The sequence below is a fragment of the Centroberyx gerrardi genome, chromosome 23 (assembly GCF_048128805.1).
Source record: "Centroberyx gerrardi isolate f3 chromosome 23, fCenGer3.hap1.cur.20231027, whole genome shotgun sequence".
In the NCBI taxonomy this organism is placed as follows: domain Eukaryota; kingdom Metazoa; phylum Chordata; class Actinopteri; order Beryciformes; family Berycidae; genus Centroberyx; species Centroberyx gerrardi.
Window position 1 is genome coordinate 6,423,750 of NC_136019.1, and position 123,709 is coordinate 6,547,458.

Consider the following 123,709-nt stretch of genomic DNA (forward strand, 5'->3'; position numbering starts at 1 on the left):
AATCCTGGTTTCCAGTTATGGTTCTAGTGCAGGTTGCAGGGGTAATAATGATTGTGTTGGGATACTTATACATAAATAAATAAAACTGTAAACATCAAGACTATGCAAATTTGACTACATTATACCATTTAAACTTGCAACATTTTATCTGACTGTGATGGAGCAGCCTTGCTTAATAAATGCGGAGGAAACGCAAAAAACTGCACTCATAGCGCAGTTGGCTCTTAATTAAAGTGCCTACTAAATGAATATATCAGCTGCTAAAATAGTGTTTCTTAAAAAAACATCTGAAAAAATCTGTTGTATTTGCCAGACAAACCTCACTGGCTATCTAGTGTCAATCTAAACACAAGTAGCAGCAGACGAAACATGAACAAGTTGAAATTTATATCTCAGTCTGAACTTAATTTGCATCCTTTCTTTAGTTTTTCTTACATTTACAAATACATTTATTGTAACTACAATGTAAAAAGGTGGGGTTTTCTTTACAGTATGGAGCTGGACATGAAAAATGTTGACTACAAAAAAGGTTGAGAACCACTGCACTAAAACAAGAAATAACATGAATGGGGGATATGTTAGAAAAAGAGTTACAACAAGTGCAAGAAAATTGATCAAACCACAGCAACAGCGTCACAGAACACCCCGGCACCTTGGGCCAGTTGTCACCCAAAACTGAGCAGTTTACGCATCTAGGCGGAAGGATACTGACTTCGGTGGTGGTGAACTGGTCTCGCAGGAAATCCAGGTCCTCCTCGAGTGACTCTAGATTACGAGTCGCTGTGGATAGGTTCTTCTCTAGGAGCGCCTGGGCTTCGTCGATGTCGTACTCTAACATGACGTTCGCCTTTGGGAAGGGGTGAAAGAGGGCAAAAGAAGTGAGGAAGGAAGACATTATTTATTATTTATATTAGTCGTCCAGTGTGAAGCCAAGGCCATTACCTCCAAAAGAGCAGTTCATTTTAAAGAAGTCGGTTTGTGTAAAGAATAGAAAATGAGCTGGTATGTTTTAAGGTAAGGTCAAGAATAGCCACTTATTTTCTGACCTCTCCTGCACATTTCTGTTACCTTATTCTTACTGCATTTGCTTTTTTGAGTTAAATTAAATCAGAAAGTACCGACCTAACCCTATGCTACCGTCTCTCAGTTGCCTCACACCACATAGATAGATAAATAGGTCAATATTTCAATAGATAAACAGGTACAAAAGACAAAGAGGGACTTTATTTATTCCAGAAGGGCATTTGTTTTTAAGAATTGACACTTCTGATTGGGTAAAGAGAAAGCCTTTCTCTTTGTGAGTGTTCACATCAAAAACCCCACTCAAGGGTGCGATTTCAAAAAGTATCTTAGAGCAAAGATCATGTTTATAATATCAGAATTACAACAGACCAAAAAAGAGTCTGTAAAACAGGTCCAGGTCTCCAAATTTAACCCAACCTATATAGCCAAGATGTGACAAAGTGATGCTGGGGAGCAGCAGATGATATGAACATTTACCAAACACACAGGATCTGATGGAACTGCATGTTTCTTTGAACTAGATTGTTTCTTTGAATTGGGCCAGAAGGTCAACAGTAAGTTTTGGTGTCCAATAACTATTATTTCCTCTTTTCTCATCTTATATGTTACTATTCTCGTTTTGATGCCTTCTTGTGAAGCACTTTGTAAACTGTGATTTTAGATAACTGATATATGAATAAAGTATATCATTATGATCTATTGTATAGGAAAATGGCAATGTGGTCATGTTTCAATGTACTATTTGGGGAGGACTGTAAGCTGCTACTTACCCCTAGCCATAGGCAGACTTTGTCAGTGGGAGGCACTGAGGCCTTGCAGTAAACATTGTCAGCCAATAGGAAGTGTGTTTCCATGGGGTCTGTGGTTTCCTGGGGAAAAATAAAGAAGGGCATTGGAAACAGATGGAAAGTCAAAAGGTGTTCCTCAATCAATCACATTCAAGCCTCAACTTGAGATATGTGTTGTAAAATCATGGTGGGGTTTTTTTGGCAAATACTGTGCTCAGAGATGAAAAAGGGAATGTTTTTATTCTCCATTTTTGAGAGAGTGAAGAAGAGGTAATGGTGGATGAAGGTACAGGAAGGTGATGAAGAGGACAAAGCAGAGTCACTGCAGTTCTGCAAGGTTCCAATTCATCATTTCTGGACTTTTTCGTGAAAGTCCAATGGCATACAACGCAAATAACATGACCAAAAATTGTCAGCATTTGTGTTCAAATGACATGTTACATTTTTTGTTGAATAGCTAATTTGAATGCAGCTTCAGCATCTTCTTTTAGCTACAACAACCATCAGACAATTTGCTATTTGGTAATTATTCCTTCAAAAGATACATGTTTTTACCAGAAGCCAAGATTAACTTCTGGATCGTTTCCGAAACAAATTAAAAGACAGATTTTCATGACATTTCAAAAACCTTGTGGATACGTATCACTTTCCAGGCCTTTACATTTACAAAAACCCTCCTGGAAAATCCCCTTTTCCAGGTTTTCCAACCCTGTTCCTGGTTTACCTTTTTCTTCTGCATGTGTCGTAGGATTTCTAGCGTCTGTTTGATTTGTGGGATCTGGTTTTTCAACCTACAAACCAAGAGAAAAGAGAGATTTTAGTCAAGAAAAGAAAGCATTCAGTAAGTCACTATATTGTTATACAACCTAACACATGTGGATGCTGTTAGAGGAATGTGTATGTGTGTGTCAGTGTATACACACCAAGGATGGGCTAAATTCAAACAAGGAATTTCTCTGAAATTCAAATTGGCAAAGGACTAAGTTAGTTAATTGCGGTTAAGTTTCTTCTGAGCCTGGTTCATTTCCATGTCTGCTGCTTCTGCACACAAAGCTAAATAATGCTGAATACATATCTATAGAGTGGTATATAAAGGCTACTGTCCACAGTAGTACATCTCACACCGTCCCTTCGCACTGTAAGCCAGATCTTATTGTCCTTGTACCATGTGTAAGTATATAGTGTGAAAATAAGTCAGTATGTCCTTGGTGCTTGGTGAATACAGTGCTTCTGATTAGTCTTTGAGTCAGTGTTACCTGAGTTTCTTCTGAGACAGGTTGAGCTCCATGTATTTGTATTTCTGGTACTGCTCATCCAGCTTCCTCAGGACTGCATCTGCTGTCTCATTGCCTGGCTGCTTCATAAACGACTCCACATCCTCCTGTAAACCAGCAGAGCAATGAGCCAGCACATTATCAGAGGCAGGATATCCAAATTAAGACGGCAGTGCCACATTTGGCACCTATATTATGTTGATTGCATGACAATGGGTTCATTTTGTGTTCCTGACAGTTTGCCTGCTGACAAGCCAACTGTTAGTCTGCTACCGATTTTAGCTACATGCATTCATTCCTTTGGGGACTAAATTCAACTGGGATTTATTAAAGTACTTATTTACGAATGAGTTGGGCTAGGTCTTGCACTGAAATACTGGCTAATGAATGGGCTAGCTAGTTAGGAGATTAGCTACGCTGTTAGAAACAATTATTTATGGTAACGTTATCCCGGTTGACAGCAAGTTAGATTCCACGCAAGACTAACAAAATAACTTGCAACTAAGTTGACTGGCTAACGTCTAGCTAGCTTAAATAGGAAGAGGAAGCGAGGGCCAGCCTCTGCTAGGCAATTTACGTGAAAGCAAGAACAAGCTAGCACACCGGCAAGCTGCTTTCAAGCAGTTATTTCCCTACATGGACGTGAGTAGCCGCCCAGCAGCGTTAACTGTTTTAGCTAACCTGCTAGGTTAGCTAGCTGGTAGCAAGCAAGACACGCCCGCACAGAAGATAGAAACACGTGTATGTGTTTTCAACCGTCTGATCCTGATGCTGACAGCGGATACAGTGTGAAATGTCATGGTTTACGCACCACAAATGTTGCTTCGGGGATCCCGAGGTGCTTTTTCTTTGTCGCCTGTACGGCATTGCTGTTGTCTATGGTCGCCGCCATCTTGGAAAGAAACTACTCCCTCCTTCCTTACGTAAAAGTTTGGGCGTCGCCGTCGTCTGGTCCAGACCAGACTCCTTGGCTTGGCTGTCTCTAGTGGTGAGAGACATGTCTGCAACCTTTACTCTGCTTTACTACTTACTACTACTACTACTACTACTACTACTACCAGTACTAGTACTACCCCACTACCAGGCTACTACTACTACCACCACTACTACTACTACTACTACTACTACTACCAGTACTAGTACTACCACCACTACCAGGCTACTACTACTACTACCACTACTACTACTTACTACTACTACTACTACCAGTACTAGTACTACCACCACTACCAGGCTACTACTACTACCACCACTACTACTACTACTACTACTACTACTACCAGTACTAGTACTACCCCACTACCAGGCTACTACTACTACCACCACTACTACTACTTACTACTACTACTACTACCAGTACTAGTACTACCACCACTACCAGGCTACTACTACTACCACCACTACTACTACTACTACTACTACTACCACTACCAGTACTAGTACTACTACCACTACTAGGCTACTACTACTACCACCACCACTACTACTACTACTACTACTACTACTACTACTACTACTACTACTACTACTACTACCACTACCAGTACTAGTACTACCACCACTACCAGGCTACTACTACTACCACCACTACTACTACTACTACCACTACCAGTACTAGTACTACTACCACTACTAGGCTACTACTACTACCACCACCACTACTACTACTACTACTATTACCACTACTGCTGCTCTCACTGCTACCACTGACACTAGTACCAATACTACGTATTGAATTGAATTTACATCATTACCTTGCCTGTCTGATGGGCCCCCTCTTTCAGTATTATTAGAAAATCAATAAATAAATTATTATTATTATAAAGTGTTCCACTTTTTCCCCTCTAGTGGCACCGCCATGCCGTGCATCAGTGACCTGACTCATCTAAACTACCACTAACGCTACTGGTACTGCTACAACTACTACTCCTACTACTACTAGTACTACTAATACTACTATTTATAATAATAATTAAGTCATAGAAGAAACATTTTTCCCCCAAGATTTTGATTTTAGAAAACTTTATTTGTTTCACACAGGCCTCTAGGCTACATCAGAGCTACTGTACATGTTCTTTGAAAACACATTAAGATCTGCTGCTTAACATCACCATTTCTTTATCTCTGAGAAATATAACATATCTCAATATTGTAGTAATTTAGGATCGATGATATCTGAATTCTGATATCAGAATTTACATCTGCATTAACCGTGAGACGCGCTGGAGACAAATAAGAAAAGCATCTCATTTGTAGATGTCACACTGAAAGTTCGTTGATTGATTTCTGAGATGTTTCTCCAGACTGAGAATAAAGTGAGTGTGTATTAAGACATGTGAGAAACCATACCAGAGTGAGACAGTCCAAGGCTTGTTTCTAATGAGCAGAATTTGAGAAAACGGTCAAAATCTCACACTGATTTTAAACCAAACTCATCTACGTCTAGGAGAAGTAAATGAGAGGAAGAGGAGATCTGATTTAGGATACTGCTTTCCTCTGGGAACATATGAATAACTAACAGCATATAGGGCCCAACATGTGATTGATTTATTTCAGATCCATGTCCTAGTTCTGCTTGCTGAAGACTTTTCCAGTCGGCTGAATCCTCCAGGTGAGTTTTACATGCTGGGCGATCCCCTTCTCCCTCAGCCTCGCCTTCACCTGAACAACACAAGCAGTCAGTTGTCTTCTTCCTCCCTTTCTTTTTTATTTTAAGGATTTTATTTTCAGTTTGCAGCAGTGGAATAACAAACATGTCTTCCAGTTATTTTCCAATGAAAAATAAAAAGGGATAAAACGGGAAAACCAAATCATCTTAAAACAAAGAAAAGAAAAGAAGAGAAAAGAAAAGAAAGAAAAGAAAAAAAATCTAAAAAAGTAGACTTATGCGGAGGTAGATTTCTAAAAAATAAAACCAACAAGCAGTCATAAATAAAACTTAAAAGTAGGAGTAAATACTGGGAATAAAAATGGGAATAAAAGTACAGACTTTTATAAAAAGTGAGACTGTCACTAAATGTCAAGGTTTCTAATATTTCTTATCATCGAGGTATTGGCTAAAATGATTTCTTTCATCAACTTTTAACTATTAATGTTAAAGCAAAGATGAAATATGAGATGAAGATATTGCTTCAAAAATATCCACCAGCCACCCCAGCCCATCACCAAGGACACTGCTCTCCTTAATTAGGAAAAAAATAGGTTGGACCACCACCTGATTGGCTGAGCAGACAGAGGCACAAAGGCAAGTGTGGTGAAGAGGTCTGTTGTCATTCGGCAAAAAATTCAGGCTGCGGTAATGATGAGTATGAAGATGTTAAGGTGTAGCCTACTGGGGTGGAAGAGAGACAGACTCACCAGCTTCAAGATGGCCTCCATCACATCAGGATCATTCAGGTCAACAGAGGAGTCCTGTGGGCTCAGCTTCAGTCTCAGCACCTGCCTTCGAGAGTCTTTGACAGTACAAATATGCAAAACACACACACACACACACACACACACACACACACACACATTGGTTATGCAGACACTTTTGATTAGCTTGTGCTGTCATGCATATGCACAGACCATGATCACATGCACTGCCAGTCAAAAGTTTGGACACACACATTTTTCTTTATTTTTACTATTTTTCACATTTTAGAATAATAATAAAGACATCAAAACTATGAAATAACAAAAATGGAACTATGCAGTGACCAAAAAATGTATTAAACAAATCAAAACTATCTTATATTTTAGATTCTTTAGAGTAGCCGCCCTTTGCTTTGATGGAAAGGCAAAAGGCTTTGGAAAGAAATTCATTCGTCTAAGAAACACATTTCAAGCGTTTAAGCAGAAGCCTTTAGATCAGAATGGCTTTAAGATAATAAAAAACATAGTACATTCAATCAGGTGTGTCCAAACTTTTGACTGGTACTGTAGGCTATGTTTTTCTTATTTAACCATGACCGGAGCCTTTCCCTTACCTTAACCAAGTTGTTTTAGTGGCCTAACCTTAACCATAACCTTAACCCAAACCTTAACCAAAGTTATTTTACTTGCCTAAACTTTGCTGTTAGCCAACTTTTAGCTGAAAATGTGGCGTCCAATTCATGTTATCGTCACAGAATCCAATTCATGGTGGAGGAATGTAATCGTTTCATTTGAGCAGGAGGAAAACGCGTCCTACCTGATGACGGCCTAAATGAACACATACACACACACACACACACACACACAAAACACAAATACACTCACACAGAGATACACACAAATGTCCACTACACAGACACACACAAACACACAAACGTGCACGTAAGCACACACACCGTTACTATCATCACCACCTCACCTCTCATCGTAATTCACCAGCTCACCTTTGTAACAGATGAAAGGTCTCTTAATGTGACAGAGCCGATTCACCAGTCCTTCTTTCATTAAGTATCTGACGCAATTCTTTTGTTGGTTATTTACAGAAGCTTCTGAAGCCCAGTATCTGAATGAGGAGTCGCTCCCATCCGACCAAGTCCAGGAGTCTCTGAACAGACCGATCCAGACCTGCTGCGTCTCTGGTACCATCTTCTGGATCTCCTGGTTCTCAGCCTGGTTCCTCACACTGGCCAGGTCTGTGTGGTGCTGCCTGCAGTAGCGCTGAGCTTCGGTCCAGTTCTTTGGATCGTCTACTTTGGTATACACACCACGGCCGGCCCCTAAAGCCACAGAGCATCGCTTCAATTCAGTGTAATTCAATTCAGTAATTCAGTTCAGTGCAATTCAATGTAATTCTGTCCTACCCTATTCACTTCAACACAACTCAACAACTTTTTGATAACAACAAACTCAGTAATTTATTAAATACATGATTTCCTCTTGTAAATGCCAGAGGTGTGACCAAGTCAACTTTGCTCCAGTCCCAAGTCAGTCTCAAGTCTTGAGGCACAAGTCAAGTCCCAAGTCTAAATGTAGATTATCAAGTCAAGTCCAAGTCAAGTCCATGTCATTAATGTCAAGTCTCAAGTCTAAATGTAGAACAGCAAGTCAAGTCAGAACAAATCAAGAGTCCAGTATCAATTTAATATCTTAAAGAAAACTAAATATCTAGGACTTTTCAATGCAATATGGTTTTAATAGGATAAAAACTTGGTAAGAGCATCATGAGTTTGATTTCTATAATCAGTTTCAACTTCAATAAATTCAATCATTCCAAACAAATTCAGAAAACAGAATTTAAATTCAGTCGTCTGCTGGAACAAATCTCATCACTTTCAATCCGAGTCATTTACACAAACACAAGATCTCAAGTCAAGACTTTAGAAACCTTTTCAAGTCATCAAAGTACAAGTCAGAGTCAAGTCCCAAGTCACCAGAACCCAAGTCAAGTCAAGTCTCAAGTCTTCTCTTCATGGATCAAGTCAAGTCTCAAGTGATTAAAACTGTGACTCAAGTCCCCAGCTCTGGTAAACGCAAATGCATTAGCTGCAACACACACCTGACGAACAGACGAATGAGAACTCTTTCTTGGAGCAGTGTGTGTTGTGCCAGTATCCTCGATCAAACACAGCACAGTCCTCGTCCCCCTGTGTGTATTTAGGGCTTCCTGTAGACCACTTCCTGTAGTCCCTCTCACCCTCGCCATATTGGTCCTCATCTGCCAAAGACCACTGCCATTTCCCAGAGGCTCCTAGCAGAGGTAGATGGAATATTTGATTGTTTTACTCAAGCAAGTGCACTGTTAACTTCTGTTAAATTTCAGACTTGGAGTACATGTGTCTAGAAAAAGATTCAAGTAAAGGAATACCTTACAAAAATACTTACTTTCAAGCAAAAATCATTAAGGTTTGGTGCATGCTAGAAGTCTGCCAACCCGGCCTGCAGCAATTGTTAGATTAAGACCGAGCTTGGGCTGGTTTTCTATTAAACAGATGGGGTGTGGGCAGGGTTCGGGCGCTAAATTAAATTAATTTAATTAAATTGAACGACGAAGGTACGGGTCGGACTTGGCCTTAAATTTCAGGCCCATGCAGACCTCTAGTGCATGCTCCTTGTGTAATTTGATGACTTGTTGCCAGCCAAAGGATGGGAATAGTAGTTTTTATTTTTTAATACTTTCTAGCTCATGTCAGTAAACCTATTGTTATGTTTTAGTCCAGAATAACTGCTTTGACTTAAACATAAAACATATTTGAGTATAAATTGGATTAAATACTGGAGAAAAATAACCCAAGTTTAAAGTAATAATCCGCACCATTTTCATATGTATTTTCATTTGTATTTATGTGTGTGAGAAAAAAAAAGTCTCCATTTCGCCATCAGTGGAGTGACTTGAGTGACGGTTATAAAGCTCTTGACCACTCACCATGCTTTCTAATGTTCTCTATGGTTTTATGTCAAAATGGTGATCTAAAGCTACTGCATATGACTTCATATTTGTAGGTTTGCAGTTTGTCTACATAGATAATAGAAAATAATCTGTACATGGTTTGGAAGGACACAAACACAATGAATAAAGTAATAATGCAAAATACAAGGAAACTCCTTGTCCAGACTGATGCAAACAGTATGTAAATTAATATGCAGTTTTGCTTGGACTGAGTTTACAGGTAAACACCGACGTCTCTCAGGACCTGTAATCAGACCATGAAAAGTTTGCAAAACTAAGGATCTTGCAGATTACCACTTAAAGTAAAACTTCAGAATTTAAAAAATATACTCTGAAACGTAGCATTGCAATTTCTGTACCGTGAGTGCTTTCAACTAGTTACCTGTCGTCTCGCCTTCTCTTTTCAGACCTGTCCAGGCTTCCTCAACTGCGTTGTCATCAATGATTTGATGGATTTTTCTTAAGTCCTCCATGTTGTGCAATGTGGCCAAGTCAGTGTAGTTCTCTCTACAGTAGCTCAGGGCTTCTGGCCATGTCTTTTTCTCTCCTATGAAGTGATACTCATGAAGGAGGCAAGATGAGAGCATAGACAGCCCTGTATAAAATAACAGATAGAGAGAAGATAGATTTGGGAAAAGAAATGACACATGCTCAAAAATTAACACACAAAAATGAAAACAACTTATATTTTTGAGGGATAGTAGGTATCCTGAGATGTAAATAATACTTTTACTGATGGGATCCTCTATAATTTAGACACACTGAATGATGAACTTCATCCAATAATGAATTATTTTACAAAATGTATATATATATATATTTATATATATCATTCTGGAGATGAACCCTTAAAACAGAGACGTCATGAATCATAAGCTTGATCTAATAATATATAAAGTTTAAGACCGAAAGCAAGCAGTCTCTCTCGTGCACACACACACTTTTAAACACAGATGCACTTAAACACACGCACAAGTAAATGTACTGACCCAAGACAAAGAGTGCGACAGGTCGTCTCCCCTCCATCGTGCCTCCTGTCCTCTCTGCTCTGGGTCAGAAGCAGCTTTGGCAGGCAGGGTGGAGACTGAGGTGGAGACTGGGGCGGGGAGACAGCGAGGCACACCTACACCGAGATAACCTCTGTCTGTATCAGTGTCAGGGTCGTTACTGGGGAAAAAATAGCAAAGTACACATTACTCGTTACTTTTCTTAAGAGTAATGAATTACTTACTTACATTACTCCCTGAGAAAGGTAATCAGTTACTCTACTCGTTACATTACTTTTGCGTTACACCCTAAAACGATTGTGCTAGGCTTACTTGTGTTGATTGGGCCGATAAATATTGTAGACCTGAGCCCATTTTACCAGCAGAAGAATCTAAATAATCACAGACATAAAGTCCTTCTTTTAAGAATTCTCCATTTCACCATCAGTGGACTTGAATGACAGAAAAAGCTAAAAAAAAAAAAAAAAAAAAAAAAGCTCTTGACCACTAACCATGTTTTCTAATGTTCTCTATAGTTCAAAATGCTAATTTGAAGCTATTGCATATGGCATCATATTTGTAAATTTGCAGTTTGTCTACATACTGTAGATAATAGAAAATAATCTGTACATGGTTTGGAAGGATACAAACGCAATGGATAAAATAATGATGCAAAATACATGGAAACTGCTTCTGTCCAGACTGATGCAAACAGGATGTAAACTATGCAGTTTTGCTTGGACTGAGTTTACAGGAAAACATCAACATCTCACAGGACAGAGGTGGAGGATGGACACCGTCCTGTAAATCAGACCATGAAACTTTTGATTCCTGCAACAGCCATGTGTTTTTAGAGTGTCTTTTTGGAGTGTTTTGGGGTTTTGCTGGAGTGTCCTCCAGCAAAACCCAACGGCAAAACAATAACACTCCCTCCTTAGCTCACTCATTGTAAGTCTCTCTGGATAAAAGCATCAGCAAAACGCCTTAGGTGTAAAATGAGTGATGAAGAGAGAGACAATCTTTTAGTCTCACCAGGATGCTTGGTCAGTACAGGTGACCATGTTGAAGTATCTACAGTATCTACACAGATTCATCACTCTCCATTTATCTACCAGTTCAATATCAGACATTCAATTCTTAGCCGGTTCTTTCAACAAAATGTGTTGTATTTGCTATGAATGAAAACACTTGTACAGACTGGATCCTCTATATTTTAGAGGCATTAAATAATGAACTACAGATAACAATCCCCCAGTGGCTTGCTCTTTGATTTGTAACTTTATTTAAATTATTCTACAGCCATGGGTGATTTAGAAATCATCCTCTTAGGTCTGTGCCCCAGGATGCAAACCACATGGAAATTCACCATCTCAGAACTCGATGCAAAGTAGATGCTGCGTTTCAAGCTTGATTGCAGGTCACTGCTTGGACGAATAAAACCCATCTTGGACATTTTGTATAAATGGTTATTTATTTAATCACTGCAGAGAGTTATTACATCCGTTATATTTATAGTACTATTAGAAGAAATAAACAGATCACAATGATTTTGCATCTACACAAGATATGACGGTTAAAAAATGAACTCAAAATGGGTGAAGCCTCTACCAAAACTGCAAGAGCAACGAACTGAAATAATATGACAGTTAAATGTGTCTTCAAATGCTGGATCATCATTCAAGGTCTCTTCTCCACCATCATGCCAGGACTTACATAGAGCATGGTCAGTCAGCACCCACATGCTCACACATGTGGGTGCTGACTGACCATATTGATACAACCTATGTTGGAATTGACATATGATGAAAAGTAGCATAAACTACACTCATAGATGTGCTGAAAATGGCAAAGTTTTAAGTGTGCACAACAGATGAAACAATCAGCTGCAGATAAGAGTCACATCTGCAAGTTGAAAGTGAGACAAAGTGAGAGCATTTACAAGAACAAGGCACAAAAACACAACACACACTGTTAAAACCTCAAAAGGGATTCACTGGAAAGAGTAAAACAAAAATACAGGATCGATTTTGTTCACTCTGTTACACAAGACTGTTATGCAAGAATATACAGTGGGTAATGTAACAACCAAGCAATGTTATCAACTGTCCTAATAAGTGCCATACAGTACAAGTAGCTGTGCCTTGTTGGTTGCTATGCAAACTCTTGTGGTAACCAAGGACGTAGTTAGTGATCTTTCTTGTTTCCCCTGCTGTTTTTCTTATTTAAGTACACTACTTTGAAAAAACCTTTTATGGCAGCTTGGAGTTTTAGTTCTATAAACATTTCTCAGAGGCAGAGCTGCTCTAGAGGCAGAAATAATCTGATTGGCTGAGTTAAACCTCAGTGGGCGGAGCCAAAGAACCACAGTGCGCAAGTTAGCTAACTGGCAAATTTGAATGAAAAATAAGGAACTCTGGTGAAAATATTATTTAAAAACTAATAAACAGCAATGACCTCTTTTTTTCATTCATTTATGACCATGGCATTAATGATCTTGGAAGGGCAGAAGTCTTGCTTAATTTGGCTAGTTTGAACTTGGAAGGTTAGTAGCAGAGCGCTAGGCTTCATAATATCAGCTTCCTCCTCTCTTACTTCTTGACTTCTTCACTGGGCTTCAGTCCAACAGTGTTTAGCCAGAAAAACGTGGTTCTTTGGCTCCGCCCACTGAGGTTTAACTCAGGCAATGAGATTATTTTTGCCTCCAGAGCAGCTCTGCTTCAAAGAAATGTTTGTACATCTGAAACTCCAATCTGCGTTGATCATTGGTAACGTTTGTGTAGAAACAATAATACCCTTAGGGATGTTGTTTACTCATACTTATTACATCACCGTTGTACCCATAACAACAGTAAAGTTGGTCTTCGTAGGTATTATTGTTGTAATAAACCACTGTTAAGAAGAAATAGTAAGATTAATATGGATTAGCAATATGGATTACACAGATATTACAGATATTAAAATAATGGATTATACAACACACAGTAGGCTATATTAAAAATATTTGTAATTTAAAAAAAAAAATGCTCTATGTAGATATTAGAACAATCAATATGGATTATACAGATATTAGAATAAGAAGTATGGATTATGGAATAAACACCCTTTCATATGTTCAAGGTACCCCTGTTTTCTCTGCTTTTCCATCATTTTCCTTCTCAGGAGGCTTCCTCCAGCTCAGCTTTAAGTCTGCAGACACCCCCTTATCTCTCAGCTTCCTCTCCACCTGTCCAATAGAAAAGGGAAATAAAAAGTTGAATTCCAAAACAAGACATGTCCATCACTCAGCGGCCAGCAGCAGCAGCAGTGAAACTGTGTTTGCACTGGAGCCGTTCAAAGGTGTGACTGTGTGTAACGGCATGAATGTGAAGCAGGGCGGTGCTGAAAAAGGTGCTTAACTCCCTAAGCAATATTATGGAAGTTGTACTGTAAAATAATCTGTGAATAGGTTAGGGTTAGGTTAATTTTTTTTTTTCTGAAATGAATACAGTGTTTTGGAATGAAACCCTTGATTTTAAAGACTTCTTGATGTTTGATGTTATTGCATTATTATCATCGTAAGTAGTTTCTATTCAGATATTAGGTTGTAATTTTAATGACCTAATTTATGCAAGCTGTGCAGAAATGGGTGTTCTTCCTCAAAGGTAAAAAGTGACATTGTTTTCTGTTGAAAGTGAGACTCACCGATTTCAAGATGGCCTCCATCGCAGCAGGATCTTTCAGGTCCACGTCGCTAGAAGTCAGCTTCAGTTTCACCACCTGCCTCTTCACTGGAACTGATAAGAATATGAATAATCAATTTGTTAGTATCTCAGAAAGAGTTCATTTCATTTAATTGTGCATGATTAGAATGAGACCAGCTGCGTTGACTTCAAAATTTCCACCTGTTAACACCAAACTGCTGTGGAAGAGAATCGCTGAACATGTCATTAATGCGTTGACTTAGCCACTACAGTCAGAAAATTACTGAGCTACTGCACTCAGCTAACCTAGGGAAGACTTTTCCAAAATGACTTTTAATTTGTTTGCAGCACTACACTTTTGATTGTTGGTTAGAAGCTTAACTGCAGTCTTAGTCAAATGATCAATGTCTCTTCCATGTAGCCATATAATATACAAGATAATGTACAGCGATCATTATTGTCCTGACAGGGTGAATCGAGACGCCGACGTGAAGCGATTACCAAATAGGTTGATTGACTGTGACGGTTTATTTGCCCATCATAGAACAATATGCAAAATTGTCTTTCATATACTTTCCTATTTCTAAACTTTCTGACAGTGGTATTGTCAGAATTGTGTATTGGCTGAAACAAACCATAAAAAGTATCTGATAATACTATTTGACCCAGGTCTGTTGGTTTGTATATAATACTATTTGACCCAGGTCTGTTGGTTTGTATATAATACTATTTGACCCAGGTCTGCTGGTTTGTATATAATACTATTTGACCCAGGTCTGCTGGTTTGTATATAATACTATTTGACCCAGGTCTGCTGGTTTGTATATAATACTATTTGACCCAGGTCTGTTGGTTTGTATATAATACTATTTGACCCAGGTCTGTTGGTTTGTATATAATACTATTTGACCCAGGTCTGTTGGTTTGTATATAATACTATTTGACCCAGGTCTGTTGGTTTGTATATAATACTATTTGACCCAGGTCTGCTGGTTTGTATATAATACTTTTGACCCCGGTCTGTTGGTTTGTATATTTACATTTAATTTAGACATAATGTTGGCACTCATTTCCATGGCAAATAGCTACGGGTGTAATGGTAGAGTAAGCTTTATACCATTGTAGCAAAAAAAGGGTAGTTTGTTGTCGCAGGGCCAGTCTGACATTCCAAGAGGATGCCCGTTGAGAGTAAGTACAACACAATTCAAATGTCCTCCACACGAAGGCTTCTCTGGTTCCCAGCTCAGGAATGAGGATTCACTCCCATCGGACCACCTCCAGATCATTCTCGTCAGCCCAATCCAGACCGAGTTGTTTGGTACCATTCTCTGCATCTCCTGATTTTCGAGCTCGTTCCGCACTCTGGCCAGGTTTGTGTGGTGCCTCCTGCAGTAGTCCCTGGCTTCAAGCCAGGGCCTGGATGTCTCCACCAATATAAATCTTTTGGAAATCTCAGTTGCTGACCCTGCAAATAACATCAGCTGTCTGAATACATGTATTACATTGTAATGAGTTGATATCCAGTGGATTTGAGATATTGTCTGATTTAGTTAATATTTTCACTCTCCTTGTTATTTAGCCAGTAAGACTCTGCCAATGATAATGCATTTCTTTGGTGAAGATAATGTACTATTTTGACACATTTTCATTTTTTTTAAATTCATTTTGGCTGGAATATATGGAGAGAGACTGGACTCAATATTATTGACAAATGTGTGTATAATGATCCATAAATAAGAGACACATCACAAATGTGTTTTACAATCCACAAACAAATATCTCTCAACTTGTGTCTTGTAAATGGTCATTTAAATGGATACATATTTGTGAGTACATGTTTTCCCTTTTGCACAAATGTATAGGAAAAATGAAATATATATGTTTCCAATTTCCATATCTATTTTTTGCAATAAGCATTCTGAAATGTAAAATTGGCTTGTGAAGTGTTGAATCTGGATTTGTGGATCAAGTGCACATGCAGTGACGTAAGTTTGAGACTTTCCTCTTTTATTTTTTTTGATTTCTTTCCTTGTTCCTGCACATTCTGGATGTTGTGGATGTGGTCCGATGGGATCATTATACACGCATTTGTCACTAATGTTGAGTCCAATCTCTCTCCATAGGAAGACATCATATCACCAACACAATCTGGTAATGAGCATTATATTCTCACCGCTGTAGCAGAAGAAGGGTTCAGGACGGGTGCAATCTACTGCCTTCCATCCTCCTGTCGGTTTCATAACCCCACAACAACCTTTCTTGCTGGGCTCGACTGTCCAGTTCCGGTATTCAGCTTCCCCCTCTTGGTAGTCATCTGACTGAGACAGTGTCCAGCCCCAAACTCTGTACATACCTAACCAGACATTGCTGACCCCAACTTTTACCAGACTAGCTTGTTGCTTCATGTCGTCCATGCTGTCTACAGTGGCCAAGTCAGTGTGCTTCTCTCTACAGTAGTTCTGGGCTTGATGCCAAGTCATGGGCTGGTTGATGAACTGGTAGTGACGATGAAGATGAGGAGAAGAGAAATAGCAAAGACCTGTGGAAGAATCAGAGCTCTGTGAATAACGCAAAAGTAAGGATTTTGTTTAGTTGTTGTATTACACACAGTTTCTTCTGCATAATTCCTCTGAAATGTACACACACGTAAACTTTTCACCAGACGGCTCAGTAGGAGCTCAGTATCTTCAAGGAAATATTGTCTGTCTACATATTACAACATTTTATGCATTACTCTCACCTGAGACTAGCAGAATGAAAAACATCCCCCCCTTCATGTCGTCCTTTCGTGGTCACTTTAAGAAAAGGAAAGGATGCATAAAGAGTAATTAATTCAATTACAATTGATTTTTTTCAAGAGAGATTAAGGTAGTTGTGATTTAAAAAAGAAAAAAAAAAGTATTTTTCTTTTCTTGAGACAACAGATACAGAGTGGAGACAAATGGAGAAAATGTTGTGGTAAGGCCACAAATAATACACCAACTGTGGGCACTTTCACACTGACTTTACACAGATTGGCGTCTCAGTTTCAGTTATATATAAGCATTTTTCAGAGGCTGAACTGCTCTGGAGGCAGAAATAATCTCATTGGTTGAGTTGAACCTCAGTGGTCAGAGCCAAAGAACCACCGCTACTCCACCAGCCCAGTGAAAAAGACAAGAGGTAAGAGAGGAGGAAGCTAATATTATGAAGCCTAGCGCTCTGCTACTAACTGAAACAATGCAGTCTAGTCATATGGTATCCTGGTTCCACGTTAAAACACATAAACATTTCATCCCCTATGAATGATGCAGGCCCCACTTCGGACAATCAGTAACACGTAAACAAACATTTGGCCAATCAGTGCAATTTTAAAAATGCCAGAAAGTAGCAAATCTAGTGGCATCTGAGATATTGTGCGTGACGTACAGATAATTAAATAAATGTTGTAGCGCCCCCCTTAGCCAAATCAGCGTAATTATGAAAATGCCGGATCGTAGCATTGACATAATTTGCTACATCATTACACAATGTTGCGTTAAAATCTGATCAGTGGGGTCCGAGATATGTATGATGGACAGATGGACAAACCGGGACTAATCCATAGTCACGATGGGGGGCAAGTAGCCATATTAGCATATAGCTATCTAGGTAAGCTAGTTAGCTAGCCTGCTGACCTTCCATGATCCAGCCAAGGAAGCATCAGATGGAGACTTGGCCGACAAGAATTAATGGGAAGCCCCAACATTCAATCATTGAAGGAAGGATGCGTCCAAACAGTGCAACAGTCTGTAGTATTTGGCATTCTTGGATTTAATTGATTCCAGCCTGCTGTGTACAAAATATTACAACTTCCTGATAGTGAGTTCTTCCTTTTGTACAATCAATGTCTTGTGTTTTCTCATGGCTTAGTTGGTCTCCTCCACTTCATTAATGTGTTCAAAAGTGAAGTGAAGTGAATAGGTGAAATCAATAAAGGATCACAGCTCTCACCTGGATTCACCAGGTCAGTGTGTTTCAGCAAAACAGCAGGTTGTCTAAACATTTTGTAAACTCAGTATAACATTCTGTTGTTCATGTTCTTCAGCTGCGGTGAAAGTGCAGCTTTCTTGCTATTCTGTATAAAGCTCATTTCAACTGTTGAATTTCAGCATACAGTTGATGCGTAACTTAAAAAAAAGGCTCTTCACTCCATGTTCTTTGTTGTACAGTTTACATAGAGGATATGCAAATTAGGATTAGGGAAAAGGGCATGGTACTGGACAAGGTCAAAAACTAATTTGCGCTCTAGCTCAAGAGCTTCTCTCTAGTGAAGGAAAATGTAAATGCACAATCCACCTGATGCTTCTCTGCTGAGAGTAATTAGCCAATGAGAGACGAGCATAAACTACATGTTACACAAGTAAATGTTAAGCATTTGCAAAATTAATCAAAACAGTTAATAAACAATCAGTAAATCCATACAAGAGATACAAAATATAAATAAAATATATTTTAACAAGAAATGGTTCTTACATGTGGGTTATGTTCTCTCAGTGCGACCGTATTTCAACAGTAATTCAACAATAACTAAGGAAAAAGCTAATGGCCATAATGTTTTATACATTCAGTGTAGCTCTAACTCCAATGCCCCATTTATTTCCTCCAGTTATTTAACTTATGACCAAGGGCGAAAAGATCAATAAAATATCAGAACAATTGACTATAATATTAATTTCTTATTTTTCTTATTTCTATATTATTGTTGTTATATATTGTAGTATAATGCACATACTTTACATATTTTTATTTGCACATATTTTTATAATGCACATACTTTACATATTTTTATTTTATTGTAGTATAATGCACATATTCTACATTTTTTTATATTTATTTTCTTATTTCTATTTTTCTTAATTTCTCTATGCCTATATATATTTCTGTGAGCAACTGCAACGAAACCCAATTTCCCCTCGGGGATCAATAAAGTATTTCTGATTCTGATAATAGTCAGGTAATATTAATTTTCACTGAGAACATGTATGAGCATGAATATAGGTTATAGACAGGTGTACAGACATACAAATATAGTTGATGTTAGTGTTTTTATTGTTATTGCTTGTAGTAGTAAGTAAATCTATATTTATATACCACCTTTCGAAACCAAGAGTTACAAACTGCTTCACAAAAATGGAATTTAACAAAAACAATAAGATAATCACAATGTAAAAGAGCCAGTTAAAAGAACACAATATAAAATCAATGGAAAGCCAGGATAAAAAGATGGGTTTTAAGATGAGGTTTAGTAGGCTAGTAGTTGCGTCATCCTTATCATCATGATCATTATCATTACCGGCCTTGTGATAATAAAACTAACCTGTGATGAAGAAAGCAGATGTTCTCTGATGTGAGTGCCAGGTGCGATCTTCGTCTGTTTGTCTTCAGCGCTGCCTTTTAAACCACCTGATCTACCTGAGTCAAATATTCAAGAGGTGGACTGCAGTATATACTGTAGCTTCCTCGTTAGCAGCCGTTCCCGTTGGTTCCTGTCGGTTTACCTGATGATGTAAACCTCAGCTCTTTTGACTTCATTCAGAGAAAAGAACAAAAAGAGGAGTTTTGTTCCAAAGTAAAATATTTTGTATGTTTGATACAGCACAAGTGTTCACAAGTCAGAATCACGGAAGCAGGCTTGTGTGAAGGCTCTTGGCTGTAAACAGGACACATGAGACACAGTTTTATTGTCTTCGGCCAATAACAATAACAATTTGACCTTTATATGGTTTCTTACTGAGTGATTCCTTCTATGTCACACTTGGATGGTTTAGAAAATGTCCTCTAAGAATGCAAAACACATGGAAATTTGGTCCGTCTGGACTGATGCAAAGGTTTTGCAAAACAGACAAAGGGTTGAACAAGCGCACACAGCTTTTAGGCTGTAAACAAGATATTGAGTCCAACTGTCAACAGTAACAACTGGATCCTTCTTTATTGGAAAATCAATACACCATATAAACACTGATTGAAACATATTAGTCAATGCATCAGTCGCATAATGTGTTCGATACACAGACAGGTCATTGTCATTTAGGGTAATGTGGTAATTAAGTCAGCAGAATGTCTATGTATTGTCCAAATAAAATAAAAAATCCGCAAAATTGCAAAACACAATAGCAACCAATCATTTGATCACTGTAATCACTTCATCAAGGCAGGTAAACACTAAACATTGCTGGTAATGGTTAGACCCAGGATCTGTTTTGCCTTTCAGATCACAATGATTGAGAATCAGTTATGGGGATCCAGTCTATGGACCTAGATCAACCGAGAGGTTTGATAAATATTGATAAAATTTGGCAATTGGCATTATAGTCTAGATCAGTGGGGTCCAGGAGGTCCCTCAGAAAACAGGACTAGTTTCGCTATAATTGAATTCACTAGGAATTATCCCAGTTAGAGAATGTATAACAATGACTATTGTAATAGGCTTCAGTCTGACCACATACAGGTAGACAGTTTTATAATTTAATACTTAATAAACAGCAAAAATGTTAAATATCGGGGTCCCTGGGACAAAATATCATCAAATGGGGGTCCGAGGCTCTAATGTCTGTCTCTCTGGGGGTTTGTGATATGAAAAATGTTTGAAAGATGTGCAAAAACTTGCAGTTTCCTACACAATACAGTACTGTGTCAGTTCTTGCTAATAGGAATACTTCCCTCGCAGCTTTAGAAGGCAGACAAGGGCGCGTCCCTAAGCCTGCGTCTCGTGATTGACAGCCGTGATAACCAGCGGCGCCGCGTTCCTCCCTTCGTCGCTAACGCTGGGGCTGAGGAAGGGGAACAGCCTCTCGGTGAACGAGCCGCCGGTGAAGGAGTAGATATGAGACCTGGCCTCCACGTCGAAGAACGACACCGTCCCCTCCTCGTAATCCACAAACACTCCCACCGTCTGCGGCTTCTCCCTGAGGTGGAGAAGGACGGAGGGGGATTCCAGGGCGCGGTACTCGTCTCCGCCCCTCAGACGCACCGTCCAGTAGCCGTTGTCCGGGGTGGAGGTGATCATCCCCTTCCTGTTGACCGACTCTTTGACCACACCCAGGTCCCAGAAGGTCTTCGTCCCCACCGCAACCTAATCGAGGATGTAACAGAATACGCAGATTAGCATGTGTGTGGCATGGTACAACGAGATTGAGTCAAGAGAGATTATTAATAATTTGTTAAAAATTCATCAAAATTGCATGGTAATGTGCTTCGATTTGTGGTTCCAAGAGAAAACACTGATGACAAAAAGAATGCAGCAGCTCTTTAACAGTGGCCAAGGCAGAAAAGTTGCATATTTATTGAAACCATGTATAAAAAAGTGCTTGGTGCAGTGATAAGCCAAGCAAATACAAAATGTACACACTCCATTCTTACATGCTACATGATTTTTTTCACCAGTTTGTACTTCTGAGGACACAACCGCTGATAATTACTACAAAAGACTTAAATGGAGTGCAACTGCATCTGTTTTCAAGATACAAAACTGAACAAGGCAAGGCAACATGTGAAGAGTTCATTTCCAAAACACTATATATACATTTTGGGTAAACAGTTAAGTTCATCCAGTCTGCAAAAGGGGTATTGTTTTGTGAACCAACACTTAGGTTACCTACCTGAAACTCAGATGTACCCATATCCATACACATGAACCCAAACCCTTTGAATCATAGTATAGTGAATACATCATCCTTGCATGTATTATAGTAGTCAATCAGGTAAGTTCAAAGAAAGAGATGGAGAACGGTCATCTCTTCACTTCTCACATGTACTCCATTGAAAAGTTGCAAAGTTACGAGTTTCAAAACGTCCTGTGCTGTCATGACAACTCACTTATATTTGCATATAAATATCCAAAAACCCAAAAAGGAGGACAGGCATATCAAAAGAACATGACGCTATTCTCTCTTTCTCAAACTTGCAGCTGTTCCCATGGTCTCTATGGGTTGTGATGAAGTAACCGAATATCAGAGAATACACCGACCTGGAAGTAGAACCTCCCGGACAGGAAGCCCCTCCTGCCCAGGACGCAGAGCACGGGGTCAAAGCGGTGGGGGTTGTCGGGCAGGATGTGCAGCAGGTCGCCGCGGCCCGCCTGCTTCCCGTCGGCCGACAGGACAATGTTGGGGTGGGCGGTGTCCTGGTCTAAAACCACGTCGACTGGGGAGATAACATGGGAGATAAGTTCAATTAATACTCATACTAATACTACTGCTGCTTAATACTAATACAACTACTACTACTACTACTGCTGCTACAAGTTCTACCACTACTACTAATTATAATAATAACAATAACACAGTTACAAACACTTTATAAAGGAGTAAACAAAAGCAAACGATACAATCAACAGTAAAAAGTATTGAATGAATGAATGGAGTGAATGAATAGGTAAATGTGAGTGAATATGTGAATAATAATAATAATAATGATAATAATAATAATAGTAATAAAGGAGTAAATTAAAACATAAGTGAATCAACAGTAAGAAGTAAAGATTGAATAAACGAATGAATGAATAGCCTCCTAAATGCGTGGCTCATTCACTCCCTCAATCAGTAAATAAGTAAATGAATGAATGGATGAATGAATGAATGAATGAATGAATGAATGAACAGGAAGGTGAGTGTCAAATGACCAAAGAAGTGAATGAGAGTAAATGAATCAAGTCAACATACCAAAATCCATTTGACCCTATATGACATTGATATATGATACTATGACAGTAGTGGATATTCACATGTGTACAGTGAGGTCATACCTGCATATTTCTGCATCCTCTTCAACTCTGTCATAAAAAAAGAAAACGCAGTGCTTCAGTTTTATAAGTTTAAGTGAAAGGTTTTAGCTGAAGACTGCAACAAAGCTTTGGGGAAAATGCCTGTAAGAAATCTGATTACAAAGTGGGGAGCACCTCACTCTTACATCAAACAGTGCGTTATTGTGCTACATGTGGTGAAACATTTTATTCAAAGCTCCTTACAGTACTATGAGTGCATACATTATCAGTATGGGATGCCCCAGTCAGGATTGAACCCTTAAGCCCCGTTCACATGAGCATTTGTGATCAGTCAAAATAATGGACAATATCCCATGTATTGAGAATGAGATCTATGCATTGACGGATGACACGGATTGACAGAAAGCAGTGCATGAAAATATTGCAAACTAGTACGTCAAAAAAGTTTAAACTAGTTGAATTTTTGAGCTACAGGTAAACGTCATCCGCTAGCAGCCAATTCAATTTGTACAGACTGCTTCACCTCACCTTCCTCTCTCAGGCTGTCCAGCTCATTCTTCAAGGTGTCATCCAGTTTAGAGGCCGCTCTCCTCACAGTCCCCACACAGAGGTCGGGGTGGACACCGATCTCCGACCACGCTCTGCTGGGCGGAGGTGAGCTGAGGGAGGGGAACCTCTGCCGCAGAGCAAACACAAAGGGGAACACGCATGAAGTCAAGTCAAATTTATTCATCACAATTACTCAAAGGGCTTTTCCACCCTGACAAGAATTAAATTCAGAGGGAAACATCAAATATTGTTTTTGGCGTAAGAATGGTATAATTTAAAGACCCATGTTAGTCGAACCCTATTTCCTACATTTTACCACAGTATCCAAATATCGTCAGGTGTAAACATTGTCCTTGAACTGGAACTGATTCTAAAGAAAAATATGAAGCTTCTATCATGGTTTTCCCTTGACCTAGTTATGATGTCATCAACATGCGACATAGACGACCTGGCTGCATTCGGTTCCACGTAAAAAAATTCTTCTGGATGTCGTCTTCCCTTGAATCGAGGGGGGAATCCCCAAAATGCCAGGATGAAAAATGTCTGACAAACAAAGTGTAATTTGGTTCCAACTTCAGTTAAACAGAGCATTAATTCTCCCTTGTTCCCTCGTTCTTCCTCCTTTCCACAAAAGTAAGAATGAAGTGTATCCCACAATCCACCACTCTGATCTGGTCTCTGAATCCATGCTGAATGTAACAGAACGATGGCTGATAGAAATTGTGCATATCCTATAAATGTAAGCCGATTTGGCAAATTCCAGTTTCTGCGTTTAAATTTTTCATAATGCTGCACCATTCAAAAGTGGGCAGGCTGTCAAAAGATGCAGTGCTTCAAGTATTTCAATAACCCAGCATCCTCAAAAAGGCTTTATTTGATTTATGGAGACTAAACAATTTTAGTTTTATTTGGTTTCAAACATAAGAGTAAAACGTCTCGCTGGAAAAAAACTTTTTTATTTTGTGTCTGAGAGTAAATGTATAGGACTTCCTTCCTATATAAAGCAGCGAGGGCTGTTCAGTTCTGACTTGTGTTGCTCCCCGCCTTTCTTCCCTTGCTGAGAACCAGAAGGGTTTACTTGTTGTACGTCAGACATTTCGTAACTAGGGGGCGTACTGAAGGGAGGACATCAAGGGAAGACAACTTGGTGATGTGGATCCGAATGCAGCCGCTGTCTCCAAGGGACACGAGAGTGTTGCTTCTTCACTTTTCCCTCCCAGATTTCCTCAACTACTCCACTGATTCAAAATGCTGATCATAAGCCTATATCTGTTTGACTATTGCCCCGCATAAATGTGTATTTGTAAAGTTAAAGATCCTGTATTCATCGATATCTAAGGCTGATTCTAACCTGTACGAGGTGGAGGTGGTCCTCGGTGTGCTCCAGCTCCTCCAGCTCAGTGTTTCTCCTCTGCAGCTCAGTGATCTCCTGCTCCAGCTGGTTGACGAGCTCCTCCGCTCTCCTCTCTGCTGCTTTCTGCTTCTCCTCGATCTCCGCGTTCACTTCAGCCTGTCTCTCCTCCACCGAGCGAATCAGAGATGTAAAGAGGCGACCGCTCTCCTCCGTCTCCTTCTTTGAGCTCATCTGATTGAGGATAAAAAAATATACACATCTGTGTGTAAAATGAAAGAAATTAAGCCTTCAGATATAAATGTATATTTACATTTAGATACTCTTACACTTTTATCTATCATGAATCTGCGATGTTCAACGCATCCCAGGAGTTATTTTGTAATAAAGTGTTGTAATTTACTTTTTTGGTGTACCCACTTTCCCAAAACCATCCTCGTCTACTTCCTACATTTCCCAGAATGCCTTTTAACAACCTCCAGAGACAGGCGTGAACCTGTTGCATTCAGCTGTTGGTTATATGTGTAGGTGGAGAGAGACAGTAGAGTAAGAGAGTTTTTCTGTCCACCTCATGACTCTTTCCCCCTCTGCTCAATTCACCTGTTGAATCCAAACAGTATTGATGAACGTTTCTATCAGGACTCACTCTGCTGAGCTCCAGAGAGCGTTTGATCTCCTCCACTTTGTTCAGTCTCTCCTGGATCATCTGCTTAAATTCTGCCTCAGTCGTCCTCATCTGGACCTAAGGCAAACAGAGAAATGTATGCACTGTTAGTTGGTAGAGTACATTGTTTGTTTGTTGTTGTTTGTAGGTTGTTGGTGACTAGTTTGTCTCTCTGCGGTCGGTCTACATTTACATTTCACTTTTGCATTTTAGGCATTTAGCTGATGGTTTATCCAGAGCGACTTGCAATGTGTGTGACAGCAGAATAAATTATTCCACTGTCAACAATACTAGCAAATGATAGTAAGGAGTGCAAAGGCCAAAGCCACATTTCCCAGGTCTGTGTTATTACTATAAACATAAAGACAGACACATTCATTGTAGAGATGCAGTTAGTTTGCATACATACAAAGTAGGGTTAGACTGATATTTCGGTATGCCAATATTGGCATATTATTAAATATTGGACATTGGCCAGTCAGTGTTGTACATGGTCGATATGATGGAGGTTCCTCCGTGACCACAGCTACAGAAAAACAGTCTGTAAAACCTGCAATGATTTTTTCTTTGCACATAGTTATTTAATTGTTCAGTAATATTTTTTGTAAATGAATTCTTCATCTTAAGGTAGTAATCTATCCCAGAGGAGTCCTGCCTATGTGCGGAGGGTCAACTGGACTAAAAAGAGCTGCTAACCCTAGAGAGCTTTAGTGTCTTTTCCTCCTTTAGTGTCTTTTCCTTACTGACAAGAACACAATTCTAGGGAAAACACTGAAAAATTGGAATTTTTGGACATGAAAATGGAAACATTTAAACGTGTTGAAAACATACAAAATATCAAAATATTTTAGCCTTCAAAAACCCATATTAGTCGAACCCGAATACAAAGTACCCGTACCCTCCTGTCCCCGCTCTCCTCCTCTATGGTAACGGCCCGGTGACTCTTGTGCTCGGTCTCGGTGCAGAACTGGCACACGCACATCTGCTCGTCTCTGCAGAACATCTCCAGCAGCCTCTCGTGCTTCTTACACATCCGCTCCTGCAGGTTCTCCACCGGGTCGATCAGCTTGTGGAGCTTCAGGGTGGCGACTCTCTGGTGAGGCTCCAGGTGGGCATCGCAGTACGAGGTCAGACACACCAGGCAGGACTTCAGGGCCTTGAGCTGCACGGACGTCCCGGCACAGACGTCGCACACCACCTCGCCCGGCTCGGCCGCGGATACGGGCGGGGCGGACACGCTGACCGCCATCTTCCTGAACACGTCCGCGAGCTCTTTGAACGCTGTGTTGATGCTTATTTCAGGCCGGGGGGTGAAGGGTTTCTCACAGGTGGGACACCGGCACACCTCACTGCTGTCCCACACGCTCTGGATGCAGGCCTGGCAGAAGTTGTGTCCGCAGGGAGTGGTGACCGGGTCGGTGAACACCTGCAGACAGATGGAGCACTGGAACTGTTTCTCTGACAACAGGTTACCTGGGGACGCCATTTTCTGGAGGACAGAAACAGGAAGTTTGGTGTTTGTGACACAGGAGGATCTTTGATAGAGGAAGTGTGTGCAGAGGTCCATAGCCACAAAAAAACACTATTGTCAGAGGTTGAAAGAGTACTAAAATATCCTATTACAAAAACTGTTACTTTGCTGAAATAGAAGTGAAATTACAAGTGTATTTCACACTGGTAATCTGTTTTTTAAAAAAAAGTAAAAAGTAGCTTAAGTAAGTGAGTAAAGTTACTTTTTAACAAAAGGGCACCTTGTTAAATGTGGCAGCAGTATAAAGGCAACAGCATACATGAAGAACAATCCAAGAGAAAGAAAATGGAGGACAGGAATGGAGATTGACATACAGGATAAAATCTATGTAGAATACAACATGTTCACTAAATTGATGCATAAATAAAACTGATTTGGCCTTTTCATTCAGAAATATCCTTTTCAAATTTGATTGAACACGAGTGCCCTCTGAGTTAAAACTCTCACCTTCTCATATACATGTAACTATGTGTTTATTGACGTAATGCAACACTGTAACTATGCATTTATGTATATAGCCATGTATGTCCAGAAATTCAGGACTCATTCCTAGAGTTGTGTCAAACATAGTTGTTCTCTCACAGTCAACACCCTGCACTGTTTGGTCTGTTGGGTGTATTAGTCTTTTATTCCTCTGCTAAAAACACACACCAGACACACCCTCACTTCCCACTGAAACATACAACTAACTCATTACAGCAACATTATCCTATAATAATAACTATAATAATAACAGGGAAATTGCAGGGTGGTCTGCCTACTCACTATGCCCCCCTGCTGCCTTGACACTGATACTGTACACTGCATATTATCGTGCAGGATAGTTACTGTATGGTTCAAGTTTCACTTTAAAAACAATACCAGAGATCTATTCATCAAATCCGCTCCGATTGTAACAAGTAAATTGTATACTTTGTGTGTAACTGCAGCCCCTCTCGTCATACAGTCTCTCAATAACCAGGAAACAATGTAACACCAATTATAATCACTTCTATCGATCCAAAGTTGCCTTTTGGGCTGGTTTCTATCAACATGTAGATGTGGAACTTGTACACAGAATGAAAAGGAGACAAGTATTCTAGCAAAATAACAGAGAAAGTAAAGCTAATGAAAAAACATTTATATTATTAGCAACTTTAAGACCTTTCCCCGGCTATATTTTTGAACTTCTGACTGCTGTATTTCAAGTAACATTTCTAAACTGCATGTTTAACAATCTAGTGTGAAACCCTTCATATGGACTCATCAGTCTGTGTGAATCTATTTCGCTACACAGGATGTCAGCTATCTACCCTCCCACACAACCTACTGTACAGCGTATAACTGTGCATTGACTACAGTTAACATTTTGAACAACTTCCTGATAATGTGCTGTACCATATTTGTCTCAGTCATTTAAAAAAACCAAAAAAAAAAAACCTGTCATCCCCTTTATCTACAGTACATCTTCCCCTTCATGGCTGAAGTGGATTTAAAAGGCAAAATCAATAAGAGATCATTGCTTTCACTTTGATTCACCTGGTTAGTCAATTTTTTTTTACCTTTACTGTATGCTTACACTTACTTTCTCTTAGGTGAAGCTGCTTTTCCTCTGGCTAACAGAGTCGGTCGGTCACAGGTCTTTCCTCGCTGACAGCAGGACAGGTGACTCCTGCAGTATAAATGAGTGTGAATACGTTAGGCTAGCTGTGAAACAGGAAAATCTAACGTCAACACAGTTATTTTATCAGAGTGCAGCCCAGCCCTCCCTCTCCTGAGCCGACTGTTGGTCTCTCTGTCCACTTCTCTGTGTCTACATCATCTGAAAATGGCAACATTTACTACACAACCTACTATTAGTTTGCATAGCCAATATTATTATGCTCACATGCTGTAGCATGACCTTTACCCTGAGCAAACCTGTGTGTGTATGTATGTGTGTGTGTGTGTGTGTGTGTGTGTGTGTCATGTAAATACACAATAATAGTAGGTGTGTGTTTGCCTCATGGGTGTGCCGTTTGAGTCCAACGGGTAACATTTTCCATTTATGACACACCTGAACAGCTTAGAACCACCTGACCTGGGGAATGCTGCAGTTCTGCATTACCTTTTTGTCACACACACACACACACACAGAACATGCACACACACACACTCACATAGAGGGTCAATTTAATGTTCAGCACATTGCTGTTGACTGATAAAAGCGAATTGACTTCCTCATTTGAGAAATTTGGTCGTATGAGTTTGGGCATGAAAATGTACAAAACAGGTAAAGGTGATCCTGTATAACTCAATGGGTGGAACATGGCACTGTCATGCTTTTTGTTTATATAGCATTTTAAAAACACAGTTGCAAAGCCTTTTACAAAAAGGTGAATAAAAGCAAAACATTTTTTATCAGCAGTAAAATGAGAAGAGCAATGGAAGCATAAAAGCAAAGCAAGGAAATAAAAGAAATATATAAAAGGGGAGGTCAAGAACAAATAAAACACCCTTACATAAAAGCAAGTCCTATAAAGTGAGTTAAGTGATTTAAAAGATGATAGTGATTTCGCCAGCCTAAGCCATTAGAGCCCTGCCTGAAGACTTCAGGCTGCGATCTGCCTTGTATAGGGTTAAAAGATCTGAGATATCGTTTGGTGCCAGACCCTTCTGTGCTTAAAAGTGTAAAATCAATTTTAAAACTAATAGGTAACCAATGTAAAGATGGTCAGATAGGGATGATATGATATTGTCTTTTCCTCCCAGTAAGAAGCACAAGATGGAGACGAGAGCGGGGCTGCTGACTGAGGCAGGACCACAGAGAGTTGCAGTAGTCTAAATGAGAAGAGATGACTTTTTTCAGATCACAAAGGATAAAAACAGCTTCATTTTGGAAATAATCATCAACTGAAATATGCAAGGTTGCATAACTTGCATAACCTGTTTGTTTAAGCTCCAGTTAGCATCAAGAATCTAAATGAGATCTCCATCTACAGTAAATGTCTTGCTACTGGCTGTGCAAGGACTGAAAGAGTATCCAAATCATGGTGAATCAATTTAATGGAGTTAGGCGGGACAAAAAGGACTATTTGGGATTCAGTTTCATCAAGTTGTGGAAAGTTGTCCATTCCCTGTGTAGCTCAATGGGAAGAGTGCAGTATTAACACATTCCTACTGGGCCACCCATGGTAAAAATGTATTCCAATTTAGATAAAATTGCTGTTATGTTGTTTATCTGTGGAAGCAGTGGTAGTAAGAGTGCTGATCTGGGACCAGCCTGCCTGTTCAGCCATAGTGAGGTTCATATGGTTCTGGGACTTGACCAGTTGTCCTAGACTGCTACTTTATTTTCACAAGAGATCATGTGAGATGTGTGTGATGGGACCTATTTACAAGCTCATAAAAGACAGACGGGACCCAACAGTCTTCAGTTGCTTAAAGGCTGAATCACGACTGCAGTACGGCGCCCCCTGTTGAAACACAGTTGCTCCTCTGCTGAACTTTGTTTTTTTTCATAATTTAAATGTCAGTATTATCCAGAAAATGACAACATATTTGAATGTTATTTTCAAATGTATTGTCTGAGCCTTTGATACATCGACTGTTAGTATAAAAGAGCTAAATTTTAAATTTTAGTTATGTAAGGCTGTGAAAGCTTGGCTTCCATTTGTAAATGGCGTAAAAATACGCTTGAATTTGGCTAATTCTATGCCAAAAAACTAAAACCACTTTTAAGAAAAAAACATTACCTGAAGTTAATAATTCAGTATCTCTAAAATAAAGAGGATCTAGTCTGCAAAATCATTATTATTTTGTCAACCAAGGACCTAAGTTACCTCCTGTCATGAACTTTGAATGCATAGAGATTAAACAGTTTAATCTCTATGCATTCAAAGGTCACTGGGTCTCAAATAACTGAAGTGCTTACTGAAGAATTATTATGCACAGTAGCTATCTAATTGTATGCTACTGTGCCTGTGATACATAGAGAAAATAAAATTAGTCACTCAAGGAAGACAACTGAACAATGCTTGTTTGTATAACTCAGACTTTACTTTATGGATTGTACACTCATCCAAAAAAAGAGCTACATGTCAGTTTAGCATACGGTTTGCATCAGGTGAGGCAGAATTACTTTACATCTGTTTTGCATCCTTTGTCCCCATCCAGAGACCACAGCAAACATTTTCTAAATCATCCATGGTTGATCTTACATGACCCAGCAGGTACAGTTGTACATTGTTTCCTGTATTCTATTTGTAGCACTCAAACTCTCCAGTTAAACCCATTTTAATATTTAGTTGGTTGAAAGCCACTCTAGGCAGTGTAGGGGAAAAACTTAAGAGTCCAATTGAAGAGCAGTCAATATTACTTGTATCTCTATTTTTACACAGGAACAAACATTTTTTTGTTGACTGAATCTCAGGCCTGCAGTCAGGATGTGAGCTGGTGAGTTCAGTCACAGTCAAGTCATGGCTTGTCATCACAAGTCATGACAGTGAGTTTTCAGAGTAGACCAGTTGATGTTTAATGAGACCCGGGGACCTTTGTGACATATTTTACTATTTTGCACATCAGTACGATAAAACATGTTGTTGAAGGAAGACAGATAGAGACAGATGCATGCATAGAAATAGATGCATGCTTAACACACATACAAAGACACACATTACATGTCATTACATTACATATCATGTACAAGTTTTTCACAGTCAGCAGTGGAAAACATGTCACGGACCTTTACGTAGATGATAAAAGGCCGTTTTGCACATATTACTGATATGATTCTTAGAACTAAGATCACTGTCAAAAAGATTTCTGACATGATTTTTGGCCTTCCGAGATAGGAAGTGAAAATGAAGCAATATGTAATTTCTCTGTGCTTCATTACCAATGAGAACCTCTGTTGATCCATACACTGCACTAGGGAGTTAATAGACCTGTGAGCATCAGATGCTATAGACAGGTATAATTGTATGTCATCGGCAAATTGACTATAGCAAGTGTTATAATTCTTGATAATATCGGCAAGAGGAAGCAAGTAATGGCTAAATAACATTGGCCCCAAAATTGAGCCTTGGGGAACACCACAAGATAAAGCATGATGCTTGGAGACAAAGGTGTCCAGCACAACATAGTATTCACAATCTGTGAGATAGGTCCTGCCCCAGTCTAAGACTGAGCTGGAAAAGCCAACCCAATGTTCTAGTGGATGAAGTAAAATCTTTTGATAAACTGTATCGAATGCAGTACTGAGAAGAATTAAAATAGACAGGTTGTCCAAGTCTTTTTTAACTTTCAAATCATTTAAAACCTTGAGAAGTGCTGTTTCGCTGATGTGGTGGGCCTAAAAGCCAGACTGAAACAATTCATGAAGATTATTTGTGTTGAGATAGTCATTTAGCTGAATGGACACTACTTTAAGAAGAGTATTTACATATTATACACATCTTTTATTTTTTTTTATTAGGTATTCGCAGCGTAGCTGGTAATACCTATTGTTTCTGGCTGGATTCTTATTATTATTATATGCCTGTGGTATTGGCTCTAGCTCAGCGTCTGATTGGTAGAAAATTTTCAAATTTGGCGCACACATAGCACAGCCCGTTGAGCAGGTGTCCAAGCGGTTTGGTAGCATTTCAGCCACAAGGGGCGCTATAACCTTCAGTCAAACTTAAACGGTCACCCCCGCTGCCCCGTTTAACCTAAACACTTGACACTTGGTATATAGCTGTCATTTGGCCTGCTCAACAAATTTGCCATAAGGACCCATAAGGTCCATCTGGGTACATTTTCCACCATCTTGAAAATTTTGAAAAACCTTTGACAATCTTCTTCTCCTGAACCATAAGTCCAAATGACACACACGTTATGATTAGGTAAAAAATGGCGGAGTTATTAGCCAATCAGATTCTGACATTTTTCAATCTATCACAAGTCCACTTCACAGTGGCCTATGACCTTGAAACTTGGTGGGCACGTTAGTGACCACACCCTTAGGGACTGTACCAAGTTTGGTGTTGACAGCCCAAAGCACGACAACACAGTACAAATTTGAATTTGTGCTAAGCTAACTGCTAATTCTAGAAGTCACACATGAACAGCATCTACTCATAAACCGTGACTCGGATTCACTCCTGATTGCTTGTGGACACTTCTCACACCAGTCCTGAGTGATTTTCAGAAGCGGTCACTGTACTAGGCGGTCGCACGCTGTGAATACCTTTCGAGGCTGCTTGCAGCTTTAATTTATCTTTTATTTCTCCATTCACTGTATTTAGACAAATCAAACAATATCTGTAAAGTCTGAGGTTGTTTGTTAGGGAAGGGCCTGTGTGTGTAGGCTGGACATTTACCATCAAATTTGCATCAGTTTGCTCAATTTACATGTGCACAGACTGCATGAGGACAATCACATGGTTTACCATTTAGCTTTAAATAACTCTCCCAGATTCACACACACAGATAGAGCCATTTTAAAAGTCCCCTTTTTTACTGCATGCTTGCTGATCTACTGCTGCACTTTGGCTCCATCTCCAAGAAGAATTGTTCAGAGAAATCAAGTATTGCTGTAGCTTTTCAACTGTCAAAACTTGAGAGGCGTCACTCTGAATAAGAGCGTCACTTAAATGCCTGAAGTGTGATGTCAAAGTCAAATCTGTTAACAATCTGTTAACAATCAGAATGGGAAAGTAACACTAGCCGGTAGCCAAACACTGGCAAGTTCTGGCTTTGGCTGGTTCATTCCTCTGTAGTTTGGAGGTTGTATTCAATTCTAAAAATCTAGTTGGCTGTTAAAAACAGTGAAAGTGGCTATTGAATTTTAGGATACACCAGCCATTGCGACCAGTGGACATAAAAGTTAGTTTTGTACCCTGGTTACAATATTGTTACAGCTGCACGCTGACTTTGGGAGGGAGGTAACCAGTGATGTAGTGGTGAATAAAAAGATAAACTATTACCTCCAGTAGATGATCTTCATTATGCAAACAATCACCGATATAAACAGAAATCAATTAAGAAAATGATTAATTTATTCTTCTTTCTCCTCAAAAGACCCCATCCTCATGTAACTTACATGAGTTAAATACTACTTACTATGATGCATATGATGAATTTACTTCATAAACTGTTATTTTAGCCTAAAAAAGTGGGTAAACTATTCTGCAAATAAGAAGGTGGGTAAACTGAGTTTAGGTGGGTTTACACTCCACTACATCCCTGGAGGAAGGGAACAGTGGCTGTTGGGAAGAGACCAGATGGCTTGTGATTCATGTTTAATGAGACAGTGGCTATTGTGTAATATTTTGCTTTTTAGTGGGATAATTAGATCTAGGCCTAATCTGTGTGAAAATTAATATCTGACACAATATTCCTGCAGCCCCATGCTGGGGATGGAGGGAGGCTTCAAGTCAAGCTTATCTGAATAGTCTTACAGTCTCAAAGGGAAGGGCAAGAGACCAGGTGACTGATGGTTGCCAGGAGATGAGATGGTCAATACTTTGCATATCAGAGGGATCAAAACTTGCTATAAAACGAGGAAGTGAGCAGCACACCTGAGGTTATTTTAAAGGAGGCCTGGTTACTATGTTTTTCCCAATAATATTTTGCGATTGGCAGGAAAGATAAAGACAACAGAGGGAGAGTTTGACAATGGCATCAGTTTCCAGTCCACTATATCCAGGTAAGACATATGTTTGAAAAAGTCTGGGCTTTAAGACAACCTTTATCTTGAATAAAGCATAGGAAAATGGATTCTCTGACTCTCTGTGCAGTGCAGGCTATTCATTTTTGATAGAATGAATGCAAATCTTAGTTTGCATAGAATTGTAACCATTTGCTCTTAATTGTTTTATATTGAAATGGTATGATAATTAAATATTTTTAATCCAACATAGAAAGTAGCCTAAGGGTGGGAGACAATTATAATACCGCCAAGGCGCCCCTAAACATTTATTAAATTAATTGAAGCATGTACAGTAATTATTAATGTCATCCACTTACTTCCCAGGTAAGAAAATATTTTGTTGACTGAAGAAACTAGGTGTCAAGTCTTACCATCCAACAGTATGTATCATACGTTCAACAATTCGCCAACATCAACCCAATGGCCGCAATTACACATGGAGGCAACAAATACCATCTAAACTTGTGTCTTCATATTAAAAGTAATGGTGGATGGATGAGGCTTTTGAAGGTTATATAACAAGTCAAAGTGAGAAGTAATAATTATTATTTCAATTTAGGGCTGGGCAATTTTATCAATCAATTTGAATTTATGGTTTAGGACGATGTGTAAAAATGAAAATCGAGTTTCACTTTAACCTGGATAAATACGGCACGGAACCGCTCTGTCAATCAAGCCCCACCGCTTCCCCGATTCCGCAGTTGATAACAACGGCAATATATATATATAAATATATATATTTATATATTATACTATTTATGTACACAAAACACAAAAAACACACAAAAATATATATATACTGTAATGTATATATTATACTATTTATGTTAAATATACATTTTTTATGTTACATGTTCATTATTTCATAAACAATTTCTTAGATTTTTCTTTTCCTCAGTTATTAGAAGGACCATGCTGTTCATTCTGCTACTCTCAGGTCAGTGTGTTTGTGTGTGTGTGTGTGTGTGTGTGTGTGTGTGTGTGTGCGCGCGTAGTGTAATGTGGTGTGGTGTGGCGGGGGGAGGGGGGGGGGGGGGGGGGGGGTCAGTAACGATCATTAATGTAAAATGTACAAATTAATATTATTGAAATTATTAGCTACCTCTAACCATTTATTTACTAAAAAACAAAACTTTTTACAGGATGTAATCACCTGCTTTTAAATATTAAGCAATGAGCATCAGGTAACCTACATACACCATCATAATGCGTACTATGCTTAATGTGTCTTCGCTCACAGGACTCTGCTCAGGCCTTCATCATCAGTACCACTTTGTTAATGAGCAAAAGACCTGGAATGAAGCCCAAAGCTACTGCAGAGAGAAGTTCACTGACCTGGCCACCATCGATGACATGGACGACATGAAGAGGCTGATTGATTCTGCAGGCAGAGGTTATGAGGGAATAGTCTGGATCGGCCTGCATGACAAACCAAACAGCTGGAGGTGGTCTCTGTCAGATAAGAGTATCTATGGAGAGGAAGAAGCTATGGTTGCAAACTGGGGAAGAGGGGAACCTAATAACAACAGGGGCAATCAGTTGTGTGGTGTTATGAAGTGCAATAAGTGGTATGATCTGGTTTGCAATTCTAATTACCCTTTTGTCTGCTACCATGATGACACAAATACCCATGGTGAGCCCATCCTGTTTCAACTAGCCCCTTGGTGTTTCTTTATCTCACCTGGAATTGTATTTTTTCTACTAATACATGTATAATTTCAGGTTCACCAGCCAGTACCTCTGATAGATATATCTATGTAAGCGAACCAAAGACCTGGACCGAAGCTCAGCGCTACTGCAGGCAGCACCACACAGACCTGGCCAGTGTGAGGAACCAGGAGATCCAGAAGGTGGTGCCAACACGGGTTTGGATCGGTCTGTTCAGAGACTCCTGGAGGTGGTGGTCAGGAGGGAGCGACTCCTCATTCAGATACTGGATGGATGGACAACCAGGAAATGAGGCTTTCCATGAGAATTGCGCTGCCAGTGAGATTGGCAATCGTGGCAAGTGGTCGGACAGGAGGTGTAAGAACAAATATGATTTCATTTGCTACAACCGTGAGTTATTCTCATCACTAATCAAAGTCACATTTATTATATGGCATTATATATATTTTTGAAAGTTGATCTTTTGAAATAAATAAATAAAAATGTTAATAGTATCTATCTATCTATCTATCTATTCTGTGTTAAAGGTGCAGAGAAGAAGCATGTGTTCAAAATAAAGCTGACGTCAGCAGACTCCACAGTCGACCTGAATGACCCTGCTGTGATGGAGGCCATCTTGAAACAGGTTAGTCTCTAATAAATTGCTTTTGTCACTTACCAACACATGGGATCTGTACTGTATCTATACCTTGCACTACTAAAAATCATGAGAGTAATTGTAATTCTTTACTTCTGAGTAAAACATATCAGTACTCTCCAATTCTGATTAACCTAACAGCAGAAGGAAATTTTAGAAGACTATTTAGTCTGGAAGCAAATGTTATTGCTGAAAAAAATCTTCAGATTTTTTGTTTTGATAGCACAATATGAGCATCAGTAACCTTAAGCGTTGAGAAGCTGGCTTGTGAGCAGGTGGAGGGTCACCAGTTTGAAAAAACAGCAAAACAATCCTTTTGTTGTTCAGATGGAGAGGAAGATGGAAGAGAACGGGATGAGCAAAGACGTCAAACTTCGATGGAGAAAGGGGCCTGACGGAAAAGTCTTCCACAAAGAAGAAAATAAGAAGAATGCTGTTTTGGTTTAATTTATTAGTTTAAATCTAACTGGTAATAATGTAATAATAATGTAATAATGTAAATGTAAACTTTGGTTTGATTAATTTTCCAGTAGATATGTCTCTGTAGTGGATGGAAACAAACATTAAGAGAAACACATTTTCTAAATTAATTTAAATACCCAAACTTTTTTGCTTTGTTCCTTTTTTTATTTTGTTTATTTAAACAAAATTTAATTTAATTTAAAATATTGTTCATCCAAGCTAAATGAAACCCCTTTGGAGTTAGGCGTGGTAACTTGATGACGGATGAATGTAGAATACCCACTAACACGTCATCATCACAAGAATATTTTTTCCACTGGTAGTTGGTGTCCAAAAGCCGAGACTTGCATATAAAATCCAGGAAGACAACATTATGTGATGTATTATCAAGATTACAAGTATGGATGTGTTTTTCATCATAAAATTGCCCTGAACATTGATTAACAGCTGATAAAAGTGCGTTTAGGGTTTCATCCCCCTATAAATATTCATCTATTTATTTTCTAAATACTGTCAAAACATTTTCTCGTAATGTCTCCATTTAAAACTTACTTGGAAGCCAAAAAGTCATACTTTCTTAGATGTTTAAATGTTCCCTTATCCACTGGCACAGGATGTAAAATATCATTGTAAAGCTGTATCAAGGTTTTATAGGTACAGTACTGGGCTGGAAACATTTTATCCAAAAATCTGTTTAGAGGTGTGCTGACTGTCAAAGATGAGAAGGAAATTAAACACTTTTATAGATATGACATGACTGAGATGTTCATTCATTGTACTTATTTTCACCTCAAACAATATACATTATGGGGAAAGTGTGAATGACTTGTATTTTCCAAGCTCTGTTGCTCCCATTGTCAAAGACGGGCGCACACACACACACACACACACGCACACACACACACACACACACTACTGTACTGAACTGTCAATTCAAATAGGAACAACAAAAACACCAAAATTGCTGTTATGTTGTTTATCCATGGAAGCAGTGGTAGCAGTGGTGCTGATCTGGGACCAGCCTGCCTGTTCAGCCATAGTGAGGTTCATATGTTTCTGGGACTTGACAAGTTGCCTTAGACTGCTACTTTATTTTTTATAAGAGATCATGTGAGATGTGTCTAAGGATCGAAGGTTAAAGAAACACTGCAAGCGGTTTTGCCAGGCGGCCACATCGCCTCTCTTCATTTTTAATGAGAAGTGGAAAACTACTTGCGTGGAGAATAATGGGATAGATGGTGGCATGGGGTAAGCGGGTGGCGCAGTGGGAAAAGTTGAAATCAATGAACTTTAACCCTGAAGCAGCTGAAAATCACGGCACAGTACCCAATCAGACTTGAGCAAAACATCCACCATGTAAATTATTCCCCTTGCCAAATAGTAGTTCCTAGTTCCACATTCTCATCATGGAGGAGAAGCTAGTAATCACTGCAAACATGGCGGTATCTCCATAGATAAACGGCTGCAGCAACAGCAATAATTTTCCTCTGTTGATCCATGGCAGTGAATTTAGTAAAAGTACTCTTACCTTCATTTGGTACTTAATGTGATCCTATCAAAAAACAAGCAGAAATGCATGTGATACGCCCACAGGCGGCCAATTCTAGGAGGCGGTGGGGGTCTTTCTGTCTGGCTCTACCGTAAAATCAGTGGTCATCACCGGGTGGTATTGCGAGGCAAGGCCCGCTTATGTCCCCAAGGGTAGACTATCCAGATTTGTAAAGTGGGTGGTAGATATAACCCAAGTTTAGAGAGCCATGTTTACGTAGGCTGTGGGGAGGGTATGCCTGCAGAGGATCAGTGTATCATGCCTGGGCTATGACCATGCGGTGGCAGCTGGGGAAGACCCAGCTTCCTGCATTAATTGTTTTATCATGTCTGCTCATACTAGGGTGGCTAGATGCCTTTTGTTTAGAGGGGAAAGGCTGGCCTCCACCACCACTGTGAATTGGGCGAGCAAAGGGTAGGTTGTCAAATGAGCTCTTTGTTGCCGCCCACCTTAGGTGTTCTTGTGGGCGAGGCAGAGCAAGTTGAAAGGTTGCACCCTGCATATGGGCTGAAGGATGAAGATCAGGAGGTAGACATCCTGTGAATCCTTCCAGACACAGATGATGAGAGTGAACAACCCTCAGGCCAGCCCCAAGCAGACCCAGAGGAGGAGGTACTCATGCGAGGCATGCAGACTATCCGCCAGCTTAAGGGGCTGGTGGGCAGGGCAACAAAGGCCACAGGCATTGCCCAACCTGTTGAGGGTGGCCCCGCCCCCTCTCGCTTTGATGAGCGGGAAGATACACATGGCCATGTCACTCCAAGTTGGCAAATACTGGGGGACAACATTGGTCCACGATTGTTAGGAGAGTTGCAGCTGATCTCCTCTATTGTCCCTGAGGTGTCAAGAGAGCAGGCGGAAGCAGCAGGAAAGGCAATGGCAGCACTTTGGTTGGTGAGACGCCATTTGTGGCTATCCCAGTCCACTCTGCAAGCGGAGGACCGGGCATGCTTATTAGAGCAATCAGCAATGTTTGGCCAAGGAGCCAGCACCCTGATGAAAAAGGCTTTGGAAGCCCGCTGATGCCAAACATGCCCCATCCACAAGGGAAGCGTATTCTTATCAATGGGGAATGTTTTAGTCTTGGTGTGAGGCGCATAAAGTAAATCCTATCACTTGCACAGCTCAGGACATCCTGCTGTTTCTGCAGAAGCAATTGGATAGCGGGAAAGGGCTGGTTGATGCGATCAAAGCAGCCAGGGTTTGGGAGTGCAGGCTGATTAGGGGTAGCTGTGCCCACATTGCACAGTTTCTTAAGAAAAGCACCAGTGCCACCTGGCCTGTGGGTGCACTCCACACGCAGCGTCGCAACCTCTTGGGCTCTGTGGTGGGGTGCCTCCCTGGCCTCCCTGGCCAAGTAGCTAAGGCAGCTACTTGGTCAACTCCGTCTACCTTCACCAGATTCTACAGGCTGAATGTGGCTGCCACCGCATCCACATTAGCATCTGGTGGGCTAACTTGAGCAGCTCTTTCCCCCCTCTGTGATCTGGCCTTTGCATCTTGTAAAGGCCAGTAAGGCCTAGGGTAACGTCTGGCGCCCTGGGGCCCTGTGGCAGGGAATAGTGTCTGGCTGTACCTGCCAGCTGAGGGGGGTGTAGTTCCATTCAAGACAACCAGAGTAATTACGCACACCTGCGCCTTTTATGCTGGGAGTGTGCCAGCACAGCTGGTGTGTCTTAAACAATTGTCCATGTTACCTGTAAGGTGGGGGCTTTTCCCCGTACATATGGAATATGTAGCTGGGTTGAGAGATAGTCCATTCACTCAGAGAACAACGCTTACAATGTAACCCACTGGATAAATGAAGGTTGAAAAATAGCATTGGAGATGGTAGAAGAGACGACAAGTCCAATCCTTCTTTATAATGAAGAATTATTATGCACTGTAGCAATCTAATTGTAGGCTCCTGTGCCTGTGATACATAGTGATAATAAAATTAGTTAATCAAGGAAGATGGCTGACTGGCTACATTTACATGCATGGAGAATTTCATTCTCAACCCTTACTAAAGTTTTACTAACCAGTTTTGGGTCAACACGTTACGTATAGCGTTGATGTGTAACGGTTGATGTCATAACTTGATTGGAATAAGCTTCATAAGTATTCTGATTATGAGAAACCCAGGTGAGATATGTGGCATATTTCCATAAAATGGGTTACTGTGGCATGTAAACATCTCACTCCTTTCACTTTTGATTTTTGCAAAAGACATGGCAATGAATAGTACTTACTATTATTATTGGGATCATCATTTCTTTCCCCTGTATTAGAAGTAACCTACTATTTGTCGACTAACCTACTGACTTACTGTCTGTCTGATTGACTAAATAATCAATGAATGTCTGTCTAACTGACTGGTCGTCTTGTTTGAAGTCACATTCATTGTCCTGTGACAGAACAACGCTTGTTTGTATAACCCAGATTTTACTTAATGGTTTGTACATGTCAGTTTAGCATATGTTTTGCATCAGGTGAGGCAGAATGACTTTACATCTGTTTTGTATCCTCTGAACCCCTCCAGAGACCACAGCAAACATTTTCTAAATCATCCATGGTTGATCTTACATGACCAACCTGGTACAGTTTTCTTGTGCTGTTACCTTCACTCACTGTTTCCTGTATTCTATTTGTGGCACTCTCCATTTAAACTCATTGTACTATTTAGTTGGTTGAAAGCCCCAGCGGGCAGGTTAGGGGAATATCTTACAAAGTCCAGTAGTCAATAATACTTTTATCTCTATTTTCACCCGGTTACAAACATATTTTTTGTTGACTGAAAATAAGTCAAGCCAACCACAATCTCAGGCCTGCAGTCAGGATGACAGCTGGTGAGTTCACGTCACAGTCAAGTCATGACTTGTCATGGGAAGTCAATATAGTAGTAGTTAATGTAGTAACAAGAGTTTTTGTCATACACATCTTCTATTTCTCCATTCACTGTATTTAGACAAATCAAAAAATATTTGTAGTCTGAGGTTGTTTGTTAGGGAAGGGCCTGTGTGTGTGGGCTTGACAATTACCCTCAAGTTTGCATCAGTTTGCTGGATTTATATGTGGTTTACATCCTGGGGCACAGACTAGTAGTAACTTTAACTAACTAAAAAAAAATGTTTTCCCCCAAATCTCTCCCAGATTCACACATACAGATAGAGCCATTTTAAACGTCCCTTTTTTAACTGCATGCTTGCTGATCTACTGCTGCACTTCATCCACAGAATTGGCTGAGAGACGTCACCTAAATTATTTAAGTGTCATGTTAATGACACTAGCAAGTAGCCAAAAACTGGCAAGTTTTAGATTTGGCTGGTTAGGTTCACTTCTCTACCAGCCACTTTGGCCTGTAACCAACCGTTGTTTGGAGGTCATATTCAATTCTAAAAATGTAGTTGGCTTTTAAAATAGTGGCTATTGAATTTTGGGATATACCAGCCACTTTGACCAGTGGCCCAAAAAAATATTACCTACCCTGGTTATAATATTGTTATAACTGCATGCTGAAGTTGAGAAGGATGTAATCAGAGATGTAGAGGTGAATAGAAAGATAAACTATTACTTCCAGTAGATGATTTTCATCATGCAAACTACCACTAATATAAACAGAAATCAAATCATCCATGCTGGGGATGGAGGGAGGCTTCAAGTCAAGCTTATTTGAATAGTCTTACAGTCTCAAAGGGAAGAGGCCAGGTGACTGATGGTTGCCAGGAGATGACTCCTGCCAGGAGAAAACTTGCTATAAAAAAGGAAGTGAGCAGCACACCTGAGGTTACTGTAAAGGACGCCCGGTTGCTATTTGTTGTCCAGGTAATTTGCGGATCAGCGGATCAGTTTGACAATGGCATCAGTCTCCAGTCCACTATATCCAGGTATGGCATATGCTTAAAAAACTCTTGGGGTTTAAGACAATCTCCTTTATCTTGAGTAAAGCATAGGAAAATGGATTCTCTACCTCTATGCAGCGCAGGATATTTGTTTTTGATAATTAATGCACTTGTGCAAATATCAGTTTGCAGAATGGCATTCCCTTGCTCTTGTTTCATACTTAATCCAACATAGAAAGTAGCCTTAGGGCAGGAAACAATTAAAATACCATGACGCGAACATTTATTAAATTCATAAATTCATTGAAGCATATACAGAAATTATTAATGTCATCCACTCATTTGCTAGATAAGATAATGTTTTTGTTGACTAAGGAAACTGGGTGCCAAGTCTGACCATCTATTCAAAAACTTGCCAACATCAACCCAATGGCCGCAATTACGTTGATTTCACAACTGGCACTGTCAAGTTGAAAAGCAACTCTGTCAAGCGCAACAACCGATTTGCATGAGACTTGACCACACAAACTGTCATGGGTCACAGGAATAAGATGAAAGGAAATGAGTGCGTGGGTAAACAGCTTACACCAATCGTCCCTCCACATCAGCAGCGCAGAGTTTATTAGAATATTATCTATCTAATATTAAACTACAACTTATTTTGATGCTTATGCAGGCTCTTCACACAAATCCCCATCTCAAAACAATCCCACAGCTCTGAACTCATGAATCTCCACGCACATCCTGTGTTGTCCTGGCAATTCCACTGGGTGGCAATAAAGCATTAGAGGAGCAGCAAAACCAAAACACTAAAACAATCATGTTATCAATATGCCTTTGGTATAATGTTCTCTTGACATGGTATAATGCTACTTGACACCTTGGTAGTCATGCAACACTTTGTCTTCGTCTCATAAATGATAGAGTAGCAGAATCCTCTGTTTATGAAATGATTGGAAAAGCTGTCTTCAGGTTATGGCTAGCTCTGTGATGGATCATTCCCTTTAGCGTCTCCCTCAGGCCAGTGTGCGTAAGGTCATGGGTTCATGTTGTCCCACAAGCCCACAGAGCTTTCTGATGTTTTGTTTCGTGGCTCTGTCTCAGTCTGGACTGCACATTTTGGAAAGAAAGGGGGAAAAATGTTCTGATAGCTGATGCTAGATGGTCCTACCAATATTTATTGGTAGGACCATATTTATTGATTATGCCATGTGCCATATATATTTTTAATAAAACATGTACTATTAAGGCTATGATATATACATATATACAGTATATATATATATATATGCTATCTATTCTAAAATAATGTCTTTGATTTTTCTTTTCCTCAGTCATTAGAAGGACCATGCTGTTTATCCTGCTTTTCTCAGGTCAGTGTGCGTGTGGCGTGTGTGTAAAATCTACAAATTAATATTATTGAAATTATTACTAACCTGTAACCACTAAAAAAACTTTTTACAGGATGTAATCATCTGTTTGTTTGTTTTTTTTTTATATTAAGCAATGAACATCAGGTAACGTATATACAACATTACATTATGTACTATGCTTAATGTGTCTTCGCTCACAGGACTCTGTTCAGGCCTTCATCATCAGTACCACCTTGTTAAAGAGAAAAAGACCTGGAATGAAGCCCAAAGCTACTGCAGAGAGAAGTTAACTGACCTGGCCACCATCGACGACATGGACGACATGAAGAGGCTGATTGATTCTGCAGGCAGAGGTTATGAGGGAATAGTCTGGATCGGCCTGCATGACAAACCTGACAGCTGGAGGTGGTCTCTGTCAGATCAGGGCTTCTATGGACAGGGAGAAACTAACTTTAGGATGTGGCGTGATTCTGAACCTAATAACAAGGACGGCAGGCAGTTTTGTGTTTCTTTTAATAGAGGGTTGTGGCGAGATTTTGGCTGCGATGTAACTTTCGGCTTTGTTTGCTATACCAACACAAACATTCTTGGTGAGTACTCATTATAACTTGATGTTTAAGTTTGTTATTTCAATTAACCAAAAATATTTTAATCATACTTTATACTTATTTTGATTATATCATTTGGTGCATCAATAAAATTGATTATTTTAAAATAATTATTTTATTTTTAAACTTGCTTATTTTTCTTATTTCTTATTTTTCTTTACTTCTATTATCATATATTCTATTATCCATTTCAGCAATGTATTTTCTATCTTACTTTTCTTTTTCCTTTTGATATGAGATGCTTTTATAAGTCCTTCTGCATTTCTTTATCTCTGCTGGACAACTTTCACCGTTTTTCTATGTTTTTTTTCCATTTTTATGTGCAAATAAACCAAACTAAACTTTGAAATACATTGCATTATTCCAGGTTTGCCAGTCAGTACCTCTGATAGATACATCTATGTAAGCGAACCAAAGACCTGGACCGAAGCTCAGCGCTACTGCAGGCAGCACCACACAGACCTGGCCAGTGTGAGGAACCAGACTGAGAACCAGGAGATCCAGAAGGTGGTGCCAAGCGAAGCACGGGTTTGGATCGGTCTGTTCAGAGACTCCTGGAGGTGGTGGTCAGGAGGGAGCGGCTCCTCATTCAGATACTGGAAGGATGGACAACCAGGAAATGAGGCTTTCCATGAGAATTGCGCTGCCAGTGAGATTGGCAATCGTGGCAAGTGGTCGGACAGGAAGTGTGAGAACAAATATGATTTCATTTGCTACAACCGTGAGTTATTTTCATCACTAATCAAAGTCACATTTATTATGTGGCATTACATTTTTTTTTAAAGTTGATAAAAGTAAAATTGTTAATAGTATCAAGTATCTATCTATCTATTCTGTGTTAAAGGTGCAGAGAAGCATGTGTTCAAAATAAAGCTGACGTCAGCAGACTCCACAGTCGACCTGAATGACCCTGCTGTGATGGAGGCCATCTTGAAACAGGTTTGTCTCTAATAAATTGCTTCTGTCTTTTACCAATACATGGGATCTGTATTGATACCTTGCACTATTAAACTTGGAGAGGCCTAACACTTTTTTAATTTCTACATGAACATTTTTTTTAAAGCATTCCCCCCACCCCCCCCCCATTTGGCAAGTTATGCATGTTCAAAGTTTCCATTTAATTGCTGTAACAACTAACACCCACAAACCAATAATGTAATTTTGGCAAAATATGTCATTCATCTAAGTTTGGTCAAAATCAGGCCAGTGGGTTCTGAGGAATCATGAGTGACAAACAAACAAATGAATGGAGACTGATCCACAGGCCTCTATGCATAAATCGAATTTTTTTGAATTTCATTTCAAAATAACTAAGAATCTGAGTCCTTTTTTGGTGCGGTACTTGAACAAGACAAGCAATGCACAAGTAGTTACTTTGCTACAATATTACTTAAAGCTGCATTAGGCAACATTTTTATGTAAAAATACACCCGTCTCATCAGCCCAAACCACAAAGTGGGGTTGCAGTAGAGAACATAGTTCCATTCCCTCTAATTGAGACGCCCTGTTTGTCCAAACGAAATTCTGGTTGGTATGGACAACAGTAGGAAATCTTCTCCACTCACAGGAAGTGACAAATCAAAATGTAAGAGCAAAATCTGAACAGTGTTTCCTAAACAGCAGCGAGCGAACGCTTCGTCCAGAGAAAGCTGGACTCACCAAATCCCTCCTTTCTTCACCTACGTACAGTAATGAGAGTACTTGTAATTATTTCCTTCTATCTTTGCTTAAAACTGAGAAATATATATCAGCACACTCCAACTCTGATTAACCTGACTAACAACACAAGGAAATTTTAGAAGACTGGGAGTCTGGAAGAAAATGCTTTAGCTGAAAACAAATCTTCAGATTTTGTGTTTTGAGTACAATATGAGCATCAGTAATTCTAAGCATAGAGAAGCTGGCTTGTGAGCGAGCGGAAGGTCACCAGTTTGAATAACCAAACCCACTGGGAAAATATGCTGCAGGAAAGTGAGCGAGTAACACTCTCCCCTCTTTCAACAACTACCAAGGTGCCTTTGAGCAAATCCTCTCAACTTCTGGAGCAGATCAGCAGCCAAGAATAGAGGAGGAGGGAATGTGTGTATGGATATGAGGCAGAGAGGTGCTGAAAAAAACAGTAACAATACTTTTGTTGTTCAGATGGAGAGGAAGATGGACGAGAACGGGATGAGCAAAGACGTCAAACTTCGATGGAGAAAGGGGCCTGATGGAAAAGTCTTCCACAAAGAAGAAAAGAAGAAGAATGCAGTTTTGGTTTGATTTATTAGTTTAAGTCCAACTGGTAATAATGTAATTACTGTAAACATTGCCAGTTTGCCCTTTGGTGGTATGTCTCTGTAGTGGACCTCGGTGAAACAAATATAAAGAAAAACATATTTTCAAAATTAATTTAAATACAAAAACTTTTCTTTATTTTGTGTATTTAAGTTAAAAAAAAATTAAAATAGGCAAAAACATAAGTCATTTGTTTTTTACTTTTTTATGCCTGTTCCCCTGCTGGGACCCATCAGTGTGTGGCGAACCAGTTTGGGAATCTCTTGTTTTACAGCACCAGGAACGATTCTGTTATCTGTTGTATGATATTTCTCCATAGGTACGTTTATTTTAGCCATTAGCCTTTATGCACGGTTTGTCCTTAAGGGCTTCCGTCGCCCAGTAGCTTTGCTGTGTGTTTACAAAATGTGTTGAGGTTTCTATCGCCCTCTAGTGGTCAGAAAAAAATCGCTTAGTGTAGCTTTGAGAAATAAATTTGACTTGCCTTGAATGACACTGTTTTGAATGATTCAATGTTCTAGACAGTTAGTAGTATTTTAAACATACAGAGAAGGCATATTTACTTCTTGTTTACGTACTTTAATCTCATTATATCTTGTTTGGGTAAAGGATATGAAAATAAAATATCTTAAAAATACAAAAAAGTCAAAAGGTTATGGCTAACTTAGTTTACATAATAAGCTTGTGGATGTGGCAGAACTTTTCGTCCATCAGTGCGGCCACTAACATATAGTATACATATTATATGCATAAATGATACCCTAAATGATTATATGGTATGTCTCGTTTAAACCAGGCATAGATTAGAGATGGGTAATCATGTGCCATGGAGGCCCGAGAGTCTGCAGGGTTTCATTCCAAGCAAAAACTACACCAGCTGATTCCACTGATTAGTTCCTCCTCTTTGGTTGAGTTTGAGCTAATCAGTGAAATCAGAGTTTACAACAAAATTTTATCTCGCAAAACCCAGAAAGTGAAACATTTTATGGTGAGATCTACCGTAGGAAAGCAGTGCCTCTCCTGGTTAACAGTCATTTACAAAAATGCTTTAATTTATTTTTTTCTGAGAAACAGAGCAGGCAGGGAGATGAGAGAGGTTAATAGTAAACACTTGTTGAACTTCAAGTGTCCTTCCAGGCCCCTTTTAGTAAATTAAACCTTAGTTTGAGGAAAAGGAGGAACTAGGGAGTGTTCTGTGATGTTTTCCCTTGTTGCATAATTTTTTCCTTTTGCATCTGAGTACAGAACACAGCGGGACCATGATACGAAGACAAAAAGAAGGAAATGTAGGAATATAGAATATCACAATATCAATATAAAAGATTCAAATATCAAGTGCCCCCATTTGAGGCATTTTGCCCCTCATGTAGGCTGCTTCCTGTTATATTTTGGACCTTCTGAACCAACTTTGTGAACTCAAAAATAACAGCATTTCATATTCCTCCCTTGAACAGTCAGTTTGTGGCAAAAAAAAGTCTAGAGGATATGTGTGAGGGAATACTGCATGTGCATCAGTTACTGCAGAGGCACCGAAGATAATGGCACACTTGCTCTTGTTACTGATTCTGATTGTGATTGTTCCTCAATGCTTACAACTAATTTCTTGGTTTACATCTTACTCTGTATAGCTATCTTATAGTATGCTGTTCGACTGCCTGCTAAATATTCACCTCCGCTCTCTCCAGTTGCAGCCATGCTGTATGCCATGTTGCCTGAATGCACATGTGATAGGGTGATGAATGCTTTTTGCAGTTCGTGGTAATGTTGGCTAACCATGTGGGAGTGATAATTATTTGCCAAATTGGTCACAAGATTCTTTATGGTAGCAACAGGTGGAGTGCCTGGTGACACCGTTTGTTTTGTAATTTTGTTAGGTGTCAGGCTTTGGGAAGATCACACATGAGCCTGAGGTTTTCTCTTTTCAAAAGTAACTGACTATTCTGCATTTATGTCAGAGGGTAATGTTTCTCTTTTGGGGAGTGGTGAGGAAGTATAATTCAAGATTTTTGCAAGACACTGAGGCAATAGTAATTTTTTGGGGAATCGGTATTGCCTTTCTAACCTTACACTGGGAGTTTTGTTTTCATCCATGGGATGAGATTGAACACCTTGTCTGTTGTGCGGCAGAGAATGGAGCTCGTTTCAGGTTTAGTGCAGGGTGCGGTGGAGACTGGCGTGCGGCCAATCTGCTAGCTGCCTGTTGAAGGTGTTGATGTCACTGTAGGAATGGTCTGGCAGGTGGGTGTGTTTGGCCTGATGGGCCAACACCTAATGTGGTTACACTGTTGGCAATTCTCTCATCTCCCACAGATGAACCTGTTAAAAGTGCATCAGATCTCCCTTTAGTGTTTAGAGCTAGAGCGTCTGCTTTGACACGATGTATGAGCTGCGCTATGTCAGAATCCAGTCATGAGAATGAAGCTGATTTATGGCAATCTGACCTGAATCTCTGCCTAAAAAACTCCTGCCTGTGTCCCAGACTGATAGAGTTGTTTGATAGTGTTACGTCAGCTAGTAATGTGAAAGGCTCTGGTCAAGGTTATTTTCTTCAGAATGACCTTTTGGTATGGGAAATCGGTGCCCCATGGGGAAAGTTTAGTGGGGGACCCTATCATTCAAAATGTTGTGTCACTTCTTTTGGCTGTTTAAAATGGGATGTTTCTGCTTACCTAAAAAAACAAAAACATGCCACACATGCCAGTTGACTGGGAAGCCTAATCAGTTAATAAAACCTGCTCCTCTATATCTGAATCCTGCAGTTGGTCGGCTCTTTAAGCATTTGATCATCAATTGTGTTTCTCATTCTAAGTCTGGTAGTAACTATCTGCTCACTGTAATGTGCCAGACAACCAGGTATCCTGTTGCTTAATCACTTTGTGCAATTACAGACAAGAGCATTGTGAAGGCTAACTCAGTTCACCTCTGTGTTTTGGATACCCAAGGTCATTCAGAGTGACCAAGGTTCAAATTTTACCTCTCAAGTGTTTGCGCAGGTCCTGCAACAGCTCTGTATTAAGTAGAACCAAGCTCCAGCATATCATGCAAGTCAAAGTGTATTGGAACGCTTTCTTTAGACCTTGAGGTCACTGTTATGAGCTTATTGTACAGAGTTAGACCATGATTGGAAAGGCTACTCTTGGCAGCTAGAAAGCACTGAGTGTAGTCCTAACAATCTGGTATTTGGGCATACTGTGCATGCTGCTTTTCATGCAGCTGGGGAGATGGCAAAGGAAAAGCTAGAAATCTCAAATAAAGAGATGATTGCCCAAGATGATCGTAGTTCAGCCCAGATGATCAATTCTTGCTGGTTTGCCTTGTCAAGTTAAATTTACTGACCAAATTCTAGCAAGTGCAAGCATGACTCAGTTTTAGTAATCACCAGGTGCATGGTCTGAAAAAGTTATAGTAGAGGATAAGAGTGTTTTTTCTATTGCATTGGCAGCAGGTATGAAGCCTGGTATGTCCGTTCTTATTCATACATGCTGTCAATGCAATAGAAAAAACACTCTTATCCTCTATTGTAACTTAATAAGGACATTGTGCTGGTATGTTCCTCTACAATAGGTTATATTTACTGGCCCTTTTAATGTGGTGCAGCAAATGTCTGAACACAATTATTTAATCATGACTCGTAATTGCAGAACGTGCACCGAACTCTGCCACGTTAATCAGTTGAAACCACACTATGCTTGTTCGTCTGCGCCTTCTGAATCAAAGACAAAAGAGTCCCACAGGGTGTTAGACCTGTTTACTTGACACTGACAGTGTACTCCTCTCCTATTCGAGCAGTGGCAATGCATGAGGAGGGCGGGGTTACACCATCATCAGAAAAAAAACAAAACGAAAAAACGAAACAAAAACAGCTTTGTAGCTCACAGGCAATATGGGGGAATATGGATGACTAAGCGTGAGGAAGTAGTCTTATCAAGAGACATCCATCATTTTCTGATACGTCCTTCCATATCTTATTGAGCATGACATTGATGTGGGGCTTGCTGAGCCCATTGGGAAGCGGCCCTACCATGTTTCAGCTGAGAAACATAAACATCTAGCTGCAGAAGTTGGGTACAAGTTGGACAACAATATTACCAACCCCTCCTGCTGTAGGTGGGCTTCACCGCATTTGCTAGTTAAGAAGCCACATACCACGTTTAGACCCTGAGTTACCTTTGATTGATATTATGAAACCAGATTCTTTTCCACTTCCTTGTATGGAGTATTGTGTGGATCAAGTAGAAAAATTTGTTGTGCAAATTTGATCTTTTGAGGGGAGGGACCGGCCCCTTTGTCTCTAAGAACAAGGGCAAATTGTTCTTCAGGCCTGGAACATGGTCAAACCTGGTGACGCTCCAAAAGGTTTTTTTTGTTGTTTCCTTTTCATACTTTTTATTACAATGCTTACTTAATTGATACTACAAAACAGATTCAATATGGCTTCATTGTTAATTGGTTTGGGTTGGACGATGATTAACTTATATACACTTTTGTAAATTGCATGGTTTTTCCAGGAATATCACTGACTGATACTGGGATAGTAAGTGGTATGAAAAGGAATTCTTTGTGGGTGAATAAATGAACGATGTTTTGTGTGTGGCATCGGGAGATTGCGTTGAACAATAATTTTAATAAAGAATGAACTAAGGGAAATAAAGGATTAGAGTTTATTTTCTTGAACCCACTAAGCAGGGCCAGCCCTGAATCGATTAATCGTTCCAGCACATTATAATTTTGATTTTTTTAATGTAAGCAGTGATATATAGTATATGTTAATACTGAAACACTGTATTTTTGCTTTTAACTACTCACCTGCTGCAGGCTGGAGGTAATTGGAGCGCTGGAGGCATGTCTTGACCTGCAAGTGTAGTCAAAAATGCATACTGTATTTAAACTAGGGATAGGGCTCAGGATAGCAGCTGCGTTGAAGTAAATGGCTGTGTATCTGATCTGACCCTTTCGAAACAAACGGACTGAAACGCAACCAGTATAGTTAAGCTACAGCAGTGCAGCGCTCATCAAATGAGCAGGATGCTTACTTTTATATATGCTTATTTTTGCTTAAATTCCTTTATTTTAGCAGCTGCATAAACACAACAAGATATACTTATCTCCTTAGTGTGCATATCTTATAGCCTATGCCTGTAAAACAAGTTTGCTTGTTAATCAAGTGTCAGGTCTGTATGCCACAGTGAAAACTATATTTTGGTGCCAAACTACACATTTGCAGACCTCTTGCTACACTTTCTGATCATGTGAGGGTGGCATCTCTGAAGTTGAAGGACCGGAAATACCTGCTGAACTCTCTGAGAAATGAGAGTGTGGGAGGGGCTAAATGCTGATCAGGCATGTGGCCAATCCTATTTCAGGAAGTGTCTGTCTTGTACATATTTATACAACTGCCAGCTACACATCTACTGAGGAGTCTCAGTCTGTCGACCTCGCAGGTAAGATATTATTGATAACAGATAGGCCTAACCACTGTAGTAAAGTATACATTGCGATATCAGTAATTTCTGTTTTAAGAAATGCAAACTGATGCCAATGCCTTAAAAGAAAATGTCATTCTCTGAATTTTACACATACTGACAAATGCCTGGTCGTCAACAATGTTACGTAAGGAAAAGGCATAGAGATAACAAAACAGTCGAAACAGGTGACATGGAATTTACAAATGTGACAAAAATAAAGGGCTAGCATAACATTTCGTGAATGTTTCACATATTGGAAAATATCTGACAGTCATTAACTTTTTAATGAGGGGAAAATGCACATTTAACCAAGCTACATGATAAATCTGTATGTTTCAAAGTGTTTGAGGAAAATGCACCAAAAATGAAAGACTTTATCCAAGGTGCAGAGCCACATTTTCACATTCTTTTTTTTTTTTTTTTTTTTGTGGTCTCATGGTTTGGAGAGGCAGGAAAGATTGGGGGAAAGACATGGGAACGAAATGTGACAAACCCACATTGTTGCAGCTACATGGCATGGGCCTCAGCCAATGGAGCCACCTCCTAATGCTCCTAATTTTAACTTGATACAACGTCAGTGAATGAAATTGCGTTGGGAACATCATATCAACTTGATAAATCAAATTTAAAAAGTTAGCTACCATTCAAATGTGGCACTCACAAAGTGTGGAGGATAAGGCTTGATCACTGGCTGAGGAGATGAGCACATTGCCACATGGCACGTGGTTCTAGTTGACACTGGATGCTTTCAGCCAAATATAGCACTTTGCTTTACAGCTTTTTGTTTAGGTTGAATACTTTCTGAAAGCATTGTACACAATGTAAAAAAAAAAAGAAAAAAAAGAATGTCACTTAAATATTGCGCATGTATGAGTAAAACAATGTTATTTTCTGGTCAGAAACATGGCCTCCGTGCTGTCTGAGGAGCAGTTCCAGTGCTGCATCTGTCTGGACAGCTTCACCGACCCCGTCTCCATCCCATGTGGACACAATTTCTGCCTGGTCTGCATCAAAAACTTCTGGGATAAGAAGGATATGGCTGAGTGTCCGCTGTGCAAAGAGACGTTCAGGATCCGCCCACAGCTCAGGATCAACCGAGTCCTCAGAGAAATCACTGGGGAATTTAAAAAGTCTGTTTCATGTTATTATTTCTATAATTTTTATGTTTTTGTATTTTTAATCTGAATATTTCCTTTTTAACCCTACTAATTCTTTCAAATGCTGACTGCAAACCAAATCTAACCAAATACCACTTGAAGCACGATGATTTGAACTGCATTTTATTTAAGTTTGGCTTGAATTAATCTGAAATAATTTTGATCAAAAGGTCTCTGAAGGGCAAGCCGCAAAAACATACCGGGGCCAGTGAAGTTCCCTGTGACATCTGCCGTGGGAACAAGCTAACAGCAGTCAAGTCGTGCCTGGTTTGCCAGGCGTCTTACTGTGAAACCCACCTGATACCTCATCAGAGGGAGACGGCCCTAAAGGGACACAGGGTGACGGATCCGGCCACCTTCACCACCCGAAACCTCTGCAGAAAGCACAACAAGCCCCTGGAGATGTTCTGCAAGAAAGACCAGACTCCGTTGTGTGTGAAATGCACAGAGACGGATCACAAGGACCACAAGACTGTCCCTATGGACAAAGAGAGCAAGAGGATCAAGGTGAGGAAGAGAGGTTTACCTGATTTAATATGATCTTATCCTGCACCCTAAACTGAGCTCTCTTTATTTATTTTATCTTATTTCGGTATACTGTTAAGTATATTCTGCCTGCTTGCCTGCCAGATGATTTAGGACCATAATAGGAATAAGTCAAGTGATTTTATTGTGTCATCTTGATAGTTATAATGCTATATGCTTGTTGATGTATGGGGTTTTAATTTAGAAATAAAGTCAACCAGCCAATCAGTCAATCTATGTATCATTTCCCCGATTAAGCCAACCGAGCTGAATGCAATTCCTGTGTTTGACCTCCACAGTCCCAGCTGAAGAAGACAGAGACAGAGTTTCAACAGATGATCCAGGCCAGACTGAGAAAGATGAAAGAGATCAAATACACAGTGGAGCTGAGCAAAGTACGTTTTGCATTGTCGTATTTATCATTTATAAACAGGGACATTGATGTGCCCAGAAATAGTTGTGAAGAGTAAAGATACTAAACAAAAGTTGATGTTAGGGCTCCTACTTATGATTTCACTAATCATTAATAATTCATAATTGATCATTGTGACAGGAGCTCTGGATTCAAGGCCATAACATGCTGTCAGTCATGTAATTAACTTGATTATTTTGAGAATGAAAAGTGTCATATGTAACTTTCTCAGGTGAGGGCTACCAGTTTTTTTACATTCCAATATTTTTTGTTAATTATGGATTGATTCATTTCAATTTATTTTGTCAGAAAAGCGCTGAGAGAGAGATACAGGCCAGCGTTCAGGTCTTAAGCATGTTGGTAAGCGCTATTGAGAGAAGCCAGTCTGGGCTTCTTGAGGAGATCGAAGAGAAGCAGAAAGCAGCTGAGAGGAGAGCTGAGGGGCTCCTCAACCAGCTGGGCCAGGAAATCAGTGAACTCCAGAGGAGAAGCGGTGAGCTGAAGCACCTGGAGCACACCGAGAACCATCTCCACCTCCTACAGGTTAGACACCACAAAGTCTAACACACACAAAGTTGCCAATGCCAATTTATTGTGTCAACATTTCAGTTTACCAATCTTTCTCAAGACACGTTTTCCCAGTGTTGGGAAAACACGGATTGATCAGGATCAACCTAGGCTGAGGATTGAAATATTATCGATCAAGAAAGCAGGAAAGCAGAACCTGGCAAGCCAGTCCCATGAATTGTGGCATTCAAATGGTCACATGGGAAACAAGTGAAAACAAAAATGAGTTATTTATTTTAATACGCAAGATTTAATGTTCCAGCATTCATATAGAAGCCCAGTTCAGATGTCAAAAGAATGATGTACTGACCCACAAACAGTGACTGTAGAGGACATCAGGTACAACGTCATAAATCTACAAGAACAGGCAGGGACATTCGCTATAGCCACCTAATCTAATCTAAACACGGCCACAACAACGCAACCTAGTTGGTTTCAATGCTTGTCGGTGAATTTGACGAATGCCAAATGTCCCATATGAACGCCGCCTAAGCCTTTCCGCCCCTCTTGCAACTGCCCTGCAATCCATAAAGTGTTAGAATTAAACTCAAATGCATTCATGAGCAATGTGTGCCATCTTCTTCCCTGTTTTAGAGCTTCCCTTCTCTCAATACGCCCCCATCCACCAAGGACTGGTCTGAGGTCCATGTCTATGCAAACATTTGCACAGGCACAGTGAGAAGAGCCGTCTCTAAGCTGGTGGACGTCTGCCAAGAACTTGAGAAGAAATTGTCTGTAGAAGGTCAGTATCTTCTGTTGTGCTGTTGTTGTAATGCCTGTGCAGGATTAGTAGCTATTTGTGTTGATGAAAGGACGTCACAATGTCACAATTAAGTCACATGACTCATTTCCATTGTGGTCCTGAAATCACTTGTCATGCAAGAGGGTAGAAAATGCTTATTGCTACACTCAACAGAACATATTTAACAATACGCACAGACCTGAAAAATACATTATTCACCATGATATATAAAACAGCCGTAAAGGGTCATTTTTACAAATGTTCCTGAAGGACTGTAATAAGAATAGGAATTTCATTAGCTAGTTGTTCCATGAAACAAGCAAAGATGGACAAGTAAAGTGACAAAAACATTTCTTCTGCCCTTTTGCAGAAGTGAACAGGAGTAATCAATATGCAGGTATGTGTGTGAGTGTATCAACATGCCTCCATAGTTTAATTCAGTCAGCTCAATTAAATCGATCATTGTCCCTAATCATTACCTTCTCATTCACTCCTACTGTCCCTCTGTCTCTCCAGTGGATGTGACTCTGGATCCTGTGACCGCTGCAGCCTGGCTGGTTCTGTCACGAGACGGAAAGCAGGTATGGCAGACGATGAAACTATCGGTTTTTCAAGATAGTGTTGTGTGGTGAAATGGAACACAACACTTTTACTGAAGGTCAATGGTCATCAAACTTCACTCCTCGATGCCTGGGTGCTATGAAACTTCGTCATGGTGTGGTAAAGGTTTTGTAGAAATCAACTCTGTTCTTTATTCAACAGTATATAATTCGTAAAACAAAGTATAAGTTGTATTATTGTGAAAATTTAACTTTAAAGAGTAACTAAACCCCATACCCAAATCTGTGGTGGAGCCTGACACCTAATGGTGAAAGGTAGGGTGCTGAATTGGCCATCTGTCTGATCTTTGGTGCCAGGTGATGTTACCTTCTATAGAATACAACAAGTGGTGACATCACCTGGAAGCAATCAGCCAATAGCAGATGATCAGTTCAGTACCCTACTTTTCATTTTTCCTTCTAACATAATATTAAACTGACCCCCGCACCACCATAAAAGTCAGTCAGTCAGTCAGTCAGTCAGTCAGTCTGTCGCTACGTGAGATGATGCACTTCGTCAGACGGCCTCTAGAGTGTTTCCCATACAAAGGCACAAAATCAAAAGTTGGTCAATGTATAGAAATTGATCTAAATTGATCTCTAATGCGCCTGATGTGCGCATCACGGCATGTTTGTCATTTGGAGATGCACAGACAGCAGACCAGCAGCATTGTACTCTCAACTTCCTGTTGCCAGCTATGGCCTTCACTAAATCGCTCCACAACCTGCCCAAAATGTTTCATTTGTTACATTACGTATCTAGTGCTAGTAACCATTACGATTTTGTTGTTTTTGTTGGATTGGTTTGTCGCAAAAAGAAACTTGCCACAGGAAGTTGTATGCACCGGTTTAGCTGTTACCGTGACGACGTGAAAAGGTCCTATTATTATAACTCGCCTGTGTTAGTAACGGGATTTGTAAACAGTAACTTGATGACTCGTCTTCTGCCGCCCTACAAACTTTACCGGTAGGTAACGTTACTATCTTGTGGTATTTAAGTAGCCCTAACGCTAGTGGAATTAGGTAATTTAACCAATAACCGTGTCGCAATGCTTGCATAGAATTGAATTGAATTGAATTTACCACATGTGCCATGGGTCTGTACAGGATCTGTACTTAGTCAAGCATCTTTTTCTTGCTGGGTCATTGTATATTTAGACATTTGCGCACATCCTATTCTCCGATGTACCTCCATGATGCCGTGGTTGCTACGAGATTTGACACAACTGCCATGCCATATGCCATCGCTACAAATGCAAAATGGGGCTGTTCTGAATCTGTACGTTTGCTCAGACACATAAAGTCAGACCTCAAAAGTGCTACAAGATTGTGAGGGTGGACAGGTGATAACGATAATGAAGATGATTATAACAGTGATAATTATGTCCGTGATGAATAGCTGCTGTTGATGTTGTTGACGATGATGATGATGATGATAATCCACAGGTGAAGCTCAGCACCCAGCGGAACCCAGTCCCGCTTCCTGACGACCCCCGGAGGTTTGACTCCTGTGTCTCCATTCTGGGGAAACAAGGTTTCACCGCTGGAAGACGCTACTGGGTGGTACAGGTACACTTAAATCAAACTCTTCAAGTTTGTTTAATTGTGACCAGCAGTTTTACGTTCGTTTCAATACAGCAGTTTATATGAACTGAATGTTTACTCCTTTAGTTCGGTTCGTTTGGGAAGGTGAGAACAATGGCATTCGAACTAAGGTGTGAACCAAATAACCACAAGAAGACCACCTCAAAATAGGGTAGTCGGCCCTCTTCCAAGCAAACTGCGGTGTGGTTTATTAGGAGTGAGAACATAGTCCGAACCAATTACATGAAACAACCACAAAACCCAAAGTTGGATATAAGGATGCTCAGCTATTTCTTCATGTGTTCTTAATGTTGTGAACACCAGGGAAGGTAAATTATGGCAAAGAGTACAGACAAGTCCATCATGCTTAGCTAAAGTTACAGGGAATCAGATTTGATTCCCACCTGCCAACAAAATCTCTAACCTGGCAAGACGACAGGTTGCCCAAACTGTCCTATAAATGAGCTACTTTGAGTCCATGTGACTTTTGTTTACAAGCCCTGATTTGCTTATAATTGTGAAGTGTGAACCTAAATGAACCAAATACAAAAATGCAACAAAGTCAACTTTTCCACTGTGGTTCGAACCAAAGAAAGCAAACTGTAATTGTGATTGCACCCTTAGACTGGAGCTCTTTCTCTGCAGTTACCAAATTGGATTACATGCTTGCCTATCTAATTCTGTATCGTGTACATTGTGTTTCAGGTTGGGGATAAAACAGACTGGGACCTGGGAGTGGCCAGGGAGTCCATCAACAGGAAGGGGAGCATCACGGTGCGGCCGGACAGCGGTTACTGGGCGATCTGCCGGCGGAAAGGCAGCAGCCTCAGCGCCTGCGCCGGCCCCTCCGTCTCCCTCCACCTTAGGGACAACCCCCAGAAGGTGGGCGTGTTCCTGGACTACGAGGAGGGGGTGGTCTCTTTCTACGACGAGGAAGCAAAGACTCATATTTATACTTACAGTGGGTGTGTCTTCACCGAGGCCCTCTACCCGTACTTGAACCCCTGTCTCCATGACAACGGGAAGAACACCGCCCCATTGGTTATCTGTCCTGTTGAAGAAGGGGTGGTGGGAGAGTTGGCAGAGCTTGAACAGGGCGTACAGGGCGCACTCCTTTAAGGGCAAATGGAAAGAGACATTCAAAGTCCATGTACATTTCTTAACTCTTGAGTTAAGCTCTTGAGATAAGAGATCATAAGAATGTTTTGCCAGTATTCTTTAGATATACTGATGTTGTTGTTTTATTGGGGTGCACATATCAATTAGGCTTCTTACAATTCTTATAAATTAAGTTATAGGCCAAGTTCTTAAAGGAACAGTTCACCCAAAAATGAAAATTCACTCACCCCCATGCCGGTTGAAACTCTGCTGAATTTGTTAGTCCATAAAACAATCCCGGAGCTTCCAAGCACAACTTGGTAGCAGCGTTCTCCAAAAAAACTGAAGTCGTTAGGGGCCGATCTTTAGAGTTCTGTATCCATAAAATGACTCCATACAGCTCTTGCAGCATAATCCAAGTCTCCTGAAGCCAACTATCACACAGTGAGTGAAAAAGACCGATATTGATGCCATTATTTAGAGCAAATCTTCACTACAGCCAGTGGATTTTGAAAAACGGTTGCGAGTGTACAGTCGTGAATCTCCTCCATCTCTTACAGAATCCAATACTGTAATACAGTAAAATTTATGTAGTTTACAGTTAAAAAAAAAAATCACCACAAGTCAAGCTGTCCACTTGAATTTTGTATGTTAGGTTTTGAACTTAAATTTCCCAGTTTCAAAAAGAGTATGTAAACATTTGTAAAATGGGCTGTAGATATATATACAGTTTTGCTGGTGGCTGAGTTTGAATACGAAATGAATTGGAAATTGTGGTCATTGAATGCATTTTGTGTCAAAGCAATGAAAAATCCTTCACAGTTTGGTCCACAAAGCGTGCTATTGTGCTAACTGTGTGAAGAGTTTTGGAAAAGTGAACTCACTATTGAGAAATGCTTGTAACCAATTGTAGTAACCAACATACAATACAAATAAGAGCAACAGTCAGTGTAAGAATATGAACAAACTTTATTTGTAATGCCCCTTTACAAATTGCACCTTCACACTTTTGTGAATCTTTGTTTCACGTGACCTTGTTTTCTCTTCTTCAGTTGAAGGAAAGTGTCTTTGTAAACTATATTTCTCCAAGATTAACTTGGCTTTTTGCAAAACAGGTTTTAAATTGTTTGCATGGTTTGGCTAATCAAGGATTACCTGATTAAAAATGAAAGTATCACCAAAATACAGCTGTCCTTCAGGGCTTCTCAATGGAGAATTAGCCAGTGTGCTAAAAAAAATATATATATATATAGATATAGAATATAGAAAAATATAGTTATAGAGTGGCTACAGACAAGATAAATAACTTTTAACCCGATGAATTAACTATTTCATATTTAGAAATATTTAAGTGTTTGTGTTAGATTCCTTGTCTAAAATGTCAAGTGTTTGTAACATTTTTCAAAACATTTATCCACTTTCTTTTTCATCAGCTCAAATACACAAGCTGTCCTCAATGAAATATTCCATTGTGTTCATGAATCACATGAGATCATATTCTCAAAGTAAAGCCAGATTTCCCTGACACAATCATGGGACCAAATCACATTTTGGGTACTTTTTTCAATGCAATGTATATTCCTTAGCTGATCTGCATTTTTATTCTTTAACTTTTCTGTTTGCTTTGTTAGAATAAAGGGTTTGGAAACTGGCTTTCGACTGACCTACTTTTGATTACCCATTTCAGCATTCCTCAGGTGTTGTTGTTTCCTGGTACTCCACCGTGAAGCCACACGTGACTTTGTTGTTTTTGGCAGAGAGCTTTCCTTTGTGTTTACTGCAAGAGAATAAGGAAGACACTCCTTTAGACCTGGACTGTGATCAACACTGGTGACAACAGATTCATTTTGGGTCCATTGTTCTCTTTCAATTATCTTTATTTGAGCAGTTAGACAAAAAGTTACAAAAATGATATAATGCTCTTTTATAATAGATAAACATGAAGGTACATTGGAAATACATTTTAAAGATATGCATGTATATATGAAAAAGGAATTAAACAAAAAAGTAAAAAAAAAAAAAAGACAAACAATAAAGAAATAACTAAAACACATAGAACACTGGGATGGTGATAGGACAACCCCCCCTTTATCCGCCCACCCACTCTCCTCTCCCCCACTCAACTAATTAAGGATATGATGTAGAATGCTAATAATTAAGGTTTTACATTGTTTAGGTAATGCATGAAAGGAGTCCAAATCTTTTCGAAATCTGAGACTTTGTCTTTCAGTATGGGTCCATTGTTAATTGGCTTGGGGTGGATTGCTGATGAACTTATACACACTTTTGTGATTTGCATGCTTTTTCAAGGAATATCACTGATTGATTTGGGGATTGAAAATTGGTACAAAAGTGGTGAGAATATTTGATTTCTTCAAATACCTTCAGATACCAAACATGATTCATTCTCTCATTAAGGAAGAGAAACTCAGGCTGTTACTATCAGAAATAGGGGAGAGTTTGATCTCTCTAAAAGGAAAAAGTGCTATAACATCATGTCAGAGGGTGAGGATTCCTCCTTTACGCCTCAATTAAAGATCTGGGGAAAGGATTTAGGTATGACAATAGATTATATTACTTGCCTTGCATGATATGTGAAAGAGCCCACTTCCTGTTTACAAGCAACAAAACCAAGGAATCAATGTCACAACCTGGCTTAAATTTAGGTTTTATTTAACCCCTTTAAGGATGAATAGAATATCTCCTGACAATTCACCCTACTGCCAAAAATATAGAGGGCAGCCTACATATCTACATCTTTTCTGGCATTGTGATAAACATTATAAACCTTTTTGGAGTACGATCCATGATGCTACCAAAACTATTCTTGAATCTCAACCTGTGCCTCCATCTTCTTAATGCCACACCTAACCTTAATGTAGATTCTAATAAATGCAGATTGTTAATTACCATAATGAATTTTGCAAACAAATGTATAATTTTATATTGGAAAATGGAATCCCCCTTTACTTAGAAAACTCTTCTAACTGACAAAAGAGTTGAGCTCTATGTATATGCGTGCTGCTACAGTATATACATGGATGTATAAGTATTTGTATGCATATAGTGTATGCATAAATACATGTGAGTACACATATCCATATATATATATATATACTGTATATATATATATGCATGCCCATGCATGGATAGGGACGTACAATATGTGTGTGTTGTGAAATATATGTGTATGTGTTGGGGAAAACATGCACTATTCAACTATACATCTATGTATACTTGAACTCCACAATGTGTTTTTAAGGGTGTGATTTGGGATTCATGCCAACTGGTAATTCACTCTCTCTTACCTCTGCATTTACACCATATGTTATAAGCAGGAGGACCAGATATACCTGCTATACTCTGTGGAAATGAAAGCATTGCCCTGTGTGGGCAGGGCTACACTCTGATGAGACGTGGCCAAACCCTTTCCAAGAAATTACTGTTCGCTGCCTACTTATACACCTGCCAGCTTCACATCTATTGAAGACGCTCAGGGGTATCAGTCTGTCGACCCACGCAGGTAAGAAATCAAATCATTGATATTAGACAACACCTGTAGCAAGAAGGAATGTGTACATCGTAATATCAGTAATTTCTGTTTGAAGAAATGCAAACTGACTGCTGCTGATGACTTGAAAAACATCATTCAGTGAATTGTGCACAGACATCTTGTGGTCAACAATGTTTTAAGTAAGGAACATGCACAAAGATGACAAAACTGGTAAAACAGATGAGTAACCATTTAAATTAAAAATTAAAAAGTAGTGTCCAAGTAAAATAGATGTAATAACTAGTTACAGCATTAGAATGACTGGTAATTGCAAAGTAATATACAAGTAAAAAAAAAAGATGTGCTTTTACCAGTAATTGTTTTGTGATGACTAGTTGCTATTAGCTATTAAGAAGTATATAACACTGACAGCAATAAAGTTACAACAGGCAGTCATATTGGAAAACTACCCCATTTTTAAGATGATTACTACTACTACTACTACTACTACTACTAATACGATTTTTCATGGAAACAGTGGTCACTAACCAGCCATAATATAATATTTACTCGTTGTAGCATCTAGTCTTTTCCATTACCTAGAAATTACCAGCCACTGCTGTGTAATTATTTAGCAATGGGGAGTGTATATACCACTTTGTACTCATTGGTACAATACAATTACTTCATAATTAGCAGTCATTCTAATGCTATAACTAGTTATTGCATCTTTTTTACTTGGATATTACTGTCATTTCAAGTCATTACTGCAGAATTCATGGCCTGTATTTTAAAGGGTTACCAAAAGGTATGATGTCATTATGTGAATTTTTCAAATATTGACAAATATCTGACTTCAACTTCTTTATGAACCAAACTACATGGCCAGATAAATCTGTATGTTTCAAGGTGTTCCAGGAAAATGCAACCAAAACTGAAGGACCTTTTTTATCCAGGGCAGAAGGCCACATTCACATTCTCACACTTTCCTTTCATTTCTTATAAATCTAATTGCTCATAATTTTCAATACCTTTCTGCTCTATTTCCCGAATCACCTCTCTGTCTTCTCCTGCGTGGCAACACTGCTTTGTGCTACAGTAGGTCAGTGGTTTTCAGTCGCTTGCCATCACGACCCAGGAGTCGGCAGGTTTTTAGTCCAACTTAACACTACACCATATGATTTCACTGATAAGCTCCCCTCTCTATTTGAATAGATGCTGATGGGTGAAATCAGCTACTGTAGTGCTGTAATGTGGTTAGGAGGAAAACCTGCATACTCTATGGCATGACTGCAATCCACTGCTCCAGTTTAGCAGGGCCTGGAATTTATAATACAGCACATGCTTTCAGTTTCAGCTGTCAGGTTTATAGGTTTTTAGATATAGGTGAATGGCTTTGGCAAGAAACGAAACCAACACTTGAACTAGGGTTCATCCCACATGGGTATTTCAAGGCCCCTATCGACACTATGATCATTTTGTCAACAAAACACTCAATTACTAATCTTTTGAAAAACATATTTTGTTTTAATTGTGTGCTATCAATCATTTTGCAATGATTGTTTTACTATTTTAAAATATTGGATACCTCCTTTTGGAGCAAAACTCTTCATATATACAAGATTCCTATGTGTACAGTGTAAAACATACAACAATTTCACATAGCGATGTATGTATGTATGAGTAAAATAATGTTTTTTTCCAATTAGAAACATGGCCTCTATGCTGTCTGTGGAGCAGTTTCAGTGCTGCATCTGTCTGGATATCTTCACCGACCCCGTCTCCATCCCATGTGGACACAATCTTTGCCTGGGCTGCGTCAAAGGCTACTGGGATATGAGGTGTAGGGCGGAGTGCCCGCTGTGCAAAGAGACCTTCAAAAACCGTCCAGAGCTCAGGATCAACCGGGGCCTCGCTGACATCACTGAACACTTTAGAAGGTCCATTGATGATATTATTTCTAGATTATATGTAGGATTTTTTAAGTTTTAAACTGAATATTGCCTTTTTAACTGTCTTTAACTTAGTTAATTCAAATGTTTGCAAACCAAATCATACTAAATACCCTTTGGGGGACAATAATTGAATTGAATTTAGTGGAACTGAATTGAATTGAAGTGAATTTGACTCAAATTAAACTGAACTGAATTGAATCAAAAGGTCTCAGAAGGGCAAGCCACGTCAAGAGGAGGATGTCAATACTGTGGTGTCGCCAGGGACCGAGAGGTGTTCCTCAGAGCAGCGTATTGGGGCCGATGAAGTTCCTTGTGACATCTGCCATGGGAACAAGCTACAAGCAGTCAAGTCATGCCTGGTTTGCCAGGCATCTTACTGTGAAACCCACCTGATACCTCATCAGAGGGAGACGGCCCTGAAGGGACACAGGGTGACGGATCCGGCCACCTTCACCACCCGAAACCTCTGCAGAAAGCACAACAAGCCCCTGGAGATGTTCTGCAAGAAAGACCAGAGTCCGCTGTGTATGACTTGCATCTACAGAGGCCACAAGGACCACAAGCCTGTCCCTATGGAGGAGGAGAGCAAGAGGATCAAGGTGAGGAAGAGAGGTTTATTTCATTGATCATTTCATTTATTTCATGTCCTTTAAACTGAGCTCACACCTAATAATGTGTTAATTTTATCATATTTGTGCATATGCTGCTGAGAGTATTAGTATTTATTTCCTGACTGGTTTCCTGCCAAACAATTTAAGGATCACAATGGAAATATGTTAATTCATGTGATTTTATCATGTCACTCTGAAAGTTATAATTCTGTATATTTGTTATGTATATCTGTATATTTTCGTTTGAGCTATTGCTTTTTTCCATGCATTATAATGTATATGCCTTTATTACAATCAATAGAGCTGTTAGGCATGTGCAATTCCTGTTTTTGACCTCCACAGTCACAGTTGAAGAAGACAGAGACAGAGTTTCAACAGATGATCAAGTCCAGATTGAGAAAGATGGAGGAGATCAAACATTCACTGGAGCTGAGCAAAGTAAGTTTTGCATTGTCGTATTTATTATCTAGAAACAGGAACACTGATATGCCCAGAAATAGTTGATTTGTTAAGTTTGTCCACCTCCTACTGGCTTAGGATAGCATCCCGCCAGGCTCACTGCTGTGTCTACCCTACTCTGTCTCTCTCTATACTTTCCCACTGTCTAAATAAAGAATAAAGATATGTGTAATGGAAAAATACAGCAGAAGCATCTGATCCAGAGAAATATGGTAGAAAACCTTGTCCTTTTCCTGACCCCATCTCAACGTCCTGTCCCTTTCCTGACTTCGTTCCAATGCCCAGATATCAACTCAAAGGAGCTTTATTCGAATCAATGAGGCTTTATTAATATGACGCTACTGATGTACAGTTGATATATAATGATTACCAAAATGCCCTATATTTAACAAGTGAAACTTTGTTTCAGTCCTGATCGGATGTTCCTACATATGATGTGTGACAAAGACTTGATTAACACTTATTGGACTTTATTACTTGTTTGACTATACTTTGAACTCACCATATGAATAGAGTTGTTCTGTGATATGAATAGGGTTGTTTTGTACTCCTGAAGATGTAATAGGCAAAGAATGATGTCAGTGTGATGTATAAAAAGGAACTGAGAATAGAGGAAGTTGCTCATTCAGCCTGAGACTCTGTTGAAGGTTGTTTGTGCCAACCTGCAGGTGTATCGTACGAATAAACCCAGAAAGAACTCTCTCTTGTTTCTCAAGTCTCTTTTATTACAGAACTCCCACCACAATAAGTGAGAGGGCTGAACCTCTCACCTCTTAGAAAAAGAAGTAATACCTCTTCTCACATCTCATGTTTAACTTTCTCGGGTGAGGGTTACCACTTTTTTACATTTCGATACTGTTTCGTTAATTTACGCATTCATTTGTTTCAATTTGCCAGAAAAGCGCTGAGAGAGAGATAGAGGGTAGCATTCAGGTCTTCAGCATGTTGATAAGCGCCATTGAGAGAAACCAGGCTGGGCTCATTGAGGAGATCAAGGAGGAACAGAAAGCAGCTGAGAGGAGAGCTGAGGGGCTCCTCAACCAGCTGGAGCAAGAAATCGGTGAACTCCAGAGGAGAAGCGGTGAGCTGAAGCACCTGGAGCACACCGAGAACCATCTCCACCTCCTACAGGTTAGACAGGGTTACCACAAAGTCTAGTCAACTTGTACTGTAACTAGCGAGCTAGCTAAATTAGCAATGAGCCACTATGCTGCAAGCAAATTGGCTCAGAAGTCAGTCAACAGCACAGAAATTTACCATGTTTATTCAATTCTGTGCTGAAGGAAAAGTTATAAGTTTAGAAACACAACCAGCTTTTACAGCCAATGTTGCCCAAGAGCTGAAGACCTCCAATATGGCTGCCAGAGGGTGTGTTGTATGGTAGCCTACATTCAAATGGTCACACTTTCACAACAAGTGAAAAAAAAAGTAATTTATGGATTCAAGCTAGCTTAGAATCCCTTTTAAAATCAAATGTATTTATGAGCAACATGTGCCATCTTCTTCCCTGTTTTAGAGCTTCCCATTTCTCAGTACTCCCCCATCCTCCAAGGACTGGTCTGAGGTCAGTGTCCACTCAAACACTAGTGTGGGCACAGTGAGGAGAGCTGTCTCCAAGCTGGTGGGCGTCTGCCAAGAACTTGAGAAGAAACTGTCTGTAGAAGGTCAGTATCTTCTGTTGTGCTGTTGTTGTTGTATTGCCTGCACGGGGTCAGAATCTTCAAAGCGTTAGTTGTGTTGATTAAACTGAAACTGTATTTAGATAAATAAAAAAAACAGCATACCAACAAACAAGTATAGATGTCACAATTAAGTAACGTGACTCATTTGGTCCTGAAATCATAATTTTTTAACTATGGACATATGGATAGATGAAAAATAATAATTTATTCAACATGAAATAGCCCACTGCCTTTTGTCAAGGCCTATTTTTACAAATGTTCCTACAAACACCGTCAAGTAAGAATAAAAATAAGAATTTCATTAGCCAGTTGTTCCACAAAACAAGCAAAGATACAGCAGATTGTTGTCAAAATCCATGTTGGAAAATGTACAAGTAAAGTGACAAACCCCCTTCTTCTGCTCTTTTGTAGAAGTGAACAGGACTAATCAATATGCAGGTAAGTGTGTGAATATACAGTACCTCCATTGTCTAATTCAGCCAGCTCAATTAAATTGATCAATGCCCCTAATCATTACTTTCTCATTCACTCCTACTGTCCCTCCGTCTATCCCTCTATCTCTCCAGTGGATGTGACTCTGGATCCTGCGACCGCTGCAGCCTGGCTGGTTCTGTCCGCAGACAGAAAGCAGGTATGACAGAAGATCACTGTCTGAACTGTGAACTGAACTGTGAAGCGAAGTGAACTCAGTATTCTGCACTTTAATAGGAAACTACAGTTTGAGTCTCTCACATTCAAGACTGTCATGAGGGTGAGAGGAACATTCTGTAACGCAGTGGTTCTCAACGTGGGGTCCGGGGACCACCAGGGGTCCTTGAGGGGATTTGAGGGGGTCGCCAGCAAATTGATGAATTGTTAAACTTCACCATTATTTAAATTACTAGAAGTTAACAGGTAGCACTTTACAATAAGGGTACATTAATTAAGGGTTAGTTAATGCTTAATAAGCATTAACTAACCCTTAATTAACAGTTAACTAATGTGTCTGGTAATAATTTACTAATGTGTTCATGTTAACTAAGGTATTAATTTATACATTATTTAATAGTTTATAAAGATGACTTAAATAATGTATAAATTAATACCTTAGTTAACATGAACACCATTAGTAAATGATTACCAGACACATGCTTATTAAGCATTAACTAACCCTTAATTAATGTACCCTTATTGTAAAGTGTTACCAGTTAACACAATTAGAGAATGTAGAAGAATGACTATTTTGATTAGTTTCTCTGTTATCTCTCTACCTACAATACAGATAGTCATGGAATTCTGGACAAAATCTTATCTAACATTAAAAATATTCTCAGATTTGGGTCCGAGAGACAAAATCTCATCAAATGGGGGTCTGTGGTCCTTGATATGAAAAAGATTGAGAATCACTGCTGTAACATATGGCAAAATTGCATATTTGGAAGTGAAGTCAGTCCTCAAAATTCATTCACGGTTGTGTTGAAGCATCCACCACTCGATTGAATTTGATTGCAGTAGAGGAGAGCGGGGGTGTGATATTGATGGGACTTACTGTAGCATGAGAACTGAGAAGTGGTGGGCTGTGAAAGGTGAGCGAAGCGAGATGAAGAGGTGCGTAGTTGTTGCCACACCCAAGTGGGAAGCGCAATGATCGGATAATTGGGAGACTGGACAGATGAGGACAATAACAGCGAACAGTTGGCAGAGATGACAATATTAATGACAATGATGTTGATGAGGATTCTAATGTTGATGATGAACAGCTGATGGTGATGATGATGGCAACCCACAGGTGAGGCTCAGCTACCAGCAGAACAAGGTCCCGGTCCCTGCCGACCCCCGGAGGTTCGACTCCTGTGTCTGTGTTTTGGGGAAACAAAGCTTCAGCACCGGTAGACGCTACTGGGTGGTACAGGTAGGAGCTCGGGATCACTTTAGTACACTTGAATCGGAAACTAATGGTTCTTAAAGGTTGTTAAGAGTGATGCATATACAGCGATACTACAAGAGAGCAAACACTCAGAACTGGGGTTGAAACTGAATAACCAGTGGCTATTGACTCTTTTCCGCTCCCAGAAAACGAATTCTGTATCCTGCACGTTGTGTTTCAGGTTGGGGATAAAACAGACTGGGACCTGGGCGTGGCCAGGGAGTCCATCAACAGGAAGGGGAGCATCACGGTGCGGCCGGACAGCGGTTACTGGGCGATCTGCCGGCGGAAAGGCAGCAGCCTCAGCGCCTGTGCCGGCCCCTCCGTCTCCCTCCACCTTAGGGACAACCCCCAGAAGGTGGGCGTGTTCCTGGACTACGAGGAGGGGGTGGTCTCTTTCTACGACGAGGAAGCAAAGACTCATATTTATACTTACAGTGGGTGTGTCTTCACAGAGGCCCTCTACCCGTATTTGAACCCCTGCGTCCATGACAACGGGAAGAACATCGCCCCATTGGTTATCTGTCCTGTCAAGGGAGGGGTCATGTGAGGACTTGGACAGGATATTCTCGCTGAGGACAGTTAAGATTCATTCTTGAACAAGGACTAAAATATCTACTTTTATATTCTTATGGTCGCAGTCTGGGACTTAAATGTACCGGTGGGTCCATAATTACAAACTCATGTAGTGTGGTCAAGCTTTGTTCAAACCCAAAGAACTTTATTTTAAATTCTAGTCAAGATCCCAAGGTTTCCAAAGATACCAGATCATGCTGAGTTACAGGGACATGTGTATAAAGTTTGTGCACAAACATCTAGATTTGTTCCATTTGATGTAATGGTGCAGACATAAAAAAAGGCATCATGGATTTAAATATTTCTCTCAATATAAGCAGCTGTAGCTTCAATGAAGCATTGGAACGAGCAGATACAGAATATGGAAGTGACATTGTCGTACAGTATGGAGAAAAGTTTTATATTCGAACTTTGGAGCTAGTTAGGTGGAAATCTCCATAGCTGAAAAGACAGCTGTAATTTTTTTTTTTTTAAACTTTATCTGGGATGGTTTGTTGAGCATGCATGTTATTTTTCAGCAATTCCCGATTACATACTGAAACAGTTATTCTGTAGTTGATGTAGTTAAAAATGTTTTGAGTGTTGAGCCAATTTACTTAATTTTATGGCACTTCTGCTGCTGTTGTCAGAGCAGGATATTTCTTCAAAGAATTAGCCAAGTTTAGATTTTTTCTTTTCTTTTCTTGCTAAATGTCTTTAATTGATTTCTCCATACACTTTTGAAAAGAAGGACAAATTATCATCTTATGTGTGTTTAATATGAATAAGATATGCCTTTTTATCCCTGGTGAAATGTACAGGCATGTACCTTATTAGCACTAATAGAACCACATTTATTTAAAATAAAAATAAAATGTATTTCATTTTATTTCATTGGAAAAAAAAAGAAGTACAGATTCTGTATATATAAGAGATAATGAGGGCTAGCACACCCTCTGGCGGCCATATTGGAGGTCTTCAGCTGTTGGTTAACAGTGGCTTGCAGCTGATTGTGTTTCTAAATGTATAACTTGGCCATCTCAACAGAACTGAGTAGACATGGTTAATTTCGGTGTGGTTTGACTGGGAGCTGATCCTTTCCCCACTGATTCATCTGATCGATTTTGGGTTTTGATAATATCAACTTGTTAGCTAGCTAAAGATAGTATCTGGTCAACTAACATAGCTTTTGTTATAAACACCTTATTTGCACTGTAGTGGAAATTATATTATACCATTCTGTTTCTCTATGCATGAAGCACTGTCTTATTTCTATGTTGTCTGCTCTCAGTACATTTCCACTGGCTTGAGACAATGGCTACTGTGTGAAGATGACCCTGGGAACTCTAGCCCGTTTATCTTTTTGTTTTGCACAGATGTACCCAAATCGTAGAATGTTTCAAGTATAAGAAAATGCCAGACTTCTCATGACTCAGCTGTTTCTACTACATGATTATAAGAAGGGTGGACAAAGCTCATTGCTTCGCTCTTTGTCTCACACACTCGCTGGGTGAGCATTGCGCCTTGCTTGCAAGCAATAAAGATATCAGAAGGACAACTTCTCATCTCCAAGTCTCTTTATTACAGAAAACTCCCACTACATGCACACTAGCTAACATATCAAGTAGTAGCTAGCGTTAGCAGTGCATGTTAAAATTAACATTGGTTGCTTTGCTAAATTAGCCTCCCAGTTAGCTAGCTAACAAAGCCAAAAATCTGGGGGCATTTCAACTGATAATGATTTCTCCTCACTTCCTCGCCTCACGTCTCCTCCTCGACTGGGCTTAGCCTGCTATAGGCACGTGAATTATCTTCACTCATTATTTCCACATTGAAGATATCCTCCGGCCACGTCTGACTGGAGGACAGAGGCTCATTTTGGCCAAACCTAACTGTTTGTTCAGGTCAACTGAGCTGACTCTTCTCAAGCTACAGCTCAGACTGTTTTGGAGTAGAGACTAGGACAAGACAATTTACTGTGTGACCTAGTTTACATCTACACCACAACAATATTTTACAGGTGTCTCTTTTTCTAACCCAGGTGTTGTATCTTTAGATATTATTTGTGCACAGACAATTTTTTTAGTTTTGTACACTAAGTAGCTGAAAGTACACACTCCCATCATGTGACGCCATTGATACTAAATTGCATATGATTGGAGGATGGTGAAGTTAAAGGTGAAGGTGAAGGTGAAGGTGAGTTATGGTAACGTTAAATTTTCACAATAATAAAATGTTCATAGAGGTCAATGTGATGCTCAGTAAAGAGCATCACAAATGAATTTCATCACAATGTGACAAAAAGATGATGGCATCCAGTTTAGAGGCATGAGTGTCTTGCCCTAATTGCATGACCTGAATTTGGAGCAGGCTAACGCATTACTTGGTAGTGCGTATTCTTGACTGTGTCCATCATCAGTCTGTGTTATCAAACTTTTTTCTTAGTATCTTGGTGGGAAAATGCTTTCTTTTAAATTGACCATGATCATATCTAAGGTAAATATTCTGTGCTTTTTTTTAAAGTGACATATACGATCCACTGGTCACAGCTAAAACTGTGACGCATCCTCTGACAAAGCGATTGTTCGCACAAAAGTGAAACTCACTATTTAATTCATAGTATTCCCATGATGTCTCATGCATTTCCTACCGCTATGGTGCCTTTCAATATACACAGTTCATTGGCTGTGGCTGTCATTTGATTATAATCACTTGTTAATTTATTACAATCACCTGTTATTTTCCTACCAAGATGGCCTTGTGGTGATGTAACAATAGAGAAGAATGGATATATAGTGGCTTGGGATGAAGCCTTTGAATTACTATCAATTGTGTTATCTGTCTTTTGAGGGAAAGGGAGGAGGAGGGACGGGACGGGGAACAGGTAGGGGGTCGAGGAGATGTGACAACAGACGGGCCGCGATGCTCGTGATCTGATTAAACGTCTGCTCGAACAGAGGGGTTCCCTGGAACAGAGAGAGAGAGGGAGAGAGAGAGAGAGAGAGAGAGAGGGAGTGAGAGAGAGTGAGAGACATGGGGAAGGAGAGAGAGAGGAACAGATAAAGCAGTAGACAAGGGGGAATCTGGCTCTTGGGATGCGCTAACTTTACTGAAGCAAGCAAATTATTGTATGTCAAGGTATAGCCAACACTTAAAGAGAGAGGTAAGTGTTTTTCACTTTTCTCATAATTTTTGTATAATTTATAATATTGTATGAATGTTGCAAGGGTCATTTATTGAATATTTTTGTACTCTATACTGTTATGTGTGTTTTTAAGCTAAGGCACGAATTGCATGCATTCAGGAAATTATTACACTCTCCAAAATGAGATTTCCTCAAAAATGGCTACTGATTTCTCTAAGTTTTATTGTCAGCAACGTTACAAAATAGAGGTTTTAGTATTTAATAAAAGTCAATACATTCCTCAAGTGATGAAAAGTCAGTTGCTTATTGGTTTTGGCAGTTGTTTACTGATATCGCTGATTGCCTTTCAGATAAGGCTAGGGAACTTTGTGATATGGGTACAGGTGTCTTCAAAGTGTGTGTGTGTGTGTGTGTGTGTGTGTGTGTGATGGAATGCAAGCACAGTGACATGGATTAAACCGGAGAGGTTGGGTGGAGGTGGGGTGGGGGGGAGGAGTGGGAGTGTTTACCCACAGATGGCTTCTCGGCGGTGGGATTGCGATAGTCCTCTGTCCCCCCTCCTGAGTCCAGCTGGCACCGCTCACCCCGGCCTCCGCCTGGCCAAAGCATTACCTCATCTTCTTCTTCTTCTTCATCACCATCACCATCATCATCATTATTTTCCTCTTCATTTTATTAGTTTTCTGTTTTCAGGTCTTTATAAAGGGCTAGGAGAGGTCAGGGGCGATGTGTTTAGGAACACGTCTGTATGTCTTTACCAAACACTTTCCTATCATACGTGATCGTTGTCGGGACACATAAATATTTCTTGCATCTATTGTCACATGCATCTATTGTCGCTGTGGCTTTGAGCAGTGCAGTCCTTACTAATGGTTACCTGTAATGGTTAAAATATTTGTTCAAAGAGAGCTAGAGAAAGGAATAGAAAAGTGGAGAAATTACGCCAGTTTATAGATTACCTCTGCCACAAGACATGGAATTTATTGATTTAACCAATTTACACTCCTATTACACATATATTTAGATTGCACACACATATATTTCTGTTTAATTGCACACATTTAATTTTCACACATATACTGTAGGTTGGCGGCAGCAAAGTGTCATTGACAGAGCAGGTGCTGCTGCAGATTGTGTGCTTTATATTTAAAATGATATATTTGTATGATGAAAAGTACTTTTATTCAGTCCACTGCTGTTTTTTCTATATTCTAGTCAAACAGGTGAGAAACCTTGACAACCGCCTCCGAAACCTGTTTGGATTCCCGCATGAGAGCCAAACTGGCTGCTGGCCATTCTCGCTGCGGTCTGAAGAATTACGTAACGCACGCCTCCACCGTGTCCATAGCAGGACTTCCGGCCTGTTCCTATGGGAAGCAGCCATCTTGGTGCCAACTGATAATCCCCTCCAAGGAGACTCCTTCTCCGCCCACGTTGGCAGAGCTGCTAGTTACCTGAGGATTACCTACATTACCTACGTTTCATGTGAGATACTCAAAACCCTCGGCTGATTCTTTCCTCCAAGGTGAAAATATGATCCTGTTGCTAAAGTGAAGTGCGCTCCACCTAGGGCATTACCGTGAGGAAGACAAATTCTCACGCAAGATTTGTGAGATAGAGGATTTACCTCTGTTCAGACCTGGTAACTAACTGTGTTGGGGGGGTGAAAATACCATCAGAGCCCATAAGCAGGTGAAACACCTCCTCATTTGGAGCTATGCCCTGTCCGTCTTCTTCCCCTTCGCCCTACCAAGCTCCCAGCCCCACCCTGCTCCTCGGACTGCTGCTTCTCCTCCAGTGGGGGCCTTCGGAGGTCAGCTGTCAGAATGACACGGAGCCAATCGTGTTGGAGGGAAAGTGCCTGGTGGTGTGTGACTCCACCCCCTCCGCCGAGCCATCAGGTAACGCTCTGGGCATGTCGGTGAGGTCGGGGACCGGGCGTGTGGCGTTCTCAGCCATCCGTAACACCAACCATGAACCCTCTGAGATGAGCAACCGCACCATGACCATCTACTTTGACCAGGTAGGTTTCACTAGTGTGTGTGTGTGTAGATGACCCCAAAACTAGCTTCATAACCCCTAAAGACCCCATGAAACGGCATCTTTACTTCCTTCATTTGATGTATTTCAATCAAAAGTCTAAACCAATGGAATATGAGTCAGGGAGAGAAAGGTAGTTTTATTTGATGAGAGCAGCGGAGTTGTTCAAAAATCTATGATGGTTTTATTGGTTGGAATTTATATTTACGCCTACTGGTGCAGCATGATGTCACCATTAAAGATAGTCTGTTTTCTAGGAAGTAAATGTAATTGGAGTTCATTTCATGGGGACTTTAAAGGGGCAATAAGTATTATTACTGCCCCATAACACAAAATGACCATAATATATCTGCAGGGGGTTGATAGGGTTGTTGATCAAAACGAATGACTCAGTGATAACTTCACCAAGTGCTGAGATTCCTGGCTTTGTTTTAGTTGCTTAACCTTAACCAAAGTTTTAGTTGCCTAAACCTAGCCGTACCTTAACCAAAGATGTTTTACTTGCCTGAATTTAGTTAGTTTTGCTAACCTTTTCATGATGAAAATGGCGTGTCAAATTTGTGCTTTTGTCACATAATCCTTCCGTGGCGGACAAACCTAATCTTCACATAATTTGAGTCCACAACACTTAATCTCCATTTCATAGTTTGTGCTGTTTTCATGAAATTTTATGTTGGGACCAAACACACCGTGACCATCTATTTTGAACAGGTAGGTTTCAGTAGTGTGTGTCTGTGTGTACGTGTGTGTGTGTGTGTGTGTGTGTGTGTGTATGTGTGTGACTCTAGCTGCATAACTGTTCAATGATGAGCAAGTCTTTGTCTCTCTACCTCCCTCTCTCTCTCTCTCTCTCTCTCTCTCTCTCTCTCTCTCTGCGGCTGAGCTCTGTCCCACCGCTGCTTTCTTTTTATCACCTGTGGTGCTTCAGCGATGGAGGAATTTCCCACTGTGGAATCTATAAAATACTGCAACTCCTGCTGCTACTCAGCGCTGATTCCTGTGCCTGGGACAAAATCATCTCTCCCATCACATCCCCAGGCCCGACTGTCCACATAACAGACACACAGAACGCGTACGATTTACAAACCACAGTCAAGACCTTTCCTCTATCGAGAGCAATACCCAAGCATTGAAACAGTTGGCGCCCACACATTATCAACGAATTCATTTGTTATTCTTACTACCGTTTTCACAGTCAGACTTCTCACAAATAGAACATTAAGCTCTCCTCTACCGCTGTGTGGAAAATTACCAAACCTATCGCCAAACATGCCAGCAAATGCTCTATTTATTTATAGGCCTATAGTGTATTTCATAACAATTATATGGAGCAATTCATAAGCAGGTCACACTGAGTGGCGTACCAGGAGCCATCAAAACAATCCAGTAAAAGTGAAGATGTACACCTACCTCATGTCTTGTCCTCAAACTCCCTTGATTAGGTCCTAACAGTCCTGTTTCTGAGCATGTTGGAACTCACCGGCACTAAAATTCTCATGTTCCCTTTTTTCTTTTCTTGACTTTGACGCTTGACTTTGATGGATTTGAGGCCATCTTAGAGATTGAGCATGGCAACTCTCTTGAACTTGATACGGCATGCTTAGCAGATCAAAAAATTTGTAAAAAATTCATTGTTGACCTATTACCCTATGGTGAAAAATTTGAAAATAAACACACAAATACATCTAAATTTCCCAGAAAGCTAGATTCTTTATTAAACATTCCACAAGTTAATGGACTATTAGTTGGCCCGCCTTGGCTGAGGTCCCGGGACAACATACCCAGTTGTCCCCCCCTGGTGGCGGCCCTGCTATTACTGCTATCACTACTACTACTGCTGCTGTCTCTTTCTCTCCCTCTCTCATCCTAGATCCTTGTAAACGTGGGCAGTCATTTCGATCCAGCCAGGAGTGTCTTTGTGGCCCCCAGAAAAGGAGTCTACAGCTTCAGCTTCCATGTGGTCAAAGTTTACAACCGACAGACAATACAAGTAAGAGCAACAGTCAATGTAAGAATATGATTACACTTAATTTGTGTAGCACCTTTCAAAGGAGAGTTACACTTGCTTTAATTAAAAGCTAGTGAAATAAACGATAAGTCTGACATGAATTAAAGCGAGGGGTGAAAGGTAAATGAAACGAGGAAATGCAATAGATATTGTAAATTATAGGTGGAAAATATAAGCTTAAAAAACTGCATGAAAGCCTGCCAGTAAAAATGTGTTTTAAGAACACAGCAAATTTTCCAGTGTTAATAAGTGTTGATTTTTCAGTGACAATTACTTGAAGTTGAAAAGGGTTGATTGGAGAGTTGTTTGTCCATTCATAGTGCTGATATGATATCTCAAAGTGTTAAACTCTGAACTAATATAAACACTGGCATAGTGTTGATTGTTACACTAAAAATTAACACTGACAATTTTGCAGTTGTTTACTGATTTTGCTAGTCTAAGCTCCTCAGGCAGGCTGTTCCAAAGCCTGGATCGGCCTGGATGGCAAAATCCCAAACATTTTTGGCCTTTTAGCTCAGGCCTAAACCTTAGGACAGCCAAGAGCTCCCTGGCTGAGAAACAGCACAGTGATCAAAGCTAAGAATAGACATGGATGAACATTTTCACCATAACATATCATCTTTGTAGGATGGAAACCTTGTATCTCCAAATTTGGTGATTTTTAACTCATATGAAACCTTTTCAAAAAACAAATGGATAAACTGAGAAATGCATGGAGGTCATATAACTCATATCTTTCATATCATATCATATCTATATATCATATCTCAACTTTAGCCCATACCTTCCTCATTCTACATTTTGCCCTGCTCACAACCAGAGGTGGAAAGTAACTAAGTACATTTACTAAGTACTGTACTTAAGTACAATTTTGAGGTACTGGCACTTTACTTGAGTATTTCCATTTTGTGAGACGTTACACTTTTCCTCCACTACATTTCAGAGGGAAATATTGTACTTTTTCCTCCACTACATTTATCTGATGGCTGGAGTTACTTTGCAGAATAAGGTTTTACATGCAAAACATAGGATAAGCTCATAAAATATGATGCATTGTTAAGAGTTTAAACTCCCCACCAGTATATGGAGCAATTAGACCGACAACATTAAAATACTTCTTACAGGTTAATGCTTCAATAATTTAACACTCTGAAAGAATGAGTTCTTTTACTTTTGATACTTAAGTACATTTTACTGCTAATACTTCTATACTTTTACTTGAGTAAACTTTTAAATGCAGAACTTTTAGTTTTAATGAAGTATTTTTCCATTATGGTATTGCTACTTTTATTTAAGTAAAGGATTTAAGTACTCTTTCCACCACTGCTCACCACCCCATTAACTTCTCTTTCTCCTGCTCCTCCTCCCTCCTCTCCCAGGTGAGTTTGGTTCTCAACGGCTGGCCGGTGATCTCGGCCTTCGCCGGCGATCAGGACGTGACCCGGGAAGCTGCCACCAACGCCGGGCTAGTGATGATGGAGAGAGGGGACAAGGCTTACCTCAAACTGGAGAGGGGGAACCTGATGGGAGGGTGGAAGTACTCCACTTTCTCCGGGTTTCTGGTGTTCCCCTTGTAGGGCGGGATGGGGCAGGAGGGATGGAGGGAAGAGGAGGAGGAAGGAAGGAAGGAAGCGAAAGGAGGGCGACTTGATGGGAGAGGGGAAAGTCCTCGAACTTCTCTGGGTTTCTGGTGTTCACCTCGTAGAGAATTGTAAGGAGGGTGGGAGGGAAGGAGGGATTAAAGGAAGGATGAGATTGGTACAATGTACGATTTGAGGGAGGATGAGGGATGGAGGGGTGGAAGGGAGGACTGGAAGGGAGGATGACAGGGTGAGGATGATGCATAGCAGGGGTGGAAGGCAGGAAAGATGGAGAATTTGGGGTGTAAGGGGAGGGATGCAAGAGAAGCATGAAAGAGTAGGGTGGGGAGTGAAAGGATAGAGGAGGGATGGAGCGATGGAGCTAAAAGGTAAGGGATGGAAGCGAAGGAAAGAAGCGAGAACATCAAATGTGAGGGTTAAAATATTCCAACCTCTTCTTGGTTTCTGGTGTCAGCTAAATAAGTGATATATAGAGTTGAGAAGGAGGGAGAGAAAGCAGGACGAAAGGGACAGCCTAATTAGTTAATATCCATCTCTGGGAATATGGGCGCATAAAAGAAAAAAACAGGCCTAGTGTTCAGCAGGTTCATGAAGCAGTAACCCAGAAAGTACCGTATGTATGTGCTTTATATGCTTCAGATGAATGGGTGAATGTCGATTTCACTTTGCACCAAATAATCCTGAATGTAATTTCCATTTCCGTGGCACTTTTATGGCACAATGTCTATCGTAATGTGTACTCTATGCTTGCTCACACCATGTGTTTCCCGTCCCATGTCTGTGATTTTCCTTTGATGCATGAAATGCTGTGGCAATAAAGATTATTATGTCTATTCCCTGGCTCTTACAGAATAAAATACATTGTTTCTTGCCTAAAATATGTTGTCATCATCCTCTAGCTGGAAACTGACACTTACACCTATCTATCTATCTATCTATCTATCTATCTATGAGCCTAGGCGTTGCTCATCATGTCCTCAGATCATGCTGACACCATCATGGCCTCCAAACAACCTCTACTTCACTGTAAATCACTCCATCCTGCCATTGCAGACAGCTGGTTGTTCTGTAAATAGTGAGCCTCCCTACTGCGCCCTGAGAGGTGTATTCTGGGTAAGGACGGGCTTATACACTACGAGAGTTTGACCCAACGAAACCACAACACACCCACACGCCATCACTGATACCTTCCTCACACACCTCCATCATGTCTCCGGAGCATCCCGTTTTACAGCTTTAATTAAAAACAATATCCTGTGAGAGTTTGTCCTCCTAAGTATTCCTGGGTGACGCACAGCGACTCTGCGGCGCTCTGCGGTGGATCCGGTGGCAGATGGAGCATCGGCGACGAAGGGAGGGATCGGGCGCCAGGAGCCTGCCGGGATCGCACCGGACCGTCACTACCGATTAGGCTCAACGCCCCAGTGCACAGCAGAGGCCTGTGTTAGCACTTTCGTGTCTGGAGTACAAAATCATACGAAAGAGTTTGGCTCTAAAAGACGATAACCGCCGTGTAAAAAATTTGGTAGCTTCTCTTGCAGAATATAGCAAAAGATTAAAACAAATTCGCTTTTTTATAAAGATAGTAAGTAAATTAAAGTCATAATATGTGACATTTTCAGGCAAATGATGCGCGATCCGTTTTACGTTTCCGGTTTGTTTGGAATAAACAGAAGAAGAAGAACTGGGTAGTTAGCATGAGCAGTGATAGCCACCATGGCTGAACAGATGAACAAAAGAGAAACTTCAACTGCATCAACAGAAAATCCAAGCTCCGCCCCACACGGTTTGATTGACAGGTGATCTCTGGGAAGTGCAGTGCTGAAACACCACGTATAAACATGAAAACAGGGTGTTGCAGAAAAAGAGTTTAACACGTTCTCATCAAACACTTCCCTAGATAAATGTTACAAGAAAACATACAATAGACTTCTGATGTTGTGGTTTTAAATACGGCTCACCGCCTACTTTGCATGTCATCCCCTCGCTCCTGTCTTTTCTTTAATTTTATCTAATCAGATAAAGCAGATATGCATTAAAAAAAACACTTACACGTACCACAATGTGCTTGAAATGTGACTGAAAACCCCCAAAAATCGCCTAATAAGCATAATGACAGGCACGACAGATGAGTACAAAGACACAATTTATTAACTTTTCTGAATCGAAGTAAACAATATTTATCTTCCTTTTAAAAAAGACATTGAATCTATGAAGTACATACAAAATACACAATAGACATTCACGCTTTCGAAATAAAAACAACATTGTGATCATCCAGTTCAATATTTCAACGCAGATGTAGGTATACCAGACCTGGATCAATACTACTTCCAATTAATTCTTAGCATTTGTTTTAATCTCTGTGAGAAACCGGATGGGTGGGGTTTCCAGCAACAGGACAATGCAGATAGTATACTAAGAAAAGTATTGACTTTCCAGTATTTCCCTGAGATTGTTGAAACTTTCTGTCGCTCATTCTATACATCTGGCACTTCAGTAGGCTTAAACAAACCATAAATACTATTTGTGGATAGGCTGTATGATAAAACGCAGGTCTGATTAATAGTCAGTCTGGTGTTCAGGCGATTTCTGGCTCCCGATTCGCTGAGCTGGCACTATGAATGGATATTTGTTGACCACAGTTGGTGAAAAAGCAAAACCATATGACTGCCCTTGGCTCATATTCACACTGCTGACAAGGCAAAAGTGAGGTTTTGCTCATTGGTCTAATAGGTTTTAACAAAGAAACACAGAAACAAAGGGTTAAAAAGGCCAATACATTGGATTTTAAAAAGCTGGACCGTACCAGGAAAATACTTTTGAATTATAAAGGGTCCTGCCCTGTAGTAAAAACTTTAAAAAAAGAGAGAAATGGGAAAAGCTTTTATACAGTGAGCTACTCTTGCAAAACACGATTTTCCTGTTGTGCAAGAACGGATAAACCAAACAGAGCAAACTATGAAAGAAAATTAGAGAACTTAAAACTGGAAAAAACTCCATGTGAACTCAGCCAACGGTTCCCGTCTTGTCCTTGTGCCTCCCTGGGTGCGGCGGTGAGAGGTTAACGCTAGGTGGCGCCGTTGGGTGGCGTTTCCTCTCCCACAGGTCTGTGGTGTGGATGTACATGTGGTTGTTGTCGCCGACCTGCAAGCCTGTCACGTTGCTCAGGTGGATGGACACTCCAGCTGCAGGGCGGGGGGAGTTGGAGAAGGTCTCGGGGCTGGAAAACTGGCGCTGCAGATTAGAAAACAAACACACAAACAGCAGCCAAGGTTAAAATATTAATTTGTATATTGATATTAATAAACGATGCACAGATGTCCTTTTTCTGATTCTAATTTGAAGAGTTTCACACCAAAATAAGACATCCACCATCTAGAAAATGCAACACCTACTAGAAATGATTGCTTGCATGAAGGTAGAAATCACTGTTGAATAATTTTGAATGCAAGCCCTTCACTTACAAAATTTAACATTTTTCTTAAAATTTAGGAGGATTGAGCAAAGAAAGTAAAATAAGATTGTTTTTCCTAGGCTGATATATAGTGTTTTGGAATTAAACTTTTTTGAAAGGGAAAACAATAAAGTGTTTCAATCTTTCAATCTAAATATGGTGTAAAAGAAAAGATAATTTCCAAAACACTATATATACATTTTGGGGGGGGGGGGGGGGGGGAATCCTTACCTGAAGTTCATCATTAAATATCTCTAAAACATAGAGAATGCAGTCTGTAAAAGTGTTTCACCATTATGTCAATGAAGTTACTGATTATCCTATTTGTTTTAGTTCTGTGCTATTTATCATTTTGTAAAGTCATTTTTCAGATAGTGGATCTCTTATTGTGGAATAAAACTCTCAGTAAAAAAAACACCTGGTAGTGTGTTGCATTTTGCCCAAGGGATGATGGGAAAGGTTTTGGTGTCCCGTCCATATGTGGCCTCCGAGGCAAAGGAGGTGACGATGACGCTCGATTGGGCAAAACGGGGGATGTTTTCAGTCTCTGATTGGTTGCTGAGCGGACGGGTTCGGCGTAAGATGCACTTGTAGGTCGAGGCGAGGTCTGACCTGGGAGGAAACGAGCGCGACACGTTATCTCCGAAACATCAAGACAGGCTAGATGATCAGGTCGTCTAAACCGCGACCTAAAAAAGTTTCCCTTCTACTTTAGCGGTTTCCAAGCAACCCCCGCGCCGACTTCCTTTTTACCTTTGCCACTCGCTTTGTCTCTTTGATTTGGAGTCAAACCGCCAGCCATTTCCTGCAACAAAAAAAGGAAGTCAAGCTCTGTCTGTTTGTCGTTTATGATGTACCTGTGCTATCTGTGATGCCCCTTTGTTAGCTGAACTTCTGAATTCAAGATGAAAGGATTAAAAGCCATCTATACAAAGGATCTGGATTGCACTTGATAAAGACACTACTGTAAATATCGATACTTAACTGATCTGACTGACCACCACAGAGACACCATGCAGATTAAGGATCATAAATCATGAACCGCAGACAAAACTTTGTCCACTCGCTGCCTTGAACACTCAGAAAAGCTTTAAAGACACACTGAGACACAATGAGCGCTTAGAGCCAAAGATGTCACCAAAACGAAAAAAATAAAAAAGTATCTCGCAGATTAGCACTTTACAGGATAGTAGGTAAGATCTTAGTGTACAAAATGATAACAATGTACTGTACAGGAGTCAACGTCTATAGATGTCTCTCCTCTAGAGTCTCAGCGGGTTCCAGGGATCGGAGCTCGGCTGCAGCTATCTAGATCTATAAACTGTAGATCTAGATAGACTGTCCAGATCTGTAAACTGGATCTGTCTCACTCTTACAGCAGGCTCTTACCTGAACCGGGGACGGGCCTGTCAGAACGTTATTGAGCGCTTTCACAGCTTCAACTCTGGGACTCGCTAAAAAAAGATGGAAAACAAAAAAAAACAACATTGTGAAATATCAAAATGAGTGTTCCAAAATGAGATTTCTGTGGCAAAAGCAAGGCCTACTCTTGTAAAATGATTACTAATATGAAAGTAAAAAATCACTATGGAATATTATTTAAGTTACCGACTATCTTGAATGGCATATGGTTCATGAAACATGATACAAAAATAACGTACTGTATTGAACTAGCAGGTACTACTTTCCCTGTTTCCATAGGAAGTGAAGGTGGAGGGAGACTGTGCGCAGCTAAAAGTCACTCCACAGTGGATGAATACGTGGTCGCTCACTTGAAATAGTTCCAAAAATAAACCCAGCTACAGCAGCAATATTGAGTTAATAATTTGTATTTTTTTTTTAATTTAAGAATCTACAGACCATATAATGAAAACCACTAACAACTTTTTATTACTAATAGATTAATACACTATGAATGATGCTAATCATTGCTAAGCTAAAGTGAATGCTAAAGTGTTAGCATGGAGCACCAGAGCCATGATCTACCAGGGACACATGGATGATTTTGGTGTCTATGTTCTCATCACTTGGTGTATTCCTTTAAATTTTTGTTTATGAAATTGTAACATTTTTAAGGATGGAAATGGCTCTAGTTTTTAAGGATAGAGTCATTCATTACACTTTTTTTTTCTCAAAATGAATATAGAGCATTTTGGAATGAGATCCTTCATTTATACATTTATGGGGTTTTTTTACTTCTAAGGGGGGAGGGGTGAAGAAAAAGTGGTTCGAAAAAAAACATCATGATAGTTGAATAATTTTTGAATGTGGTGGAATGATATTGATGGAAATTAAGAGCTGACCTAAGGGCTGAGTGACGTGGAGCTTGGTAACCCCCTCTGTTATTCTTTGTTCTCCTTCCGTTTGGTCCTGGAAAGAGGAACAGGGAGACAGACAGAGAGAGAGAGAGAGAGAGAGAGAGAGAGAGAGAGAGACAGAGAGAGAGAGAGAGAGTGAGTGAGTCAGGCGGTGACAGAAAGACAGTGGAAAAAAGAGTGAGTTGCTGTGTCATGTCAAATATTTCTGTCAAAGAAAAATAGTCAAAGCAGCATTTTGAGTTGATCATTACCAGTTTTGCCAGCACTTGATGGACGGCGTTGTTAATTGCATGCTTGTGCATCTTAAACAGGTCCTCCGTCTTAGCTGTGCAGTCTGCAAACAACACAGAGCAAGAGAGAAAATTTAATACTAGGGCCAAATTTTGGATTCTTCCCACAATAATTCTGAATCTGTTCTTAATTTCCTGCTAATTCTCAACCATTTTAGTGAGGAAAATCAATTGAACCTGTTCTGATTCTGTTTAGAAAAGTAAATAGCCAGTAAAAAGGCACTCACAGCTTACAGCTAACTCGCTAACAATGAAACTAGACTCTCTTAATGCCTGTTAGTATTACAATGTTATTTATTCTCTCCATTTTATAGTCTGTAAATTATCTGAAAGTTGTTTACATCAGTTTATGCGAGCAGAGGCTGTCGAGTCGACTCTGTGTAAGTAAGCCCATACATACATGTTTATAAGGTATTCTATTCTATTCTGTTTTTCAAATCCATTCTCTGGCTAGTTCACCAGTTCCAGCAGGCTCATTTCTACAGGAAGGGGCTTCCTCACCGAGGGAGGAGGGCCTTTGGGTGGGTACCGGCACCCAGCACCTCTCCATGAGCTCCACCAGGATCCTCAGCCCCGCAGCCTGACCTTGGTTGATCTCAGCCAGCGACGGCCGGTCTCCCTGCGGGATACGCAGCCGCACTATGCTGGAGATGGCATCTACAGGACAGGAGGACAGGAGTGAGGGTTAAGACAGGGTGGCCTTGTGGATACAGAAGCTGTCCCTTAAAACAAGGCCACACATTTGATCCTAGAAACAGTCAGTTTAGACTTATTCAAACTCTCCTGAACTAGAGGAGGTGAGAGCAATGTCATTCAAACTCGGTGGCACCAAAGGACTGAGACGTCTGAAAATGTGAGTCTCAGTCCTCTTCCAAACAAACTTTGGTGCAGTTTGTTAGGAGTGAGAAAATTATCTGAACCAAATACAGGAAACAACGCCAAAATGCAAACTGTTAGGGGTATAAGAAGACGGATGTTGATATCTGATAGCTAGCAGTTCCTCATGCTTGGAAAGCCAAGGATAACAAACTGAACTGAGGGATTGATGCTCATATTCAGCTATTTCTACATGTGTTCTTAACTGGTATGAACACCACAGAAGAAGAGCGCAGACAAGTCCATCATGCTTAGCTAAAGTTATGGGGATAGGAATCAGATTTGTTTTGACTCAAAATCTCTAACCTGGCAGGATGACAGGTTGCCAAAACTCAACAATCAACAAGCTACTTGTGACTTTTGTTTACAAGCTCTGGTTCGCTTGTAATTGGGCAATGTGAAACTAAACAAACCAAATACAAAATACACAATGGCTCGGACCAAAGAAAACAAACTGTGGGTGTGATGTCACCCTGACTGTCCTGTTGAATTGTCCTTTAGCAAGACACTGAACATCGGCCTGCTCACTCACTGTAAATTGCTCAGGATTAAGAATTAAATGGCAAGAAAAAATGCTGCATGTTTGTTGTACTCGCCAAATAAAGTGACTTAGATTATAATTCAAAGAAATAGCTTAAAAACAACATCAAGTGAGATAATGAAAGCTTAGAGGGAAGAGACAGACAGGATAGGGAGAGGGAGAGAGTGACTAAAAGAGTCAATGTGAAACAAAAAGAAACAAGAGGGTGAAAAGACAAAGAGAGAGAGAGAGAGATCTGCGAGTAGAAACCTGAAATGATAATCACTCACTGGCGTATGGTTGTTTACCCGTGATAATGGACCACAGAAGTATGCCATAGCTAAAAGAGAGAGAGAAACATACCTTGATCAGGAATTACACCACAACAATCATCCTCTGCATTGCCAGAATATTTAGACAACCACAGGGAGGTATTTGCCATTTGGCTGTGGTGCTTGAGTGCCAGGAAGTTCAGTCAATCACAGTAAACCTTTTTTATTACATTTTTTCTGCGATTGAGAACTGGCCTGACTCTATTTCAATTGCCCTTTACTCATTAAATCCCATCCATCTAAAAGTATTTGTGACTCTTATTGTCTCTTGTGGTAAACCTCACACATCTGACACCTAAACAGGCTTAAACAGACTTGAGAAGTATTGATCGGTGCTGTTCCTGCACCTATAGATATCCGAGGCGCGGGTCGGGCTGTACGATATCTTAAAGGCCTCCGGCGGCATGTAGCTAATCGTTCCCGCTTCGTCTTCGCTGTCCTTCTTGGACTGCCGCGTGACGCTGTGGTAGTACCTGGCAAGGCCAAAATCAGTAAGCTGGAGAGAGAGAGAGAGAGAGAGAGAGGAAGGGAGAAGAAAAGGAGCATAGAGAGGAAGGAAGCAGGGAGGGGAAGAGAAAAAGAGAGAGAGAGTTAAAGAGTCAATGGTGGCGCAATAATGGCCTCATACTCCTTATTTCAAAAACAAACATATTTTGCAAATGTCCTAATGTGCATGGAAATAACATTACTGGAGCTTTGTGTCTTCCAAAAGGGGATCATTGGTATATCCTCGTGCCACCGGTGCAGAGCTGCAGCTACTGTCTCACCTACAGTTATTTTCATAAAGGCTTCGACTGTCCATTTACTGTGACCATCAGTTTACGGGTCATAGCCTATTGTCTCTTTAAAAACAGGAGAAAGTTTGTAGGACTGGTCGATTGTGTAATGTCCGTTTATTGGCCATAGCCTGTGAATCCTTTAAAATATAATAGGGTTCATTCATTCATTTTCTTCACCCACTTAGACCTTTTCAGAGTCCCAGGCGGCTGGAGCTTATTCCAGCGTACATTGGGCAGAAGTCGGGGAAAACACCCTGGACAGATCGCAAGGCTAACACAGATAGACAGACAATCACTCAACTGAGTCTCTAATCCATCTACTGCAACCTGCATGTCTTTGGACTGTGGGAGGAAATCCACACAAACACGGCGAGAAATATGCAAACTCCACACAGAAAGGGCCGGGGCAGGGAATCATTCAGTTTAATTCTTTATTTCTTCAGTAAGTGATGATCTAATCTTAAATAAGATAATTTGTCTCATGGCTTTAGCTCATGACTCCTCGTTCTCATGACTCTCCCCCACCTTTCCTGTCACTCTCTGTTAAGTATTATTTTTAAAAAAAACAGAAATTGCATAATAATGATATGCCATTTCAGCATATTATCATGTTAAAATCATCATTTCGGAAAAAAGAGGACAATGATAAATAGGCATAGTGATATAGTGGCTTGCATCCATCTCTATTCCATGCAGCGTGAAATATAGTATAACAGCAAATAGGCACAGTAAGCATACGGTATGAAACTCAGCAAGATGAGGCCTAACTTTCCCCAAAAGCCTGGGACTCACCTTGGCATTGAGGCTGTAGTCCAGCAGCACGTTGTTGGGCTTCAGGTCCAGGTGGAGGAGGGGAGGGGACAGGCTGTGGAGGAAGTTCATGCCTAGAGCCACTTGGTGAGCCAGTCTGAAGGCCAGCGGCCAGGGCGGGGGTCCACGCAAGCTGTCCTGGGGGGACGAAAAAATGGAGGTTTCTTCCCATAATGTGTGGAAAAAGGGCCATATTATACTTTTTTTTTTTGGTCCAGGCCAGTGAAAAAGAAAGAAAGAAAGAAAGCAGGTAATTAGTAGGTAGGTAGGAAGATCGGTAGGTAGGAAAGTAGGTAGATGGTACATAACTGGGTAGGTGGGTTGGTAGGACGGTAGGTAAGTAGGAAGGTAGGTGGGTAGGTACAAAGGTAGGTATGAAAGTAGGTAGGTAGGAAGGTAGGTAAGGAAGAAGGTAGGTAGAAGGTAAGTAGGTACTGTAGTTGGGTAGATAGGCAGGAAGGTGTAGTTAGGTAGGAAGTTAGATAGGTGGGTAGTAAGGTAAGTAGGAAGGTAGGCAGGTAGGTATAGGTAGGTAGGTAGGTAGGTAGGTAGAGAAGTAGGTAGCGTGGTTGGTAAGTATTGGGTACTTAGGTAGTTAGGTAGGTTAAGTTAAGTAGGTAGATAGGTAGGTAGGAAGGTAGGTAGGGAGATATGGATGTGTAGAGGTAGGAAGGTAAGTAGGTAGGTAGGTAGGTAGGTAGGTAGGTAGGTAGGAAGGAAGGGAGATAAGGAGGTGGAGAGGTAGGAAGGTAAGTAGGTAGGTAGGTAGGAAGGAAGGGAGAAAAGGAGGTGGAGAGGTAGGAAGGTAAGTAGGTAGGTAGGTAGAAAGGTTACCTGCAGGGAGGCCAGGGATCCTCTCTCCATGAACTCCATGAACTCCAGGAAGGTAGAAAGGTAAGTAGGAAGGTAGGTAGGAAGGTAGGTAGGAATGTAGGTAGGAAAGTAGGAAGGTAGGAAGGTAGGTTACCTGCAGGGAGGCCAGGGATCCTCTTTCCATGAACTCCATGACCAGGCCGAGCTGTAAGGACGTACCGGAGGAGGGCAGCCGGCCCTGGAAAACCCCGAGGACCTGGAGGATGAACGGGCAGCTTCCCTGACGCATCAGGTCCACCTCACGCAGCAGGGACGAGCTCGACCTGTGTGTGTGTGTGTGTGTGTGTGTGTCAGTTAGATGCACTGGTAGCAATTTACAACATACTGTACATGTCCTTTATTTACAGTAAATTGAATCTGTTTGTGACTAGTTACCCGTCATCGTAATGAAGCAGTTTAACAGCCACGTCGCAGCCCCACTGACAATGCCTGGCTTTATAGATTTGTCCGAAACCCCCGGAGCCAATCACTTCCCAGCTCTGCAGGCTGGAGTCACCAATCAACAGACAGCTGGACAGGGCCATAGTTCACTAGAGGGGGGGACAGGGTTACAGTAGGAGGTTATTCATGGTAAGGAAATGTACACAGTTCCAATATCTGAAGAGTCTGTTTCCAAAATGATATATCTCCATTTGAAAAAAAAAAAAAATCTGAAATTCATTGTTCAGTATCCCTAAAATATTGACATCTAATGTTATCATTTTGTCATCCAAAGACTTAGGTTTCCTATTATCTTTTATACAAGACCATGATTTGTTTTTATTTTGTGCTCTCAGTCATTTCGTGAGAGTATGCATTGGATATCTCTTCATTTGTTCCTGTGTTTATTCTGTTTATTGATAACCAGTTGGCAGTTTGGTTAAGAAGGCTGTATAGCAGTCGACAGGTTGCTGGTTGAATCCCCGGCTCTGACAGTGCCTAATATTGCCAAAATGGCCCTAAGCAAGCCCAAAATACAGCTTCTTAGCATTGTCTTGCATAACGTTTTTCATAGTCCATGTCTCAGTTATCTGAAGGGTTAAAAACCCTTCTTTGACCAGACTTGCATTAGCTTATACTGTACATCTCCCCTTTATGACTGGAGTGGATTTAGTAGATGAAATCATTAAAGGAATCACAGCTTTCACCTGGTCAGTCTATTTCATGCCAAAAGGAGGTGGTAAATAAAAAGACACTTAGTTTGTGGTGTCCTTCAGTGGGATGGTTATGTTCTTCCTGCTTCATATGGCTCTTAACTCAACATAAAATATATTGTTCTCTGAAGATCTTGAGTTTGATAAAAAAAAATGTAGAAACGTACTATGATTATGATTTCATATCCTCAAAATGTTCATGAGTCCTCTTTTCTCGCCAGCAAAATCAGTCAATATAAAATACATTTTTTGGGATAAAACTCAGTTAAATCACACAAATACCAACACACACACACATTTGAATCCTTTATCTATATCCACATGAAAAGAATAACTTGCCAAGGATATAATAATAGCGACACAAAATAATGGCTGGACCTCAAGATGGACGCCCAGCAGCATCACACAACGAGAAAACATGTACCTTCTCCATATATGGCAGCTGACAATAATAAACGGGAAACAATACCTTGCCACCTTATTGCCCTGCCATTGGTCTCATGGCACCAGCCTGTGTACATTGCCCCGGCTACCAAATACGAACAGGCTGATAGTAATACCTTAATAAGGAAGGCTTCCTATAGTGAAAAGTACAACCCACCTCCAAAACACACACTTTTCTGTTTTTCTCTCATTTACAGTAACAACATCTGCTGGATTAGCAGTTAAAATGGAAAAATATGTCACTGTTGCATATGAAATATATTAGATTTGACACAGGAATGTTTGTACATTTTTACAAAAGATGGTAAATAGTCTGACATGTCCTTGGCCTATTTCAGAAATGTACTATGCCTGTGATTTCATATCCTCAAAAATGTTCTTAACAAAAACTATGAGTCCACAGAATATCTCTTTTTGGGAAGAATCTCAATTGAATCACACACACGCACACACACCCGCACACACACACACACACACACGCACACACATTTACTCTGTGTTCTATCCTGTTGTTTTTATACTCTTTGTTGCAATGTAACGCGCTTTGTACTGAACTGTACTTTCTTTGTTAAAAGCACTGAATTTGACTTAAAATGAATTTGACAATTAAATGACATAACACTGTATTTTATGGTAAGTGGTAAAACATTTTAAATTAAAAATGTTAAAATTTGCCACGATTCCTTGTTTGTCAAACATAAATTTGTTAAAATTGAAAACATTAAAATTGTTTTTCAACAAGTGGTGGTTGTAACACACACACACACACACACAAAGCATTTAATAGAAATTACACACACATTGCTAAATCTTCCCACCTAATGTGATCAGGACTAAAATTATGAATGATACACTAGTATATAATAATGTATAAAAACAGAATAAAGTACAATGAGGTTCCTGTAAACTCAGCACCGAGCCCCACGAGCCCCACAGACTCTGTTAAGTCCCTACATGAACATTAAAGGAATATTATAGTAGCTTTTCATTGGGGGAAATACTCACCCGCAAGCAGACAGGCCTACTACTCATCTCCCTCATCTTTCAAGGTAAGGGACTGTAAAACCCCGTCCACTCATCTTTTGTCAGTGACTTTTTCGGTCTGTTCCGACTAAATGGGCAAAAGCAGAAGTGAAAGGGCTCGGTCCTAATCCATCCCATCAACATATGATTTTTACTTCTGCTTCCTGACTCCACAGCGAACAGGCAAGTGTGTGGCGACAACAGGAAATTGTTGTGTTTTTTGTAGCCCCTATGTAGGCTATCTTACCTGTCTGATTGAATGATTCTTCAGTATATAGGCTATAGGCTGTTTTTTTATTATTATTATGGGTGGTTTATAACAATGTGATTGAATGGAAGTAGTACTAGTCGTTTTTTTAAATATTTACTGTCATGCTCGGCCTGTAATAGTATATATATATATATATTTTTTTTTACTCTATTCAAGTCTGTCCGTCATTCGTCGGAGTATAGCAGTCTACCTTGTTTTAAAAAAAAAAAAGAAAAAAGAAAAAGAAAAAAAAAACAACCCCCTCTGACGTCAGCGGAATTCCCCCTTATCGCCTGTTTGACTCTGACTAGGCAATAAAATAAATATACTGCCATATCTTTGTCAGGGAAGTAACTTGGGTGACACATAGTTTATGTTCCCTGACGACAAATAGTATTCCTATAGTACATTTCATAAGGGTACTACACAAATAACACAGAAAAACTGCATTTCCCTGCATATTATAGGAATATTATATTTTCACAACGGTAGATAGAAGAATTATGCCATTATGCATGAAAATGATACTATAAGCTCACTGCTGGGTACTACAGACACACTTTAAGTCCCTACAGGAATATTATAGGAATATCATAGGAATGTTCTCAGGGTTTTACAGCGACGCCAGAAGTATCCGCCCCACTTTGAGATAAACCGTGTTTTCGTTTAGTTTCGGTTTTGTCTTCGGGTTTCCACCAGTGATGTCTGGTTTCCTTCTTCAGCTTTTAGTCCAGGATATTTAACATTATCTTCCCTCCGAGGCCCGATCGGCTCGGGTTTGTGGTGTTACAGCATGTGTTGAACTTTGGACAGATTCTGGGTTTTTTTTGTTGATGATTGCGGAAGACTGAAGTGAAGTGAGCTGTTTCTCTCTGTGTGTGTGTGTGTGTGTATGCAACCAGGCTACTGGAAACGAAACTTTTAAGGCGCAGACCGATCTACATCACGTAAGAAAACGACACAGAAAGATTATATTGTGTATTATGTTGAGTTTAAAAGTCATGAATTAAGCTGATTAGGCTACTGATGTGACATAGCGACTCGATCTGCTCTCTGTTTCTCTGCACGTACTTCCAACTAATAGGCTACATTTCACATGTAGAATACGTTTCAAAATATACAAGTGGCCAAAAATGTCTTTGTCTGCTACATGTAGGTGTGACACTTGTTCAAAATACATTTTGAACACTGGAAATAGGCTACATTTTCTTCCTATGCGCTTTTGACAACATAGGCCTATATGTGCAAGTGCATCAGATTACAGATTAAACTTTATTATCTGAGCGGGGAAACTGGGTCGTTGAAGAAGCAGAGAATAGGATGTAGATAAAGATAAATGAAGGTAATAAAGGTAATACAAGCAAATAATCACAACAAAGAAATTACAACAGCCAAACGGGTTGCAAATAATACTTCAGTAAATAGAGATAAAGATACAGCGTCCTCACTGACACATTTACAGGTTGAAGTGGATGTTGACGTGTGCATCACTGCCTATGCACACTGTACAGGTGTGCAGGTGGGAGAACAGACAGTAGGCTACATAATGCACATTGTCAGCATTTACAGATAAAACTAACATAAACATACAAGAGATGTGTCCATATGAAATATATATACAGTATGTACAGGAATATATAGAGGTCATGCACATGGATGCAGACAAATCTGTGCAAGCAGATCAGATGGAAGCAGCATACATATAATGGACATGTAATAACATAATAACACATTTAACAGAATTATCTCCAGAGCTGCAATGTGCATGGTACGCTAGCACCTTGTGAAATGTAGAGATGGAAGTAGCATATGTGCAGACATGAGCCCGGACGTGCAATTGTACATTGTTAGCATTTACACATAGGAAGTACAATACATACAGTAGCGTGCGCCTCCTCCACATCCTCTCCCTGGATGGTAGCAGGCGTCGGCGGCTTCTTGTGCTCGGAAATCCACAACCAGCTCCTTCGTCTGACACTGAGCTACAGTTAGCTCTCGAGGTTCTCTCTTCCAGACGCTTGCCCTCCTCCTTGTGCGACGCATCCCTCGGTGGAGGAATCAATCATCAGAGGACTTTTGGGTGGCAGTGATATGACCCAGAATTGAATCCGAAGTCTGAGGTGTAAAGCGTGAACAGAAAAGGTGACAGTACAGTTCCCTTGGGTGCCGCCCGGTCTTCAGGGGCGATCTTACCATGAGGCAAAGGTAGGCGGCTGCAGGAGGCCCCAGCAGCCACAGGGCCCCGCAAAAGACAAGAACAGAACTAATATAACTTTATTTTTAATCAGTTTAAAAGAAATTGACTCACTGAAAAACACAATTCTATCTTCTATCTTCAACCCCCATGCAAGAGACATAAAAAAATGCAAGCGAAGCTACCCAAGTGGCGCAGAGAAAAGACAGAGGGAAATAGAAGTTTTGTTGACAACTGTTTTTCATCAAAGAATCAACTGTTGCTAGTAATGTTATACCACTGCCTATAAGCTGAGCCTCAACTTGAAGGTAATGTATAGAAAGGATGGATTGAAAAGGGTGATTGTTGTGATTCAGGGGGTCCCGTCCTTGCCTTTGCCTAGGGCCCCCAACCCACTAAGTCCACCCCTGCTGCTCTCTACTGGTCCGGAAACAAACAAACTCTTGAGTATTTCTGAAATATATTTTTGACACCAAAAATATGTTTCGAATGAATGTCACCCACATGGACAAATACATTTTTTGGCCATTTGTTTGGTGTTTTTTTAAACATTCAGTATGTGTGAACATGTTCTGAAGGATATGTGTTTTTTTTTTGCAGTATGGGCAACCCTCTGCCACCAATCTGAGAACAAGGGATGGACGGTGAGCGAAGCGATGGAGGCGGAGGAGGAGGAGGAGGAGGAGAACGGGAGGAGATGGAGGATGAGTTTGCGTGTGCTGGGATGCTGCGAGGGTCTCTGAGCTCCCTCCACAGCTCCGTGGAGCGGATATTCAGGGTGAACTTTGGGATCGGGGCAGACGAGTTGCCCAACGGTAACGACGGGCAGATATGGCTGAAACTGAGAGGACCGAGAAGCAACGTGACAGCTGCCAAAGTAACATTGTTTTATCATTTCCTTATCTTATAATACGCAGTTAAGCGTTGAGTCATCTCTTTGAGTAATGCTGCCTGACAACTTTGTCCCAAGTGTTGTAACCCAGTGTGTCCTTAACAACCAGTATAACCATAAAGTATATTATTACATACTAGGCTACTAAAGTTATTTAAAGATGTATAATTTTACCACCCATTCCTTAGCCTTTGCTCTTGCTGCTCCTTTATAATAATGTAATAATGTAATAATAATGTTATTCTTATGTACTTAGAAAGCAGTAACATTTTTGAGAACCGAATCATCTAGGGTTTTTAAATATTGATTGATGAGTTTCAGGCAACAGTTGAAGAATTTCAACAGCTGTTGTTCGAAAATAACTGATAGCACAAAACTAAAACAAATGGTGTCACTTTTTAAAGATAAGTCGATAACTAAAGTCCTTGTTTTAACACTTTTACAAACTTCATCCTCCATATTTTAGAGATATTGTATGATGATTTAATGATGATGAGCTAACGATTTATTTTCCAGAATTGACTAATAGTAATGCTAATATTGCTACTACGACTACTACTAATAATAACAATAATAATATTTCTCTCTGTCAGTTGTTTGTAAAAGGATTGGTGAACCAGGAGCAGCAGCAGGAGGTTTCCTATCCTGGGGTCCTTCACTGTGTCTTCTGTGGAGCCAGGGGGCTGTTCATGGACTGCCTGATCAAAAACACCTCGGCACATATAGTGGTAAGTGGGTTGTATCTTTAGGTTGAATTTAGACTGATAAGATAGTTCATTTCACAAATGAAGGAGTTGGGCTTTTCCTCACAAACCTGCTACACAGACTCCGTCTTTGTGGTGTGTGGTTGCATGCAGGGTTTGGAAGTGTAGGCTATATTAACTGGTACTGAATTAATTAACTAGATCGTTTTAACTACAGGATCATGGATACACATTGATTTGATTGATTTATTTTAATGTGCAATGTAAAAACACCCACAAGGTTGCTCTGCTGCGTCACATTGCCTCTGGTACAATGAGGTATTTATTTTAATCATTTTTAGTGTTAACTAGCAATTATTAATAATAATCTATAAGGGCCAGGCTCTGTGTATGAGTGTGTGTGTGTGTGTGTGTGCGTTCGTTGTGTATGACACTTTCTTTCCATGCACAGAGCTTAGGGGAATTACGCGTTATGCACTGTTTAGGTGCCGCAGAGCCTTAAGAGCCCCATAAGGGAAATCCAGTGTGCGCTAATACACCAGGTACTACGGTAGAAGTCAAACAAACACCAACCAACTGGAGGCTGGTGTGCTGTGCATTCACACAACAGGAAGTAGCTCGGTGATTTTCTAACTGTAGCGGCTAAAGTCAACAGATGAATTAAATGTTTTGTTCAGTGATTCTCTTAGTTACAACAGCGCTGTGCTACCAGAGTTTTTAAAGTCAACGTAGTTTCACTCACTCCAAATCCACTCATACAGGGTGTAACATTCTAACTGATTATGTCATAACATAACATTGACTAATAATGTGATGTCTTGTGATTACATTCGTATTATTCTTACAAGAAATTACATTATTAGTCAATATTATTATTACGTCATCAGTAAAAAATATGTTACATCCCTTATGGAGTAATACAGTACGAAGTAATAGAGGCAAGGGAAGTACCCACATTAAGTTGTAGGGAAGTTTAATTGAAGGTTACATTTAAAGAGAGGGAGGAATTTTGTTTCAATTTCGAGTTTCAAGCACTATTTTTTATTTATTGCATTAAAATTATGTCACCCTGTTTTCCATTCACCAAACCAGGTTGGCTCTCCAGGATTCCTGCTTATTTCAGGTTTGACGGAGCCTGTGGTGCGAGCCTACTCCCTCATCACAGACCTGGTGGACAGGTACGAGGGCACCCAGGGCCGGCGCACCGAGTCTGGGGACAGAGGCTCGGGCGAATCCCTGGATTCGCGACGGGCCTTCAAATCCCTCGTGGAGAAATGGGAGGACAGGCACATCCTGGATCTTCTGGTGCTGCCAGGGTTGGTGAAGGAAATCCTGCTGGATTTGGTGAGGGAATCTGGGCTAAATTCAAGCCCGGACCCTGGAGACTCTGCTGCAGAGGGAGCAGACAACAGCCAGAGAATATACAAAACACTGATAGAGGGAATTGCAGGAACCAGATTAGGCGGGGAATCAGGGGATAGATGGGACACTCCCTCCTCCACTACATACACACTTCCTGGGCATTCGAACAATACTGATAGGTGGGACGATGGGATGGCCGGAGGTTTGGGAGCAGATATGGCAGCCAGCGACCCCTTCCTCCAGTCTCCCTCCACCTCTGCGAGCACCCGAAGGAGGGCAGAGGGTGCCGAGGAAAGACGGGTGCATTCCCCGCAGGAGGTGGGAGAAGAGGGGCAGCCGGAGGAGTTGGAAAAGTTGGAGATCGAGGAGGAAGAGGAGGAGGAGGGGGAGGAAGAAGGGGAGCTGCTGCTGTCTGTGGGAAGCAAGAAGGAGTTCTGCCTCCTGTTGAAGTTCTTCACGGCGATGGGGTATACGGAGGACGTGGTGCGGCGGGTCCTCGCCCGAACGGGACCCAAAGAGGCCTCGAAGATACTGGACCTGGTTCAGCAGGAACAGGACCGCAGCGATCGGGATCAGAAACACCAGGGGCGGAAAGAACCGAACCGGAGGGACCAAGACCAGATAAATCAAGACCGGATTGGCCAGAATCGGAACCGCCCCTGCGAGACAGAGCACAGAGAGGGGGAAGGCGGGACGGGAGGGACAGGTAAAGGAGTGAATGCGATGAGTAGTAATGGAGGGATGGGAGAGGAAGCGAGAAACATGATGGGAAGAGTTGGCGAGGGAGAGGAGGGTGGAGAAGGAGAGAGCAAGAGGGGGAAAGAGATGTGGGAGGGAGGAAATGAGGAAGACTTTGTCCTGGGAGTGCTGAAGAGAGCTGCGACCAGCTGCGGCTACACAGAGGAGAAGGTAGCGGAGGTCTACGGCATGTGGCCCGACCTCTCCACCCACCAGCTGCTCCTGGAGCTGCAGAGGGAGTCAGAGACCGGCAGAACGGACCCGGCGAGAGAGGGGCCGAGAGAGGTGGACGATGTGGTGCTGGAGAGAGAGGCGAGAAGAGCCGGAGCAGGAGAGGACGAGACGGGAAGAGGGAACGAGGTGCGAGAACATAGGGTGGAGAGAAAAAGCCGTAAAGAAAAGAGAGAAACAGATGAGAGAGGAAGAGTAGATGTGCCAAACCAAACCGCACCTGTTGCAGAACTAGATTTCTTTCCATGGAATACGAAGTCCCACCCCAAACAGCTACCAACAAACCACCAAACCATCCTGCCTGAAGTCAGAGGGCCGCCCCTCCCTACTTATCCCCCCACCCTAGATCTTCCATTTACCAATCTCTCCCCCAAACAAAGCACCCACACCCCGTACACCTCCAATCCACCACACAGCAACGTCCCAAAACAACCCCCCCAAGTTGCACCACCCACCTACATCATGCCTCTTCCCGCCGCCGTAAGGCCCCATCCCGCCGGGAGCGACTCGTCCCCCACCAGAGTGAGACAGAGACAGGGTTTCCCAACCACCTCGGCAGGGGTGGTGGTGACAGGGGAGCAGCGTTTCCTGGAGGGCCTGCAAATGCCCTTTGACCTCCAGCTGACCGACGAGCCTGAAAAGCCGGGGCTGAGGATGATCATCATTGACGGGAGCAACGTGGCCATGAGGTGAGGACCGCAGGAAAGGATGGGAGAATTGTGTATTGTGAATTTATTTAGAATTTACTCTGCCGTCTGTATTTTATGTGATGGAGATTTATTTCGATGAAAATGCCACAATTATTACTTTAACGTTCTCCACTCAATATCTAAATAAAATAATGTAAAAATTCCAGTCTTTAAAAGTGATACAAGTGAACAAGTGATGTTACCCACTATCCTTTAAAGGGTTCTGTAGTGGACTTCTCATTTTGTTGTACAACTCCTCATACGCTGCTCCATGTATTCCACAGTCACGGTTTGGGCCATTTCTTCTCCTGTCGAGGAATCGCTCTGGCCGTCCAGCACTTCTGGAACCGAGGACATCGTAGCATCAGCGCCTTGCTGCCGCAGTGGAGGCAGAAGAGAGACCCCAAGATCAAAGGTGACACTTACTGTTGTACACATGTGGCTTTTATGTGTGTGCTAATATGTATTATAATAATAGTTTTCATGTGGCGTACAAGTGATACATATACGTATATATTTATGTGCGCACACATTTGTCTGTGTGTATATGTGTGCGGAGGAGTGTGTCTGTATGTGCTTGCTTGCATTAACGATCAATTAAGCCCCAATACAGCTTCTTCTAACATTTCACATCATTTCTTTAATTGATTGACCTGTCACTGGAAAATAAGCATTTTCAGCCTTAACCATAGTCACTATTTTATTCAGTTTTTACAAACATTGAAATTGTAACCCAGCGTTTTACAGCTTCATTTAACCCTTGATTAGCTACCTCTTACTGCTATGTATCAAAACCTTTGTTAAATATTTTGAATGATGTGAAAAACATGGCATGGTTACCTTTTGTTAGCTTTTGTTATACTTGTGGATTGCAGAGTGGGGTTTTAAAATCAGATGAGTGCTTATATGCTTCCATGCAGGCATACATGTGTGCTTATGTGCCTGTGTGTGTGTGTGTGTGTGTGTGTGAATGAGAGAAAGAGTTTGTGTGAGTACATTCACACCGCAGGCCTTCATGTTCAGTTGCTGAATCAGCTCATATTTGATTTGTTTGGATGGCTGTTCATATCTATTCATATCTATTCTAGGATGCAACATATCTGATACCAATATGACCTGACAGCGATGTCGAAGAGACATCGCGCAGCAGAGTAACAATAACAAACGGCATCATTTTCGGTTTTGTACCTACTTTCCCACTTGTTTCCAACACATTTTGGTCACAGTATGCACCTGGCAGTTTTGGCTGAATCAAGGCGTCTGTTTCTCTTTCTTCCCATTCTTGTGTCTCGTTGTCTTCCATGCTAACGCTGTTCAGCCAAGCTGCCGTGGGAACCAAAATTACAGAAATTGTCTCAGGTGAATGATGTAAGATTTACTTATTGCCACGGCAACACTGACTTATTATGATTTGAATGTTCAAACACAAGTCGCATCGGGGCGCTTTCAGCTGCAGCGTGAAGCCTCAGTGGAAGTGTGCATACATGCATGTGGGTGTAGGTGTGCTTTCCTCTTGTTCACCCAAAACATGCTGTTGTTTGTTTCGACCCTCAGAGCAGCGCTATCTGACTGAGCTGCAGACGCTGGGCCTGCTCTCCTACACCCCCTCCAGAGAAGTGCAGGGCAAGAGGATCAACGCGTACGACGACAGGTTAGAAACGACGACTGCTCAGAAACATCTAATGACAGTCAGTGCACTGCTACTGTCTTGTTATAGCAGGACGGTATAGAGGTTAGAGAAGCAGGCTTGTGATGGGACGGTCGCTGATTTCAGTTCCCTGATTGGCTGGGCAAATCTGTGTGGGGAAAGTGAGGGAGAAACACTCTCCTTTCCCTCAACAAACTACTGTCAAGGTGCCATTGAGCAAGGCACTTAACTCTCAGCTGCTCCAGTGAAACTGCTAAGTGGCCAACAGTAGAGGATTGGTTGTGCCGGGCAGCTCCAGGTGTGAACGTGCATGCATCTGTTGCATGTGCGCTCAGTCAACTTTCCCTGAATAGATGCATGTTTAAAAAACATTTTTTTTTTTCATATGGTCCAACAATTATATAATTGTTGGTAGCTGAGCGCAAACTCAAGTGAAAACAGATCTGTTTGTCTTCAAGCGACATTATGAACTGGTTGTGTTCACTAACTTGTGTTCACTGTTATTGTTGTGCTCATGTTAAGTTCATCTAGTTGCAGGCAATTCATGTTTATTGTCTATTTCATTCAAAATACCTCTTTTCTCTCAGCATTTAAGCCCGGACAAATAACTTTCATTGTATTTTGTAAAGAGATAAAGAGACAAAGCGACAAATAGATAATAAAAAGATTAAAGATTTTAGCTTGTTTCCCTGTTGCCTTCATCTCTCTCACCTTTCACCGCCCCCCCCCCCCCCCCCCCCACAGATTCATGCTACGGCTTGCACAGGAGACAGATGGAGTGATCGTAACAAACGACAACCTGAGAGACCTCCTGGATGAGTCCCACGTATGGAAGGATATCATCAAAAAGAGGTAGAGAAAGGCAAGAATAGCAAAACACAACAAAAGGTTTTGCTGCGTAAAATGCATAACATCCTTACTGCCAGAGGATTTCTCCTGGGAAAGACCTAGCTGATACTGGGCATTTAGAACAGCAAATGTGGACTGGCTATAGGTTGAATCCAGCCTGGTTCCAGACTCCTGAACCGCGTCCCGCCCACTCTACAGATTTTGTCGAGCGATTCAGAGTCTGGTGTCGCTCTAGTCAACAGTCAGTCGAGCCAATCAGAGCCTTTGCGGGCGGGACTAACGTTTGAACCGTTCCTGCAACGGTTTTTCATTGGTGTTTCAGCAGAATAAAATTTGTTGAAATCACCCCTTAACCAACATAAAACCTTATGTTGGTTACACAAAACCTTATTGTCTTTGCAAAGATGATATTTTTGTCAAAACAACCGACATTATTTATTTATTTATTTATTATTATTTTTTTGCACACTAGAACAAAAGAAAAGAACAATACAGCAAATCAGAGCCAATTGTCCAGGTGAGATTAAGAAACCCCAAGGGGCTTATGGTGTATCCCACCTAAACAATAACAAAACAAGGAAATTACAAAATATAAAACAAGATAGTAGAAGTACAAATAAACAAGATAGTAGAAGATAAAAATAAATAAATTAAAAAATAAATAAAGTAAAAGAATAAATAAAAAAAGGGAAAAAAATTAAAATACAAAATTAAATACAAATCAAATGAAAATACTAATTAAAGTAAACTAGATATTTTAGAAGTGATTAATCAGTATAAAGTGTGATGAGTGTATGAGTGTGTGTGGATGTGAGAGTGTGTGTGGATTAATGCGACTGCTCGATTAGAGTGGACCTTATCTTATATTTGAAGTTTTGGAGAGATGTTGCTGATTTTAAATTGGACATATACTTATTCCAAAGCTGTGCTCCTCTGTACCGAATTGAAAACTGGCAATGGGACGAACAGAAAAAAGGGAGATGAATATTATTGCTGTGTCTAGTGCTGTATGTGTGTACTTGGTAATTAAGGCAGAATAGATCTTTCTAACCCTAACCCTGGGGCTGAAGGCTCATGGCGGTTAGAGCGAGTAATTAATCTAACACATTTTTTTTGTAAAATGAAAATTCTATAAAGAGAGGTGGGGTATGTAGCGGCCCATACAGTATTGCCATATAACAGATATGGATAAATGAAACTGTAATACAGAGTTAGTAGACAGGACTGCTGAACCATTGGAGAGATTTTGCAGATGATACCAAGGGATCTTGCCACTTTTCTACAGACTACATGTATGTGATCTTTCCAGTTTAACTTTTCATCAATTAAGACACCAAGGAATTTGGTTGACTGTACCTGTAAAATTTCATGTTCATCAATAAATATAGCCGCAAGCGGCAATTGCAGGGTCCAAGCACAATTTGAAAAGACAGACAGATAGACAAAACATTACAGAAGGTAGAAAGACACACACACAAACTGACATGTTGTGAAGATCGAACATGCAGTCTAACAGCGGCTTTTGTGTTGACCCGTGACTTCTGTCAAGTTAATCTTTTCATTGCAACCACATTGCTGGAGTTGTTTACAACGGCCAAACTTTCTATTACTTGTCCTTGATGACTAACAACTTTGGAAAGAACAAGACTGGATTTGAACCCACAACCTTCCACATGAAGGCTGATGCTTTACCTACTGAGTCAAATGGCTGTTATAGGTTTAGTGAGGAGAAACTAACTAAAGGGAGAAGTAGTGTGATACTGCAGCCTATGATTGACAGACTGACAGTGCTAATCACTTTATAGAACATTGTAGTGCTCTCCATTAACGAATAAAAGAATACTAAGTCACATGGGCCAGAAAACTGCTGCTGCACTGATCTCTATGGGTTGAAAGGTCTGGCCACACCCCAATCAGTGATGTTGTTAAACACGTGCTTTGAGTTTTCTGCACTGTGTGATTTAATGTTGATGTACTTTTTATGAAACTTCAAAATGGTCACAGTTCATCAGGAGCTTGAACTCACTACCTTGTGGCCCAAAGACCTGAGCTTTACCATTCTGCCAACTTCCACTTTGGTGTACCACAGTGGGGAAACAAAACAAAGGGACAAGTGACAGGTCACAGGTGCTAGTCCAAACCATATTGAAAGCCTCAGAAAGAATATTATAACTGTATTAGCGCGCCACATTAATCAATTTACACATGGCTTTACAGACATCATCTTGACAGTCCAGACATTGTTTGTATTTAGTTTGATGAAGATTGATCAAACTATCTTGAACATATCACATTGTCAATTTATCAAACTATTTGCAGCTGCACATTTCCATCTACTGTGCGCTCAGTTTTCAAGATATCATTTGGGCTGTTTACTAATTAATGTATGGCGATTTCAAAAATCAGGTTGTTTTTTTCCTGTAACGTACGGTTTAGGAGGACAACACTGTGGGATCACAGTCAGTTTTTGCTATAAACAGAGGGGGGGCGACTTCAGAATCGGGGGTAGGTACCAGTGTACGAAAGATTTATCTCACTTCAGCCAACATGTCCTGAAAATTTCAGCTCTCTAGGACATACAGCAGATTTTTTATGAATTTTTGAAGTTGTGACTTTAATACCAATGAAGATTTGGTTATTATGCAATAAGCCACGCACACTTTCATCAATAATTTCATGGATCGACTTGGACATCATCCTAGAACATGTGTAAAAATTTTCATATAAATCTATGCAGTCAATTATAAGATATGAACTTTTTGCATTTGTAGCGGCCACTAGTTATGGCCAATTTAGTGGTATGGCATGTTTCGTTAAAAGTTTATTGGTCGATAAAAGCCAAACCATTTGACCTATCAATAACCTTTATATAACTTTGAAAGAGGACTGTCCCAAGATTCTCCACACCAAGTTCCATGTGAATTGGATGAATGGCCTAGGAGGAGTTGTGAAAAAAGTGTTTCTTAAATAATTCAAAATGGCGGACAATGCAATATGGTGGACATTGAAAGTGATATATGGGTTGGACTCGGCACATTCCAAAGACTCTAGGAACACAATACTACGCCACACGGTTCAGAAGTTATTGGCCAAAACGTAAAGTTGCTTGTTATAGCGCCACCATCTGGCCAATGTGCATGGGCTGCCTTACCTGAGTACTGGTGGGCCGTAGGAGCCCACCTGCCAAATATGGCTGCTGTAGGACTTACGGTTTCTGAGCTGCAGATACTTTTAGCGGAGAAAAAGAAAGAAAGAAAGAAAGAAGCAGAATAATTCCAGCAAATACGATAGGGTTCCAGCACTACGTGCTTGGACCCCTACTTAATTTAGCAGTAGATCTATAATATTTCTTATTTTTTCCTGTAAATATAATGAAATTTGATTTCTTCACGTTTAGCGATAATTTGTTGAGTTTAAACCAAGTGGAGATTTTAGTCAGGCCTTCATTTGCCTCACCAGTAAGTGAGTTTATGTCTTGACAAAATCAAATTTGTATCATCCGCAAACAAAAGAGGCAATAAATTTGGTGATGCAGCAGTTAGGTCATTAATATATACAAGGAATAACAGGGGTCCCAGAATGGAACCCTGTGGGACCCCCACATAATATTTGTTCCTTAGTAGATGAATATTCATTTATAGAGACATATTGAACACGATCAAGAACATAATTGTATAACCACCTATATGTGGTGTCACAAAAGCCATAAAAGTGCAGTTTGTCAAGTAGAATATCATGACTGACAGTGTCAAAAGCTCTGGATAGATCTAGAAAAATTCCAAGAGCATATGGTTAAGCATGGTTATTCCAAGCTGAATACATTTTATCAACTAGTTGTAACAAGGCAAGGTCAGTAGAGTGATTCTGGCGAAAACCATACTGGTGATTATACAAGATGTTGTGTTCATTCAAATGTTTAAGCATTCTCTTGTATATCATTTTTTCAAGGACTTTTGAAAAACATGGCAACACAGAGATTGGGCGATAGTTATTGAAAGACTGAGGATCACCTGACTTAAACAATGGGATAACCCTCGCTGTTTTAAAATCTTTAGGTATGACACCACTTTCCATCGATTTTGATAAAATATCATCATTCATCATTCTTCATTCTTGGTAAAGCAAATACGCCCGGCATTGGTGTCACTTAAGTAACGGCCGGATACTTCAGTCACTAGTGATTGGTTCGGGGAAAATCATGATGTGCTGTTGCTTCCCCAGACTGCTTCAGTACACGTTTGTCGGGGATCACTTCATGGTGCCGGACGACCCTCTGGGGAGAGGAGGGCCTCACCTGGATGACTTCCTACACTTAAAGCACAGGTATTATGAACACCAAACACACACACACACACGCACACGCACACACACGCATACACCCATACTAAGTCAGTAAGGCATGTGTAAGCAAGTAAGGCATGTGTTGTTGTATATTTTTACCTCTGCCTAATGTTATTGCCTCATGTTTTCACCTGTTAAGTCTGCCTGCCTGCCTGCCTGCCTGCCTGACTGTCTGTCTGCCTGCCTGCCTGCCTGCCTGACTGTCTGTCTGCCTGCCTGCCTGTCTGTCTGTCTGTCTGTCTGCCTGCCTGCCTGCCTGCCTGACTGTCTGTCTGTCTGTCTGTCTGTCTGTCTGTCTGTCTGTCAGCAGGATATCTCAGAAATTTACGACCATGAAATTTGGAGGACAGAAAGGCCTTGGGCCAAGGAACAACTGATTAGATTTTGGTGGTGATCCGGATCTGGGATTTCTGCCATTCAATGATAATCGTCTTTAAACCATAACTATGAAACCAACAGAGATAGAGACTTGATTCCTAATCCCAAGAATATGTTTGCAGGGTCAAGAAACCAATTTAACATAACATTTAAGGGATAGGGATGATGTCTTTGGGTGTAGCAGCAAGTTGGAGAGGTTTGTGCTCTCTGACTGCCTTTAGTTTATTTTATTTTATTTTTTCTGATCCCTTTTTCTGCCCTTCAAGACGCCTTTTGCCCCTCGCCTGGTCGTCACCCTTAAAAAAAAATGTTTTCAACTGACCTACCTGGTTAAATAAAGATTAAACAAATAGAACACACACACACACTCTTCATTACACAAAACCCAAAGTCTAGCATAAATAAAGGCAAATAACTGCTTAACTTATTTATCTCATATCCCATACTCCTAATTTTCTCTGAATAAAAAATAACAGCTGCTGGTTGATCTTCTACTTTTGATTTTCTTTTCTTTTCTTCCCCTCAGGCCTCCTGACCCAGGAAACCACACTTTTGCCGGCGTAGCCTCCGCCATCCCCCACTTCAAACCTCCACGCTCCCAGACCGAGGTCCTGCACTTCCGCGACCGAACACTGGGGGGGGCTGTGGAGCCGGAGGCCGGAGGGAGCCGGGGGAAGGGCAGAGGGCAGGGCAGGGGGGGGCACGCGGGGACGGGACACCAGCAGAGGCAGCAGGGCGCCGGGGGTCCCGCGGTGAGGAGCCCGGAGGAAACGGCCAGGCTGAGAGAGCGCCTCTGTCAAGTTTTTCCGGGTCAGGACAGCATGGTGACGCTGGTGCTGCAGAGCCACCCCGCAGAGACGGACATCAACTCGCTGTCCGACCTCATCTTGGAGCAGCAGAGGGACTAGAAATATATTTTTATCGGTGGGGGGGTAAAAAGACACATGAGTTCATCCAGTTAGAAAGGCTGTTTTGGCACGCAGAACCAGTGGAGCATGGCAATCAGTGATGGAAAATGATCTGAAAAAAACGATCAGGCTTACTTCATTACCTCTGTTTTAGCATTTTATAAGTGCATGATATAAATGAATGAACAGTGTGTGTTTTATATTCCACACTGATACAGTAGAAAGAATTGAAAATAGAAAAATGTGGAAATAAAGGAGGCCTGAACATTGTTTTTTTCACTGGAGAGACAGAAATCCACACTATCTATACTGTTTAACTGCCACATGTAGACACAGGGTTCCCACACAGTATGGAAAATCATTTTTTGGCAATTTCTAGGTCCTTTAAAGTATTTGAAAACTACAAAAAAAAATCACTAAAAAGTTATGGGAAAGTCTGGAATTGTGAGACTGCATACACCAGTATCAGCTTCAGAACTTGCCATTATGGCACATGAAGTAGCCCAGCGATTAAGTAGTTAGTGACTGTCTTGAAACCAAAAGTTTACAAGTTTGAGCCCCACAACAGTCATTGTGTCCTCTCAACACGGCCTTCAGCGGCACACTGAACCCCTACCTGCTCATTCATATGGAGTCAGTCTGGATAAGAGTGACAGATAAACGCCTAAAAGCCCAACCTCTTACATCGTACTGTCGCTGCCATGTGCAGTATGAGGTGTCCGTCGTGGATAAATGGTCATTAATTCGTACATTAGAATATTGCATGTGGTCAACATTAGCTGACACAAAACACTTCAATATGATATATCAAACACTGACTGTTTTCTTGCGATGCGGTGGACATCCTGTTTTGAGAGGAAAGTTAAGTAAGAGTAGTGGAATTTGCTTTTCTTTGTCGTGGAAGACTCAAAAAACTGCAAAATCTATGGAATCTGATCAGAAATGTGCAGGAACCCGAGACAGCTCAGCACATCCAAACATCACTGCGTGTCTGAGCTTATCAGTTTGAATAGAGTGGATGAGGCAGTGCGAATGCTGGTTGTGTATTGCACTGTGGGATGAGCCAGGAGAACAGCTCATGTCATTCCAGGAGGCTGCCATCCTTGTGTTTTAAGCTATACTATGTAAGATTTGGGTGAAATAGCACCCTCTGCAGGCGCAAAGATGAATGCACCCCACCCTCAAACAGCCTTATACAAATACAGTAGATTTTGACATGCTGAGAAGATTGTAGGATAGATTAAAGTTAAAAAAAAAAACTTCCAAAGATTACCTATAAACAAGTGAAACTTTGGTGTCTTTTTAAACTGTTTTTCTTGATTGATATTCTTTGTTTGATAAATGTTGTGTATTTTCATTTTTCTAATGAAAAGGAAAGAAGCATTTTATTTAAGATATCTTTTTTATTTTATTTCAATAATATATCTGTAACACAATAAAACTCTTGATTCAATTTCATTCCATAAAAAGACTTATTTTAGCTTTATGTATATTTGCACTCATGTATCATCATTTATATGACATCATGACATCATTTAACTATGTTAAACGAATAATCATGAAATTTAAAATAAATTTCACAAAGTTTCTCCATCCAAATGTCAGAAAAGCACATGCATCACAATAAAGAATTGCAGACACAATCCATTATCAGTTTTGTAAACACCACTTGTTGAAAAACAATCTGCCTTGTTATCTCTCCAATGCAAATTTAAAATGAATAATTGTTACAACTTCACACTTTTTTAAAGCTTGTATCAGTGTATAACAGGACTTAAACACCAAAGTATGGTTTTGAGATATATAAGTATTTATTTACATGGAATCGTGATACATATAGGTCAATATTGTAGGTCAATATTGGATGTATTCTGCTTTGTTGTCTTGTAAATATTGTGTTGTGAAGCATGATACACTCTCAACGAAAAGGGTTGTATATCACCAGAAAAGGATTTTTTGGCATCTACAACAGAATCTTTTAGTGAGTTACTTTCCCATGAGCGTTTCACTGTGCACTTCTTGTTCAGTCAGCCTGGAACAAATAAACAGTTTTTGATTTCGTTTTAAATCATTTGTATGGGCAAATAAACTAAACCGAAAATCTAAACAAAACAACTGTTGCTGGGTCCCACCATGAAAATGTCTGGGAAATGATTTGTTGCTATTTGTTAGTCAAATCAAAATCCATTACAGAAAATTATTCATTAAAAAAACAGTAATCAAACCAAAGATTACCTAAGATTACATTATTCCAATATTGTTATATGAATTTGTAAGAATGTACTTAAGCAAGACAAACAGGTTCCCTCTTTACCTGCAAACTGTATTCTTCTTATCTTCGTCTTTATGGAAGACTTTTCCATCCGGCGTCTTTCCCCATCCAACTTTGATGTTCTTGTTCATCCACTTCTCTTCCATCTTCCTCTCCATCTGAACAACAAAAGCAGTAAGAAAAACACACATTCACCCCAGGGAGCTGCCCAGCACAACCACAGCCTTCCACTGTTTGCTAGTGAGCAGCTCTAGTGGAGAACTTGGGAGAAACCTGGGACGTCTGGCGGCCATGTTGGAGGTCCTCATCTCTTGGGCGACAGTGTCTGAGAACAGCTGATTGTGTTTCACTTGGCCGTTTCAACAGAATTCAATATACATGGTTAATTTCTGTGCTGTTTTTGACTGGGAACTGATTATGTTGCCACTGATAAATCTAGTTGATTTTGTGTTTCGATAATGTTAGCTGGTTAGCTAGCTAATGTGTCTGGTTGAATAACCATCACTGTTGTAAACACAACTGATTTAGCTAACAGTAGTAGAAGCTAGCGTTGTAGTGGCTAGTAGTACATGTTAAAGAAACCCCAATCCCAAATCTGTGTAAAGTCTGACATCTAAGGGTAAAAGGCATGTTACTGAAATTGCCATCTGTTATTGGCTGACCTTTGGTGCCAGGTGATGTCATCTTCCACAGAGTACAACAGGTGATGACATCACCTGGCAGCAAAGATCAGCCAGTGTTGTTAATGTTAACAGCTGCTTTGCTAAATTAGCCTGCTGGCTGGTTAGCTAAATAACAAAGCCAATAATCCAATCCTGGATGGATCCAGATGTGGCTGCTAAGAGATTTATGGCACAACTGCAAAGCCTCTATTGGTGACCTTACAGTCACCAACCAGCTTCTCTAAACTTTAGGCTGCTGTGCTCATATTACACCATCCAAAAGTAATTTGCATCCAGTCTTCTAGTCTTGTAAAATATCTTTATGTTGTCAGGTTAATCAGAGTTGGTCTACATTGTGTCTTCAAGTAGCCTGAGGAACTAATTGACGACAACTTAAAAAATAGCTTTACATTAAATCTGTAGTCTGGTAGCCCTTTGTGTCTGTTGGTGACCACATGCCAGTGTCTATGTGTCCCCATTTGCCTCATGCAAACTATAAGGAAAGTGCGCTTTACTAACCAGGAAAGATCACATTGTGGTGGCATCAAGGTAAATTAATACCAGGCTTTTATATGTTGAATATCTTCTAAGTAGAATTTTACCTTTTTCAGCTGTTATTGTTTCTGGCCCTTCTTTTCCTTACTATCTGTTGCACTTGATATTTCGATCTTCAGCACATATTTCCTTCTTCCCTCACCCCACGTTCCCTCTCTGTACACATATGGAAATGTGACCCAGCACGCCTTACTTCCTCCTTATCTTCCAACCGTATTAAATTTTACTGACCGGGCCTGGAAGGGCACTTAAGGCCACCAACAAGCTAATATCAGCCTCTCTCGTCTCTCTGCAGCAAATCAGTCAGCTAAGCTCAGCCACGGTTAGCATAACAGCTCATAAAGTTTGCCTAAGGGAAACACATCATAATGAGTAATGGAAATGAGGTGTTAGACCTAGCTAGTTAGCAAGGCTAGACTAGTTTCCCCAATAGCAATAGTCCAGATAACAAACATTATATAGTGCAAATTGTGCCTTAGTGATGTGAGGGTCAGGTTTTTTTCAACCCGCGACCGCCCGATCTGACACATCCACATATCCGACCCATTTTCATACATGTAAAACAACGACCCGAAACCGATTCGCAAGTCGAAAAAAAAAAAATAGTTCAGGAGGCCAGGTCATTTTCCAAAGACTCCTTATTGACAACTTATTGAAATTTAGTCTAGAATTCGGTAGTGACAACCGAATTTATGAATGAGAGTGAATTCGCGTATGTCTGGTACACACTGGAGCAGAGCAGAGTTTAGGCTGTGTCTCAAAAATTAAAAATTTTAATTCAAAAATTAAAAATAAAATTACAGGACTGTGTATGTACAGGTAACAGGAGTCACTCCACTCCTCCGATCTCGCGATGGTTGTAAAGAATGTCTGTAACCATAGTAACGTTTACTTCAGACCAATATGGCGGCTACCACTGCCTGTTTACTTGACACCAGTAACACCAGTAACCAGAGGCGTCAATTTATCCATAAGATCTTAATAAACCGCCACTGACAGCGGCGTCATTTTCTCTTTTTCCTCTGCATGAACTTGATACTTTTAACGCTGACGTTTGGACCGGGCCGGGACAGAAGAACTGAACAGAAAATTTGAGAATGTCTCACAACACTTACCTTCTCTTTCAAAATAACAGTGATAATGTTACGTAACGTAACGAGTGTCGCGCCGTACTTAACGTAACAACCAGTTGTCCAGTCCGGTTCTGGTACACACTAATCGGACTCAAATTCGGTAGTCAATACCTGAATTTTCAGGAAGTGAGTTCGGTTGTAGAATGCGTAGCCAGTGTGTGTATACTGTGTGTGTGTGTAGCCCATTTGACCCGCACCCGTCCGACCCGTTCTCAATATCATCTTCAATCGACCCTAACCTGCCCCATCCGCGGATTAACCCCGCGGGACCCGTGGGTTTCGGATTGACCCGCGCATCACTAGCATGCCTATCTAGGAGAAAAGCGGCCAACTCAACATCAGCTTCAATTCCTTTGGTCTGTCTCAGGTTCCTCCTTTCAATAGCAATACCAATGTTTATTCTTGTTTCTGACCTTGCTGGAGGCATATTGGGGTTTTTCTCACAACTGGCTGCTCCTCCACCATAATTTGCATATTTGGCCGAGCTGATTGAGCCTGGACGGCTGTAAGAGGTGGTAGGGGCTCCAGCTACAGGGGAAAATACACTGAGCTGAATACAGGGCACAACAACACACCAAATGGGGGATGAATGAAGTAGAAGTTTCTTTCCACTATATCTTTTGACATACTGAGAAGATTGTAGGCTAGATTCAAGCGAAAATAGTTACATAGATTACCTTTAAACAAATGAAACTTTTAATACATTTTATTATTTTTTGGGCTGATAAATCTTGTGTATTTTCATTTTTCTAATGAAAAGGACTGAAGAGTTTGCATTTTATTTAAGATATGTTTTATTTATTCCAATAGTATATCTGTAACACAATAAAAAGCAGAAACACACTTTTGATTAAACTATTTCATTCAATAAAAATCTTATTTTAGCTTTATGTATATTTGCACTCATGTATTAAATATTAAAATGCTCTCTAAACAAAGCAACACAAAATCTAGGTTTAGATGTAGATAGCAAGCTATCGTTTAACTATATTAACACATCAATAATTATTGAAAACATAATGACATTTCAAACACATTCAAAGTTTCTCCATTCAGAAAAGCACAAGCATTACTTTGTGAAAAAAACATTCCAGACACATTTCCACTTAGTAGAAAAATAATCTGCCTTTTTAGCTCTCCAATCCAAATTAATGTTTTCTGTCACTTCAGTTTTGACAATCAAAGAATTTTAGGAAATGGAATTTAAACAATTTTAATTTTATCACTTACAGTGTGAAGTCATTTAAATCAATTCAAATTCATTTATTAAGCATTTTTAACAAAAAAAAAAAAAATCAGTACAAAGTGCTTTACATTGCATGAGAGAGTATAAACACCGGAAACAATAGGAGAGCACAAAATTAAGGTGTGTGTGTGTTTGTGTGCATATGTGTGTGTGTGTGTGTGTGTGTGTGTGTGTGTGTGTGTGTGTGTGTGTGTGTGTGTGTGTGTGTCTGAGTACGCATACAGGTGTGTCAGTGGATATGCAAACACCAGGGCAACACCAGGCGGTCCACAGAAGCAGAGTAAATGGCAGACTAAAGGGAAGATGCAGTTTGTGTATACTTTTCCATTTTACAAATTACAATTATTAAAACAAACATAATGTGTTTTACATTCGTGAGGTGGAAATAAAAACACTGAATAACCATTTCACTTTTGTCTATGACAATTTTACATTTAAATTTGTATTTCTATTGCTCTCAATAATTACCAATGCCCTGGACTTTGACAGTTATCAAACCTTTAAAACGATTGTTTTTGAAGATAATGTTGGTAGTTATAAGTATAAATAAACACATTATCAGCATAAAGTTGCCACAAAGGTCAATAACCAGGATGAAACATTGTTACAGCTTTACACTTTTTTACAGCTTGGGTCAGTGTATAATGGGATTTAACACAACTTATGACTTTGCTATATACAGTATAAGTATTTCTTTACATGGAATTATGTGATAAATAAAAAGCGTTTTTATACTGGATATTACTATTTTTGTATCAGTCAAAACATAGGTTCATATTGTATGTATGCTGCCTTGTTGTCTTATTGTGTTGTGAAGTATGATACACTCTTAACAAAAATGGTTGTATATCACCAGAAAATGTTTTTTTGGTGTCTACGACAGCAGGACGTTTTAGTTAGTTGCCTTTCCATGAGCGCTTCACTGTGCACTGCTCATTCAGTTTTTATTTAGTTTTAATCATTTGAATGGGCAAATAAACTAAACCTAAAATCTTATCTAAACAAAATAACTGGATCTCACCATGAAAATGTCTGGGAACCAAAGCTACAAAGAGCCATTTTAGAACAAATATTTAAATGATTTGTTTCTATTTGTTTGTCAAATCAAAATCCATTACAGAAAATTATTCATTAAAAAACAGTAGGCTAATCAAACCAAAGAGGCTATATTATGCTAAATCCGTTAACAGTGTTGAATCTGTAAGAATGTACTTAAGCAAGACAAACAGGTTCCCTCTTTACCAAAACCGCATTCTTCTTATTTTGTTCCTTGTGGAAGACTTTTCCATCCGGTGCCTTTCCCCATCCAAGTTTGATGTTCTTGTTCATCCACTTCTCTCCCATTTTCCTCTCCATCTGAACAACAACAGAAGTAAAAGTCTGCTTTTTCAGCACCTCTCTGCTTCAAATTATAAACACACATTCACCCCAGGGAGCCCAGCACAACCACAGCCTTCGCTATGAGCAGCTCTCGTGGAGAACTTGGGAGAAACCTGGGACCTCTGGCGGCCATATTGGAGGTCCTCATCTCTTGGGCGACAGTGGCTGAGAACAGCTGATTGTGTTTCTAAATGTGCAACTTGGCCGTCTCAACAGAAATCAATATACATGGTTAATTTCTGTGCTGTTTTTGACTGGGAACTGATTATGTTACCACTGATAAAATCAATTTTGTGTTTAGCTAATGTTAGCTGGTTATCTAGCTAACCAGGGAGCCAAAGTTGATGTAATTTCTGTCAACTGCCAATTGACAGAAATGCCAGTTGACAAAAATACTGGCGCCCCCCAGGGGTCATGTTCACACTGTACACTAATAAACGCACATCCAGCACTTTTTCTAACAATTACATGATAAAGTTTTCCGATGATATAGCCATCCTGGGTCTCATGCTTGACAACTCGGACACCGCAGTATACAAACATGAGAATCAGACCTTTGTTCAGTGGTTCGACGAGCACTTCCTCATCCTCAACACAAAGAAAACGGAGGAGATGGCGTTCAACCCCAAAGCCATTGGAGACCACTCATCAGTGGTTATCCACAACCAAAATGTAGCCCAGGCTGACTCTTACAGATACTTGGGCATACACATTGACAGTAAACTGACATGGAGTGTTCAGGTAGAAAATGTCTGCACTAGGGTCCAACAGCGACTATACTTTCTTCATAGGCTGAGGGTCTTTGGCGTCAACCAGAAAGTGTTGCTCCTCTTCTACCATGCTGTAGTTGAGAGCATCCTGCGATATGGCATCTCAGCCTGGTTCGGCAACCTCAGTGTACAGCTGAAAGCCCAGATTACTTGGCTAACACAGAGAGCCATGAAAATCATGGGAGTCAGGCAGCATCCCACACTCCAGGTTGTCTTTGATGAAACAATCATAGACAGGCCCAGAAGATTACTTCAGACCCCCACCCATGTCCTCCACCCTGAGTACCAGCTTATACCTTCAGGCAGACGCTTCAGAGTCCCCCAGTGCAGGCTCAACCGCTTTAAGAACTCCTTTGTCCCCTTGTCCATCAAAGCCCTAAATAATAACCAAGCCAGGGTCTGAGCCTTGTAATGCTGTTTTTACGGTATGCATGTACATTTCATTTCGTGTATAGGTGTGTTGTATGATGGGCAGTGTGAAACTGCGGATTGGTGACAGTTTGTGTATGTACTGTATGTATGTATGTATGTACTGTACTGTATGTATGTATGTTATTTGCTATTTGTATTCTGATTGTATTTATACAGTGTGTGACCAAGACAAATTTCCTTAGGGACAATAAATTCTATCTTATCTTATCTCTTATTTAGATATTTGTGTACAGACAGTTCTCTGGACTGGACCTCCAGGATGGCTCCAGATGTGGCTGCTAGGAGATTTATGACACAACTGCCAAGCCTCTGTTGGTGACCTTACAGTCACCAGCCAGCTTCTCTATATGGCTACTGTGCCCATATTACACCATCTGTCATGGCTCTTGCCATGACTCTAGTTTTCCTTGTGTTTCTCGTTGTTCCCTGCCCCCTGTGTGTCTCCGCCTCCCTGGTTTGTCTTTCTGTGTTTGTCTGTCGTGTGTGGCGTGGGCGTGGCTCCCTCTCCTTCCCAGCTCCTGGGCTCCTGAGTTGCCGACACACCTGAACCTCATCACTCATCACCTCCTGTATATCAACCCCGGCGTACCTACCAGTGGTCGCCAGATTGTTCCACCAACTCCGTGGTAGACACACTCTCGGTCGCTCTGCACTTTATGTCTGGACTTACCTTGTGTATCAAGTTCTGTTAATGTTGATCGTGTCTCTCCTGTGCCCAGGATTTCCTCCATGAGTCTCTCCACCTGCCCACGCCACATCTGCCAGCCACCCAGCTTTCCTGCCTGTCCGCCAGCTCGTTACACTCCAACCCGAGCTCCAGCCAGCCGTCTCGCTCGCCGGCTAACCCACCAGCTCGTCAGCTCGCCGGTCAGCCCAGCTCCGATCATCTTCCCTACTCCGGCTGCCTGCCTTCATCTCACCACTTCTAATTCCAACCTCCAATAAATCGCTTTTCCTTTTACATTTTGTCTGTGTCTGCATTTGGGTCCAAGAAGACAACCATTCCTAACACCATCCAAAAGTCATTTGTATCCAGTCTTGTAAAATATCTTTATGTTGTTAGTCAGGTTAATCAGAGTTGGACTACATTGGCTCTTCAAGTAGCCTATCTGAATAACTAATTGACAATGACAACTTAAAAAAAAAGCTTTCCAGAAACGGCTGGTAGCTCTATGTGTCTGTTGGTGAGCATAAGTTCTGCGCTTCCCTAACCAGGAAAGAACACCTTGTGGTGGCATCAAGGTAAATTAATACCAGGCTTTTATGTGCTGAATAAAAATCCTTTGTACCTTATTCAGCTGTTATTTTTTTCTTTGACCCTTCTAGTCCTTACTATCTGTTGCTTGTAATGTTGATGATGTAGAAATTTAAGCTCATGGTACAGTTGCATTCATTGCAAGGTCATCAGCTAAATACCCAGATATAATGAAAAAAGCAGTGTTACTCCAAAGATCTACTAAAGTATGACGAGAATAGTCGTATTTTGCTACTTCCCACCATAAACCTACATGTACGTGCAGCATCATGTGGTGTCAGTGAGTGCATTTACATGCACATTAATATTCCAAATAGGAGCCTTATCCTGACTAAGGTCGGGAAATGGTGTTCTCTTTCATAGCATTTGTTTCGATGTCTCACTATGGGATACTCCCCCACGCGTATCTTCAGAAGCATTTATTACTCTATGCCAGCTCTGAGTGGTGTTTCTCATGTCCGGTTAGGACGTCTATTACTCCTCTTTCGTTCCCCTGACTCACCATGTCAGTGGCAGTCCCCTTGCCATGTCGGCTGCCCATGGCATGTGCAACCGCAGTGCAGAAAAGCTGGCCTGCTGTCGCAGCGGAGGCCCCCGGTCTCGCTACGAGGGGAAGAAATTACCCCAAGCCGCTCCTCCGGCTTTTCCGGTGCTCCTGGATCACTCCTAAACGCTCCTCATTGGCTGTCAATGCCTTGGCTGGCGGAGGTGAAACAACTCCTCTGCAGCCCTCCCGTTACACAGGGACCTGTTGTTCCAGGCGGGTAGGGAGGTATTTCATCCTCACCCAGAGTGCCTCGCCCTGTGGACCTGGCCCATGAGTGGCTTACTCTGAGCTCTGCGGGGCTTCCTCAGAGTATCATTAATACCATCCAGAATGCTAGGGCGTCTTCCACTAGGTCTTTGTATGACTGTACCTGGAGGATGTTTGAGGAATGGTGTGCTGATGCATGGGAAATTCCTTTTCAGTGTTCAGTGGGTGCGATTTTATCCTTCCTTCAGGTCCTGCATGCATGATCCTTGCCCCAGGGGATTTGTGGGTTACCTTACGGCCTGACCCTGCTTTTGTCCCTGAGGTTATCAACTCATGCTCGCCTGTGGTGCTCGTTGCTTTCCAACCTCCACTGGTTAGCTCTCCGGAGCAGCAGCGGTTACACCTGTTTTACGTGTGTATTTGGATAGAACTGGTGGTTTCAGGAATGGGGACCAGTTGTTTGTGTCTTGGGATGCGCCCTGCGAGGGTAAGCCTGTCACAAAGCAGAGGCTTTCTCACTGGATTGTGGGGGCCATTGCACTAGCCTATTCGAGCTCGGGTCTCCAGGCCCCGGCTGGTTTACACGCACTTTCCACTAGGTTACCTCTTGGGCTCTGTTTAGAGGGGTCTCTATTCATGACATATGTGCTGCAGCTAGCTGGTCCTCGCCTCTCACGTTGTGAGGTTTTACAAGTCGGATGTTACTGGCCCTTTAGGTTAGGTAACCCCGGTTCTCTGCTTTTTTGAATGACTGGTGACACAGTGTCAGCCCTATATATGGGAAGAGGGTCCTGACGCACGCGTCACGACTGCCAGCCACTCAGGGCTGGCGTAGTGTAATAAATGCTTCTGAAGATACGCATGGGGGCGTATCCCATAGTGACACATCTCACTCATGCTACTCAGAGAACTGGGGTTACGACAGTAACCTAAAGTTTTCATGTAACAATCAGTAACCAGTTTTTTCATATACCCGTATACATGGAGGCAGTCTAATGTTCTAGTTTTGAGTAGTTGCTAATTAGTGCACGTTATTTTGATGCTTGTGACTCCACAGAAACACAGCTTGCGCTGCTTGCCAAACCCAACAATAAACAGGACGTTTGCATGCCAGAATATACCGGTTAACAACGGCATATCCCAGCTAGCATATTCAGGTTTTTCATATTCAGGATATGGGCTTCTCCTCATTATTGTAAATGGATATGGCGTTTACATGCACCAACTCATGAACAGAATATTTGAATATCCCGAATATAAATGTGCATGTAAACACACCTATTTCAATGGAAAACGTGATTGGAGGTGTTCATTTCATTTCACAACCCCAAAGATATACAGTACCTACTGTCACACACCACCACTTTCCTTTCATATTCAAGCCCAGTTTCCATGCGGGAGCTCACCATAGTTTAATGGCACAAGGGATAGATATAGATCCTGTGTGTTTAATTTGTTGGAGACTAACCTGTTTCAAGATGGCCTCCATCACAGCAGGGTCATTCAGGTTGAGAGCGGAGTCTGCTGACGTCAGCTTTATTTTGAACTTCAACTGTGTCACTCCAGCTTAAACAAAGATGTGGAGATAGATAGACAGATAGATAGATAGATAGATAGATAGATAGATAGATAGATAGATAGATTTTTGAATGATTTTCATAGGACCTGCACTTTCCTTGAATTATTTACTTTTATCAGCTTTAAAAAGTAATGCCAAGTTGTGAATATTATTTTGCCTATTTTTTATCAAACAGTAAATAACTCACGTTCATAGCAAATGAAATAATATTCATTCGTACACTTCCTGTCCCCCCACTTTCCAAGATGAATCGGGTTCATCTCACTGACAGCGCAATTCTCACGGAAAGCCTCATTTCCTGGTTGTCCATCCATCCAGTATCTGAATGAGGAGTCGCTCCCTCCTGACCACCACCTCCAGGAGTCTCTGAACAGACCGATCCAAACCTGTGCTTCGCTTGGCACCACCTTCTGGATCTCCTGGTTCTCAGTCTGGTTCCTCACACTGGCCAGGTCTGTGTGGTGCTGCCTGCAGTAGCGCTGAGCTTCGGTCCAGGTCTTTGGTTCGCTTACATAGATGTATCTATCAGAGGTACTGGCTGGCAAACCTGGAATAATGCATGTATTGCAAAGTTTAGTTCATTTTCACATATAGATATGATAAAACAAAGAAGTGAGAAGAAAAATTACAAATGCCGGTGAGATAAAGAAACACCAAAGGGCTTCTAGAAAACATCTCACGTCAGAAGCAAAAAAAGATTAAGTTGAAAGACACAGCAGAATAGGATAGCAAAAACTGACTGAGGAAAATGGCATCATAAAAATATGTATGAATGGCAATTAGGGAAAATGAAATTTTATTGATGCAGGGAGAGGAACTCAAAATAAGTATTAAAAAATGTTTTGACTTGAAATAAGAAACTTTAGCTTCTATTTAGGGGACTCACCATGGATATTTGTGTCATCATGGTAGCAGAGAAAAGAGCGACTTGAATCGCAACTCAAATCAAACAACTTCCCATTGAATATACCACCACAGAACTGCTTGCCGCCCCTGTTATTAGGTTCAGCACTTCCCCAGTTTGCAAACGCAGCTTCTTCCTCTCCATAGATGCTCTTATCTGACAGAGACCACCTCCAGCTGTCTGGTTTATCATACAGGCCGATCCAGACTTTTCTCTCATAACCTCTGCCTGCAGAATCAATCAGCCTCTTCATGTCGTCCATGTCGTCGATGGTGGCCAGGTCAGTGAACTTCTCTCTGCAGTAGCTTTGGGCTTCATTCCAGGTCTTTTTCTCTTTAACAAGGTGGTACTGATAATTGAGGCCTGAGCAGAGTCCTGTGAGCAAAATGACATGAACAAAAAACATATACCACATGTTACCAGATGTTCATTGCTGAATATTTAAAAACAAATCATTACATTCCTCTAAAATGCTATTATTTAGTGAAGTAAGAGCTCAAAACAGCCAAGTTAAATAATATTTAATTGTGCATTTTACTTTCACACACGAATTGTTTTGCCAAGTATATTTCACGTCTTTATAATGGTGGACATCCCACTTTGGAAGGAAACTCTTCACTTTTGTCCAGGTACAGGTTTGTGTAGCGTTGGAGTGTAAACACGGAAGTTGAGAAGAGGTCCGGGTGCACGCACGCATTAAAAATTTGCGCTAAATAATGGTGTAAATAGGTCTTTTCCACTCACAGTGTGGATTTTGCTGCACGAGATATTTGGAGTAATTTTATGGTTATTTTTTGCTCTTTTTTGGCACTCTAAAGTTCTGGTCACCACAGACTTCAGTTGTTCTGGAGAAGGCTGTTGTGCTGGCTCCCTGTGTGTTATACCTGTGCTTCAGCTGGCATGAGGATGAGTAGATAATGACAGAATTCTAATTTTGGGGTGAACTATTCCTTTAACACTTAATAGAGGACATTTCCACTGAGGACAGGAGGAGTTGGTCACTGATTTTGTAGCATTGTTTAGGCTGTCACAGATCACTGAGCATGCCACACCCAGCACACATTTTATTTGAGAGTGAGCTCTGGGTGTTTTTAAGCAGCTCTCCTTATAACATCATCAGACACACTCACATTCACACACTGATACTGACCTGAGAATAGCAGGATGAAAAGCATGGTGCTTCAAATGACTGTGGAAAAAATAAATTACATTTTTAAAAAAGTGTATAACATCAAATTTGTTGAATTGAAGGCAAAACTAAACATAAGGCAACATAAATATACTGACTTCACATCAATTTCTTCATGTACAACAGTAATTATTAGCAGGACTATTTGGCATCAGTGGCAAATGTTTTTGTTTTATTCAACATCAACTACCACGGCTGCTAAAATATACACTGTTCATCATGTCTGTTTGGGTGTCTGTGTTTTTGTGCATCCTCCTACAGAAATATCTTTGCTACAATTCAATATAGAGCCATAAAACAAAATATGATGTTAAGTGAGGTTGTGGGACAAAAATAAATTCATGACAACAAACCACAGGGCTAAGAAATAACCTCAAGACAATTTGTGTAGATAGATTTATAGATTATATATCCTAGACTAAATTTCTTCAATTGTTCTACCCAACTCTAAGTATTTGTCAAACCAAGGCATGATGTTGATTGTGTAATGCATGGTTGCCACCCATTGGAATTGCTAGGATCGCATAGGCAACATGAAAAACCAAACCTTTATGCATAGAGATTAATTAATATTAAGAAATATTACATAAAAAGTGTTACACAAAAAGGTATATCTCTCAAACTAAATGTAATGTGGTAGTCAACAGAGCGACGTGGCATCAGAAACCAAGGAAAATTAGTGGAAAGTCATTTTTTCATTTCTCATTCTGAAGCTGTTGTCCATTTGTCCAAGTGTTTTTAACTGGTTAAAATGAAGATAATTTAAAGTGTTTGCCCATATTTAAATATCAAGTGCCAAAAAAAACAACAACAAATAATATAATGCATTATTTTTTGGGGGGAACTTAAAACAATTAAACAATTTTTGGCCCTAAGCTGCAAAAGAAACAAAAAAGAGTGGTCTTAAGTCTCTGTTCTCTGGCTCCCTACTGATTCTAACTTCAAACTAACTTACACAAACTCATCTTTTTTTGTAACCCTTGTTAATCTGTTTTTGAGTGCTTTATTTTCCGTAAAGCATATTGTGACAATCCTGTGTTAAAGGCATGAGCTACATGAGCTGAAGAGTGCAGCTTGAGATACTTACAGAGTAATTCTATAAGGATGAAGAAGAGATATCGGACACCCGAAATGAGCTACTTTTTACTTTTACATCAGTGGATTTTTACACCAGTACTTTTACTTCTATTTAAGTAAAATATCAGCAAAAGTAACAATACTTCTACCTGAGTAGGACATTCTACCACTCTTTTAAAAATGTTGCCATTACTACTATTGCTAACAACTTTTAAACCCAAGAATATCAAATGCACTCATTGAAATAAAAACTTTACTCACATTACTTGAAATGGGAGCACTTGATATTTCAATCTTCAACACATATTTCCTTCTTCCCTCGCCCCACGTTCCCTCTCTAAGTGTTCTGTACACATATGGAAATGTGACCCAACACTCCTTACTTACTTTTTATCCTACAGGACAAGTTTTACTGACCTGGCCACTTGAAGGTCACCAACAAGCATCCACTATCAGCCTCTCTCATTTCTCTGACTGCTCTCTCTCCTCTGTGAAGATCACCTTTTTTGAAGGATTTTTTTGTAAGATACAGTTTACTAGCAGAGGCACGGCTTTTCTAGATTTCACCACAAAAATATTTGATGACGCTTTCTATCCAGCAACATAAACCCTTCCTCAGTGGTTGTTGTTTTCACTATGCTTTCAAGCCCTACTTAGTTACTTTCAAGTTGTGATTGAATATGGAAACATCATGCAGCTTATTTATCATTTATCTTTCGTATTTGGAAGCAATAACCAAGGGTTTTGTACAATTTATTTTGTGTCTTGGTAAATTTCTACCTGCAGTGTAAGAAGTGACTATTCAAAACTTATTATTTTCTTCATAAAGTCTACTTCATGAAATATCACAACTTGTCCTACAATCTGTAATTAATTGTACCTATAAATATTATGCATATTCACATATCTTCTTAAAGAACATAACAACTGTAAAAAATAATATGTATTCCATCCAATAAACAATCAAACGATAGATAGATAGATAGATAGATAGCTAGATAGATAGATAGTGTCTGTGGGTCCCCATTTGCCTCATGCAAACGATAAGAAAAGTTCTGCGCTTCACTAACCAGGAAAAGTCACCTTGTGGTGGCATCAGGGTAAATTTAAGGTACAATTTAAAAAATCCTTCCTTCCTGATCTCCTCAGTTGCTATTTTTTTTTTTTTTTTACCCTATTATACATTCAAGTGTCACAGGAATATTTGGTTGCATCTTTTGTCAAAGCACTGTGGCTCTGACCTTTGCACTCCTTACTATCTGTTGCTTTTAATGTTGATGATGTAGAAATCTAAGCTCATTCTACAGTTGCAATCATTGCAAATCACTCTGGATAACATACATTCTAAGTGCAATTTAAATATATATATTTTTTTAAAAGTACAGATAAAACGAATGAAAAAGCTTACTGCAAGTATTTAGTTACTTTCCACCTTTAAGCTTAATCATATTGGAAACATATTCATTTGGCAGATGCTGGGCTAAGGATGATGGAAGTGGACATAACCTGTCTGAGTAAATATCAGCTTTATCGTGCCAGGCGCCATGGCCTGCGTCTTTGATCACGGCATCATAGCAACTGGAAAATCAAGCTGATGTTGTGGGGAACATTGCTTAGAGTGAAAAGATGAAGGGTTGATTTTTCCTTGAAGATTACCTGGTAGGCAAATGACCTGCATTCTTTGTTACTGCGAGAAGTAAGGAAGTGCGGAGAGGTAAATGGACGTGAGCAGGGAGAGAATAGTGAGGAGGACTGCAGGAGGAGGGTGAGCTGTGTTGAGAGGATGGATCTCTTCAACTCTGCTACTCTAAACGCAACTTTTCCCTCACTTCATCAGCAAGATTGCAACAAAAGATACT

The 123,709-nt window shown here is 40.5% G+C and overlaps 8 protein-coding genes and 1 long non-coding RNA gene across 12 annotated transcripts in view; 4 read left to right on the forward strand and 5 right to left on the reverse strand.

The window, feature by feature from the left end:
• vbp1 (von Hippel-Lindau binding protein 1) overlaps positions 1-3,996 on the reverse strand; it is an 18,464-nt gene extending 14,468 nt beyond the window's left edge. For both annotated transcript variants that reach the window (XM_071898759.2, XM_071898758.2), the window contains exons 1-5: positions 3,897-3,996; positions 3,068-3,192; positions 2,536-2,602; positions 1,794-1,892; positions 709-847 (exon numbers count right to left, since the gene is read on the reverse strand). In XM_071898759.2, coding sequence (XP_071754860.1) covers positions 709-847; positions 1,794-1,892; positions 2,536-2,602; positions 3,068-3,192; positions 3,897-3,977 — 511 coding nt within the window. In that variant the 5' untranslated portion in view covers positions 3,978-3,996. The remainder of the gene's footprint in view (positions 1-708; positions 848-1,793; positions 1,893-2,535; positions 2,603-3,067; positions 3,193-3,896) is intronic.
• Positions 3,997-5,563: 1,567 nt separating this feature from the next.
• LOC139911267 (C-type mannose receptor 2-like) lies at positions 5,564-10,498 on the reverse strand. The gene is made up of 6 exons (XM_071898773.2): positions 10,436-10,498; positions 9,829-10,041; positions 8,556-8,747; positions 7,444-7,776; positions 6,443-6,537; positions 5,564-5,746 (listed from the first exon to the last, which is right to left on the reverse strand). Exons 1-6 carry the CDS (start codon positions 10,470-10,472, stop codon positions 5,651-5,653), a joined length of 966 nt encoding a protein of 321 aa, XP_071754874.2. The 5' UTR covers positions 10,473-10,498; the 3' UTR covers positions 5,564-5,650.
• A 9,540-nt stretch (positions 10,499-20,038) lies between these two features.
• Positions 20,039-28,746, reverse strand: LOC139911259 (E3 ubiquitin-protein ligase TRIM39-like). 2 transcript variants are annotated; one of them, XM_071898765.2, is made up of 8 exons: positions 28,515-28,746; positions 26,318-26,908; positions 25,402-25,497; positions 24,756-24,989; positions 23,384-23,531; positions 22,877-22,903; positions 22,100-22,275; positions 20,039-21,205 (listed from the first exon to the last, which is right to left on the reverse strand). In XM_071898765.2, the coding sequence occupies exons 2-8, from the start codon at positions 26,903-26,905 to the stop codon at positions 20,828-20,830; spliced, it is 1,647 nt and encodes a 548-aa protein (XP_071754866.2). In that variant the 5' UTR covers positions 26,906-26,908; positions 28,515-28,746; the 3' UTR covers positions 20,039-20,827. The 2 variants fall into 2 exon arrangements, with proteins under 2 accessions (XP_071754866.2, XP_078147871.1); XM_078291745.1 differs by having other exon boundaries at positions 25,402-25,491; positions 26,312-26,908.
• A 24,618-nt stretch (positions 28,747-53,364) lies between these two features.
• On the forward strand, positions 53,365-59,312 carry LOC139911266 (E3 ubiquitin-protein ligase TRIM39-like). The gene is made up of 9 exons (XM_071898772.2): positions 53,365-53,591; positions 53,789-54,125; positions 54,443-54,538; positions 54,865-55,098; positions 55,717-55,864; positions 56,235-56,261; positions 56,381-56,445; positions 57,910-58,032; positions 58,753-59,312. Exons 1-9 carry the CDS (start codon positions 53,365-53,367, stop codon positions 59,164-59,166), a joined length of 1,671 nt encoding a protein of 556 aa, XP_071754873.2. The 3' UTR covers positions 59,167-59,312.
• A 5,039-nt stretch (positions 59,313-64,351) lies between these two features.
• Positions 64,352-69,958, forward strand: LOC139911260 (E3 ubiquitin-protein ligase TRIM39-like). Its single transcript, XM_071898766.2, has 9 exons — positions 64,352-64,578; positions 64,799-65,192; positions 65,547-65,642; positions 66,561-66,794; positions 67,180-67,327; positions 67,757-67,783; positions 67,912-67,976; positions 69,114-69,236; positions 69,433-69,958. The coding sequence occupies exons 1-9, from the start codon at positions 64,352-64,354 to the stop codon at positions 69,799-69,801; spliced, it is 1,683 nt and encodes a 560-aa protein (XP_071754867.1). The 3' UTR covers positions 69,802-69,958.
• A 4,710-nt stretch (positions 69,959-74,668) lies between these two features.
• LOC139911261 (cerebellin-1) lies at positions 74,669-78,579 on the forward strand. Its single transcript, XM_071898767.2, has 3 exons — positions 74,669-74,974; positions 76,862-76,981; positions 78,382-78,579. Exons 1-3 carry the CDS (start codon positions 74,669-74,671, stop codon positions 78,577-78,579), a joined length of 624 nt encoding a protein of 207 aa, XP_071754868.1.
• A 2,157-nt stretch (positions 78,580-80,736) lies between these two features.
• On the reverse strand, positions 80,737-91,586 carry ripk3 (receptor-interacting serine-threonine kinase 3). Its single transcript, XM_078291802.1, has 13 exons — positions 91,441-91,586; positions 89,234-89,388; positions 88,953-89,121; positions 87,968-88,123; positions 86,744-86,892; positions 86,355-86,404; positions 85,170-85,325; positions 84,630-84,712; positions 84,364-84,430; positions 83,450-83,514; positions 82,814-82,865; positions 82,479-82,672; positions 80,737-81,840 (listed from the first exon to the last, which is right to left on the reverse strand). Exons 2-13 carry the CDS (start codon positions 89,380-89,382, stop codon positions 81,613-81,615), a joined length of 1,518 nt encoding a protein of 505 aa, XP_078147928.1. The 5' UTR covers positions 89,383-89,388; positions 91,441-91,586; the 3' UTR covers positions 80,737-81,612.
• Positions 91,587-92,419: 833 nt separating this feature from the next.
• On the forward strand, positions 92,420-108,100 carry khnyn (KH and NYN domain containing). 2 transcript variants are annotated; one of them, XM_071898770.2, is made up of 9 exons: positions 92,420-92,655; positions 94,503-94,779; positions 95,388-95,522; positions 96,591-98,518; positions 98,803-98,933; positions 100,073-100,169; positions 100,911-101,018; positions 105,237-105,338; positions 106,261-108,100. In XM_071898770.2, the coding sequence occupies exons 2-9, from the start codon at positions 94,540-94,542 to the stop codon at positions 106,640-106,642; spliced, it is 3,123 nt and encodes a 1,040-aa protein (XP_071754871.2). In that variant the 5' UTR covers positions 92,420-92,655; positions 94,503-94,539; the 3' UTR covers positions 106,643-108,100. The 2 variants fall into 2 exon arrangements, with proteins under 2 accessions (XP_071754871.2, XP_071754872.2); XM_071898771.2 differs by lacking the exon at positions 92,420-92,655 and adding an exon at positions 93,744-93,913.
• An 11,803-nt stretch (positions 108,101-119,903) lies between these two features.
• On the reverse strand, positions 119,904-122,171 carry LOC144543541 (uncharacterized). Its single transcript, XR_013507985.1, has 3 exons — positions 122,112-122,171; positions 120,735-120,773; positions 119,904-119,959 (listed from the first exon to the last, which is right to left on the reverse strand). It is a non-coding gene; the product is annotated as an uncharacterized LOC144543541 (long non-coding RNA).
• Positions 122,172-123,709: the final 1,538 nt, after the last annotated feature.

Excerpts from the sequence above, each read along its gene's own strand:
- LOC139911267 (XM_071898773.2), bottom strand. The coding sequence starts at position 10,472 with ATGGAGGGGAGACGACCTGTCGCACTCTTTGTCTTGG. Across the intron at positions 10,042-10,435 it reads TGTCGCACTCTTTGTCTTGG|GGCTGTCTATGCTCTCATCT; the intron begins GTCAGTACATTT and ends TATTTTATACAG. Across the intron at positions 6,538-7,443 it reads ACCTTTCATCTGTTACAAAG|ACTCTCGAAGGCAGGTGCTG; the intron begins GTGAGCTGGTGA and ends GTACTGTCAAAG.
- LOC139911259 (XM_071898765.2), bottom strand. The coding sequence starts at position 26,905 with ATGGCGTCCCCAGGTAACCTGTTGTCAGAGAAACAGTTCCAGTGCTCC. Across the intron at positions 23,532-24,755 it reads ACCACCTCCACCTCGTACAG|AGGTTCCCCTCCCTCAGCTC; the intron begins GTTAGAATCAGC and ends GCTCTGCGGCAG. Across the intron at positions 22,904-23,383 it reads GGACAGCCTGAGAGAGGAAG|AGTTGAAGAGGATGCAGAAA; the intron begins GTGAGGTGAAGC and ends TTTTTATGACAG.
- LOC139911266 (XM_071898772.2), top strand. The coding sequence starts at position 53,365 with ATGGCCTCCGTGCTGTCTGAGGAGCAGTTCCAGTGCTGCATCTGTCTG. Across the intron at positions 55,865-56,234 it reads GAAGAAATTGTCTGTAGAAG|AAGTGAACAGGAGTAATCAA; the intron begins GTCAGTATCTTC and ends GCCCTTTTGCAG. Across the intron at positions 56,446-57,909 it reads TGTCACGAGACGGAAAGCAG|GTGAAGCTCAGCACCCAGCG; the intron begins GTATGGCAGACG and ends GATAATCCACAG.
- LOC139911260 (XM_071898766.2), top strand. The coding sequence starts at position 64,352 with ATGGCCTCTATGCTGTCTGTGGAGCAGTTTCAGTGCTGCATCTGTCTG. Across the intron at positions 67,328-67,756 it reads GAAGAAACTGTCTGTAGAAG|AAGTGAACAGGACTAATCAA; the intron begins GTCAGTATCTTC and ends GCTCTTTTGTAG. Across the intron at positions 67,977-69,113 it reads TGTCCGCAGACAGAAAGCAG|GTGAGGCTCAGCTACCAGCA; the intron begins GTATGACAGAAG and ends GGCAACCCACAG.
- LOC139911261 (XM_071898767.2), top strand. The coding sequence starts at position 74,669 with ATGCCCTGTCCGTCTTCTTCCCCTTCGCCCTACCAAGCTCCCAGCCCC. Across the intron at positions 74,975-76,861 it reads TGACCATCTACTTTGACCAG|ATCCTTGTAAACGTGGGCAG; the intron begins GTAGGTTTCACT and ends CTCTCATCCTAG. Across the intron at positions 76,982-78,381 it reads ACAACCGACAGACAATACAA|GTGAGTTTGGTTCTCAACGG; the intron begins GTAAGAGCAACA and ends CTCCTCTCCCAG.
- ripk3 (XM_078291802.1), bottom strand. The coding sequence starts at position 89,382 with ATGGCCCTGTCCAGCTGTCTGTTGATTGGTGACTCCAGCCTGCAGAGC. Across the intron at positions 83,515-84,363 it reads CCACGTCACTCAGCCCTTAG|CGAGTCCCAGAGTTGAAGCT; the intron begins GTCAGCTCTTAA and ends ATCTTTTTTTAG. Across the intron at positions 81,841-82,478 it reads AAAATGCAACACACTACCAG|CGCCAGTTTTCCAGCCCCGA; the intron begins GTGTTTTTTTTA and ends TCTAATCTGCAG.
- khnyn (XM_071898770.2), top strand. The coding sequence starts at position 94,540 with ATGGACGGTGAGCGAAGCGATGGAGGCGGAGGAGGAGGAGGAGGAGGA. Across the intron at positions 94,780-95,387 it reads GCAACGTGACAGCTGCCAAA|TTGTTTGTAAAAGGATTGGT; the intron begins GTAACATTGTTT and ends TCTCTCTGTCAG. Across the intron at positions 98,519-98,802 it reads GGGAGCAACGTGGCCATGAG|TCACGGTTTGGGCCATTTCT; the intron begins GTGAGGACCGCA and ends TGTATTCCACAG.